This window comes from Mobula birostris, chromosome 17, assembly GCF_030028105.1.
Source record: "Mobula birostris isolate sMobBir1 chromosome 17, sMobBir1.hap1, whole genome shotgun sequence".
Taxonomy (NCBI): Eukaryota; Metazoa; Chordata; class Chondrichthyes; order Myliobatiformes; family Myliobatidae; genus Mobula; species Mobula birostris.
Window position 1 is genome coordinate 5,460,190 of NC_092386.1, and position 144,179 is coordinate 5,604,368.

A 144,179-nucleotide genomic window follows, 5' to 3' on the forward strand; every position below is an offset into this window, starting at 1 on the left:
GTCAGGATGAGAATAGGAAGTAGAATTGAAATGGGAGGCCACCGAAGAAATCCCGCCTTTTGTGGCAGATGGAGTGAAGATGTTCCCCCAATCTACGTCGGGTCTCACCTGTGTGGAGGAGGCCGCACTGGGAACACTGAACGCAGTGGATGACCCAGGCAGGTGAAGTGTCACCTCAACTGGAAAGTTTGTTTGGGGCCTTGAATGGTAGTGAAGGAGGATGTGTGGCACTCATCCCCTTTGTTCTGTTTATCTCCCTCTGTCTTTGGCATAGTGCACTGTTTGCTCTGCATCAAATGGATTATACTCATACAATGTAAGAACACCAAAGGAAAGGAAGAGAGTGCCACAGAATTGTAGCGGTTAGCATGACCCTATCACTGCTCAGGAAGTTGGAGCTCAAAGTTCAATTCTGATTTCATCTGTAAGGAGACTGTATGTTTTCCCTGTGGGATCCATGGGGATGCTCCGGTTTCCTCCCACAGCCCAAAGAGATACCAGTTAATAGGTTAATTAGTCATTGTAAATTGTACCATGATTTTTTTTTAAATGCGACATCCTTCTGTCTCAAAAGATGGTGGGTAGCACTTGTGAAAAGTCAGCCCATGGTGGTACACGGCTTCGAGTGGCTGAGGAGTTCCACTCAGGAGTGACAGTCTCTCCACGTAGACTGCAGGTGAAGGAAGGCGTGCATCCAATTGGAGCAGCCATCTCCTTCCGTCGAGCTCTCCTGTATGATGTGGGTACTTTCTGCTCTTCACACGCCTTTTCGAACCGCCAGTCTCCAGGAGGCTTGGTCATCTGCTGTGTCTTCCCAGTTGTTCACGTCAATGCTGGCCAGCTTCAGACCCTTTTAGCAGATGTCCTTGACGCAAAGCAGTAGACGACCAACTGGGCATGCACCCTCCTACGATTAGGCGAAGGGTTAAGTTGGAAGTTGCTGGGTGGTGAGGGTCAGTGAGCTGGGAAATCCTATTCCACACTGTATAGTCTTAGAGTCATAGACAATTACAGCACAGAAGCAGGCCCTTCAGCCCATCTAGTCTATGCCAAACCATTCAAACTACCTACCCCCATCAACCTGCACTGGGACCATGGGCCTCCGTACCCCTACTATCCAGGATATTATATCAAATGTATATCAAATTACATAATATCAAAACTTATCTTAAATGCTGAAATCAAGCTCGCATTCACCACTTGCACTGGCAGCTCATTTCACACTCTCATGACCCTCTGAGTGAAGAAGTTTCTCTTCATGTTCCCCTTAAACATTCTACCTTTCACTCTTAACACATGGACTCCGTTGCAGTCCCACTCAAAATTATTTTATAGCATTTTATAGCATCTATCGCATTTTACCTGTATGAAACAATTTAAGAAATTAGCCTTCACTTCCAAGTGTCAGATTAAAGCAAGATATTGCTGAGGCTTCCCAAACCTCTTTTCGATGAAAAGAACCTTACTGAGGAAGGCAATTTGTAATGTTAGAATTCATTTTGAGAGGATTAGAATATGAAAGCAAGGGTGTAATGCTAAGTCTTTATAAGGCACTGGTCAGATCGTACTTGGAATATTGTGAGTAGTTTTGAGAAAGGATGTGCTGGCATTGTAGAAAGTTCAGAGAAGGTTCGCAAGAATGTTTGGGAATGAAAGGTTTATCGTATGAGGACCAATTGATGGCTCTAGGTCTGTATTCAGTGGAATTCAGAAGAATGAGGGGGTGACCTCTTTGAAACCTATCAAATGGTGAAAGTCCTTGGTAGAGTGAATGTCAAGAGAATGGGTGTCTGGGACCAGTAGACAGCTTCAGCAGTGGGGGTGTCCTTTTAGAACGGAGATGAGGAGGAATTTCATTAGCCAGATGGTGTGAATCTGTGGAATTCATTGCCACAAGTGGCTGTGGAGGTCAAATCAATGGGTATATTTAAGATTGAGGCTGATAGGATTATTGCTTAGTCTGGTCATTAAGGGTTACAGGAAGAAGGCAGGAGATTGGGCCTGAGGGAGATTATGGATCAGCCATCATGAAATAGTGGAGCAGACTCAAGTGCCAGATGGCCTAATTCTGCTTCTCTATCTTATGGTTTTATGGTCTAATTTTACAGTTCACCCACTGTAAAAAATCAAAGGGTGAATATGAATTGAATTTCTGCACCAAACATTGTAGACTACAGTTCTCTTAGTCAATCAGGGTGATGTTCCAAATTCAAAGTAAATTTATTATCAAAGTACATCTATGTCACCATACACAACCCTGAAATTTGTTTTCTTGTGGGCACTCACAGTAAATACAAAGGAACACAATAAGATCAATGAAAAGCCGTACACAACAAAAATGGACAAACACCAATGTGCAAATCAAAACCAAATAAATAATTAAATAAATGTAGAAAACTTAAGTAGTTGAGTTTGATTATTGCCAAAGTTTCATCATTAATAAAGAGAAGTTACCATCCAGTTGTAAAACCGATCTACGAGCAGATTCATTGGCATCCTAACTGCTACAGTTTCTTTGCCACATTGTCCAAATGCTTGTCATTATTGGAATTGTGGCAAACTAAAAGAGCAGAAAGTAGATTATGGGCAAATTTACAGAAACCCACCCCCAACCCCCACACTCAGAGGTCTCCCTTCCCCCCTCCCTCGAATATTGGCCTTGACGTGTGCATTAGTAAAATACTCCGCAATTCTTTTGGAAACAGGCTCTTTATTCCAGGAGTACTGTCGATCGAAAACCCTTGCTAATGACACAATTGTGTCTGAAATGTTCTCTTTTCCCCATCAGATGGATTTGAAATGCACTTGAAGACAAAAAAGTGGAATTTACATTGCCCATTTCCATGAAATCAGAGTGTATTTGCAATTCACATGAAATGCCACAGTTCCAGCAATGCTTTTCCTCCACATGCACGCTGGCAAGCAAATATTTGCATTTATATTGCGCATTTTTCAATCCCTAGCATACAAAGTACAGCTACGTCTGTAATATGGCAAAACAAATCCCCTTGCATTCAGTTTTGCAAAGTATGAGTCCACAACATGACATGACAAATGAATATATTATCAATTAATTAGTAAACATGAGAAAGTTTAAAGATGCTAGAAATCCAAAGTAACACACACAAAATGCTGGAGGAACTCAGCAGGTCAGGCACAATCTATGGAAATGAATAAACAGGTGACGTTTTGGGCCGAGACCCTTCTTCAGGACCCATAAATTAATTAATGTTGTTTGAAATACACTCAATGTCCACTTTATCAGATACACTTGTACACCTGTTAATGTAAATATCTAATCGGCCAATTATGTGGCAGTGACTCAATACGTAAAAGCATGCAGACATAGTCAAGAGATGCAGACATAGTCAAGAGGTTCAATTGTTCAGACCAAACTTCAAAATGGGGAAGAAAAGTGATGTAAGTGACTTTGACCATGGAATGATTGCTGGTGCCATATGGGGTGGTTTGAGTATGAGAAGTGGCTGATCTTCCTGGATTTTCCCACACACCTTCTCAGAGAAAGGTGCAAGAAATAAAAATTCATAGGTAACCTATGAATTCTTTGTGAGCAATAGTTCGGTGGGCAAACATGCATTGTTAATGAGAGAGGGCAGAGGAGAATGGCCAGACTGGTTCAAGCTGACAGACAGGCCAGAGTAACTCAAATAATCATACATTACAACAGTGGTGAACAGAAGAGCATCTCTGAATGCACAACGTGTTGAATCTTGAAGCGGATGGCCAGGAGATGACCACAAAGGAGGTATCTAATAAAGTGGCCACTTGGTGTATAAATGTTAACCAGTCAATTTCCTTGCCCCTCTTCAATAGTTCCTTGGGATCTTTATGTCCACCTGAGAAGACTGATAAAGAAACCTATGATGATACAGCATTGAATACATGTACAGTATTAATTCAGATTATATATGAATGGATCTTGATTGGAGATTGAATCCTTGGCTTGGAGATAAGAGCAATGTGGCAAAGCCCAGTGTGGCACCTGAAAACATTCCAATGGTATACGGGTTAGGGTTCGTAAATTGACGGCATGCCATGCTGGTGCTTGCAGACAGCCCCAAAACGTACTTGAATTGTGTTGATTGCTGATAGAAATGACGCATTTCACTGTACATTTCGATGTACATGTGACAATTGAAGTCAATCTTTTAAAAAATCCTTAAGAACATAACACCTCATAGGCCTGATTTTATTCTCACAAGTCAATGAATATGTTGTAAAAAACAATCACTCCCTACTCTGTACATAGTTTTCTTCTTTCGATTGTTCTTTCTTTCATCTCCTTTCTATAAGTGTATACCTCAGATAAACATTATGTGGAGATTTGTGACAAATATGATTATATGATATATATGTACAGTATCTGAAATACATCTTATGGAAATGTTTGGTTGATGATGAAGTTCAATAAAAAATAAATTACCAAAAAAAATCCTTAAGAGGAAACAAGGTAGAGAAACTGCAACAAGTTTCATGCAGAACAGTTACCACAAACACCACAGATTTCCTGAGACAGAAATCAGTCCTAATTTGATGTTTAAATGTCAGACATTGAGTTTTAATGGACCATATAACTGGCATCACATCTATGTTTCTGAGTGAAACATCCAGGTACTCTGCCTAGGTGAGGTGCTTAGGAAACAGATCCACACCACCTGGGTAAAGATTAAACCTGGTGCTGCGATTCAATATCTCAATGTTCACATTTCAAAGTTAGTTTATTATCAAAGTTGGACAACTCACAAATATCTGCAGATGTACTGTGGAGACCATTCTAACTAACTTGTATCACCATCTGGTATTGAGATGCAACTGCACAGGCTCGGAAAAAGCTGCAGGAAGTTGTAAACTCAGCCAGCTCCATCGTGGACACTAGCTTCCCCACCATCAAGCTCAACTTCAAAAGGTGATGCCTCAAATAGGTGGCATCCATGATTAAGGAACCTCCATCACCCAGGACATGTCCTCTTCTCGTTGTTACCATCAGAGCGGAAGTACAGGAGCCTGAAGACTCACACTCAACATTTCAGAAACTGTTTCTTCCCCTCCACCTTCAGATTTCTGAATGGACAATAAACCCATGAACACATTATGCTGAACTGCTACCACAAAACCACAAATTTCATGACATACGCTAGTGATGTTACAGATCCTGAAGAAGGGTCTCAGCCTGAAATGTCACCTGTTTATTCCTTTCCACTGACGCTGCCTGACCTGCTGAGTTCCTCCAGCATTTTGCATGTGTTGCTTTGGATTTCCAATATCTGCAAAATATCCTGTGATTATATTAAACCTGATTCTGATTCTGAAGTACATATAGTATGTGTCACCATATACTACCCTGAGATTCATTTTCATACCCTGATATAATATCCTGACATTAATATTATCACTTCAATGTTAGAAGTAAATTTATTATGATTGCGATTTATTTTCTTGTGGGCGTACTCAGTAAATCCAAGAAACACAATAGAATCAATAGAAGATTATATCCGACAGGATGGACAAACAACCAATATGCAAAAGACAACACACTGCAAAAGAAAAAAGAAGCAACAATAACAAATAAGAAAGCAACAAACATCGAGAACATGAGATGAAAAGTCCTTGAAGGTGAGTCCATGGGGAGCGGAAATGTACCTGTCAGATCTGGAACTCTGTAAGACAACTTCATGTTCTCCAGTTGTAAGCATTAGTGTCCAACTGTACATTCTGTAACATTGGAACAGTGGCAGTAACCTAGTTTAACATTAGAGGCAGACTGAAATTAAAATTACTGCTCATTTTGCACCAAACTAAAATCAACAAAAGTCGCTACCATATCATCGAAAGCCAAACAGAAATCATATTAGTATTGGAAGATTAACTGATGTACTTATATGACAAAGAAGAGAAAATCTGCAGATGCTGGAAATCCAAGCAACACACACAAAATGTTGGAGGAACTCAGAAGGCCAGGCAGCATCTGGGACAAGCGTGCAGTCTACGTTTTGGGCTGAAACCCTTCAGCAGGGCTCTTTTTCTTGATGCTGCCCGGCCTGCTGAGTTCCTTCAACATTTTGTGTGTGTTACTTATATGACAAGCTAGACAAGAAATTGCTGATTAATAAATATTGTTTTCCATTGCATACGATTACAAACTAATTGAAGTATTGATGTAGTACACTGCAAATAGCACAAATCCTTTCCAGCACTAAGTTGTCAACCTCAGCAAAGCTGGGGAATGGAAATCAGAGGGAAAAGGTATTCCCGGACTGTCACTTTCTGTTTCCTAGCAACTAACTCAGTTTAGTATTGCAGGGTACCTGGGGAGCATACAGATATCTGGGGTAAAGTGCAAGGGAGCATGGGATGGTGCCAAACAGACCATAAGACCATATATTATGTATTGGAATGTACTGCTGCCACAAAACAATATATTTCATGACATTTACCAGGAATATTAAATCTGATTCTGATTCTGAATGATACAGTTGCATGGGAGTGACAGAACTACAGTATCTCCAAGAACTCCTCAAACTTTCACAGGCACAAATCACATCAACAGAATACTTTCCCTGTCATCTACACTCAGGTACACCCGCTCGTTAATACAAATATCTACAAACTAAGCCAATCATGTGGCTGCAACTCAGTGCATAAAAGCATGCAGACATGGTCAAGAGGTTCAGTTGTTGTTCAGACCAAACATCAGAATGGGGAAGAAATGTGTTCTAAGTGACTTTGACTATGGAATGATTGTTGGCGCCAGATGGGGTGGTTTAAGTATCTCAGAAACTGTTGATCTGCTGGGATTTTCACACATTATAGTCTCTAGATTTGCAGAAAATGGTGCAAAAAGCAACGAAAAAACCTTTTAATGAAGAAGCAACACACATCAAAGTTGCTGGTGAACGCAGCAGGCCAGGCAACATCTCTAGAAAGAGGTGCAGTCGACGTTTCAGGCCGAGACCCTTCGTCAGGACTTTAATGAAGAAGGTCAGAGGAGAAAGCTTTCAAGCTGACAGGAAGGCAACAGTAACTCAAATAACCACGTGTTTAGAAGAGCGTCTCAGAATGCATAACACATTGAACCTTGAAGCAAATGGGCTGCAGCAGCAGAAGACCATGAACATTCACTCATTGGCTACTTTATTAGGTACATGAAGTAGCAAAGTAACCATTGAGTGTACATAGTAAGAAGAGGAAGTTTATTAAATATGCATGTATCAGTTGTAGTTTTAAGTACTGACCTTTCTAATGAAAGAATGGTCCCTGTGGGCGTTAAAAGTAAAGCTTTTCAATCAAGTTTCAACCCAATAATTTCACACAATGATGAAAACCTGTACTGGGAGCTGTTGATCGCTTTAATTCTATGACAGTAACTCCCAAGTTGGTCATATGTGAAATTTTGAAAGAGCAATTGCAATAAATAACCTATTAAAAAACTATTCTAAATCAATAGCTAATTTCTCAGTATTGATTATTATTTAAGCATTTAAAATTTACCCTTAAGCAACAATATGACTTTATAACAATGAGTTCCCAACTGATGCTTTTAAGTATTAAAATTATTGACTACTACCATAAGATCAAAAATGTCAACTCATCTATTAATCTTAACAAAAAATAATTTACCTGAACTCATATTTTATTGCTGACATCTATATTGAATTTGTTTAACAAAACTTAACAGTCATTCTCTACACCTCTCTACTCATCATTACTGTAACGTTTATTTGTTGGAAACACATCAAAGTTGCGTCAGTGGTACTAATTATTCAAGAAACATTTATGACTTCTTCTATTCACTGTTTAGGGATAGCACCAGATACTGTTTATGTCAAAGTGTTTCAGTATGGCTCGTTCAGAGAGAGAGAGAGAGACTGAAGCAGCTTGACAGTTCACTGACTTTAATGAGAACTTTTGCAGAATTTAAAGGAAAAGGAAACCAGTGAATGAGACCATTAACTAAAACTCAGACTGAAAGCTAAATGCCAACACTGTGGCTGGAAGCAATAACTGCTCCTTTTCAGTGTCAATTGAAATGGTAGTCCTCTTTCCTGGGTAGGAATGAGGGTTAGAAGGGAGTGTAAGTGCTGCTGTGCTTTTGGTCAAGTCTCAACAAGACTAGAATGAAAAGAAGGGAGTTAAGTACCACCATAACGAAACAGTAATTAGCTAGAATGTGCAGACACGAGCACAATTGTCAAACCTGTTGCACAGCTCACCAAAGGGGGCATGTAGATCACGCAGCCTAGTCCATGGTACCGATAGTTTACTGACCAACTAACTCCACCACGACTTTATTATTTCTCTTCGGTCTTCTTACGTACAACCTGGAGTCCCTTTATAGATGTGCAATCAATCTATGTGTATTAGCTATCTGATGCATTTATAGTTATTCTGTTTTTTTTATTATTGTTATTGGGTTCTTTATCTTTTATGGGTTTTTAACAATTATTTCATTCCCCTTACACTTGTATACAGGAAATGACATTAAAGAATTTTGACTCTTCAAAAAAAAAGCAAGATGTTTTTACATAGGAGGTACTTCCACAGTCCAAGGGCATTCCAGTTAGTAGGTTAATTGGTCATTGTAAATTGTCCCATGATTAGGCTAGGGTTAAATCAGGAGTTGCTGGGCGTTGTGGCTCCAAGGACCGGAAGGGCCTGTGCTGTGCTGTATTTCAATAAATAAATAAAGTTAATAATAATAAATAACTTTTAAAATTCCCTCCTCTCAACTGAAAGTAATGCCCTATTGTTTCTGACACCCACTGCCATGGGGTGTCAGGGTGGAGATACGTCTCTACCAAAGGAGGTGTAAGACGCTCCTTCCCTCCACTAGCCTGCAGCTCACCTTTGGACAAGGTGTGGGACCTGCTTAGCCCCCTCCCCCTCCCCCCCCCGATCAGGGTCACATGAAGCCATGGGGGCAGGTGGGGGATGGTCGTATGAGCAGCTGATGCATATCACAAGTCCTGGTTATGCGAGTAATGATGCCAGGCCCACAATCTCTGAAGAGTATTGACAATGGCTGAGGTTACCCGTCTTGTAAAGACCCTGCTCAGAAGACAATGGCAAACCACTTCAGTACAATTTTCCAAGAACAATCATGGTCAGGGAACATGATCTCCCATGACATACGATACGGCACATAATGATGACGACGATTATGCCAGGACCTGAGGGCTGAGCTGTTGAGAAAGGTTGAATAAGTTCGGACTTTACTCTCCTTTGAGGTGTATGTATAGGGTAAGTGCAAACAGGCCTTTTCCACTGAACTGGGTGAAACTAGAAGTGGAGGCTGTGGGTTAAGGTTGAAAGGTGAATTATTTAAAGGGAACCTGAAGAGGAACTTCTTCACTCAGAGAGTTGTGAGAGTCTGGAACGAGCTGCCAGCAGAAGTGGTGGATTAAGGTTGGATTAGCACATGGATGGGAGATGCAGATGGATGGGACTAGAGAGAATAATTGTTCCGCACGGACTAGATGGACCAAAGGGCCTGTCCCTGTTCTGTAATGCTCTGTGTTTCTACCAGAGACAGGCTGCTTTAGCAGAGGGAACAGGACAGGTTCGGTTTGATTGCCTGATAACTGGGTGGAACCCTTAGAGCAATGGGATTGGAAGCATAGCAGGTGCGGAAAATGTAACTCAGGGAAATTGTAAGTCACAAGACAAACATTGAGTAAGATCTGCTGGCACAGGAGAGAGTAGCTGCTCATCAACATAATGACAAAGTTCAGTTTCAACATACTTTTATTAACAAAGTATGTATACATTAAACAACCTTGAGATGAGATTCGTCTCCTTACAGGCAGCTACAAAACAAAGAAACCCAAAAGAACCCATTAAAAAAATGACCAGCTAACATCCAATGCAGAGAGAGAGAAAAAACACAGATTGTGCACACAATAAAAGCAAGCGACTATATTCAAAATGAAAGTGAGTCTGTAGACATGAAGCCCGGAGCAGCCGAACCAGGCCACAGCCTCAGTGCAGCAAAGTGTGGAACAGCAAGCAGAACCGGCCCGAACCTCGCCTCCAGTCCTGACACCCCGCCCTTTCAATCCATTTGGCCTGGTCTTCAAATTGTCCAAACATCGGCTCATTCCTCGCACTAGGAGCCAGGCTCTGTCACATGGAACCCGCCGCCACGTTCCAGTACATACCCAACCTTTCTGAATTTTTTTTTTGTGTTTTTTTTGGGGGATTTTTTTCTGGGGTTTTTTTTCTCCTTTATCGATATATATGGAAAATTAGTATACAACTATATTACTTTGTTATTTTATAACTAACTTACATTGTTTGCATTGTTTTTATCGTAACAATGTATTGGTTGCTATATGTTTTACCTTTTGTGTACTAATTCAATAAAAAGATTTAAAAAGAAAAGTATATTACCCCAGTGCTTAGGTCAATCAGATCCCAATCACCGTTGGGTGGATGTGCTCCGAAACTCTTCCACTCTGGTGTTCTTCCAGTTCACATGGCCCAATTCCGTCTTGACCATGTCTCAACTTCACTCCGACCACTTCTCCTCGAACATACCTTGCCCTCACTTTGCATTGCACCCACGCGCCTCGACTCTTGAACATGCCTCGCCCTCACTCTGACTTTGCATTGCACCCATGCACTTCAACCTTCGTGTCAGCCTCGCCCTCACTCTGATTTTGCTCACACCCACATGCCTCGACCCTCGAGTCAGCCTCGCCTTTGTTTGCCTCTTCATCGCTTTCAGTGATGGTTTACCAGACGGTCTTGCAACCAGTGAGAATGTTCATCATGGTACCAAAACTCCTCAAACTCCTAATGAAATATAGCTGTTGTCGTGCCTTCTTTGCAATTGCATCACTATGTTAGGCCCAGGGTAAATCCTCAGAGATGTTGCCACCCAGAAATGAGAAACCGCTCACCCTTTCCACTTCTGACCCTCGATGAGGACTGATCTGTGATCCCTCGATTTCCCCTTTCTGAAGTTCACAATCAATTCCTTGGTCTTACTGAAGTCGAATGCAAGGTTGATGTGGCGATACCACTCAACAGTCTGTCTTATTGTTCAAGAGAACCACTCAATAGTGCTATAATGGTGGGGCAGAAGCTGTCCTCGAGCCTGGTAGCTTGTACGTTCTCCCCGTGAATGTGTCGGTTTCTTCCGGGTGCTCTGGGTTCCTCCCACAGTCCAAAGTTGTACCGGTTGGGGGGTTAGTGAGCTGTGGGCATGCTACATTAGTGCTGGAAGAGTGGCGACACTGGAGGGCTACCCAGCACAATTTTTGCTGATGTGATTTTACCTAAATCAGGCATTTCATTGTACGTTTCAGTGTACATATGACAAATAAAGCTCATATTAGAAAAAGACTAAGGAGCTGGTGGTAGACCTGAGGAGAGCTAAGGCACCGGTGACCCTGTTTCCATCCAGGGGGTCAGTGTGGACATGGTGGAGGATTACAAATACCTGGGGATACGAATTGACAATAGACTGGACTGGTCAAAGAACACCGAAGCTGTCTACAAGAAGGGTCAGAGCCGTCTCTATTTCCTGAGGAGACTGAGGTCCTTTAACATCTACCGGACGATGCTGAGGATGTTCTACGAGTCTGTGGTGGCCAGTGCTATCATGTTTGCTGTTGTGTGCTGCGGCAGCAGGCTGAGGGTAGCAGACACCAACAGAATCAACAAACTCATTCGTAAGGCCAGTGATGTTGTGGGGATGGAACTGGACTCTCTCATGGTGGTGTCTGAAAAGAGGATGCTGTCTAAGTTGCGTGCCACCTTGGACAATGTCTCCCATCCACTACATAATGTACTGGGTGGGCGCAGGAGTACATTCAGCCAGAGACTCATTCCACCGAGATGCAACACAGAGCGTCATAGGAAGTCATTCCTGCCTGTGGCCATCAAACTTTACAACTCCTCCCTTGGAGGGTCAGACACCCTGAGCCAATAGGCTGGTCCTGGACTTATTTCATAATTTACTGGCATAATTTACATATTACTATTTAACTATTTATAGTTTTATTACTATTTATTATTTATGGTGCAACTGTAACGAAAACCAGTTTCCCCCGGGATCAATAAAGTATGACTATGACTATGACTCTGATTATATTACAGCTGGTTGCAATAAGCAACAAACACAAAATGCTGGAGGAACTCAGCAGCTCAGGCAGCATCTATGAAGAGGAATAAACAGTCGACATTTTGGGCTGAGACCCTTTTTCAGAACTGGACTGGAAGGGGGAAGACAGTAGAATAAAGAGGTGAGAGGAGGGGAAGGAGGACAGGCTAGAAGGTGATAGGTGAAGTCAGATGGGTAGGGAAGGTAAAGGGCTGTAGAGGAAGGAATCTGTTGGTACAAAAGGAGGACGAGAAGGAGGAGGGACCCAGGGGTTAGTGATAAGCAGGTTAGAAGAGGGGAGAGGCCAGAGTGGGGAAAAGAAGAGGGGAGGGAGAGAGATTTTTTTACCGAAAGGAGGAATCGATATTCGTACCATTATGTTGGAGGCCACTCTGATGGAATATAAGGTGTTGTTCCTCCACCCTGAGGGTGGCCTCATTCTGGCATAAGAAATGATACGGCCATGAAATAATGTGGATTTAACAACAGCACATGTTAAAAAGCAAGATAATATGAACTTAAAAACTAATCAACAGAAATGTATAATTTCCCAAAACGTTAGCAAAATTCAAACTATTCTTCCATAAACTTGTGTTTTACTGCCTTCCAGTCCCCTTTCAATTCGCCATTGAATCCAAAATTGAGCTCAAAATGAAAAGCCACTAAAAACAAGCTTTTAGATTAATTCACAGAATTGATATAGTAAGATGATTGGAGTAGTTGTGGGACATAATTTTAACCCTTTATGTCCATAAGACCATAAGACAAAGGAGCAGAAGTCAGCCATTCGGCCCATCGAGTCTGCTCCGCCATTTTATCATGAGCTGATCCGTTCTCCAATTTAGTTCCACTCCCCTGCCTTCTCACCATAACCTTTGATGCCCTGGCTACTCAGATACATATCAATCTCTGCCTTAAATACACCCAATGACTTGGCCTCCACTGCTGCCCGTGGCAACAAATTCCACAGATTCACCACCCTCTGGCTAAAAAAATTTCTTCGCATCTCTGTTCTGAATGGGCGCCCTTCAATTCTTAAATCATGCCCTCTCGTACTAGACTCCCCCACCATGGGAAACAATTTTGACACATCCACTCTGTCCATGCCTTTCAACATTCGAAATGTTTCTATGAGGTCCCCTCTCATTCTTCTAAACTCCAAGGAATACAGTCCAAGAGCGGACAAATGTTTCTCATATGTTAACCCTCTCATTCACGGAATCATTCTAGTGAATCTTCTCTGTACCCTCTCCAACGTCAGCACATCCTTTCTTAAATAGAGCCCAAAACTGCCCACAGTACTCCAAGTGAGGTCTTACCAGTGCCTTATAGAGCCTCAACATCATATCCCTGCTCCTATACTCTATTCCTCTAGAAATGAATGCCAACATTGCATTCGCCTTCTTCACTACCGACTCAACCTGGAGGTTAACCTTAAGGGTATCCTGTACGAGGACTCCCAAGTCCCGTTGCATGTCAGAACTTTGAATTCTCTCCCCATTTAAATAATAGTCTGCCCATTTATTTCTTCTGCCAAAGTGCATAACCATACACTTTCCAACATTGTATTTCATTTGCCACTTCTTTGCCCATTCTCCCAATCTATCCATGTCTCTCTGCAGACTCCCTGTTTCCTCAGCACTACCGGCCCCTCCACCTAACTTTGTATCATCAGCAAACTTAGCCACAAAGCCATCTATTCCATAATCCAAATCGTTGATGTACAACATAAAAAGAAGCGGCCCCAACATGGACCCCTGTGGAACACCAGTGGTAACCGGCAGCCAACCAGAATAGGATCCCTTTATTCCCGCTCTCCATTTCCTGCGCTCGTTATCTTGCTAATGCTCTATCCACGTATGTAACTTTCCCGTAATTCCATGGGCTCTTATCTTGTTTAGCAGCCTCATGTGTGGCACCTTGTCAAAGGCCTTCTGAAAATCCAAATATACAACATCCACTGCATCTCCCTTGTCTAGCCTACTTGTAATTTCCTCAAAAAATTGTCAGGCAGGATTTTCCTTTAAGGAATCCATGCTGAGTTCTGCCCATCTTGTCATATGTCTCCAAGTACTCCGTAACCTTATCCTTGACAATCGACTCCAACAACTTCCCAATCACCGATGTCAAGCAAACAGGTCTATAATTTCCTTTTTGCTTCCTTGCCCCCTTCTTAAACAGCGGAGTGACATTTGCAATCTTCCAGTCCTCCGGAACCATGCCAGAATCTATCGACTTTTGAAAGATCATTGCTAATGCCTCCGCAATCTCCACAGCTACTTCCTTCAGAACACCAGGGTGCATTCCATCTAGTCTGGGAGATTTATCAACCCTTAGACTATTCAGCTTCCTGAGCACTTTCTCTGTCGTAATTGTGACTGCGCACACTTCTTTTCCCTGACACCCTTGAGTGTCCGGTATACTGCTGATGTCTTCCTCAGTGAAGACTGATGTAAAATACTCGTTCAGTTCCTCCTTATCCCCTTATCTCCCATTACAATTTTTCTAGCATAATTTTCTATCAGTCCTATATCTACTCTCACCTGTCTTTTACTCTTTATATACTTGAAAAAGCTTTTAGTATCCTCTTTGATATTATTTGCTAGCTTCCTTTCATAGTTCATCTTTTCCCTCTTAATGACCTTAGCTTCCTTTTGTAAGCTTTTAAAAACTCCCCAATCCTCTGTCTTCCCACTAATTTTTGCTTCCTTGTATGCCCTCTCCTTTGCTTTAACTTTGGCTTTGACTTCTCTTGTCAGCCACGGTGCATCCTTTTTCAATTCGAAAATTGCTTCTTTTTTGGAATATGCACCTTCCTCACTTCTCGAATAAACTTCAGCCACTGCTGCTCTGCCATCCTTCCCGCCAGTGTCCCTTTCCAGTCTTGTTAAAACAATACAGACTGCCCTGTTGTTTGATTTGTACCTGATGCCTTGAAAAATATTTCAGTTAGTGTCACAATTTTGGCCTTCCCAGGCTAGCCCAGCAACTGTAATGCTGACAGCTGGAGCCCTTGCACAGACCAAGCATGCAGCTAATGTGTATTCGGTTACAGACTCTTATCATGACTGTCCAACGAATACAGTAAGACCATAGGACATAGGAGCAGAACTGTGCCCATCCTGCCATGGTCCCTCTCAAACCCAATCTTCAGTCTTCTCTCCGTAACCTCTTACACCCTAACTAACCGAGAACCTATCAACCTCCACTTAAAATATGCTCAGTGTCTTGGCCCCCACAGCCGTTCTTGGCAATGAATTTCACAGATTCACCACCCTCAGGCTAAAGAAATTTCTCCTGATTTCTGTTCTAAATGGACATCCCTCCCTTCTGAATCTGTGCTCTCTGGTCTCAGACTCACCTACTATAGAAAACAATCTCTCCACATCCACTCTATCTAGGCCTTTCAATATTCAGTGGGTCTCAGTGAGATCCCTCCCACTTTCTTCTAAACCCCACGAGTACATACAGCCATCAAATGCTCATGTGTTAACCCTTTCATCCCTGAATCATTCTCATGAACCTCCTCTAGACCTTCTTTATGCCATGGACAAATACCATTAAGCAAGGAGTCCATGGGCCAAGTTGGGAATCCCTGCCTAGACCCCCTCCAATGCCAGAACATCTTTTCTTAGATAAGAGGGCCAAAACTGCTCACGATACTCCAAGTGCTCTATCACACATTTATTTTTTATTATTATATTGATCATTTTCAAAAGAAGCACAGTAGCGTAGCAGTTAGCAAAATACTTTACAGTACCAGTGACCCAGGTTCCATACTGCTACAGTCTGTAAGGAATTTGTATGTTCTCCGTGTGATCGTGTGGGTTTGCTCTGGATGCTCTCATTTCCTGCCACTTTGTAAAGGACCTACGGTCAGGGTTAGTAGGTTGTGACTGTTTCTGTTGGCGCCAGAAGCATGGCAACACTTGCAGGCTGCCCCCAGCACATCCTCAGACTCTGCTGGTCATGGACATAAAACGATGCACTTCAAGTCAAGTCAAGTCAAGTCAAGTTTATTGTCATTTCGACCATAAGCTGCTGGTACAGTACACAGTAAAAACGAAACAATGTTCCTCCAGGACCATGGTGCTACATGAAACAACACAAAAGTACACTAGACTATGTGAGACAGCACAAGGCTACACTAGGTTACGTACAACAAACATAAAAACCACACTGGACTACAGACCTACACAGGACTACATAAGGTGCACAAAACTATGCAGGGCAGTACAATAATTAATAAACAAGACAACAGGCACAATAGAGGACAAATTACAATATAATAATAAATGATGTAGATGTCAGTCTAGACTCTAAGCATTGAGGAGTCTGATGGCTTGGGGGAAGAAACTGTTACATAGTCTGGTCGTGAGAACCCGAACGCTTCAGTACCTTTTGCCAGATGGCAGGAGGGAGAAGAGTTTGTATGAGGGGTGCGTGGGGGTCCTTCATAACGCTGTTTGCTTTACGGATGCAGCGTGTAGTGTAAATGTCTGTAATAGCGGGAAGAGAGACCCCGATGATCTTCTCAGCTGGCCTCACTATCTGCTGCAGGGTCTTGTGATCCGAGATGGTGCAATTCCCGAACCAGGCAGTGATGCAGCTGCTCAGGATGCTTGCGATACATCATCTGTAGAACGTGGTGAGGATGGGGGGTGGGAGATGGACTTTCCTCAGCCTTCGCAGAAAGTAGAGACGCTGCTGGGCTTTCTTTGCTATGGAGCTGGTGTTGAGGGACCAGGTGAGATTCTCCGCCAGGTGAACACCAAGAAATTTGGTGTTCACCTGGCGGAGAATCTCACCTGGTCCCTCAACACCAGCTCCATAGCAAAGAAAGCCCAGCAGCGTCTCTACTTTCTGCGATCTCAACGGAGGAGCCGTCAATGTTCAGCGGAGAGTGGTCGCTCCGTGTCCTCCTGAAGTCAACAACCACCTCTTTTGTTTTGTTCACATTCAGAGACAGTTGTTGGCTCTGCACCAGTTGTTAGCCGCTGCACCTCCTCTCTGTACACTGACTCATCATTCTTGCTGATGAGACCCACCACGGTCGTGTCATCGGTGAACTTGATGATGTGATTCGAGCTGTGTGTTGCAGCACAGTCGTGGGTTGGCAGAGTGAACAGCAGTGGACTGAGCACACAGCCTTGGGGGGCCCCCGTGCTCAGAGTGATGGTGTTGGAGATGCTGCTTCCAATCCGGACTGACTGAGGGCTCCCAGTCAGGAACTCTAGGATCCAGTTGCAGAGGGAGGTGTTCAGGCCCAGTAGGCTCAGCTTTCCAGTCAGTTTCTGAGGAATGATTGTGTTGGATGCTGAACTGACGCCTATGAACAGCATTCGAATGTATGTATCTTTTTTGTCCAGGTGGGTGACAGCCAGGTGGAGGGTGCTGGCGATGGCGTCGTCTGTTGAGCAGTTGGGACGATAGGCGAACTGCAGGGGGTCCAGTGAGGGGGGCAGCAGGGTCTTGATGTGTCTCATGACGAGCTTCTCGAAACACTTCATGATGATGGATGTGAGAGCAACGGGACGGTAATCATTGAGGTAGGACACTGAAGACTTCTTTGGCACGGGGACAATGGTGGCGGCCCTGAAGCATGTAGGAACGATGGTGCTGCTCAGGGAGATGTTGAAGATGTCAGTGAGAATATCTGCCAGCTGGTCTGCACATCCTCTAAGTATTCTGCCAGGAATATTGTCTGGTCTAGCAGCCTTCTGTGGGTTGACCCTGCATAGGGTTCTCCTCACATTGGCCACGGTAAGACACAGCACCTAGTCATTGGGAGGAGGAGTGGTCTTCCTCGCCACCATGTCATTTTCTGCCACGAAGCGAGTGTAGATGTTGTTCCACGCGTCTGGTAGGGAGGCATCACCAGCACAGGTAGGTGGTGTCTTGTAGTTGGTGATGTCCTGAATGCCCTTCCACATGCGCCGTGTGTTGCCGCTGTCTTGGAAGTGGCTGTGGATTCGCTGGGCGTGTGCATGCTTTGCCTCTCTGATGGCCCGGGACAGTTTGGACCTCGCTGTTGTTAGGGCTGCCTTGTCGCCTGTTCCGAAGGTGGAGTCACGGGTTCTCAGCAGTGCATGCACCTCCGTGGTCATCCATGGCTTCTGGTCTGTTTGGTTTTTTTTACAAAATATACTTTCTTCAAAAATAAAATTATGTACAATAAACCACTCAATGACTGTCAATCCTTTACGGATATTTCCATTCCGATCTATACATTTCCACACTTTTAGCCCCCCATGTGGCACTCCATTGGTTCACAATCCCACACCATTGCTGAGGGGTATACTCCCCGCCACCCGACCCCTCCCACTCCCGCGGGAGAAGAACCCTAAACTGTGGTCCTTCCCTACCGGGCCCTTGCGGTGGCTGCACCGAGTTTCAGTGCATCCCTCAGCACGTACTCCTGCAGCGGAGAATGTGCCAGTTGGCAGCATTCTGCCACGGACATCTCCATGTGCTGGTAGATCATCAAGTTTCAGGTCGACCAAAGAGCATCTTTCACCGAGTTGATGATCTGCCAGCAGCACCAGATGTTGGTCTCCGTGTGCATCCCCAGGAACAGCCTGTAGATCAGAGAGTCCTCTGTTACGCAGCTGCTGGGAATGAAACATGACACTAGCCCGTCAATCCTTCTCTGCGAACTCACAGTGTGCAAAGAGGTCATTCACAGACTCCTCCTCACTGCAGTCCTCCTGTGGGCAGTGGGGTGTGACGACGACGTTCCGGGCGTACAGGAGGAATCGGACTGGGAGGGCCCCTCTCACTGCCAGCCAGGCGAGGTCCTGGTGTCCATGGCTTCTGGTTAGAGTATGTAGTGATGGTCTTGGACACAGTGACATTATCGATGCACTTGCGGATGTAGCTAGTCACTGATGCCGTGTACTCCTCCAAGTTGATAGAGTCGCCATCGGTTGCAGCCTCCCTGAAAATGTGCCAGTCAGTGTGCTCAAAGCAGTCTTGGAGAGCAGAGATGGCTCCTGCTGGCCAGGTTTTCACCTGCTTCTGAACTGGTCTGGAACGTCTGACGAGCGGCCTGTATGCTGGGATTAGCATAACAGAGATGTGGTCTGAGTAACCGAGGTGGGGGTGGGACTCTGCCCGGTACTGTATGTTTCGATGTACATGTGACAAATAAAGCTCATCTTAATCTTCTTTTTCTTTAGATACTAGTAAGAACCTCTCAATGTAAATTGTCTTCAACAAGAATATGGTTTAATAACATAATCCTGGGAATATATCCTGAAGATTTACGTGTATCAATAGGTCAATAGGTAGCTCTAATGTCAGAGAAATGTATATACAGGTTTACCCCGCCATCCAAAGGTAGAGCGTTCCTATGAAATGGTTTGTAAGCCGGAATGTCGTAAAGCAAAGAAGCAATTACCTTTTATTTATATGGGAAAATTTTGTGAGCATTTGCAGACCCAAAAGTAACCTACCAAATCATGCCAAATAACACATAAAACCTAAAATAACAGTAACATATAGTAAAAGCAGGAATGATATGATAACTACACAGCCTATATAAAGTAGAAATACTTTTCCACAATCATGGCCTGAACTGTTGCCCGTAGCGAAAATCTCACGCAAGCGCTGTCAGCAAAAACACTCTCTCCAGTAACCTTTAAGTTATGAAGCTGCCAGATCATACCAAATAACATGTAAAAATACACAGCCAATATAAAGTAGAAATAATGTATGTACAGTGTAGTATCACTTACGGGAATTGGGACAGCGCGGAGCACACTGGTGATGGTGTATTAGACTGAGTCATCGGAGATTGGGTGGTGCAGCGGCCCCCACCCTCCGGGCAGTGACCCGATACCGATTTGCGAAGCATGCAGCGGTGCAGCAGTAGCCAGGAGGCACACAGCACATCTTTAAGAAAAAAGCCGAAATAAACAAGCTAATTAATTAGGTGCCACCCACCATGTAATTATCGGCCCAGATCAGAGGTGATTGCCGATCGCATTGCCTCTAATCTGGCCGACAATTATGTGTCGGGCGGCACCTAATTAAATAGCATGTTTATTTCAGCTTTTTTCTTAAAGATGTGCTGTGTGCTTCCCGCCTACCGCTGCATTCTCCGCGAATCGGTATATGTCCGCAGCCTGGGGGTTGGGGTGGTGGGACACTGGGGTGTCATCTCGTCGTCGTCTATTTCCATTAGAGCAGGCAGCTCATCTTCTCCTATGACTGCCTGCCTCGATGTCGAAGGTCGAGGTTCGTCGTCTGCTGTGGCTGATGTGGAAGGCTTGCTTGACTGCTGAGCCTCGCGCATTTTTCTATCATACAGTTCTTCATAAGCACTCAAACCATCTTGCAAATATCCCCTAAACCTACGTACCCTTTCAAAATTAAAGTCATACTTTATCATTGCAGCGAAAATCTCATGCAGCTGCTTCACATTCAGTTCGCTACTGCATTCGGTTTCGATTGTTATCCTTTCCTCTTCCAATTGCATCAGCTCTTCATCTATCAGTTCTTGGTCATGGGATGCCAAAACTTCTTCAACATCATCTTCGTCAGCTTCCACAAGCCAAACTCACTTTGTCCTTGCTTCGTTCACCACGATTGAAACGCTTAATTATGTCTAGTTTTACGCTAAGTGTAACACCCTTACAAACTCTTTCAGGCTTTTCCGACACCTTAGAACCCTTCTTGCTAACGGCAGCTCACAGGCACGTGCTTAAGCAATGCCGGCGAAAATGCCGTTCCGAATCCGGGGGAGAGCGGCTGCTTGGGGCGCGCTGTCTTTTATCGCGGGCTGATTTTTTATCGCACGCTGATCTTTTTCGTAACAGTGAAAACATGTTCTGTTAGCGAAAACAGGGAACTAATGTAGGTCTTTCGTAACAGTGAGGTTTCGTAAAGCGAACTTTCGAAAAGCGAGGGACACCTGTAATATACATCCTGAAATTCTTTTTCTTTACAAACATCCATGAAAATAGAGGATGCTTGAATGAATGGCAGTTAAAACGTTAGAACCCCAAAGCTCTCCCCTCCCACACACAAGCATCAGCAAGGCGACGACACCTCCCCCACCAGCAAAAAGTGTCAGTGTCCTCCACTGAGCTCTCAGGCATGCAGCAAAGCATTAATAGGGACATAAACTTGCAGTACCCCAAAGACTACTCGTTCACTCGGTAATTCGACATACCACAGGCTCTCTCTCTCTCTCTCTCTCTCTCTCTCCCTAATAAGGGAAAAAGAGGTGTCTCCGTTTCACAGCGAGAGGGGAGACATAACAAACAACTCGCTGATTTATGATGTTAAAAGTATGTTGCTCGCTTTTTCCGAGCTCTGCGCCCAGAGAGTCGGCAACAGAAAGGTGCAGCTGTCCGGACACCCAACCCCCGGCAGCTAACCCGCTGCTCCTGATGTTCCATGTTCTCCTGCGACGCCTCAGTTGGGGGCACCGGCCTAGAATCAGCATGTCTCCAGAGCCACCAAAATCTGGAACCCTGAAGGTGGGCTTGCCTTCCAGGCCGCGTCCTTGGGATATCGAAAAGTGGCCGGTTGTGAGGCCCTGAGAGGGGGTCCCATTCCTGCAAAGAACCAAAGTCCGCATGTGACTTCACGTCAGGGTCTTCAAAAGAACCCTGAAAAGGGAAAAAAAAAAATATCAAAGATAGAGTATCCTGCTGCTATTATACTGTCTTCCATCTACAGATTTCACTTGGAGTATTGTGAGCAGTTTTGGGCCCGTTATCTAAGAAAAGATACTCTGGCATTGGGAAGAGTTCAGAGGAGTCTCACGAGAATTATTCTGGGAACGAAAGGGTTAACACTTGAGCAGCATTTGATAGTTCTGGGCCTGTGCTTGCTAGAGTTTAGAAGAATGAAGGGGGAGATCTCAGTGAAACCTATCAAATATTGAAAGACCTCGACAGAATGGATGTGGAAAGGATGTTTCCTATAGTGGGGGCGTTTGGGACCTGGGGACACAGACTCAAAATACAGGAACGTCTATTTAGAACAGAGCTGAGGAGGAATTTCCTCAACTCAAGGGTGGTGAACCTGTGCAATTCATTGCAATGGACGGCTGCGGAGGCCGAGTCTTTGGGTATATTTAAGGTGGATGTTGACAGGTTCTTTATTAGTCAGGGTATCAAAGGTTACAGGGAGAAGGCAGGAGAATGGGGTTGAGAGGGATAATAAATCAGCCATGATGGAATGGTGGAGCAGTCTTGATAGGCCAAATGGGCTAACTCTGTTCCTATATCTTATGGTCTCATACCAAATCTCCTCCATCTCCTAATTCACAACGTCTAGTGTGCCTTCTTCATGATTGCATCAATGTGTTAGGCCCAGGAAAGATCTTCTAAGACGTTGATGCCCAGGAAATCTCAGCCTTTCCACTACTGGACCCTCAATGAGGCCTAGTGCGCATTCTCCCTCAACTCAATAGGCAGCAAGAAAAATACGAGAGAACTGATGGCCATTTGAAAAAGAATAAGTTAGGGGGCAGATAAATGGGTGTTTTGGACATCGATAATAAAATAACTAAGATAGCTGGGCTAGAACACAGGCACTCATGACTCAAACATACTTTTATTTTTCTTGTGCTCAGGGAGAACGGCACCCACACTGTTCTGGTCTGAACAGAGAACTGCTCCTTTTATACAGAATTGGCTTATCAGTTACAGATATTGGTCATCTGGTAAAATGTATCCTGTGTGCTTGAACTCCTTACTTGCAAGACCAATTGCCATTCACAATTGAGGTGTTAAAAATCAATCGAAACTTCAAGCTGACAACCGATGATATTTTAAAGTGAGTAAAGCAATTGTCCCTTAGTTGTTGGGTGTGTTTCACATCCTTCTGTTATTCCTATCATGTCTGTCTCCGGTAAAGAGATGTTATGTTTTAGAAAGACCTTTCTGGAAAAATCTCATTTCGGAGGTGTCACTCTTCTGGCTTGAGGTAAACACTGTCACTGTCACTCCCGCCTATCTCATCTGTAGTAAGCATAGGTGTCTCTGGTGGTCTCAGTACAAAGTCTCACTTGACTACAACTGCCCCAGGATATCATTGCCTGAACATTATCTTTAACCCCTGACTTATCACAACTTTAAAGTTCAAAGTAAATTTATTATCTAAGTATATAGTACTATATATGACATTCAGATTTGTCTTCTTACAACAGCAAAGAAACACACTAGAGCCCACTTTAGAAAAACGCACATAACAAAGTCCATCAAACACCCAATGTGAAAAAAAGAAAGATATGAACAAATCATGCAATTAATAAGAAGCCCACAGCAGTACAATGGGCCAAACAGCCCTCCTCAAAGTCCGAGGAAGATATGAAATATGAAATAATTGGATATGGGCTCAGAATTTCAAATCAGATAGAATACTGTGATTGCAAGCCTCAGACAGTGCCCAGAGTAGGCGATAGATTCAGTAGCAAGAGAATTATGTATCTACTCAAGATCACACTCTGGCTGGGCTTCCCAATGCCTGTATGGAGGAAACTGAGACACAAAGCTGCATGATGCAGTGTAGATCAGAAGAAAGAGCCAAGAGGCAGGATACAATGTTGATAATTAATCTGTGGTGACTACTACAATTTTGGGCAAGATGACATGGACCTGGACGCTATGATGCGGACTGGATGACCTTATACCTACACTGACACATTCCCTGTCCTACTGTGTTTTCGTCTGCCCGGCTGCTCCATAGAAGAGTTCCTCTTTCCAAGAGTGACTTCGTCACTTTATCATTTCCTGTCCCAGTCACCTTGTGTTCAGACACTCCTGCACCTAGTGTCACTTCATGTACATACTACCAGTCTATAAGCTACTGTTATGTATATGCAGCCACATTCAACAGTTACTTGTACATTGTGTTGTATAAGATTGTATTTATATTTATATGTATTGTGTTTCTTATGTTGCATTGGATTTGAGATGACAATCGTTTCATTCTTAATCACATTCGTGTATCGAAGAATGACAATAAACAATCTTGAATTTTGAACGCAAAAGTATACAAAATTACGTGAGGTATAGAGAGGGTTATTTCAGGCAGGCTTTTTCCACTGAGGTTGGGAACTAGAACTAGAGGTCATGGGTTAAGGGTGAAAGGTGAAATATTTAAGGGGAACATGAGGGGGAATCCCTTCACTCAGAGGGTGGTGAACTGCTGGTACAAGTGATGGATGCGAGGTCGATTTCAACACTTAAAAGAAATTCGGATAGGTACATGGATGGGAGGGGTATGAAGGGCGATGATCCGGGTGTAGATCGATGGGACTATGCAGAGTAATAATTTGGCACGAACTGGATGGGCCAATGGGTCTGTTTCCATTCATTTAGCCCATCTGTTCTCCACATAATTTTGTATACTTCTATAAAATATGCCCTCATTATCCGACACCCAGGGATAAATTGAGTAAAGGAGAACTTTAAAAATATGTATTTTCCAACTCCATGGATGGAAAATCATGAATGGAAAAATGGCACAAATGTGGCTAACGAGAGAGGTTAAGGCAAAAATAAAAGCAAAAGAAACAGCATACAAGGAAGCAAAAATTAGTGGGAAAAATGAGGACTGGAAGACCTTTAAAAACTTACAGAGGGAAACTAAGAAAGTCATTAGGAAAGAAAAGATGAATTATGAAAGGAAGTTGGCGATTAACATAAAAAAGGATACTAAGAGTTTTTTTTTAAATATATGAAGAGTAAAAGAGTGACAAGGGTAGATATGGGACCGATTGAAAATGATGCTGGAGTAATTATAATGGATAACAAAGAGATGGCGGAGGAACTGAATGAGTATTTTGCATCAGTCTTCACAGTGGAAGACATGAGCAATATACCTGATAGCCAGAGGTATCAGGGAATAGAATTAGGTTCAGTCAAGATAACTAGAGAGAAAGTGCTTGGGAAGCTAAGTGGACTAAGAATAGATAAGTCTCCCGGCCCGGATGAGGTGCACCCAAGGGTTCTGAAGGAGGTGGCTTTGGAGATTGTGGAAGCATTGGAAATGATCTTCCAGGAATCAATAGACTCTGGCATGGTTCCGGAGGACTGGAAGGTCGCAAATGTAGTTCCACTATTTAAGAAAGGAAGGAGGCAGCAAAAAGAAAATTACAGACCTATTAGTCTGACATTGGTGGTTGGAAAGATATTGGAGTCAATCCTCAAGGACGAGGTTATGAAATACCTCGAGGTGCATGACAAGATAGGCCGAAGCCAGCATGGTTTCATGAAGGGAAGATCCTGCCTTACCAACTTACTGAAATTTTTTGAGGTAATCTCGAATAAGATTGACAAGGGAGAGGCTGTGGATGTTGTGTATTTGGATTTTCAAAAGGCCTTCGATAAGGTGCCGCATATGAGGCTGCTTAATAAGACGACAGCCCATGGAATTATAGGAAAGATATTGAAATGGGTGGAGCATTGGCTGATAGGCAGAAAGCAAAGGGTGGGAATAAAGGGATCCTATTCTGATTGGTTGCCGGTTACTACTGGTGTTCCGCAGGGCTCGGTGTTGGGGCCGCTTCTTTTTACGATGTGTATCGATGATTTGGATTATGGATTAAATAGTTTTGTGGCCAAGTTTGCGAATGACACCAAGATAGGTGGAGGAGCAGGAAATGTTGAAGAAACGGAAAGGTTGCAGAGAGACTTAGTCAGTTTAGGAGAGTGGGCAAAGAAATGGCAGATGAGATACAACGTTGACAAATGTACGGTTGTACATTTCCGAAGAAGAAATAATCGGGCAGATTATTATTTAGATGGGGAGAAAATTCAAAAATCGGAAGTGCAAAGGGATTTGGGGGTCCTCGTGCAGGATACCCTAAAGGTTAACCACCAAGTTGGATTGGCGGTAAGGAAAGCGAATGCTATGTTGGCATTCATTTCAAGAGGAATAGTGTGTAAGAGTAAAGAGGTGTTGATGAGGCTCTATGGGGCATTAGCGAGACCTCATTTGGAATACTGTGTGCAGTCTTGGGCCCCCTATCTTAGAAAGAATGTACTGATGTTGGAGAGAATTCAGAGAAGATTTATGAGGATGATTCCTGGAATGCAGGGGCTAACATATGAGGAGCGTCTGTCGGCTCTTGGATTGTATTCATCAGAGTATAGAAGAATGAGAGGGGATCTCAAAGAAACATTTCAAATGTTGAAAGGGTTGGACAGAGTAGATGTGGAAAGGTTGTTTCCCTTGGTGGGTGAGTCCAGGACAAGAGGCCATAGTCTTAGAATTAGAGGGTACCCAGTTAAAACAGAGATGAGGAGAAATTTTTTTAGCCAGAGGGTCGTGGATTTGTGGAATTCGTTGCCACATATGGCTGTGGAGGCCCGATCATTGAGGGTGTTTAAGGAGGAGATTGACAGGTATCTAATTAGTCAGGGCATCAAGGGATATGGGGAAAAAAGCCAGAAATTGGAACTAGATTGGTGAATAGTTTAGCTCATGAGGGAGCTGCGGAGCAGACTCGATGGGCCGAATAGCCTACTTCTGCTCCTTTGTCTTGTGATCTTGCGATGGATGTGCAGTCAGTTTTCAATTACCAAGAGTAGTACACCCATTTGGCCACACGAGGGAGCGCTAGACCATTATCGTCATCATCGTCATTATGTGCCATGTTGTATGACATGAGTGATTATCATCTATGACCATGATTAGTCTTGGGAAATGTTTCTACAGAAGTGATTTGCCATTGCCTTCTTCTGGGCAGTGTCTTTACATGACAAGTGACCCGAGCCATTATCAATACTCTTCAGAGACTGTCTGCCTGGTGTCAGTGTTTGTATAACCAGGGCTTGTGATATGCACCAGCTGCTCATACGACCATCCACCACCTGCTCCCATGGCTTCATATGACCCTGCCCGGCAGGGGCTAAGCAGGCGCTGCACCTTGCCCAATGGTGCCTGCAGGCTAGCGGAGGGAAGGAGCGCCTTACACCTCCTTTGGCAGAGACATGTCTCCACCCTGCCATCCAAAACGGTAGACCAGTGTCAAATAAAAATCCCATTCAAAATACAGAATATCAAGGGTTTTACAAACACTTTGCACATCCAAATAAGAGAAGGCGCACACAATCATGGAGTCTTGAAATCATTAAAGAAAGTTGTTTGCTCCTTTGACTCAGTGACAGTTCCCATAATCGTGGTCATGCCCCAGTAAGTTCTGTACTGAGCTCTTGGGAAAGCTCTTATCGACTATAAATCAGAATCAGCTTTAATATCACCGGCATTTGTCATGACAATTGTTGTTTTGCGACAGCAGTACATTGCAATGCATAATAATAAAAAAACTATAGATTACAAAGAGGTATATTATATATATATAAATTTTAAATTAAATAAGTCATGCAAAAAGGGAATTGAAAATAGTAAAGTACTGTTCTTGGGTTCATTGTCCATTCAGAAATTTGATGGCATAGGGGAAGAAGCTGTTCCTGAAACAGTGAGTGCGTGTCTTCAGGCTCCTGTACCTCTTCCTTGTGTCACGAACCCTGTGACGGGAATAAAGAACCAGCAGAGATAGAAAACACTTTGGAGTCCAGTATTGCTATTAACTAATAATATTTATTAGTAACTGTGCAATAGAGTAATATAAATGTAGATAAATCAAACAAGATAGCAATGATTTTATATATATAAGTAAGTATATCAGTAAGTGTGGAAATATATGTATGAAAAACTAAGCTTCTTTAAGCCTAGGGGTAAAAAGATACAGTTTTATGATGATGAGTAAAGTTCAGTTCAGTTCAGTTCATGGTATTGAGTTGAGTAGTGATGGAGAGAGAGGGAGGGAGAGATTTGAGTCTTCAAGTGAGCTGACGCCGTCCATCTCCTCGTCATCCTTCGAAATCCTTTAAGAGTCACCGACTGTGACTTTAACAAAGGGGACCGGTTTTCTGTGGTGGAGCTATCCCCCAGGCAAGGGTGGACACATGGACAACTCCCCACCAGTCAACCCCTTTCCTCTTTCCACTGCAAGAGCGATGGATCGATCCGCCTGATTGATCCTCCAAAACCCACTTTTCCTGCGGGCACAACAGTGCTCATTCAGTGTCCAGAACATGTGTCTGATGTCTATCATCTGCCCTTCTATTTTATCTTCCCGTGCTGAGCATCAACTGTCATTCAAATAACTCCTCCTTCTTCTCTCTGTGAAGAAATGCACAAGCAGGTGAACTGTCCTTGAGGAGTATCAACAACCTGTCTTCGGTCACCATAGCAACTTCTGCGCTGCTCGGTGCCATCTCTCCCTCCAACTCAGCAGAAATCCAAAAGTTAACCAGTACCTTAAAGGACAGTCCAACAGTTAGTTTTCATCTCTCTCTCTCTCTCTCGCTCTCTCTCTCTCTTTCAAAACAACATGTCGATGTTAAATAACTCTCTCTCTCTCTTTTCAAAAGCACAGTTAATAGGGGTCATTCAGGACCCAGTCACACTTGATGGTAGTAATGAGAGCAAGCAAGGCATGTCCTGTGTGATGGGGATCCATAATGATGATGCCACCTTGTTGAGGTATAGCTCCTTATAGATGTGCTGGATGAAGGGGAGGCTGGTACCCATGATGGAACTGACTAAATTTACAACTTTCTGCAGCTTTATTGAGTCCTGTGCAATGGCCCCTCCATACCAGACAGTGATGCAACCAGTCAGAATGCTCTCTATTGTACATCTGTAGAAATTAGCATTTGCCTTTGGTAACATACCAAGTCTCCTCAAACTCCTCATGAAATATAGCTGCTGTTGTGCCTTCTTTGTAACTGCAACAGTATCTCAGGCCCAGGATAGATCTTCAGAGACATTGTCACCCAGAAACTCAAAACTACTCACCCACCCTTTTTGCAGCTGATCTCCCAAGGAGAACTGATGTGTGTTTCCCAACTTCCCCTTCCTGAAGTCTACAGTCAATTCCTTGCTCTTACTGACGTTGAGTGCAAAGTTGCAGCTGTGATCTACTGTATCTCACTCCTGTACAATAGATACCTATGTGAGTAATCAAGTTCTTGTCGCTCAACCATACACATGTATACCATCAAACGAAACAAGTTCCTCCACACCAAGGTGTACAACACAGTACATATAACTCACGCATGTAACACATAAAGTAAAGTTGCCACAAATAAATTAACAAATAATAAGGTTCATATATGTAGGGCTCTCAGTATACTAGATGGACTGTTAACTGTTGATCGCTTATTACCAAAATGGCTTCTCCGAAGTGTTATATTAAAATGGCTTCTCATAATGTTAACTGCTGAGCAAGGGGTTCTCTGTAACTGCAATGTTTGGGTTATACAGTGTGATAATGGAAATTGTATTCATTTGTTAGTCAATGGAAGTCATGTTCTGTTATCTTGTATATGTGTGCTGAGTTGAGGAGCGGGGGCTTTTTTGGGAGGCCAGCAGAGAGGACGGACGTGTGAGGAATGGACAGCGGTTCCAGGGCGGTGGACACCGGACCTCGGAGGTTCGGAGGGTGGCAGGAGTCTCAGAAGGACGTTGTGGATGGAATCGGAGGCGTGAGCTCCAGCGTATTAAAATATTATGTGCACAAGACTGATAAGTTACTTATGTGGTGCCTTTTCTTGTAGTTGTTTCTACTAACCCATCACTACAAACTTGCTATAAGGTATAATTCTTTACTCGTACTTTGTATATTGTTTCATATTTGTGTCGTGGCTGATCATTGGGCGACTCACACCATATCCACACCAAAGCTATTGCACCGTTTGGCGGGGTCGACAGCTATGGCCCTAGGCAATGGCGGTCAGTGGGGCAAAGATCGTTACATTTGAGGGCTCGTCCAGGATTTGAATTCTGTCAGGATAAGCAGTAAGTCGCCCGTGTTGAATTAAAAGGGATGGACGCGGATAAGATTGAACTTTGGTGTGAGATCGAGGATGTCCCGGTTACTCATGCCTATGTATTAAGTGGGGTGGATATACGTACCCCGGATGATGTGTTAATTCGATGTCTGAGTACGGTCAGAGCTATCGGTAAGGTTGAGATTGTAAGCAGAAAGGTTGGTAAAACGGGGGACTCAGCCTTTGTGCTGGTACAGATGGGTGCTGACGTCAAGGAATTGAGACTGCCGCCGTGTATCGGTGACCTCGGTAAGGCGGGGCCATGGGACGTGCACGCTGTCACGGAGGAAGGGTTTGAAGAGACACCAGAGGAGTTGCCCGAAGCTAGGGGCGGGGATTTTAGAGAGTGGGTCCAATCGTTTTTGAGGGATGAAGGAAGGGTGTGCTCAGATTTGGAGAATGTAATTAGTTCTCATTCCCCACGGAAGGGGGAGGGCTCTGAGTTGGCCTCAGCCATTAACTCTTTGGTGAACCGGGCGGTGGGTCCGCGACAGAAGTTAAGAATTTTCTCAGGGAAAACCCCCATCCCCGATGGAGAAGAGGATTATGAGTCCTGGGTAGAACATACCTCTATTTGTACAAGTTAAAAACAGTATATTGCTACCAACGATTTGTACATGGTGAGGCCTGTGTGGTGGCAGGGAGTTCGGTTGTCATACAGTGAAGAAACTGTTTCCCATCATGTATAAAACACCAGTGGTGTTATACTGTTTACTTCAAAGGTTCCCAACGTTTTCTATGCCATGGACTCCGACCATTAGCTGAGGGGTCTGTGGATCTCAGGTTGGGAACCCCGGCTCACTTTTAAGTTATATCCTATACGAACCCAATTATTTGTTAATTTAATTGTGGTAATATTACTTTATGTATTATGTACCCTATGTGAGTTACATGTACTATGTCGTGCATCTTGGTCTGCAGGAATGTTGTTTTGTTTGGTGAAAAGACTAGACATAACATCCATTGAAACTTACTTGTACAATACCTCAGTCACCTTTTCAAACCATTAATTCGGCCTCTTACCTCTTCTTCTCAGCTGCCTGTCACCTGCCCCTGGGTCTGCTCCTCCTTCCCCTTCTCCCACGCTCCATACTCCTCCCCATCAGATTCCTTCTTCTCCAGCCGTCTCCCCTTTCCCACCCACCTGGCTTCACCTATCGCCTTCTAGCCACGTACCTTATGGGATCTTCTTCCTCTCCAGGTCAGGTTTAAATTGAACAGGTGGGGATGTCAAGTTGTTTATCAAATGTATGTTTTCCCTTGTTTAAGGTCACCTGTGACACCCACGCATAATCTTGATCAGCTGGAAAAATTAGTGAAAGAGAGAGGGAGATGAAGTAAGAAGCTGGGAGACGTAGGTGGGAAAGGCAAAGGGCTGGAGAAGAAGGCATCTGATAGGAGGGGAGTGGACCATAGGAGAAAGGTAGAGAGGCACCAGGGGGAGGTGCTGGCAGGTGAGGAGAAGAGGTAAGAGACTAGAGTGAGGATTAGAAGAAGAGGGAAGGGGGAGGGAGAAAAAAAGCGGGAGGAGAAACCAATGTTCATGCGGAGTCAAGGAATATGGGGAGAAGGCAGGAACATGGTACTGATTGTGGATGATCAGTCATGATTACAGTGAATGGCGGTGCTGGCTCGAAGGGCCGAATGGCCTACTCCTGCACCTATTGTCTATTGTCTATTGCCATCGGGTTGGCGGCTACCCATTCGGAATATGAGGTAGTGCTTCTCCAGCCTGAGGGTGGCCTCATCGTGGCAGAAGATGAGGCCATGGACTGGCAGGTCGGAATGCGAAAGGGGATTGGGTCACCGGGAAATTAACACTTTTTGCGGATGAAGGTAAATTGCTCGACTAAAATTACGTGGGGTCTCGCCAATGTAGAGAGATCTGCACCAGGAGAACGAGATACAGTAGACGTCAGCAAGAGATTCGCAGGTGAAGTTTTGCCTTGCTCGCAGGTGAGGGAGGAACTACAGCCCTTCCTCCGCCTGCAGAGGTCAGTGCCAGGAGGGAGATTAGTGGGAAGGGGCAAACGCACCCTGTTTTCTGCAATTTGCACACAGTTTAGAAATTGATAATCCTCTGTAAAACTCCGGTTCCTCGGACCGAACCGGATCGAAGTACAAACAATTATCCTGTCAGTTTACCAAGAATCCTTCAGCGGGGTGGAGCCCATTGCCGGCTCCCAGCCCAGAGTCAGACATCATCCCGAATCGGTGTTCGGCTGCTCGGAAGGTCCCAGCACGGTCCCCGCACCGCAGCCATGGGCAAAGTGAAGACCTTCGCGATCCTCTACGACCGCCCCACCTACTCCTGCGGGGAGCTGGTCTCCGGACGGATTGTGGTGGAGCTTACGGAGCAGATCGCGGTTAAACTTCTGAAAATCCACGCCAAGGGCCATGCCTTCGTTCGCTGGACCGAAGGACACGCTGGTTCGACCTCCAACCACACGCGGGTTTATACTCAGGAGCGCCGATTCTTCAAACACGACTACCTTCTCACTGGAACGGGTAAGAGTGTCGAGACAGTGCAGGCGATCTGACAGAACAGCTTCGATCAACCCAATGTGCAACTCAAACCAGTGCACTAATGACTTCCACTGGGGAGAGCACAAATCGTCCAAAACACAGCTTTTAAAACCCGCGCATAAATCAGCTCTTTGAACTTGCATTTAGTAGAGGGAGTCTGTGTACCCCAGTGAAATACAGAGCCAACCTGTCCCCACCGGTACTATACCCCAGTGTTACACAGTGACAGGCCCGTCCCCACCGGTACTGTACCCAGGTGTCACACAGTGACAGACCTGTCCCCACCGGTACTGTACCCCAGTGTTACACAGTGACAGACCTGTCCCCACCGGTACTGTACCCCAGTGTTATACAGTGACAGACCTGTCCCCACCGGTACTGTACCCCAGTGTTATACAGTGACAGACCTGTCCCCACTAGTACTGTACCACTGTGAAATACAGAGTCAACCTGTCCCCACCGGTACTGTACCCCAGTGTCACACAGTGACAGGCCCGTCCCCAGCGGTACTGTACCCCAGTGTTACACAGTGACAGACCCGTCCCCACCGGTACAGTACCCCAGTGAAATACAGAGTCAACCTGTCCCCACCGGTACTGTACCTCAGTGTCACACAGTGACAGACCCGTCCCCAGCGGTACTGTACCCCAGTGTTACACAGTGACAGACCCGTCCCCACCGGTACTGTACCCCAGTGAAATACAGAGTCAACCTGTCCCCACCGGTACTGTACCCCAGTGTTACACAGTGACAGACCAGTCCCCACCGGTACTGTACCCCGGTGTCACACAGTGACAGACCCGTCCCCACCGGTACTGTACCCCGGTGTTACATAGTGACAGACCCGTCCCCAGCGGTACTGTACCCCAGTGAAATACAGAGTCAACCTGTCCCCACCAGTACTGTACCCCAGTGTTACACAGTGACAGACCAGTCCCCACCGGTACTGTACCCCGGTGTCACACAGTGACAGACCCGTCCCCAGCGGTACTGTACCACTGTGACAGACCCGTCCCCACCGGTACTGTACCCCAGTGTTACACAGTGACAGACCCGTCCCCAGCGGTACTGTACCCCAGTGTTACACAGTGACAGACCTGTCCCCAGCGGTACTGTACCCCGGTGTTACACAGTGACAGATCCGTCCCCACCGGTACTGTACCCCAGTGAAATACAGAGTCAACCTGTCCCCACCGGTACTGTACCCCAGTGTTACACAGTGACAGACCAGTCCCCACCGGTACTGTACCCCGGTGTCACACAGTGACAGACCCGTCCCCACCGGTACTGTACCCTGGTGTTACACAGTGACAGATCCGTCCCCACCGGTACTGTACCCCAGTGAAATACAGAGTCAACCTGTCCCCACCGGTACTGTACCCCAGTGTTACACAGTGACAGACCCGTCCCCACCGGTACTGTACCCCGGTGTTACACAGTGACAGATCCGTCCCCACCGGTACTGTACCCCAGTGAAATACAGAGCCAACCTGTCCCCACCGGTACTGTACCCCGGTGTCACACAGTGACAGGCCCGTCCCCACCGGTACTGTACTCCGGTGGTACACAGTGACAGGCCCGTCCCCACCGGTACTGTACCCCGGTGTCACACAGTGACAGGCCCGTCCCCACCGGTACTGTACCCCGGTGGTACACAGTGACAGACCCGTCCCCACCGGTACTGTACCCCGGTGTTACACAGTGACAGACCCGTCCCCACCGGTACTGTACCCCAGTGAAATACAGAGTCATCCTGTCCCCATCGATACTGTACCCCAGTGTCACACAGTGACAGACCCGTCCCCACCGGTACTGTACCCCAGTGTTACACAGTGACAGACCCGTCCCCACCGGTACTGTACCCCGGTGTTACACAGTGACAGGCCCGTGCCCCTGGTACTGAACCTCAGTGTTACACAGTGACAGACCCGTCCCCACCGGTACCGTACCCGATGTTACACAGTGACAGACCCGTCCCCACCGGTACCATACCCGATGTTACACAGTGACAGACCCGTCCCCACCGGTACTGAATCCCGGTGTTACACAGTGACAGACCCGTCCCCACCGGTACTACACCCCAGTGTTACACAGTGACAGACCCGTCCTCACCGGTACTGTACCCCGGTGTTACACAGTGACAGACCCGTCCCCACCGGTACTGTACCCCAGTGTTACACAGTGACAGACCCGTCCCCCTGGTACTGAACCTCAGTGAAATACAGAGTCATCCTGTCCCCACCGGTACTGTACCCCTGTGTTACACAGTGACAGACCCGTCCCCACCGGTACTGTACCCCGGTGTTACACAGTGACAGACCCGTCCCCACCGGTACTGTACCCCAGTGAAATACAGAGTCATCCCGTCCCCACCAGTACTGTACCCCAGTGTTACACAGTGACAGACCCGTCCCCACCGGTACTGTACCCCAGTGTCACACAGTGACAGACCCGTCCCCACCGGTACTGTACCCCAGTGAAATACAGAGTCATCCTGTCCCCACCGGTACTGTACCTCAGTGTTACACAGTGACAGACCCGTCCCCAGCGGTACTGTACCCCAGTGTTACACAGTGACAGACCCGTCCCCCTGGTACTGAACCTCAGTGAAATACAGAGTCATCCTGTCCCCACCGGTACTGTACCCCTGTGTTACACAGTGACAGACCCGTCCCCACCGGTACTGTACCCCGGTGTTACACAGTGACAGACCCGACCCCACCGGTACTGTACCCCAGTGTTACACAGTGACAGACCCGTCCCCACTGGTACAGTACCCCGGTGTTACACAGTGACAGACCCGTCCCCACCGGTACTGTACCCCAGTGAAATACAGAGTCATCCCGTCCCCACCAGTACTGTACCCCAGTGTTACACAGTGACAGACCCGTCCCCACCGGTACTGTACCCCAGTGTTACACAGTGACAGACCTGTCCCCACTGGTACTGTATCCCGGTGTTACACAGTGACAGACCCGTCCCCACCGGTACCATACCCCAGTGTTACATGGTGACAGACCCATCCCCACCTGTACTGCACCCTTGTGTTATACAGTGCAGACCTGTCGCCAACAGTACCTACCCTAACCCTAACCCTAACCCAAACCCAACTCCCCAATTTACCCCAGCCTAATCTTAATCATAGGACAATTTACAATCAGCTGTTAACCTACTAACCAGTACATCTTTGGAACGTGGGAGGAAACCAGAGCACCCGGAGGAAACCCACACATACACGGGGAGGACGTACAAACTCCTGTCAAAGGATGCAGGGGTTAAACCCTGAACTGCATTGCACCAAACTGTGATACGATCATGCTAGTCACATGTAACGCAACCAATACTTTGCAGTGTTAATATTTAAAGGCAGATGTGTGCCCACCAGTACCGAATGGTTTCTGTTCCTGTATGCACTTGGACCCAGTTGACTACGGACACTGTAACCCAGTGAAACACACTGCAAGGTCTACTTGCCAGTCTGCTCCCTCAGAGATGCAGAGCCAGAATCAGCTTTAATATCTCGGGCATAATTCATGAAATTTATTTGTTTGCGGCAGCAGTACATTGCAATACACAATAATAATAAAAATGTTACAGTAAGAAATATACATTAAAACTTAAATTAGTGCAAAAGGAAAGCAAAAAAATAATGAGGTAGTTTTCATGGGTTCACTATCCATTGAGAAATCTGATGTCAGGGAGAAGAAGCTGTTCCTGACTTGCTGAGTGTGTGTCTTCAGGCTTCTGTACCTCCTCCCTGACGTAGCAATGAGAAGAGGGCATGTCCTGGGTGATGGGGGTCCTTAATGATGGATGCCACCGTTCTGAGGCATCATGTTTTGAAGATGTCCTTCATGTTGGTGAGTCAAATGTCAATGAAGGAGTGGTTTGCACCATTCTGCAGCTTTTTCCAATTCTGTGCAGTGGGCCCTCTGTACCAGATGTTGATACAGCCAGTTGGGGACTGCTGCTCTATGGTACATCTGTAGGAATTTGTGGGAGTCACTGGTGACATCCCAAATCTCAGTACCAAGTGCAGTGACAGAACAGAGCTCACTAGTAGTGTGTCCCAGAGTTATACAGTGACAGACCTGTGCCAACCAGCACAGGAGCCTCAGGTTACATGGTGTCAGAGAGCAGGTAAGATTCTGCATGTGTGTGTCGTTGAAGTTGTGTTTATTGTGTGGACGGATAGAATAGATCTCCACAGGGAGGCTCAACTTACTATGTGTGGTAAGATGGTTGTCTAGCATGTCCGAAGAAGATGGAACCTGTGTGGGAGAGTTTTAAGTGGAAAAGACATTTCACTGGGGTAGTTCCACTTCTCAGCCTCAGGGGTCTGAGTCCAGTGGTACAAGAAAATGTCACATCCGGGGTCTTCCATGGTTGCAGTGCGTCTTCTGTGCCTCGTCGTGCCCTTCACTCTTTTCAAGGCCACGGGACCTGAATTCACATGCTAGAACAGGCATGTCCCTATCTCACTGGGCTGTGAGGCCACTGGCTAGTCGCACCTGGTTTAACATACCTGTCAAAACAATGTACCGGAGTGTGGCTGCTGTCACATGCAAACAGCTACTTGGAGCCACAGGTGAGAGCTGAGTGTCTGGTTGGGACCAAACATGAGCAAGCTGCCCCAGAATGGATGCAACAAGCCCCTTCACCAAAGGCGCTACCCCTCCCTGGACATGCATACACCTTGTACACCTTACTGGGTGTGATGAAGCTATAAAAACTGTGGAATCCTTCCTAGTTGTAGAATGGTCTAGAATATTTAATTCCTCTTCCATGTCTATTTTGCATTTTTTTCTCTCACACCCTGTCCCATTTCCTTCTGAAAAAATCAACTATCTTCATTTCCACAATTTTCCTACGCAGAAAGTTTCAGCTCCTTGACAACTGCTGTATGACAGGGCCCTGCCGAAGCACGAAATTTCTCTCCAGTAGACTACAACACCAGAACATATAGGAGCAAAATTTAGCTATTCAGCCTGTCGAGTCTAGTGTGCTATTCAATCATGGCTGATTAATTTTCGCTCTCAACCCCATTCTCCTGTCTTCTCCCCGTAACCTTTGACACCATTACTACTCAAGAACCTATCAACCTCTGGTTTAAATATGCCAATGACACGGCCTCCATAGCTATCTGTGGCAATGAATTCCACTGATTCACCTCCCCATCCCAGCCCCCAACTAAAGAAACTTCTCCTCATCTCTGTTCCAAAAGGACGTCCTTCTATTCTGAGGCCGTGCCCTCTGATCCTAATCCTCTCCCCATCCATTCTATCCAGGGTTTTCAATATTCAGTAGATTTCAATGAATTGAATTGAATTGACTTTATGACTTACATCCTTCACATACATGAGTAACAATCCTTACGTTATGTCTTCATCTAAATGTGCAATCTGCAATTTATAGTAATTTGTAAAATAGTATGTACAACAGGACAGTTAATATAACATAGAAATACAGTTGTATCAGCGTAAATTAATTAGTCTGATGGCCTGATGGAAGAAGCTGTCCCAGAGGCTGTTGGTCCTGGCTTTTATGCTGCGGTACCGTTTCCCAGATGGTAGCAGCAGGAACTTGTGGTTGGGATGACTCGGGTCCCCAATGATCCCTCGGGCTTTTTTTACACACCTGTCTTTGTAAATGTCCTGAATAGTGGGAAATTCACATCTACAGATGTGTTGGGCTGTCCGCACCACTCTTCACAGAGTCCTGCGATTTAGGGAAGTACATTTCCCATAGCAGGCTACTCAGGCTACTCTTAATTATATCTCTGTAGAAAGTTCTTAGGATTTGGGGGCCCATACCAAAATTCTTCAACAGTCTGAGGGGAAAGAGTCGCTGTTGTGCTTTTCTCACCACGCAGCTGGTAAGTACAGACCAAGTGAGATCCTCGGTGATGTGTATGCTGAGGTCAGGTGTCAGATCTCAGTGGGAGAGCATTTTGGAGATAGTGATCACAATTCTATTTCCTTTACCATAGCATTAGAGGGGGATAGCAACAGACAAGTTAGGGAAGTGTTTAATTGGAGTAAGGGGAAATATGAGGCTATCTGGCAGAAACTTGTAAGCATAAATTGGGAACAGATGTTCTCAGGGAAATGTACGGCAGAAATGTGGCAAATGTTCAAGGGATAATTGTGTGGAGTTCTGCATAGGTATATTCCAATGAGACAAGGAACAAATGGTAGGATATAGGTGCCGTGGTGTACAAAGGCTGTTGTAAATCTAGTCAAAAAGAAAGGAAAAGTTTACAAAAGGCTCAAAAAACTAGGTAATGATAGAGATCTTGAAGATTATAAAACTCGCAGGAAGGAGCTTAAGAATAAAATTAGGAGAGCCAGGAGGGGCCATGAGAAGGTCTTGGTGAGCAGGGTTAAGGAAAACCCCAAGGCATTCTACAAGTATGTGAAGAGCAAGAGAATAAGATGTAAGAGAATAAGACCAATCAAGTGTCACAATGGAAAAGTGTGTATGGAACTGGAGGAGATTGCAGAAGTATTTAATGAATACTTTGCTTCAGTATTCACTATGGAAAAGATTCTTGGCGATTGTAGGGATAACTTACAGCGAATTGAAAAGCTTGAGCAAATAGACATTAAGAAAAAGGATGTGCTGGAGCTTTTGTAAAGCATCAAGTTGGATAAGCCACCAGGACCGGATGAGATGTACCCCAGGCTACTGTGGGAGGTGAGGGAGGAGATTGCTGAGCCTCTGGCAATGATCTTTGCATCATCAATGGGGATGGGAGAGGTTCTGGAGGATCGGAGGATTGCGAATGTTGTTCCCTTATTCAAGAAAGGGAGTAGAGATAGCACAGAAAATTATAGACCAGTGACTCTTACTTCACTGGTTGGCAAGTTGATGGAAAAGATCCTGAGAGGCAGGATTTATGAACATTTGGGGAAGCATAATATGATCAGGAATAGTCAGCATGACTTTGTCAAAGGCAGGTCATGCCTCACAAGCCCGATTGAATCTTTTGAGGATGTGACTAAACACATTGATGAGGGTAGAGCAGTAGATGTAGTATATATGGATTTCAGCAAGGCATTTGATAAGGTACCCCATGCAAGGCTTATTGAGAAAGTAAGGAGGCGTGGGATCCAAGGGGACATCGCTTAGGACACTCAAAGTTGCTACGCAGGTTGACGCTGTGGTTAAGAAGGCCTTCACAACTGTGGGATTGATTTTAAGAGCCAAGAGGTAAGTTGCAGTTATATAGGACCCTGGTCAGACCCCATTTGGAGTACTGTGCTGAATTCTGGTTGCCTCTCTACAGGAAGGACGTGGAAACCATAGAAAGGGTGCAGAGGAGATTTACAAGGATGTTGCCTGGATTGGGGAATATGCCTTATGAGAATAGGTTAAGTGAACTCGGCCTTTTCTCCTTGGAGCGACGGAGGATGAGAGGTGACCTGATAGAGGTGTACAAGATAATGAGAGGCATTGATCGTGTGGATAGTCAGAGGCTTTTTCCCAGGGCTGAAATGGCTAGCATGAGAGGGCGTAATTTTATGGTGCTTGGAAGTAGGTACAGAGGAGATGTCAGGAGTAAGTTTATTTTGCAGAGAGTGGTGAGCGCGTGGAATGGGCAGCCGGCACGGTGGTGGCAGATATGATAGCGTCTTTTAAGAGACTCCTGGACAGGTACATGGAGGTTAGAAAAATAGAGGGCTATGGGTAACCCTAGGTAATTTCTAAGGTAAGGACATGTTCGGTACAGCTTTGTTGGCCGAAGGGCCTGTGTTGTGCTGTAGGTTTTCTATGTTTCCATATGAATTTAAAGCTGTTCACCCTCTCAACCCCAGATCCATTGATGTCAATAGGGGTTAGCCTGTCACCATTCCTCCTGTAGTCCACAAGCAGCTCCTTTGTTTTTGTGACATTGAGGGAGAGGTTGTTTTCTTGACACCACTGTATCAGGGTGCCGACTTCCTCTCTGTAGGCTGCCTCGTTATTATTTGTGATTAGGCCAATCAATGTAGTATCATCAGCAAATTTAATTAGCAGATTGGAGCTGTGGGTGGCGACACAGTCATGGGTATACAGAGAGTAAAGGAGGGGGCTTATGACACAGCCCTGAGGGACACCTGTGTTGAGGGTCAGAGGGGTAGAGGTGAGGGAGCCCACTCTTACCACCTGTCAGCAATCTGACAGGAAGTCCAGGATCTAGCTACACAAGGCAGGGTGAAGGCCGAGGTCTCTGAGCTTCTTGTCAAGCCTAAAGACACACACTCAGTGGTTCAGGAACAGCTTCTTCCCCTCCACCATCAGAGTTCTGAATGGACAATGAGCACTACCTCACTAATTTTTGCTCTCTTTTTGCACTATTTACTTCATTTAATTATACATACATATTTTATATTGTAACGTAGTTTTTAAAATTATTATGCATTGCAATATACCGCTGCTGCAAAACAACAAATTTCACGACATATGCCAATGATATTAAACCTGATTCTAATTGTAATTCTCTTTCCTCATTCTCCTAAACTGCAATGAGTGCAGAATCCACTCAATCTGTACTCACTGGAGTGTTGGTCCAAGTACCAGTAACTATTAAGATGGTTATTCTTGTCAACCTTAGCTAATCATTAAAACTGTTGGTTGTTTGTGTCAGATCCCTCAGCAATCTCCTTTACCCCATTGAAAAGAGCAACATCTTTCTGACCTGAGGCGCTCTGTTGGTCTGTGTCCACCATGGGTGTTGCATCCTAGCTGTCTACACAATCCAGTACCCAAGCCAGGGCAGTACAATATGGACAGCAGGTTCCCCCACTGCACCCAGCTGATGAATCCAAAGGAATGGCAAAAACCGATACAGTTTGGCACCAGCGTTGCCAGTCTATGTTGAACTCAACAAACGACTACCTTAGGGACTCCAGCTTTGGATTTTTCCTCTAGGTCTACTCACAAAGCCTTCTCCATGAGTGAGTACTTGAAAGTACAGCAAGGCAGCAGAGATTTGAGATCAGAGTTTTTCTTCTCATAGATGACCTACCAACTATAGCTGATGAGCCCTGTCTGCCCAAAATGACTGGTTTTAATCCATCTTTGCCCCTTCACCTGTTAGTAGAAATGGTCCAGCCGGGCCTAGTAGCTAGGCCACTTGAAAGCCAGGAACTGGACTTGATTGTCCATAAGATATAGGAGCAGAATTAGGGCATTTGGGTCTTCTCTGCCTTTCATCATGGCTGATCCAATTTTCCTCTCAGCCCCAATCTCTTGCCTTTTCCCCATATCCCTTCATGTCCTGACCAATCAAAAATCTATCAACCAATAGTCCGAGATAGAGGTGCACACTATTGCGAGTATTTGGTAGGTAGTGGGATCTTATTCACACTCCCCGCACCCCCCCCCCGCAAATGACAAACTTAGGAACCTAACCTTATGCCAAAAAAAATGGAACCATACCTGTAAATCGCTCAAGGATCTTCATATCATTTCTAAAGTGACAGGATCAAAGTTCAAAGTAAATCGTATTATTAAAGGACATATATATCACCATATACAACCCTGAGATTCATTTTCCCATGGGCATACTCAGCAAACCTGTAGGATAGTAACTATAACAGGATCAATGAAAGATCAACCAGAGTGCAGAAGACAACAAACTGTGCAAATGCAAACATAAATAAATAGCAAGAAATAACGAGAACATGAGATGACAAGATAAAGAGAACTTAAAGTGACATCACTGGTTGTGGGAACATCTCAATGGATGGGCAAGTGAGTGTAGATATCTCCTTTGTTCAAGAGCCTGATGGTTTTGGGGTAGCCACTGTTTTTGAATCTGGTGGTGTGAGCCTTGATGCTCTTGTACCTTCTACCTCATAGCAGCAGCAAGTAAAGAGCATCAGTACTGGGCCACTTTAGTTTCTTTGTTAGCACCTGGTTAGAGCTCAGTGAGGATTCATGTTACTTGCTTGCTTTTGAACTCAAAAATCGTATTTCTGAAGCCCTAGGCTTAATTTGCTTCAGTCCAATGAACCTTTGCCCTGCCTTTGTTCTCTCTCATCTCTCTATCAGTGTACATGTTGTCAATCCAATGCCATGTTTCATTACCATGTTCTGGTAGACCTGATCCACAGTATATGTCTGTTCCATGACGTCGGTTTGCTTCCAACTGTTCCATACTCAATGATAACATTGATAAGATTAATCTATTTGGGTCACAAATACTGAGATATATTGAAGACTTTTGTTTGTGTTCCCTCCATACATAAATACATATTTTCATATTCGGTGTTTTAAACATAAGTATGTTTCAGCACCTTCTTTGGAGTCAGCTGTATTCTTGATTCAATAATCAAGACTGTTTAATTTCCTGTATGCAAAACTGTAAAGGAGAATGAAATAATTGTTACTCCAGATCTAATGCAGCACAAAAAAAAACAAAAGATAAATAACACAATAATAATCAAAAATACAATAAATATAAAAATATAAACATAAATATAAAATATATAAAGTGACACTAGGCTTTACATAAGGTGACTGACAGGAAATAATAAAGTAGCGGTGGAGTTAGTGGGTGGAGGGGTTGGTTAGCTTCTGCTTGGGGAACGTAACTGTTTTTGAGTCTGGTGGTTCTGGTGTGGATGCTACGTAGCCTCCTCCCTGATGGGAGTGGGACAAACAGTCTATGAGCAGGGTGGGTGGGATCCTTTATGATATTACTGGCCCTTTTTAGGCACCTTTCTGTATATATGTAAGTTAAAATGTGTTCTGTTTGCTTTAGCCTTTATTGTTATGTTAACAGTGTTTACAGCATTGCTCCATTACAGCAATGATCATAAAGTATGACTCATCAGAACACTTTTAAAAAGGCTCAGATAATTGAAACTTTATTAGCAATTGCTTAAGCTGCACACCACTCCACAAATGGCATTTCATGCTGGCTGGCTGTCCCCAGCACATCCTCCGAGGGGTTGCTCAAACAACGCATTCCACTGTAGGTTTCAACGTTATATGACAAATACTAAAGCTAATCTTTAAAGCTAAAATTTATTCCCTGGATGTGGTCCTTCTTGCAGTTTTAAAGCCATGTATTAAACATACTGTACACTGGAAATTTGTTTTTTAAATACGTAGTCATTCTTGAATTCTGTTACCACCACCCTCATACCTCCTTTGGAAGTAGGTCACCTTGGTAACGTAGTGATTAGCATAACGTTTTACAGTGCCAGCAACCAGGGTTCAATTCTCGCCACTGTCCGTAAGGAGTGTGTACATTCTCCCCGTGGCCGTGTGGGTTCCTCTTGGTGTTCTGGTTTCCTCCTGCATTCCTGAGATGTATGGGTTAGTAGATTAATTGGTCACATGGGTATAACTGGGTGACATGAACTCATTGGGCTGGAAGGATCTGTTACCGTACTGTATCTCTAAATTTTAAGAACTGTGTCATCATTGCAGTAGACCAGGATAGGCCAACACGAAAATTGCAATTAAACTGGTTCAACTGGTTTCTCAAAAATGATTGCCAACAAAAATAAAACTGAAGAGCTAATTTTGTTTATTGCTGGAATCCTGGTGTCATACAGCAATGAAGGGACTGTTGTGTTTATGTTCTGTGTACTAAAGTGTCTACCTGAGCTCGTGCCATTTGCCAGCAGTTGACCCATATCCTTCTAAACCAAGTGCTCCCAACCTGGGCTCCACAGCTCCCTTGGTTAATGTAGGGGTCCATGGTGTAAAAATGTTTGGGAACCTCTACTCTAAACGTTTCCTATCCATTCAATGTCATTTAAACAGGGGAATTCTTTCTGTTTTATTTTCACATCTGGTGTCTAGCTGCATGGAGACCAGAGTAGGAAATGCAAAAAGTTGCAACAAGCCTTACTTGATAAATACAAGAGATTCTGAAGATGTTAGAAATCCCATGTAACACACATAAAATGCTGGAGGAATTCAGCAGGTCAGGCAACATCTATGGAAATGAATACACAGTCAACATTTCAGGCCAAGATCCTTTGTCAGGGATGGAAAGGAGGAAAGATACAAGAATTAAAAGGTGGGGGGAGGAGAAGGAGGACAAGCTGGAAGGTGATAGGTGAAGGCAGGTGGGTGGAAAGGCAAAGGGCTGGAGAGGAAGAAATCTGATAGGAGAGGATTTTGGATCATGAGAGAATGGGAAAAAGGAGGGCCACCAAGGATAGGCGAAGAAAGAATCAGACAGGAGAAATCAATGTTCTTGCTATTAGGTTGGAGGCTACCTTGATGGAATATGAGGAGCTGCTTCTCCACCCTGAGAGTGGCCTCATTGCAGCAGAAGAGAAGGCCAAGACCAATGCAAAGGAGTTCAAATGAGAACCTCAACTGGAATCTGAATACATGATTTTTTTTAACAGATTAGATAAATAATTAATAATTACCTGCCCATCAAATGTGACTACGACCATTTATCAAAATCAGATTTATTATCCGTCATACATGTGAAATTTATTGCTTTGTGGCAGCAGGAGACTGCTAGGACATAAAATTACAATCAAGCACAAACAAGTAAACAGTGCAAGTAAAGGATTAATTGGTTTGTGCTCATGGACCATTTGGAAATCTATTTATTTATTAATTTGAGAACAGGCCCTTCTGCCCAATGAGCTGCACCCAGCAACCCACCTGTATCACCCAGGCCTAATCACAGCTCAATGTACAACGGCCAACTTACTTACTAATCCATACGTGTTTGGAATGTGGGAGGAAACCATAACACCCAGAGGTCACCACATGTTTACAAGGAAAATGTACAAATGGCATTGGAATTCAACTCCGAATTCCGACGCTCCGAGCTGTAATAGCATTGCACTCACTGCTATGCTACCATAGTGCCCATGAGATTGGTCTTCAAACATTGGGTGTAGGTCTTCAAGCTCCTACACCTAACCCTCGATGGTAGCAATGAGAAGATGGTATGTCCTGGGTGGTGAGTGTCAGTAGTAATTGGTGTCAGCTCCTTGAGGCTCCACCACTTGGTGATGTCCTCGCTGGTGCGGTGGGTTGTGGCCATGAAGGAGCTGGCTGAATCAGCATTTATGGCACAGTTGTGGGTCATTAACGTGTGCATACGTTTGATACATAAAAGCCCAATAGATTTCACTGATATAATTGTACTGCACAGCCAAATTCTCAAGTGTATTGTGTCTCTGATCCCTGATCATACAGTAATAACTTGTCTGATTACCACTGAATGCAGTCCTTGGCAACAGACACATCTTGCATCTATTCACAATTCATACGCCAATTGTTCACCATCTCTATGTTACCCACGGACCTGGCTTACAGCAATTTAGTCTGCCTTTCATCGCTTTGATCTGAATCTTCATTAATGAGTGCCCCCCATTTTATTACAAATGTCAGCTGTTCACTGTCGTGATTCCAATAGATATGTTACAGCTCTTCATTACAATGTATGGCAATCTCTGAAGATCTATCCTGGGCCCAACATATTGATGCAATTACAAAGATGGTAGGACAGCGCCTGCATTTCATTAGGAGTTTGATGAGAATCAGAATCAGCTTTAATATCAACATATATCGTGAAATTTGTTAACTTAGCAGCAGCAGTACAATGCAATACATGATAAATGTAGAGAAAAAAATAAATAAATGAATTACAGCAAGTATATAGACAGTGGCATATAAAAGTTTGGGCACCCCCGGTCAAAATTTCTGTTACTGTGAATAGCTAAGCGAGTAAAAGATGAACTGATTTCCAAAAGGCATAAAGTTAAAGATGACCCATTTCTTTAATATTTTAAGCAAGAAAACTTCTTTATTTCCATCTTTTACAGTTTCAAAATAACAAAAAAGGAAATGGGCCTGATGCAAAAGTTTGGGCACCCTGCATGGCAGTACTTAGTAACACCCCCATTGGCAAGTATCACAGCTTGTGAATGCTTTTTGTAGCCAGCTTGGGGATTTCAATTCTTGTTTGGGGGATTTTCGCCCATTCTTCCTTGCAAAAGGCTTCTAGTTCTGTGAGATTCTTGGGCCGTCTTGCATACACTGCTCTTTTGAGGTCTATCCACAGATTCTCGATGATGTTTAGGTCAGGGGACTGTGAGGACCATGGCAAAACCTTCAGCTTGCACCTCTTGAGGTAGTCCATTGTGGATTTTGAGGTGTGTTTAGGATCATTATCCTGTTGTAGAAGCCATCCTCTTTATCTTCGGCTTTTTTACAGACGGTGTGATGTTTGCTTCCAGATTTGCTGGTATTTAATTGAATTCATCCTTCCCTCTACCAGTAAATGTTCCCCGTGCCACTGGCTGCAACACAAGCCCAAAGCATGGCTGATCCACCCCGTGCTTAACAGTTGGAGAGGTGTTCTTTTCATGAAATTCTGCACCCTTTTTTCTCCAAACTTACCTTTGCTCATTGCGGCCAAAAAGTTGTACTTAACTTCATCAGTCCACAGGACTTGTTTCCAAAGTGCATCAGGCTTGTTTAAATGTTCCTTTGAACCTTTTGAATAGAACTTTTGGCCGCAATGAGCAAAGGTATGTTGAAAAACAAAGCTGTGAAGATCCCTGCTGCACCTGGTAACACAGAGACACAGAAAACCTACAGCACAATACAGGCCCTTCGGCCCACAAAGTTGTGCCGAACATGTCCCTACCTTAGAAATTACTAGGCTTACCTATAGCCCTCTATTTTTCTAAGCTCCCTGTACCTATCCAAAAGTCTCTTAAAAGACCCTATTGTATCCGCCTCCACTACCATTCCTGGCAGCCCATTCCACAAACTCACCACTCACTGCGTAAAAAGCTTACCCCTGACATCTCCTCTGTACCTACTCCCCAGCACCTTAAACCTGTGTCCACTTGTGGTAACCATTTCAGCCCTGGGAAAAAGCCTCTGACTATCCACATAATCAATGCCTCTCATTATCTTATACACCTCTATCCTGTCACCCCTCTTTCACCGTCGCTCCAAGGAGAAAAGGCCGAGTTCACTCAACCTATTCTCATAAGGCATGCTCCCCAATCCAGGCAACATCCTTGTAAATCTAAATCTCCTCTGCACCCTTTCTATGGCTTCCACATCCTTCCTGTAGTGAGGCGACCAGAACTGAGCACAGTACTCCAGGTGGGGTCTGACCAGGGTCCTATATAGCTGCAACATTACCTCTCAGCTCCTAAATTCAATTCCATGATTGATGAAGGCCAATACACCGTACGCCTTCTTAACCACAGAGTCAACCTGCGCAGCTGCTTTGAGCATCCTATGGACTTGGACCCCAAGATCCCTCTGATCCTCCACACTGCCAAGAGTCTTACCAGTAATGCTTTCTTCTGCCATCATATATGACCTACCAAAATGAACCACTTCACACTTATCTGGGTTGAACTCCATCTGCCACTTCTCAGTCCAGTTTTGCATCCTATCAATGTCCCACTGTAACCTCGGACAGCCCTCCACACTATCCACAACACCCCCAACCTTTGTGTCATCAGCAAACTTACTAACCCATCCCTCCATTTCCTCATCCAGGTCATTTATAAAAATCACAAAGAGTAAGGGTCCCAGAACAGATCCCTAAGGCACAACCCTGGTCACCGACCTCCATGCAGAATATGACCCATCTACAATCACTCTTTGCCTTCTGTGGGCAAGCCAGTTCTGGAAACACAAAGCAATGTGCCCTTGGATCCCATGCCTCCTTACTTTCACAATAAGCCTGGCATGGGGTACCTTATCAAATGCCTTGCTGAAATCCATATACACTACATCTACAGCTCTACCTTCATCAATGTGCTATTCAACACCCTCACTTCGGGAAGTCTGATCACCTGGCAGTACTTCTACTCCCTGAGTATGGGCAGAGACTGAAGACTGTGTCACCAGCAGTGAGGACCAAGAGGTATGGACAAGGGAAGCACAGGAGCGCCTACAGGACTGCTTTGAATCAGTGGTCTGGACTGCATTCAGGGATTCATCTTCAAATCTGGATGCGTATGCTGCAGTTGTTACTAACTTCATTAAAACCTATGTGGATGAGTGCATGCCTATGAAAACTTGCTGTATGTTCCCTAACGAAAAACCATGGATGAACCAAGATGAATGTCATCTGCTGAGGGCTAGATTTGTGGAGTTAAGTCTGGTGACCCAGGTCTGTACAGGAAAACCAGGTGTGACTTGCGGAGGGCTATTTCAAGAGCAAGGAGACAATTCCCAGCAAGGTTGGAGGCAACATCAGACGCACATTAACTGTGGCAGGGTTTGCAGGACATTACTTCCGACAAAGAAAAACCCAATAGCATGAATGGCAGCGATGCTTCACTACCAGATGAGGTCAATGTCTTCTATGCACACTTTGAAAAGGAGAATATAACTACAGCTGTGAAGATCCCTGCTGCACCTGGTAACCCTGTGGTCTTTGTGTCGGGTGCTGATGTCAGGCTGTCTTTCAGGAGGGTGAACCCTTGCAAGTCAGTAGGCCCCAATGGACTACCTGGTAAGGCTCTGAAAACTTGTGCCAACCAACTGGCAGGGGTATTCAAGGACATTTTTAACCTCTCACTGCTATAGTCGGCAGTTCCCACCTGCTTCCAAAAGGTCACAATTATACCAGTGGCCAAGAAGAGTAGTGTAAGCTGCCTATTGTCCAGTAGCACTCACATCTACAAAGATGAAATGCTTTGAGAGGTTGGTCATGGCCAGAAAGAACTCCTGCCTCAGCAAGGACCTGGACCCACTGTAATTTGCCTATCACCACAATAAGTCTACAGCGGATGTAATCCCAATGGCTCTACACACGGCCCTAGATCACCTGGACAATACAAACACCTATATCAGGATGCTGTTCATCGACTATCAGCATTTAACACCATCATTCCCACAGTCCTGATGAATAAGCTACAGAACCTGGGGCTCTGTACCTCCCTCTACAATGGTTCCTTGACTTCCTGACTGGGAGAGCACAATCTGTGCAGATTGGCGATAATATCTCCTCCTCATAACAATCAACACCTCAGGGGTGTGTGCTTAGCCCACTGCTCTACTCCCTCTATACCCACGATTGCATGGCTCGACATAGCTCAAACACCACCTAGAAACTTGCTGATGATACAACCATTGTTGGTAGAATCTCAGATAGAGATGAGAGGGTTTACAGGAGTGAGATATAACAGCTAGTTGAGTTGTGTCACAACACACCCTGCACTGAATGTCAGTAAGATGAAAAAGCTCACTGTGGATATCAGGAAGGGTAAGAGGAGGGAACGCGAACCAATCTCATAGAGAGATCAGAAGTGGAGAGAGTGAGCAGCTTTGAGTTCCTGGATGGCAATATCTCTGAGGATCTAACCTGGTCCCAACATATCAATGCAGCTATGTAGACGGCAAGACATTGGACATTGGCAAGATATTTCATTGGTAGTTTGAGGAGATTCGGTTTGTCAACTAAAACATTTGAAAACGTCTATAAATGTACCATTGAGAGCATTCTGACAGGCTGCATTACCATTAGGTTGGTGGGGATACTGCACAGGACCAAAAGAAACTACAGAAAGTTGAAAAATTAGTCATTTCCATCTTGGGTGCATGCCTTCGTCATATCCAAGACATCGCATCTTCAAGGTGCGGTGCCTCAGAAAGATGGCGTCCATCATTAAAGATCCCCATAACCCAGGGAATGCCTTCTGCTCACTGTTACCATCAGGAAGGAGGTACCAGAGCCTGAAGGCACACACTCAGCCATTCAAGAACAGCTTCTTCCCCTTTGCCATACAATTCCTAAATGGACATTGAACCCATGAACACTACCTCACTTTTTAAAATATATATTATTTCTGTTTTTGCACTGCTTTTAATCTATAGAATATACATTTATATATTTACTATAATTGATTTACTTATTTTTTCTTTCTATATTGTATTGCAATGTACCCCCGCTGCTAAGTTAACAAATTTCACGACACACGCCAGTGATAATAAACCTTATTCTGATTCTGATTCCCTCCCGCATTTCTCTCATCTATACGCCTATCTAAGAATCACATACTGTAAATGTCCCTAATGCATCTGTCTCTACCAGAATCTGAATCACAATCAGCTCTAATATCACCAGCATATGTCATGAAATTTGTTGTTTTGAGGCAGCAGTACATTACAATACATAATAAAAAACAACTTTGGGTGGCAGGGTGGAGATACTTCTCTACCAAGGGAGCTGTAAGGTGCTCCTTCTCTTCGCAGGCCTGCAGGTCACCCTTGGGAAAGGTGTAGCACCTGCTTAAACCCACAATCAGGGTCACGTGAAGCCATGGGAGCAGGTGGTGGATGGTCATATGAGCAGGAGGTGCATATCACAAGCCCTGGTGATGCGACCACTGACGTCAGGCAGACAATCTCTGAAGAGTATTGATAATGGCTGGGGTCACCCATCTTGTAAAGACCCTGCCCAGAGGAGGGCAATGGCAAACCATTTCTGTAGAAAATTTGCCAAGGGCAATCATGGTCACAGACCATGATCGCCTACATCATATGATATGGCACATAATGATGATTATAAATAATAAAAACTATAAATTACAATAAGAAGTATATACAGTCATGTGCTAAAGTGTTAGGCACATATATATATAGAGCTAGGGTGCCTAAAACTTTTGCACAGTACTGTATATTATGTCTTTCCAGTTACCACGTAATACTAAATACTACTGTGCTAACAAAAAGCTAAGTACTCTTACTTCTGTTTCCAAACCACCTTATTTAAACCAATATACAGTACAGTGCAAAAGTCTTAGGTACCCTAACTACAGTATATATATGTGTGTCTCAGACCTTTGAACAGCTCTGTATAAAAAAAATTAAATTCAGTAGGTAGTGCAAAAAGAGAGGGAAAATACTGAAGTCGTGTTCATGGAATCATTGTCCATTCAGACACCTGATGAGAAGTCTTCAGGCTTCTGTACCTCCTCCTTGATAGTAGCAATGAGAAGAGGGCATGTCCTGGGTGATAGGGTCCTTAATGATGAGTGCCACTTTTTGAAGCATCCCCTTTTGAAGGTGTCCTCAATGCTGGGGAGGCTAGTGCCCATGATGGAGCTGGCCAAGTTAGCTACTCTGCAGTTTTTACTGATCCTGTGAAGTGGCACTTTCAAACCATACAGTAATGCAACTAGTTAGAATGCTCTCCATGGTACAGCTGTAGAGCATTGCTAGTGTTATTGGTGAAATACCAACTCTCCTCGAACTCCTCAAGAAATATAGTCGCTGTTGTGCTTTCTTTGTAATTGCATTAATATGCTGGGCCAAGGATAGATCTTCAAAGATTGTTTTTGTGGCCGATGGCCTTTGCACATTCGTAAACCACAGAAGTTAGTCCAGGGACCTACGAGGGATGATTGATTAAGTTCATGGCCTAAGGTAGAAGGAGTCAATTTTAGAAAACCTAGCACATTTATTCTTTCTACATTTACACACTTAGTTCAGTGGTCATGGAGCATACAGATCCCTTCTTTGTAGAAGTCGGCGTCTTGGACCTCCAGGTCCTCATTGATGTCGGCGACGGACGAACACAATGAGGACTGATGTGTGTTCCCTCATTTTACCATTTCTGAAGTCCACAATCAATTCTTTGGTCTTACTGATGTTGACTGCAAGATTTTTGCTGCGGCACCACTCAACTACTGATATATCTCCCTCCTGTATGACTTCTCCTCACTATCTGAAATTCTGCCAACAATAGTTGTACCATCAGTAAATTATGTCAGCACTTACTCAATTAACTCTCAACTCATGTCCTCTTGTTTGAATCTCCCCCACTCTCAATGGAAAAAGTCTATCCATGTCAACTCTATCTATCCCCCTCATAATTTTAAATACCTCTATCAAGTCACCCCCAACCTTCTATGTTCCAAAGAATAAAGACGCAACTTGCTCAGTGTTTGGGAGCACTTCACATGTTATGAACTGGGCTTTCCCTTTGGAGAGTTTTCTACAACTCCACCATGGACCGTACCAAGCCCAGCTGAGAAAGAGGAAGGGTTGGGCATGGAGTGAGCAACCCCATCTCATAAAAACCTAGAGCTACAGAAACACTAACAGTAGCTCCAAAGGCCTCATTCCCGGGAGAGGAAGAATCTTCATCTAGAAGGTGTATGAAGTTCTTTGGTGAAAACAGAAGCCAAGGGGCTGATCAAACTTCTATTGGCCCAGGATAGAGGATTCTGGTGGGCTGCTGTTGGTGGCTTATGCCCCAATAGGGGTGATGAGCTTAAGAAGAAGAAGAGTTTTCTACACCCAAAGAGAATGGTTTAAAGTGAGAGAAAAGCGTATTAGATGAAACTTAAAAAATAATTTTTCACACAGACAATGGTTGGAATACAGGTCTCACTTCCTAAGAGGACAGGGAAGTGGGGCAGTGACACTCTCTGCATTTATGAAGCATTTAGATAAGAACATGCAATGCCAGGGAAGAGAAGGTGACAGGTTGAGTGCTGGGAAATGGGATCAGTATGGATCAGTGATTTGTAGCTGCAGTGACAAAATAGGGCAAAGGGCCTATTCCTGTTGCCAGTCATAGGTTTGGTCAGATGTGATGCCATTTCTTGCTAAAACAACTCAGCAGCAACAATGGTATTTCCCAGCAACACACAACAAATGCCGCAGGAACTCACAGGTCAGGGAGCATGTATGGAAAAAAGCAGTCGACGTTTCGGACCAAAACCCTTCAGCAGGACTGGAGAGAAAAAGCTGAGGAGTAGGTTTGAAAGGTAGGGAGAGGGGAGAGAGAAAACACCAGGTGACAGGTGAAACTTGGAGGGGGACGGATGAAGTAAAGAGCTAGGAAGTTGATTGGTGAAAGAGACAGAAGGCCATGGAAGATAGAAAAAGGGGGGGGGGGAGGGGGTTTGAAGAGTCTGGCCTGCTGAGATCCTCCAGCATTTTGTGCATGTTGCTCAAATTTCCAGCATCTGTAGATCTTCTCTTATTAATGATACTTCCCATTTCTTCACATTGTGTGGGTACGATAGGCAGCGTGTGGAATTGATACTAAACTACAAACATCTCCAATTGGACCACAGTTGACAGGTGACATTAAAGGGACCCCCTCACTCACAACACCCTCAAAAGAACACCTGTGGGTGATGAGAATGTGCAATGATGGCCCATGTGCAGAGGGAGAGACACTGAAGTGGATTGAACAGTTCATTAGTTTTTAATAAGAACTGTATGGAACAAAAGGGAAATAACAAATGCTCGGCCAACAAGGCCATTAACTAAAACTCTCATAAAATCTAGCACTGTCACTGCAGTTTGAAAGAAGTAACTTAATACTAAATCAATTCTGCTACTTTACAGCATCAATCTAAACTGCAGACTTCTTTCCTGGAATGGGGATTAAGGTGAGCAGGGAGCGTTGCCGTCACTATGCTTTGGTAAAGGCGCGACAAGACTGAAACGAGAGGAGGGAAGTTAAATACAACCACAAAGAAATACTAATTGGCTGGAATGTGCCTACTCACCAGCATGATTGTCAACGCCTTTCAGCTCTCTGCCTGCAAGGGTGCTCAAAATCTGTGGCAGAGTCCATGGGTGTAACAACGAAGATGAGATGATCGCCAACCTCTTTGTAAAGAAGGCAGGGAAATGGATGTAGATACGAGTCACAAGCGAGACTTCTTGAAAAGCTTCATTCCAAACAGTAATTCTGCTTGACTGGCTGTTTCCAGGGACAGATACAAATGCAATCAGCAGGTGTTGCTGGAAGATTTTCAAATCGGTGACAGATGCACCAAAACCTGTTGCGCTTCCAGAACAATAAGATGACAGTCTGGGAATTCTGCAGCCAAGCACATTCCAGGGTGCGCTGGAGCTCAGTGCAATGCGGAGGTTTCATGGGAAAGAACTGCAGTTGGAAGTCCTGCTGCCGCTGGGCTTTGAGGTTCATCGATGGTGGCGCATTTGCATAGCAGTTAGCATAACACTTTACATTGCACCACCATCTGTAAGATTTGTACATTCTCTTCGTGACCGCATGGGTATCCTCCGGGTGCTCGGGTTTCCTCTCACATTCCAAAGATGCACAGGTTAGGGTTAGTAAGTAGTGAGCATATGGGAAGTGTGGTGACACTTGTGAGCACGTCTTTGGGCTGTGTTGGTTGTGGGCTCAAATGAGACATTTCACTTTATGTTTCAATATTTCAATGTACATGTAAGAAATAAAGCTAATCTTTACATCTTTATTTAAGCCTCTGAGAAGTCTAGTCTGTATCGTCCAGAGGCTCCAAGAGTATCATGGGTGCCTTGTACAGAGAACGTGTCAACAACACAAGTAACTCCACGAATGTATAGACTGAAAGGTACGATGAAGGCAAGCAGCGCGGGATTTTGTATTTCTAGTATACATCATTGTTAATAAAGTTTAATTTTGGAAAAATAACGAGTTTTCATCAGCTATTTAATTTATGCTGTTCCGTACACAAAACCGGAAGAAGACTGCAAGACGACCAAAAGGGAATATGGTGCCTCATCGCGGCACAGTTCAATGACGGTGTACTGTTATAAAATACTAGTTCCTCAGACTGCAGGCAGAAACTAAACAAAACAAGCCTCCGCTGGCAGTTTACCAACATTTCTCAAGCGGGGTGGAGCCCATCACCGGCTCCCAGCCCAGAGTCAGACATCATCCCGAATCGGTGTTCGGCTGCTCGGAAGGTCCCAGCACGGTCCCCGCACCGCAGCCATGGGCAAAGTGAAGACCTTCGCGATCCTCTACAACCGCCCCACCTACTCCTGCGGGGAGTGGGTCTCCGGACGGATTGTGGTGGAGCTTACGGAGCAGATCGAGGTTAAACTTCTGAAAATCCACGCCAAGGGCCACGCGTACGTTCACTGGACGGAGAGACAATCCGGCTCCAAGTCCAGACAGACTCGGCATTACACTCAGGAGCTGCTGTACTTCAAGCACAAGTACCTGTTGATTGGGACAGGTAGGTGATCGCTCACGTTGCACGGAGATCTCTACAAATCGGCTCTAAAGTGTCCACAAACCCAGCAACAGGCCTGTTCTCCGTCTGACAATAGTGTGACCGCCAGTGGAGGAGAGGCGGCAGCGGCTTATGTCCTCTGCGCCACTGGAGCTCCCTTTAGTCAGCTCGGGAAACGGTGAAAGATTCGGGCGATAAACGTGTAAACTTCTAACTTTACAACTGTGGGCGTACGGACGGCTTCATCGCCGTCTGGGCATGTGTACATTCTCTGTTCGCTTCCGGAATCAACAGCGAAAGGGGAGAATCCTCACGCCCTGTTGTGGGTGGGACCATATCAAACGCCGCTGTGTGACAGGAGACCTCCGGGGGGAGCAGTGGGGCATCGGGACAATCTCGTGTGTGTCCTGCATAGGTCGTGAAATTTGTTGTTTTGTGGCAGCGGTATATTGCAATACATAATAAAAATACAATAAGAAGTAAATAAGTAGGTCAAATGCGGGAAAATAGTGAGGTAACACGCTGGAGGAACTCAGCAGGTCGGGCAGCATCCGTGGAAACGATCAGTCGACGTTTCCGGCCAAGACCCTTCCTCAGGACCCCAGCATCTGCAGAGTATTTTGTGTTTAAAATAGTGAGGTAACGCTCATGGGTTCATTGTCCATTCAGAAATCTGATAATGAAGAGGAAGAAGCTGTTGCTGTAATATTGACTGTGAGTCATCAGGCTCCTGTACCACCTTCCTGATGGTAGCAGTGAGAAGAGCCCATGTCCTGGGTGAATGGGGTCGTTAATGATGGATGCGTCCTTTGTGAGGCATCGCCTTTTGAAGGTGTCCCCAGTGCTGGAAGGTTTATATACTGGGGTACAGTGAAAAACTTCTGTAGCATACTGTTCATACAGACCAAATCATTTCACAGTGCGTTGAAGTAGTACAAGGTAAAACAATAACAGAATGTAGATTAAAGTGTTACAGCGACAGAGAAAGTGCAGTGCAGGAAATCAATAAAATCCAATGCTCTGCATTGAGTCATGGGGCACTACAGCTCAGAAGCTGGCTGTTTGGCCCATCTAGCCAATGACTAGTCCCATCGATCCAGAGCTGGATCATATCCGTCCCATCCAAATACTTATCTGAAATTCTTTTAAATGTTGCATCCACCACTTCCTTAACAAAGGTCAGGAGTCCATCATATCGTACCGGGGGATCATTCATCGGTCTAAAAATGGTGGGATAGAATCTGTCTTTCATCTTGGTGGGATGTGCTATCAGGCTGTAGTATCTTCTCCACATTGAAAGACAGGGAGCAGAATCTGGCCATGCCATCATGAGTGTTATAATCATCATTATGTACCTTGTCATATGATGTCAACAGTCCTCACCTCATGACCAAGATTGCTCTTGAAAAGTTTTCTTCAGATTGGTTTGTCATTGCCTTCTTCTGGGCAGTGTCTTTACAAGATGGGTGACCCCAGCCATTATCAATACTCTTCAGAGATCATTTGCCTGGCATCAGCGGTCGCATATCCAGGACTTGTGATGTGCACCAGCTGCTACTACTGCCTGCTCCCATGGGCTCACGTGACCCTGATGGGCAGCTAAGCAGACGCTACACCTTGCCCAAGGGTGACTGCGGGCTAGCGGAAGGAGGGAGCACTTTACACCTCTTTTGGTAGAGATATATCTCCATCCTGACATCCAGTTCCAGATAGTAGGTAGTCTTATTGTAATTTATATATTTTAATGTTATTATTATGTATTTAAGAGTACTGTGGCTGCAAAGCAACAAATTTCAAGACATGTCAGTGATATTAAACCTGATTCTGATTCTAAAGACAGAAATGTGAACAAAGTCTGCCACATTCTGGAAGGCTGGAAGGCACACACTGGGCTGAAGGGCATTTGCCTGCTTCTAACTAATTTTGCAGGGTCTGGGAACCAGAGTCCCAGGTCAGTAAGGGAAGGATCAAACCAGAAGGTCGATGTCAGGGAAATAATTGAACAGCAAAATCAAAATAACAGGTATGGTGGGTCGGATAGTTTGAAGTGGGTATATTTTAATGCTTGGAGTATTATGGGTAAGGGTGATGAACTTAGATCATGGATCAGTACATGGAACTACAATGTTGTGGCCGTTACTGACACTTGGTTCAGAGAGAGGCAGAAACAGGTGATTAATATACCAGGTTTTCACAAAGTTTTAGAAAAGATAAGTGGAGGAGGTAAAAGAGGAGGTGAAGCTGCTCTACGAATCAGAGACAATATCACAGCTGCACTCAGGAGACAGAGTGGAGGGGCCAGACACTGAGCCCATTTGGGTAGAACTCAGGAATAGGAAGGGTGCAATCACACTGATGGGATTGAACGACAGAGTGACCCCCCCCCCCCCCCGCCACCTATAGCTACCGGGACACTGAGAAACAGGTATATAATCAGATTAAGGAAATGAGTAAAAATAACAGGGTTGTTGTCATGGGGGATTTCAGCTTCCCTAATATAAACTGGGATTTTCTTAGTGTAAGAGGTTTAGATGGGGCTGAATTTGTAAAGCGTATCCAGGAAAGTTTCTTAAATCAATATGTGGATAGTTCAATGAGAGGAGAGGCCGCACTGGACCTGGTGTTGAGTTATGAGCCTGGCCAGGTGACAAACCTTTCAATGAGTGAATAGTTAGGAAACAGTGACCATAACACCTTAATTTTCAGGATAGCTATAGATAAGAATAGGTATGGTCCCTGCAGGAGACTTTAGAATTAGAGTAGTGAAAATCACGAGGGCATTAGCAGGATCTAAGTGTTGATTGGGAATACATTTTCTCTGGCAAGTCCACATCAAATATGTGGAGGGTGTTTAAAGATGAATTGCACAGAGTACTGGAAAGGTATGTTCCTGTTAGAAGGAAGGACAGGGATGGAAAAATATGGAAACCTCGGATGTCCAGAGAGGTGATGAATTTAGTCAAGAAGAAAAGAGTAAAGCATGTAAAGCTTCAGAAGCTGGGATCAAATGAAGCACATGAGTAGTATAAAGAAGCCAGAAAAGAACTAAAGAAGGGAATTAGGAAAGCCAGGAGAAGCCATAAAAATTCCTTGGCAAGTAGGATGAAGATGAATCCCAAGACATTCAATACATACATAAAGAGTAAAAGGATAACTAGGGAGAAGGTGGGACCATTCAAGGATAAAGGGGGGAACATTTGCATGGATGCAGAGAATGTGAGTGAGATTCATAATGAGTAATTTGCTTCAATATTTACCAAGGAAAATGATATGGTGGACCAGGAGATCAGTGCTGAGTGTATTAATATGTTAGGGCATTTAGAGGTCAAGGAGCAGGAAGTGTTGGGCCTTCTAATGAGTATTAAGGTGGATAAGTCCCCACAGCCTGATGGAATTTACCCCAGGTAATTAAAGGGGGAAGCAACAAGATTGCTGGGCCTTAACCAGTATCTTTGTGTCCTATCTAGCCACAGGCAAAGTCCTGGAGGACTGGCAAGAGGCTAATGTTGTACCTTTATTTGAGAAGGGAACAAGGAAAATTCCTGGAAACTATAGACCAATAAGTCACATGGCAGTTGTCGGGAAATTACTCAAGAAAGTTCTTAAGGATAGGATACACTCACAACACACTGGAGGAACTCAGCAGGTCGGGCAGCATCCGTGGAAATGATCAGTCGACGTTTTGGGCCGGAACATCGACTGATCGTTTCCACGGATGCTGCCCGACCTGCTGAGTTCCTCCAGCGTGTTGTGAGTGTTGCTTTGACCCCAGCATCTGCAGATTATTTTGTGTGAAGAATAGGATATATGAGCATTTGGAAACCCGTGCCTAGGGAGAGCCAGCATGGCTTTATGTGTGGCAGATCATACCTTACCAACTTGATTGAGCTTTTTGACAAGGTGATGAGAGATGGATGAGGGTAGGGCAGTGGATGTTCTCCACATGGATTTTAGTAAGGCTTTTGACAAAGTCCCTCATGTGAGGCTAATCCAGAAGATTAAGATGCATGGCATCCACGGTGAATTGTCTGTTTGGCTTCAGAACTGACTTTTGCATAGAAGACACAGGGCAGTTGTTGAAGGGAGTTACTCAAGCTGAAGGTCTGTAATTAGTGGAGTTCCACGGCGATCTGTGATGGGACCTTGGCTGTTTCTAATGTATATAAATAACTTGGATGAAAATGTGGATGGGTGAGTTAATAAATTTGCAGATGATACCAAGATTGGTGGAGTTGTGGATAGTGTAGAAGACTGGCAAAAAATGCAGCACGATGTAGACCAGTTGCAGATATGGGCTGAGAAATGGCAGATCGAGCTTAACCCAGATAAAAGTGAGGTGTTGCACCTCGCTAAGGCAAATACAAGGAGACAGTGTACTATTAAGGGCAAGGTCCTTGACAATTTTCCTCAGAAGTTCATGACTCCATGAAAGTGGCTACACAGGTTGATGAGATGGTTAAGAAGGCTTATGGAATGAATGCTTTTATTAGTCGAGGCACTGAGTTCAAAAGCCAAGATGTTATGTTGCAACTTTATAAAACTGGCTTGGCCACATCTGGAGTTCTGGTCGCCTCTCTATAAGAAGGATGTTGAGGCTTTGAAGAGGGTACAGAAGAGATTTACCAGGATGCTGGCTGGTTAAGACCATAAGATACACTAGCAAAATTAGGCCATTTAGTCCATCAAGTCTGCTCTGCCATTCCATCATGGCTGATCTATTTATTTCTCAGCCCAATCTCCTGCTTTACCCCTCTGTATCCTTCCATGCAGTGACCAATCAAGAATCTATCAACCTCTGCCTTCAATATACATATAGACTTGGTCTTCACAGCTGCCTGTGGCAACAAATTCCACAGAATAAATACACTCTGGCTGAAGAAATTCCTCCTTCTATAAAAACCTATTCTGATGCTGTGTCCTCTGGTCTCATACATTCCCACCATAGGAAACACCCTTTCCAAATCAACTCTATCAAGGCGTTTCATCATTCAATAGGTTTCAATTAGGTCTCCCCTCTTTCTTCTGAATTCCAATGAATACGGGCCCAGAGCCTTGAATGCTCTTCATATGACAAGCCGTTTAATCCTGGAATTATTTTTGTGAACCTCCTTTGAATCATATCCAGCTTCAGCACATCCTTTCTGGCTAAGTGTCCAAAACCACTCACAGTACACCAAATGAGGCCTCCACACTGCATGATAAAGTCTCAATATTACCTTCTTGCTTTTATATTTGATTCCTCTTGAAATGAATGCTTATGTCGCATTTGCCTTCTTCATCACAGACTCAACCTTCAAACTACCCTTTAGGGAGTCCTGCACAAGGACTCTCAAAATCCTTTGCACCTCAGATTTTTGTATTTTTTATCCATTTAGAAAATAGTCAACCCTTTAACTTCTTCTACCAAAGTGCACTGTGTTCCTTCTGCTACTTCCTTGCTCATTCTCCTAATCTGTCTAAGTCCTTCTGCAGGCTCTCTATTTCCTCAAAACTACCTGTCCCTCCACCTATCATCGTATCATCTGTAACTTAACAACAAAGCAATCAATTCCATCATCCTAATGATTAACATATAACGTAAAAACAATCGGTCCCAACACAGACCCCTGTGGAATGCCACTAGTCACTGGCAGCCAACCAGAAAAGGCTCCCCTTATTCTTAGTTGCAGCCAACAAGCTGAGTATCAAATCATCAGGAATGCAGAGTCAGAAAGGACAGCAAATACGGTACTCAAGGTGTTGTATCTAAATGCACAGAGTATAAGAAATAAGGTGGATGATCTTGTTGCAATATTACAGATTGCCAGTTATGATGTTGTGGCCATCACTGAATCGTGGCTGAAGGATGGTTGTAGATGGGAGCTGAATGTTCATGGTTACACATTATATTTGAGGGATAGGAAGGTAGGCAGAGGGGGTGGTGTGGCTCTACCAGTAAAGAATTTCATCAAGTCAGTAGAAAGATGTGACATAGGATCAGAAGATATTGAATCTTTGTGGGTTGAGTTAAGAAACTGCAAGGATAAAAGGACGTTGATGGCAGTTATATACAGGCCTCCCAACAGTAGCTGGAAGCTGGACCACAGGTTACAGCAGGAAATAGAAAAGGCGAGTCAAGAGGGTGATATTATGGTAGTCATGGGAGATTTTAACATGCAGATCGATTGGGAAAATCAGGTTGGTAATGGATCTCAAGAGACCGAGTTTGTTGAATGCCTAAGAGATGCCTTTTTAGAGCAATTTGTTGTTGAGCCTACTAGGGGATCAGCTATACTGGATTGGGTGTTATATAATGAAACAGAGGTGATTAGGGAGCTTAAGGTACAAGAACCCTAGGAACCAGTGAACACAATGTGATAGGGAGAAAGTAAAGTCTGACATAGCAGTATTTCAGTGGAGTAAGGGAAATTACAGTGGTATGAGAGAGGAGTTGGCCAAAATAAACTGGAACGAGCTGCTTGCAGGAATGTCAGCAGAGCAGCAACGGCATGCATTTCTGGGGAAAATGAGGAAGGTGCAGGACAGGTGTTTTCCAAAAATGAAGAAATAATCAAATGGTAAAATAGTACAACCGTGGCTGACAAGGGAAGTCAAAGCTATTGTAAAAGGAAAAGAAAGGGCATACAACAAAGCAAAAATTAGTGGGAAGATAGAGGATTGGGAAGCTTTTATAAACCTACAGAGAACAACAAAAAAAAAACATTAGAAGGAAAAAGATAAAATATGAAAGCAAGCTAGCAAATAATATCAAAATGGGTCTAAAAGTTTTTTCAAGTATTTTAAAAATAAAAGAGAAATGAGAGTGGATATAGGGCCGCTAGAAAATGAGGCAGAAGAAATAATAATGGGTGACAAGGAGATAGCTGCTGAATTAAGTGAGTATTTTGCATCAGTCTTCACTGTGGAAGACACTAACAGTATGCCTGATGTTATAGTGTGTGAAGGAAGAGAACTGGGTGCAGTCTCTGTTACAAGAGAGAAAGTGCTGAAAAAGTTGAAAGTCCTGAGGGTACATAAGTCATCCGGACTAGTGGAACTGTACCTTAGGGTTCTGAAAGAGGTAGCATTAGAAATGATCTTTCAAAAATCATTGGACTCTGACAGAGGATTAAAAAATTACAAATGTAACTCCACTCTTTAGGAAAGGTGGATCGCAGTAGAAAGGAAATTATAAACCAGTTCGCCTGACCTCAGTGGTTGGGAAGATGTTGGAGTCAATTGTTAAGGATGAGGTGATGGAGTACTTGGTGACACAGGACAAGATAGTGCAAAGTCAGCATGGTTTCCTTCAGGGAAAATCCTGCCTGATGAACCCGTTGGAATTCTTTGAAGAGGTTACAAGTAGGATAGATAAAGGGGATTCAGTGGATGTTGTATATTGGGACTTTCAGAAAGCCTTTGACAAAGTGATATAGAAGAGGCTGCTTGCCAAGTTAAGAGCCCATGGTATTACAGGAAAGTTACTAACATGGTTAGAGAATTGGCTGATTGGTAGGAGGCAGCGAGTAGGAATAAAAGGATCCTTTTCTGGTTGGCTGCTAATGACTAGTGGTGTTCCACAGGGGTCAGTGTTGGGACCACTTCTTTTTATGCTGTATATCAATGACTTAGACGATGGAATAGATGGCTTTGTTGCCAAGTTTGCAGATGATACGAAGATTGGTGGAGGGGCAGGTAGTGTTGAGGAAACAGGTAGGATGCAGAAGGACTTTGACAAATTAGGAGAATGGGAAAGAAAGTGGCAAATGAAATACAATGTTGGAAAATGCGTTGTCATGCACTTTGGTAGTAGTGCATGACCACGCAGACTACTTTCTAAACGGGGAGAAAATCCAGGAATCTGAGATGCAGAGGGACTTGAGAGTCCTCATGCAGAACAATCTGAAGGTTAGCTTGCAGGTTGAGTCAGTGCTTAGGAAGGTGAATGCCATGTTAGCATTCATTTCAAGATGTCTAGAACACAAGAGCAAGGATGTGATGCTGAGGCTTTATGAGACACTGGTGAAGCCTCACCTTGAGTATTGTGAACAGTTTTAGGCCCCTCATCTTAGAAGAGATGTGCTGGCATTGGAGATGGTCCAGAGGAGGTTCACTAGGATGATTCCAGGAACAAAAGGGTTATCATACGGGGAACATTTGATGGCTCTGGGTCTGTACTCACTGGAATTCAGAAGGATGAGAGGGGATTTCATTGAAACCTTTTAAATGTTGAAAGTCCTAGAAAGAGTAGATGTGGAAAGGATGTTTCCCATGGTGGGAGAGTCCAGGACAAGAGGGCAAAGCCTCAGGACAGAGGGTTGCCCTTTTAAAACAGAGATGCAGAGAAATTTCTTTAGCCAAAGCATGGTGAATCTGTGGAATTTGTTGCCGCATGCAGCTGTGGAGGCCAGGTTGTTGGATGTATTTAAGGCAGAGATTGATAGGTTCTTGATTAGACACGGCATCAAAGGTTACAGGGAGAAGGTCGGGAACTTGGATTGGGGAGGAGAAAAAAAAAGGGATCATCCATCATTGGCAGAGCAGAATTGGTGGGCCAGATGGCCTAATTCTGCTCCTATGTCTTATAGTCTTATGGTCTTACTCTTTGCCTCCTGCCAATCAACTACTGCGTTGTCCATGCTAGAATCTTTCCAGTAATACCATGGGCTCTTGGCTTGTTAAGAAGCCTCATGCACGACACCTTGTCAAAGGCTTTCTGAAAATCCAAGTACACATCAACTGATTCTAATTTGTCTATCCTGCATGTATTTTCTTCAAAGCATTCCAACGGATTTGTCAGGGAAGATTTTCCCTTGAGGAAACCATGCTGACTATGGCCAATTTTATCATGTGCCTCCAAATGCCCTAAAACCACATCCTTAACAGTCAACATCTTAAGAAACATAGAAACATAGAAAATAGGTGCAGGAGTAGGCCATTCGGCCCTTCGAGCCTGCACCGCCATTTATTATGATCATGGCTGATCATCCAACTCAGAACCCCGCGCCAGCCTTCCCTCCATACCCCCTGACCCCCGTAGCCACAAGGGCCATATCTAACTCCCTCTTAAATATAGCCAATGAACTGGCCTCAACTGTTTCCTGTGGCAGAGAATTCCACAGATTCACCACTCTCTGTGTGAAGAAGTTTTTCCTAATCTCGGTCCTAAAAGGCTTCCCCTTTATCCTCAAACTGTGGCCCCTCGTTCTGGACTTCCCCAACATCGGGAACAATCTTCCTGCATCTAGCCTGTCCAATCCCTTTAGGATTTTATACGTTTCAATCAGATCCCCCCTCAATCTTCTAAATTCCAACGAGTACAAGCCCAGTTCATCCAGTCTTTCTTCATATGAAAGTCCTGCCATCCCAGGAATCAATCTGGTGAACCTTCTTTGTACTCCCTCTATTGCAAGGATGTCTTTCCTCAGATTAGGGGACCAAAACTGCACACAATACTCCAGGTGTAGTCTCACCAAGGCCTTGTACAACTGCAGTAGTACCTCCCTGCTCCTGTACTCTAATCCTCTCGCTATAAATGCCAGCATACCATTCGCCTTTTTCACCGCCTGCTGTACCTCCATGCCCACTTTCAATGACTGGTGTATAATGACACCCAGGTCTCATTGCACCTCCCCTTTTCCTAATCGGCCACCATTCAGATAATAATCTATTTTCCTATTTTTGCCACCAAAGTGGATAACTTCACATTTATCCACATTAAATTGCATCTGCCATGAATTTGCCCACTCACCCAACCTATCCAAGTCACCCTGCATCCTCTTAGCATCCTCCTCACAGCTAACACTGCCACCCAGCTTCGTGTCATCCGCAAACTTGGAGATGCTGCATTTAATTCCCTCATCCAAGTCATTAATATATATTGTAAACAACTGGGGTCCCAGCACTGAGCCTTGCGGTACCCCACTAGTCACCGCCTGTCATTCTGAAAAGGTCCCGTTTATTCCCACTCTTTGCTTCCTGTCTGCTAACCAATTCTCCATCCACATCAATACCTTACCCCCAATACCGTGTGCTTTAAGTTTGCACACTAATCTCCTGTGTGGGACCCTGTCAAAAGCCTTTTGAAAATCCAAATATACCAAATCCACTGGTTCTCCCCTATCCACTCTACTAGTTACATCCTCAAAAAATTCTATGAGATTCGTCAGACATGATTTTCCTTTCACAAATCCATGCTGACTTTGTCCGATAATTTCACTGCTTTCCAAATGTGCTGTTATCACATCTTTGATATCTGACTCCAGCAGTTTCCCCACCACCGACGTTAGGCTGACCGGTCTATAATTCCCCGGTTTCTCTCTCCCTCCTTTTTTAAAAAGTGGGGCAACATTAGCCACCCTCCAATCCTCAGGAACTTCCTGACAACCGTGGTCAGACTAACTGGCCTATAATTTCCTTCCTTTTGCCTCTCTCCTTTCTTGAAGAATGGAGTGGCACTTGCAATTTTCCAGTCTTTCAGAACCATACCAGAATCTAGTGATTCTTGAAAGATCATTACTAATGCCTCCACAATCTCTTCAGCAACCTCATTCAGAACACTGGGGAGTACACCATCTGGTTCAGGTGACCTATCTACCTTCAGACCTTTCAGTTTCCCAAGAACCTTTTCCTTGGTAGTGGTAACGTTGCAGACTTCATAACCCCTGACGCCTAGAACTTCCACCATACTGCTAGTGTCTTCCACAGTGAAGACTGATGCAAAATACTTATTCTGTTCGTCCGCCATTTCTTTGTCCCACATTACTACCTCCCTAGCATTATTTTCCAGTGGTCTAATATCCACTCTCACCTCTCTTTCACACTTGAAATGAAATGAAATATCTTTATTGTCATTGCATAGTACAATTTGTCATGCACCAATACAGCGAAAATGAGTTTGCAAATCTCGTACTCAATTCTATAAAACAACAAATAAAATAAATAAACAAGAAATAAAATCAAGTAACCAGCCAGTACAAGCATGTCCAGCGGTACAAAAGCGCAACTCAGATGCATGACAGCCATAAAACCAGTATTGAAGTAGCAATATAACAAAGTATCTAAAGAACATTTTGGTATCTACTTTAATATTATTGGCTAGCTTACTTTCATATTGGTGTACAAAGGCTATTATAAATCTAGTCAAGAAGAAAAGAAGAGCTTACGAAAGGTTCAACAAACTAGGTAATGATAGAGATCCAGAAGATTATAAGGCTAGCAGGAAGGAGCTTAAGAAGGAAATTAGGAGAGCCAGGAGGGGCCATGAGAAGGCTTTGGTGAGCAGAATTAAAGAAAACGCCAAGGCATTCTACAGGTATGTGAAGAGCATGAGGATAAGCCATGAGAGATTAGGACCAATCAAGTGTGACAGTGGAAAACTGTGTATGGAACCAGAGGAGACAGCAGAGGTACTTAATGAATACTTTGCTTCAGTATTCACTATGGAAATGGATCTTGACAATTGTAAGGATGACTTGCAGCGGACTAAAAAGCTTGAGCATGTAGATACAGTATTAAGGAAGAGGATGTGCTGGAACATTTGGAAAGCATCAAGTTGGGTAAGTCACCGGGACCGGATGAGATGTACCCCAGGCTACTGTTGGAGGTGAGGGAGGAGATTGCTGAGCCTCTGGCAATGATCTTTGTATCACCAATGAGGAAGGGAAAGGTTCTGGAGGATTAGAGGGTTGTGGATGTTGTTCCCTTATTCAAGAAAGGGAGTAGAGATAGCCCAGGAAATTATAGGCCCATGAGTGGTTCAGTGGTTGGTAAGTTGATGGAGAAGATCCTGAGAGGCAGGATTTATGAACATTTGGAGAGCCATAATATGATTAGAAATAGTCAGCATGGCTTCGCCAAAGGCAGGCCGTGCCTTACGAGCCTGATTGAATTTTTTGAGGATGTGACTAAACACATTGATGAAGGTAGAGCAGTAGATGTAGTGTATATGAATTTCAGCAAGGCATTTGATAAGGTACCCCATGCAAGGCTTATTGAGAAAGTAAGGAGGCATGGGATCCAAGGGGACATTGCTTTGTGGATCCAGAACTGGCTTGCCCACAGAAAGCAAAGAGTGGTTGTAGACGGGTCATATTCTGCATGGAGGTCAGTGACCAGTGGTGTGCCTCAGGGATCTGTTCTGGGATCCTTACTCTTCGTGATTTTTATAAATGACCTGGATGAAGAAGTGGAGTAATGAGTTACTAAATTTGCTGATGACACAAAGGTTGGGTGTGTTGTGGATAGTGTGGAGGGATGTCAGAGATTACAGCAGGACATTGACAGGGTGCAAAACTGGTCTGAGTAGTGGCAGATGGAGTTCAACCCAGGTAAGTGTGAAGTGGTTCAGTTTGGTAGGTCATATATGATGGCAGAATATAGCATTAGTGGTAAAGACTCTTGGTAGTGTGGAGGATCAGAGGGATCTTGGGGTCCAAGTCCATAGGACGCTCAAAGCTGCTGCGCAGGTTGACTCTGTGGTTAAGAAAGCATTGGCCTTTGTGCATTGGCCTTCATCAACCATGGGATTGAGTTTAAGAGCCGAGAGGTAATGTTGCAGCTGTATAGGACCCTGGTCAGACCCCACTTGGAGTACTGTGCTCAGTTCTGGTCACCTCACTACAGGAAGGATGTGAAAACCATAGAAAGGGTGCAGAGGAGATTTGCAAAGATGTTGCCTGGATTGGGGAGCATGCCTTGTGAGACTAGGTTGAGTGAACTCGGCCTTTTCTCCTTGGAGTGACGGAAGATGAGAGGTGACCTGATAGAGGTGTAGAAGACAATGAGAGGCACTGATCATGTGGATAGTCAGAGGCTTTTTCCCCTGATTGAAATGGCTAGCATGCGAGGGCACAGTTTTAAGGTGCTTGGAAGTAGGTACAGAGGAGATGCCAGGGATAAGTTTTTTACACAGAGAGTGGTGAGTGCATAGAATGGGCTGCCGGTGGTGGTGGTGAGGCGGAAACGATAGTGTCTTTTAAGAGACTCCTGGATAGGTACATGGAGCTTAAAAAAATAGAGGGCTATGGGTAAGCCTAGGTAGCTCTAAGGTAAGGACATGTTCGGCATAGCTATGTGGGCCGAAGGGCCTGTATTGTGCTGTAGGTTTTCTATCTTCCATGTTCTATGTTCTTTACCTTCTTAATGACTTTTTAGTTGCCTTCCGTTGCTTTTTAAAAGCTTCCTAGTCCTCTAACTTCCCACTAATTTTTGCTCTATTAGAGAACATGTACTATCACAAGAGGCTGGATAAGCTTGGGTTGTTTGCTCTAGAGCATCAGAGGCTGGGGAAAGATTTGATTATGAGACACGTGGGTAGAGTGGACAGAGAGTATCTGTTTCCCAGGATTGTAATGTTGCACACCAGAGCAGACATCCCACCTCTCCCGGAAGTTCCGGGAGTCTCCCGCATATTAATAGTGGCTCCCTGATGCCCACAAATTATATACAATGTCCTGGATATCAATTTTTTGAGAGTGAGCAAGAGAGAGAAAGCAAGAGAGTGCACAAGAGAGCGACCACGAGAGAGAGAGAGAGAGAGCGAGAGAGCGACCACGAGAGAGAGAGAGTGAGAGAGAGAGCACCAGAGCGACCATGAGAGAGCGAGCAAGAGAGCACGCCATGGCAGAGTGTTCCAAAAAAAGAAAATATAAACCGTACGTCACCCCAAACTACCCTAAAGTGTACCCCTGCCTAATAGGGGTCAAAAATAATGACAGTGTTGCTCGCTGCACTGTTTGCAACAGTGACTTTTCTATTGCCCATAAGACTGTAAAAGTCATGTTGAGGTGAGTTTAACAGGTGTCATTCGTTCCTTAGCATAGCTAACGTTATTTAAACTAGCTGGCTAGCTGCTAAGGAGCTACTCTATTGCAGACATCCCACCTCTCCCGGAAGTTCCGGGAGTCTCCCGCAAATTGATGGTGCTACCTCCCTGAAATGAGTTTTTGCAGGGTGGGATGTCTGCCAGAGGGCAAGTATTGAAGGTGAAAGGGTGTAGGTTCAAGGGGGTGTGAGGAGTAAATATTTTAATCTAGAGTTGTGGATGCCTGGAATGCTCTGCTTGATGTGGTGGTAGAGGCAAATACATTAGAGGCCTTTAAGAGACATTTAAACAGGCAGTTGGATGTAAGGAAGATGGAGGGATATGGACATGGTGTAGGTGGCAGGGATTAATGTTTGGGTGTTTTTGATTTGCTTTTTAGCTTGATTGGCACAACATTGTGGGCCAAATGGCATGTTCTGTGCTGTACTCTGTATCTGATGCCGTTTGCAGATTAGGCAAGGTGTGGTAGAGTTTGGTGTTGCTACTGCTGGTCGCTTGCACCACGTTGTTTGGGTAATACAGGAAGTGGCGGAACATGTCTTTCAATCTGAAACATCTAGTTTCACAACAATGGAGTACCCAGCCAGACTGATCACAGTACACGTATCCGTATATGGACAAGCCTCCCCTTTTCCGTGGGCATTTGTCACGAAACATTTCTCAAGCGGGGTGGAGCCCATCACCGGCTCCCAGCCCAGAGTCAGACATCATCCCGAATCGGTGTTCGGCTGCTCGGAAGGTCCCAGCACGGTCCCCGCACCGCAGCCATGGGCAAAGTGAAGACCTTCGCGATCCTCTACAACCGCCCCACCTACTCCTGCGGGGAGTGGGTCTCCGGACGGATTGTGGTGGAGCTTACGGAGCAGATCGAGGTTAAACTTCTGAAAATCCACGCCAAGGGCCAGGCGTACGTTCACTGGACGGAGAGACAATCCGGCTCCAAGTCCAGACAGACTCGGCATTACACTCAGGAGCTGCTGTACTTCAAGCACAAGTACCTGTTGATTGGGACAGGTAGGTGATCGCTCACGTTGCACGGAGATCTCTACAAATCGGCTCTAAAGTGTCCACAAACCCAGCAACAGGCCTGTTCTCCGTCTGACAATAGTGTGACCGCCAGTGGAGGAGAGGCGACAGCGGCTGATGTCCTCTGAGCCACTGGAGCTCCCTTTAGTCAGCTCGGGAAACGGTGAAAGATTCGGGCGATAAACGTTTAAACTTCTAACTTTACAACTCTGGGCGTACGGACGGCTTCATCGCCGTCTGGGCATGTGTACATTCTCTGTTCGCTCCCGGAATCAACAGTGAAAGGGGAGAATCCTCACGCCCTGTTGTGGGTGGGACCATATCAAACGCCGCTGTGTGACAGGAGACCTCCGGGGGGAGCAGTGGGGCATCGGGACAATCTCGTGTGTGTCCTGCATAGGTCGTGAAATTTGTTGTTTTGCATTGGCAGCATATTACCCCTTTTGACATCAATGCATCCGGGGTTGAGAGGGTAAATAGCTTTATGTTCCTAGGCATGCACATCACTGAGGACCTGATGTGGTCTGTACACACCAGCTGTCTAGTGAAAAAGCCACAACAGCGTCTCTCTCACCTCAGACAGTTGAAGAAGTTTGGTGTGGACCCTCAAATCCTAAGAACTTTCTACAGGGGAACAATTGAGAGCATCCTAACTGGCTGCATCACTGCCTGGTATGGGAACTATACCTCCCTTAATCACAGGACTCTGCAGAGAATGGTGGGGACAGCACAGCACATCTGTTGTTGTGAACTTCCCATGATTCAGGACACTTACAAAGACAGGTGTGAAAAAGGGCCTGTAGGATCACTGGGGACCCGAGTCACCCCAACCACAATCTATTCCAGCTGCTGCCATCCAGGAAACAGTACCGCAGCATAAAAGCCGGGACCAACAGGCTCCAGGACAGCTTCTTCCACCAGGCCACCAGACTGATTAACTCACGCTGTTTTGAGTGTATTTCTATGTTACATTGACTGTTCTATTTATTGTGAAGTATAAATTACTATGATTGCACATTTAGAGGGAGATGTAACGTAAAGATTTTTACTCCTCATGTATGTGAAGGATGTAAGAAATATAGTCAATTCAATTCAATACATAATAAAAAATACAATGAGAAATAAATAAGTAGTGCAAAAAGAAGGAAAATAGTGAGGTAGTGTTCATGGGTTCGTTGAAATCTGATGACGAAGGGGAAGAAGCTGTTCCTGGAACACTGACTGTGAGTCTTCAGGGTCTGTGATGGGAGCAATGAGAAGACGCCTTTTCCTGCATGATGGGGGGACCTCAGTGATGGATACTGCCTTTTTGAGGCATCACCTTTTAAAGGTGTCCTAGATGCTGGGGAGGTGAGTAAATAAATTGGTAGATTGGTTTATCAAAGTGGATAGTAAAGGCTTTTTCAAGTATATAAAAAATAAAAAGAAGATGAGAGTTGATATAGGACCAATAGCTAATGAGGCTGGATATGGAATAATGGGGGACCACTGTTCTAAAATGTCACCCCTCAGTTTTGAAGCTGTGCCCTCTAGTTCTGGATAGCCCCACCAGAGGAAACAACCTCTCCACATCCACCTTATCTAGTCCATTCAACATTTGGTAGGTTTCAATGAGATCCTCATGCATTCTTCTAAATTCCAGTGAGTACAGGCCCAAAGCTGCCAAACACTCCTCATATGTTAACCCCTTCATTCCTAGAATCATCCTCATGAACCTCCTCTGGACATTCTCTAATGACAACACATCCTTTCTGAGATATGGGACCCAAAACTGTTGACAATACTCCAAGTGCAGCCTGACTAGTGAGTTATAAAACTTCAGCATTATCTCCTTGTTTTTATATTCTATTCCCTTGAAATACATGTCAAGATTGCATTTGCCTTCTTTACCACAGACTCAACCTGTAAGTTAGCCTTCTGGGAGTCTTACACAAGAACTCCCGAGTCCCTCTGCACTTCTGATGTTTGAATTTTCTCCCCATTTAGATAATAGTCTGCACTATTGCTCCTTTTACCAAAATGCATTATCATACATTTCCCAACACTGTATTCCATCTGCAACATATCACAAGTCTTGGTTATGGGACCACTGATGCCAGGCAGACAACCTCTGAAGAGTATTGATAATGGCTGTGGTCACCTGTCTTGTAAAGAAAGACACCACCCAGAAGAAGGCAATGCCAAACCACTTCTGTAGAATAAATTACCAAGAACAATCATGATCATGGAAAGAGCTTAATCACCTACATCATACAACTTGGCACATAATGACAATGACGATGATGAATGTAAATACCTTTACTTTCTAGATGCTTTAGAGATTAGGGCTATAAGATAGTGTGTGCTGTAGACCTATTTCAGCGGTGGGCAAATTGCAGCGGATCAAGGGCTTAATGCGTGCTTTGTCCAGCCTCTCGATGCTGTGATGGTGGATCGATGCTGCCTGAACCACCAGGCAGTACTCATTGAGAAATATTACCTGCAAGAGAATATCTGTAGATGCTGGCAATTCTCAGCAATACACAGAAAATGCTGGAGCAACACAGCAGGCCAGGCAGCATCCATGGGAAAAAAGTACAGTCGATTTTTCAGGATGAGACCCTTTGGCAGGACTGGAGGAAAAAAAGATGAGTAGATTTAAAAGGTGGGGTAGTGGAGAGAGTAACACAAGGTGATAGGTGAAACCAGTTGGGGGAGGGATGAAGTAAAGAGCTGGGAAGTTGATTGGGGGCTGAAGAGATAGAGGGCTGAAGAAGGGGGAGTCTGATAGGGGAGAAAAGAAGGCTATGGAAGAAAGAAAAGGGGCAAGGAGCACTAGAGGGAGGCAATGGGATTGGGAATTGTGAGGGAGGGTAGGGCGCCATTACCAGAAGTTTGAGAAATTGATGTTCCTGCCATCAGGTCGGAGGCTACCCAGACAGAATATAAGGCGTTGTTCATCCAACCTGAGTGTGGCCTCATGACAACAGTAGAGGAGGCCATCGATTGACATATTGGAATTGGAATGGGAAGTGGAATTAAAATGGATGGCCACTGGGTCCGGTACTGTGTACGGTACTCCCGAAGTGGCCACCTGTATATTGGTGAGACCTAACGTAGATTAGGAGACCGTTTCTCCAAGCACCTACACTCCATCCGCCAGTCGAAACGGGATCTTCCAGTGGCCACCCATTTTAATTCCAGGAGGGCAAAGAGGCCATTGTAGACCTCACAAGAGGTGATCTTGATCAGATAAGGAAGAGGGCCAAGGAGTGGCGAATGGATCTGAATGCATTCAATTGAGAGGTGATGCATTTTGGAAAGTCAAATTAGTGTAGGGTTATGCAATGAATGGTAGGGCACAAGGGAATGTTCCTGGGTGTCGACATCTCTGACGATATATCCTGGGCCCAATATATTGATACAATTGCAGCGAAGTTTCAGCTGCCTCCGCCTGGCAAACGGTACCGCAGCATTAAAGCCAGGACCAACAGGCTACGGGACAGGTTCTTTCTACAAGCAATTAGACTTGTAGATTCACGACTCAATATTGTGACGGAGTCATAATGCAAAGATTCTTACTTCCTCACGTTGTGGGATGGATGTAAGACTTAAATAAATTCAATTGGTAGAAACGTCCTTCACCCCGCCACCCAGTTCGATATCCCAAATACATTTATTGTAATTTAGAGCGTTTTATTGTTATGTATTGCTGCTACAAAACGACAAATTTGACGAGGTATGCTGGTGATGTTAAACCTGATCCAGATTCTAAAGATAGAAATGTTAACTAAATTCGGCTGGTTCTGGAGGACAGGCAACCACACGGTGGGTTGAAGGGCGTTTCCTGCTTTTTACTATGTCGGCTGCCAGTTGCAGATTAGACAAGGTATCTTTACAATGAGTTTGGTGTTGCAGCTGGTCGTTTGTGTAACGCGGGCAGCGGACAGAGTCCGTCTTTCAACTTGAAACTTCCCGTTTCACAACGACGGAGCACACGGACTGATCACAGTTCACCATCCTTACCCGCGTTTTCCGTGATTGTTCAGTTTATAGACCCGACAAAAATGGGAACCGTATAAACCCCAAAAGGTGAGCTTTACATTGATGGGCATTTTGCACTGAAGGTGTGTGCGGTTTGGACATCCGTGTACTACTGAATAGTTCCCCCTCCCTCAGAACGGAAGCAGGACCATTGTGCGGTCTGACAAGCCTCTCCTTTTCCGTGGGCATTCGTCACGGAACCTTTTTTAGCGGAGTCGAGCCCATTGCCGGCTCCCAGCCCAGAGTCAGACATCACCCCGAATCGGTGTTCGGCTGCTCGGAAGGTCCCAGCACGGTCCCCGCACCGCAGCCATGCACAAAGTGAAGACCTTCGCGATCCTCTACGACCGCCCCACCTACTCCTGCGGGGAGCTGGTCTCCGGACGGATTGTGGTGGAGCTTACGGAGCAGATCCAGGTGAAGGCTCTTAAAATCCACGCCAAGGGCCAGGCGAATGTTGAATGGACAGAAACGGACACTTCTTCCGAGACCAACGAGACTCGGCATTACATTCAGCAGCTGCGATACTTCAAGCACAAGCACATGTTGATGGGGACAGGTAGGTGCGCGCTCACGTTACACGCGGATCTTAAACAATCCGGCTTTAAAGTGTCCACAAACCCAGCAGCTGGCGTGTGTCCCGTTCTCCGTCTGACAATAGTTAGTGTGGCCGCCAGTGGAGGAGAGGCGGCAGCGGCTGATGTGCTCTGCGCCACTGGAGCTTTTAGTCAGCTCGGAAAACGATTAAAGATATAGAAGATTAATGTAAAAATTCTAACTTTCAAATTGTGGGCGTTCGGATAGCTTGATCGCATGACTCGGTATGTACACTTTGTACTGTAGAACACTTTGCATCTGGTAATCATACTGTCATTAGTTTCCAAGTAAATATGGAAAACGATAGCGACACACAAAATGCTGGATGAACCCAGCGGGCCAGGCAGCATCTATGGAGAAGAGAGTACAGTGGACGTTGTGGGCGGCGTCCCCTCACCAGGACTGGAGGAAAAAATGACTAGAAAAGGTGGGGGGGGGGCAGGAAGAAATACTGGGTGATAGGTGAAACCGGTAGCGGGAGGGGGAAGTAAAGAGCTGGGAAGTTGATTGGTGAAAGAGATACAGGGCTGGAGAAGGAATCTGAGGGGAGAGGACGGAAGGCCATGAAAGAAAGAAAAAGGCAGAGGAGCACCAGAGGGAGGTGATGGGCAGGTAAGGAGATGAGGTGAGTGAGGGAAACGGGGGAGGGGGGGGGTCATTACCGGAAGTTCGAGAAGTCGAAGTTCATGCCATCAGGTTGGAGGCTACCCAGACAGAATATAAGGTGTTGCGCCTCCAACCTGAGTGTGGCCTCATCGTGCCACTTTTTCTGGCGGGTGGTGCTTGGTGAAGCCGTCTCCCAGTCTACATCAGGTCTCACCGATATACAGGAGGCCACACTGTGAGCACCAGACACAGTGAGTGACCTCAACAGATTCACAGTGTTGCTTCACCTGGAAGGACTGTTTGGGGCCCTGAATGGTAGTGAGGGAGGAGGTGGTGTGGGGGCAGGTGTAGTATTTGTTATGCTTGCAAGGGTAAGTGCCATGAGGGACATCAGTGAGGAGAGACGAATGGACGAGGGAGTCATGTGGGGAGCGATCCCTGAATAAAGCAGGAAGTGGTGGGAGGGAAAGATGTGCTTGGTGGTGGGATCCCGTTGGAGATGGCAGAAGTTACAGAGAATTGTGTGGTAGATGGGGAAACTGGTAGGGTGGTAAACGAAGACAAGAGGAGCTTTAACCCTGGTGGGGTTACAGGAGTATGGGGTGAAGGCAGACATGTGTGAGAAGATGCAGTTGAGAACAGTGTTGATGGTGGAGGAGGGGAAGCTCCTTTCTTTGAAGGAGGACATTTCCTTTGGTCTGAAATGAAAAGCCTCATTCTGAGAGCAAATGCGGTGGAGATGGAGGAATTGAGAAAAGGGGATCACATTTTTACATGGAACAGGGTGGGAAGAGGTATAGTCCAGGTAGCTGTGAGAGTCTATCGGTTTTTAATAGACATCAGTAGATAAGCTGCCTCTCTGTATCTCTGAAGATCAAGAATTGGGAGGGAGGTGTCAGAAATGGACCAGGTGAATTTGAGGGCAGGGTGGAAGTTCAAGGCAAAGTTGGAAGTCGACATGCTCCATATGGGTGCAGGAAGCAGCATGATAATAGGTTTTGTCCATGGGTTGAAATTCTAAATTGGAGAAAGAACAACTTTGATCATATCAGAAAGAATCTGGCAAGTATGGATTAGGACAGGCTGGTTTCTGGCAAGGGTGTATTTGATAAGTGGGAGGCCTTCAAAAACATAATTTTGCCATGTATTTGTCAGAATAAAAGGTAAAAATAAGAGGTGTAGGGAACTTTTAGCTTTCAAGATTATTGAGGCCATGCTTAAGGAAAGAGCAGGTAAGAACAAATGAGGTACTTGTGGAGTATAAGAGTTGCAAGAGAACACTTAAGAAAGATATCCGAAGGGCTAAAAGAAAGCATGAGGTTGCCCTAGCAGGTAGGGTGAAGCAGAATCCTTAGGGATTCTACAGATATGTTAAGAGCAAAAGGATTGCAAGGGACTTGGCTTTGGTTGTAGCAAGGATTAAGACTCAAGCCAAGGGCTTGCCTGCTGCTGCAGTCCAGGTAAGAAGACGCTGCAGGCGCTGTAGTGTGGAGTTTGTGCTCGGTTGGGAGCTGGTCTCTCCTGCTGGTGCTGCCCTCCAGTGTTCAATTGGTGGAATGACAGGTTGGATTGCTGGGAGCTGTACATCAATTTGCATGTCATTCAGGGTCATAAGAGTATACATGTTTTCTTGAGTAACTGTGTTTTTCCTCACTATTTTAAATGTATGTCATTTACCTCTGCCCCAAAGGAACGTTGCCTTGTTTGGCTGTATCCATGTATGGTTTGAATGATAATTAAACTTGATTTGATTGATAAATCCCCAGGGCCTGACAAGGTGTTCCATCGGATCCTGTAGGAGGCAAGTGCAGAAACTGCAGGAGCCCTAGTAGAGATACTTAAGTCATCCTCGGTGCCAGGTGAGGTACCAAGAATTGGAGGATAGTCCATGTTGGTCCACTGTTTAAGAAAGGCTTTAAAAATAAACCAGGAAATTGTAGGTCAGTGAACTTGACATCAGAAGTGGGAAAGTTTTTGGAAGGAATGCTAAGGGACCAATTATGAGTCTTTGGATGGACATGTCTAATCCTATACCTTTTCAAGGAAGTTACCAAGAAAGTTGCTGAACGCAAGGTAGTGGATGTTGTCTACATGGACTTTAGCAAGGCATTTGACAAGGGAGGTTGGTCAAAAAGGTTCAGTTGCTTGGCATTCAAGATGAGGTAGTAAATTGGATTCGACATTGTCTTTGTGGGAGAAGTCAGAGTGGGGTAGTAGATGATTGCCTCTCTGACTCTACCCCATGTCCGATGGTGTGCCGCTGGGATCAGTGCTGGGTCCACTGTTGTTTGTCATCTATATCAACGATCTGGATGATAATTGTAGTTAACTGGATCAGCAAACTTGTGGATGACGCTAAGATTGGGGGGTGTAGCGGACAGCGAGGAAGGCTATTATGGCTTGCAGTGGGATCTGAACCAGCTGGAAAAATGGGCTGAAAAATGGCAGATAAAATTAATGCAGACACGTGTGAGGTGTTGCACTTTGGTAGGACCAACCAGGTAGGTCTTGCACAGTGAATGGTAGAGCACTGAGTGTGGTAGGATAAAGGCATCTTGGAATACAGGTCAATAATTCATTGAAAGTGGTGGCACAGGTAGATAAAGCTTTTGGCACATTGGCCTTCATAAATCAATGTATTGAGTACAGAACTTGAGATGTTATGAAGATGTGGCAGTGGATCAAAAGTTGTCTACATTCTGTTAACTAAAATGCCACACCCTAAGATCCATCTCACCCCCCCCCCCATGAAATAATTTTTTGCTTCTCTGCTGCGCGAAGTTGCTGTAGATTTCACTGTGCTTCAGCCGGCAGCTGATGGGTGTGAGAACGTTTTAGTAGTCAGTCGTTTTTACAAAATTCACCCAAGCATTCCCAACTCAGGATCAAAAGACGGACACCACAGCAAAGGTGCTCTTGGTTTATTAAGTACGGTGTTCCTGAGTGGTTGCATTCTGACCAGGGCCGTAACTTCAAAAGTGAGGTTATAACTGAGCTTTGCAAACTGTACGGGGTAAAGAAACATTCAGTGTGAGTGTTTCAACAAAACGATGCGAGATTTGTTGTGTGTGTTGTCCCAGAAAAGAAACGCGGGTCGCCAGAGCATCTACCCAAGTTAATGTATGCGTATAATGTGACACCTCACGCAAACACCAGATATTCCCCTTATTACCTACTGTCCAGTATTGATTCCCACTTACCCATGGATGCTCTGCTGGGGCAAGAACAGTCTGCAGACAGGAAGTATGACAGGTTAGCCATACACCAGAAACGACTGAGTGATGCTCATGCCAGAGCAAAAGAATACTCTGAACAGAAGGCTGTAGAATATACTGCCTTACAGAAGGATTAAATTTACTGTCCTAAGGTTGACATAAATGCACCAGTTTACCTCCAGAACAGAACATTAGGCCGTAGTAAGGTCCAGGATGTTTGGAAGTCAACTGTCTACAGGATGGTAGAGATGCTAAATAACACATACACATTGGAACCTTTGGAGGGAAGGCCTATTAAGAGGGTAAACCGGGTAGACATCAGCCCCTGTGAGAACATTCCCACCCCAGCTCCTCGAAGGAGACTGCAAACTCCTGTAATTCAGGCTAGCCCTTCCCTGAGACATGAATCAGATTCCGGGGATTCAGAGAATGGAGTGATATTGGTAGAAGATATGTCAGAGTAGGGTATATGGAATCTCGACCCTAGCCTTGACAATGTATCTTCTGCAACTGAGATTATAGGGGCTGTGAGGTCTGATACGGGTTCAGATGCTGGTAGTCTTCCTGTTGCAGCATCCCGCAGGAATAAAAGAGTAAATGCTGGACAGACTCTAATCCACTTCACGAACCAAGGTCAGTCCTAGATGTGGCCTCCATAAGTCCTGCAGCAGTGTCACAGATACTGGTTAGTCTAAGTTCAGTTCTACTCAGAGAAGCAGTTAAAAAGGTTAAAGTACCTTTGCAGTGAGTGAGAAATCGAGGATGCTTACCTGTATGCAAAGGAGAATGTAACCAGGTGACCACTGAATATAAAAACGCAAACATGAGGAAATCTGCAGATGCTGGAAATTCAAGCAACACACACAAAAAATGCTGGTGAACGCAGCAGGCCAGGCAGCATCTATAGGAAGAGGTACAGTCGACGTTTCGGGCCGAGACCCTTCGTCAGGACCACTGAATATCATTATTGTTGAAGTGCACTTGTGTATTCATCCTGGTAACACTAAAATAGCCACCTCTGCCTTCAAGAGAAAACAGTGACATCATTTTGCACATACAGAGTAGAAACGAGAGTTATAATGTTCTAGAAAGAACATCAAGTACTTGGAGCTGCTTTCTTCCCAAAGAAGTGTTGGGCATGTGGTGACTAAAGATTTTCATGAGTAAGGTATCGGTGCTGGGTAGCGTGGTTGTGTGAAGATCCTTATCTCCTTATGAGCAAGGACAATTCGTTTTGGGGTCTAGCCTATACATGTTTGGAAGTTAAGCACAGGTATGCCAAAAATTACCACTACCCTATTGGTTTTGTGTATTTTGATTTATTTTCATACTGTGTACTTAACTAGTTGATACACAAGTGTGGGCCGAAATTAAGCTGAGACTGTAACAGCAGGAACTGTGGTTTTTAAAATTCATTTTGTTGTTTTATTTTGATGCCCTTTTTCTGCATTCAAACGTCTAAAGCAGATGAAGGAATTAAAGACCCAAAGAAGTATTTGTCCTGTGTATGTATTTTTCCCTGACTACAAAGTATATTAACCTTTTCTAGTTGGCTAGCAAGACAGTCCAATCTGCGTGTGTTTGGCCCACAGCCCTCTAAACCTCTGTAATATTAAAAATAAAAACATTTAGATAAGTATATAAGTAGCAAAGTCAGAAAATGCATAATCACCACTTAATGTGGGAACAGTATTGTAATGACTAGTATCAAAAATGCCTAACTCTGATTTTAAAAAGTACAAACTAACAGGAGAGAGTGAAAGGGGAAAATGGAGACATGAGAGGTTCTACAGATGCTGGGAACCCAGAGTAACACACACAAAACACGGATGAACTCTGCAGGTTATCTGTGGAGGAGAATTGATGGCCAATAAGCCTTCATCAAGGCAAGGATCATGACCCGAAACCTTGGCTCTTTATTTCTCCATACCTGCTGCCTGACTTGAGTTCCTCCAGCAATTTGTGTGAAAGAAAAAATTAGTTCTGCCGTTTAGTAGGAATGAGTTTATTTATTTGAGATGTACTACAGAGTTGGCCCTTCGAGCTATGCCACCCAGCAACTCACCGATTAACCCTAGCCTAATCACGGAACAATGTGCAATGACCAATTAATCTACTAATGTCTTTGGACTGTGGGAGGAAACCCACACGTTCTAAGGTGAAAATCTACAGACGATGTCAGGACTGAACTCTGCACTCCTCCATCCCAAGCCTTTACAGCATTGTGCTAACCACCGTGCTTCTCTGCACCCTTAGTTCTGCTATTGGTAGGAATGAGTATATCTGCTTCTGTTGAACATGTAAATGTAATCATATAGGAATTCAACAGTATATGTGGATGTCCAGAAGACATGTAGGAGATTGGTGCATGGAATTAGTGATTTATGTACTAGTGTGGATTGAGAGCTGATAGGAGTCAGTTTAGCAGGCTTCTGTTCATTGTAAATGGCAGGGAGTAGTACTTTTCTGTTTCAGCCAACCACTTATATCAACAGGTTCCCCAGGGGACCCAATGCAATATCTATCAGTTTGCTAAATGGCAGGACAGTTACTGGAATATTATTAGTCATGATGATACAAAATTCTTTCAAGAAAATATGAGCAAACTGAGTGACCGTGCTACCACAAGAAAGAAAGTGGGGGGAAAATGAGAGGTTCAATTTCAAGTTCAGCTTTATCATCATTCAAACGTACACATGTATACCATCAAACGCGACAACGTTCCTCCGGACCAAGGTGCACAACACGGTACGTATAACTCACACAACACATAAAATAATATTGCTACAAATTGACAAGTAACAAGGTGCATATAGAGCACAAGTTTAAAAAAAAAATGGTATGACGCTACTGGTGCTTCATACGTGATGAGAACTGGGTGGTGGCAGGGAGTTCAGTAGTCTTGCAGCATAGGGGGAAAAGCTGTTTCTCAACCTAATATGTGGGTTTCCTCCAGGTGCTCTGGTTTTCTCCCACAGTACTGATTAGTAGGTTAATTAGTCATTGTAGACTGTCCCATGATTAGGCTAGGGTTAAATTGAGGTTGCTGAGTGGTGTGGCTTGAAAGGCTGAAAGGGCCTGTCTCACACTGTATCTCAATTAATTGAATAGAAAACGCGTAAGTGGTTATCCACTTAAGTAGAAAAACAAAAAGCATTTTGCAGTATCGTGAACAATGAGGAAGTCAACCAAAGTGATCCGGAAAATGGGCTGAAAAATAGCAGATAGAATTGAAAGCAGTCAAGTGTGATTGTCATAGAAGTACAAACTAGGAACACCAGAGAGACTTCCAGTGTCGTTTTAAGAGTTTACTATCATGATATTATGGAGAGTCTGCAGCAGTCTCCACAGCCACCAGACCTGATTTTTACGTTACACAGAGCTCATTTATACAGCAAGACAAACAACTTCACATAACTTTGTTTAGCATCCCACAGTCAGTACATAATCAACCATTTAAAAGACATGTCAATTATCTCTCAGCGCGAGTCTAACAATCCTCTTAATTCCCTGTTATCAGGACTCATAATTTACCCCCAGATACATTCTCCCCCCTGGTCCCAGGAGCCTAGGATCTTGTTTGTATGAATTCCTGGCACTAAACTTGTCATCCACGGTTATTCTCGACTCTCATCAATAGTCTTAAGTCCAGCTGCTCCAGAATGGTCAAGCATCCCATCATACACCCTTTTTAACCATTTCTAACACAATGATATGTTGCTCTTTGGAAGGACAAACCAGGTTAGGACTTGCACAGTAAACGCTGGGCACTGAGAGGTGCAGTTAGGTGGATCTGGGAATACAGGTCCATAATTTCATGCAAGTGGCATCACGGGTAAATAGTGTTGTAAAGAGAGCTTTTGGCACATTAATTTTCATTAACCTGTGGCTTCTGCATTGGGAATTTGAGGGGCTTGAGGACATGAAGTACATGGAGAGGTTGAATAGGCTATGAATTTATTCCCTGGAGTGCAGGAGAATGAGGGAAGATCTTATAGAGGCACAGTACTATGCAAAACTCTCAGGCTCACCTGTATACAGCTAGGGTGGCTAAGACTTTTGCACAGTACTGTATATAAAATTATGAGAGGTATAGATGGTGAATACGTGCAGGCTTTTTCCCCTCAGGTTTGGTGGGACCTGAACTAGAGGTCAAGGGTTAAGTGTGAAAGGTGAAATCTTTAAGGGGAATCTGAGAGGGAACCACATTACTCAGAGGGTAGTGTGAGTGTGGCATAAACTCCCAGTGGAAATGGTGGATGTGGGTTCAATTGTAACGGTTAAGAGCGGTTTGGAAAGGTACAAGGATGAGAGAGGTTTGGAAGGCTATGGTGCAGGTAGATGGGACGAAGCAGAAGACCAAGTTAGCACAAACTAGATGGGCCAAAGGGCCTGTTTCTGTGCTGTGGTGATCTATGACTGTCTCTACTTCCTACTTTGGGGAAAAAAAATTGGAAGATGTTGATTTTTCAATAGGACTTGGGTGAGTTTAAACTTAAGTAATTGAAAGCTATTATTTGGGCAGATAGGAAGGCAAATAGTACATTAGCCTTTATGCCAGAGGACCTGAATACAATCCGTTACTTCATAGGGAGTGCCTTGCTGAGACCACACCTGGAGTATTAGGTACAGTCTTCACCACACAAAGGATAAATTTGCTATGGAGAGATAGCAGTGAAGACTGACCAGAGCAGATTCTGGTTAGGCAGGACCATTGTATAAAGAGATCAAGTAATCTAATGCTTCCCTCTTGAATAGTCAGTCCTCCATTTCTCTATCATCCAAGTGCCGAAGAGTCTCTTAAACGTCCCTAATGTATCTGCCTCTACCACCACCCCTGCTAGCAGGTTCTATACACCCACCACTGTCTTTGGGAGGGGGCGGTGAAAGAACTACCTCTGACATCACACCACCTATACGTTTCCTCTGACATCACACCACGTATACATTTCTCCAATTGCCTTAGAATTATGTCGTCTTGTATTAGCTATTTCCGTGCTGGGTAAAAGATGCTGGCTTACTCCACCAATGCCTCTGGTATCTCGATCAAGTCTCCTGTCATCCTCCTTTGCTCTAAAGGGAATAGCCCAAGCTCACTCAATCTACCCTCATAAGAAATGCTCTCTAATCCAGGCAGCATCCTGGTAAGTCTCCTGTACACCTTCCCTAAAGCTTCCACATGCTTCCAATAATGAGGTGACCAGAACTATACACAATATTCAAAGTGTGTTCTAACCAGAGTTTTACAAAGCTGTAACATTTCTGAATGGACAGCGAATCTATGTGCATGACCTCTTTTTTTTTGCTCTTTTTGCAATACTTAATTTGGTGCGTGTGTCTGTGTTATCATCATTTATAGTTTTTTAGATTATGAGGGCACTCAGTCCTTGTTTATTGTTATTTAGAAATGCATGCATTAAAAAAATGATACAATGTTCCTCCAGAGTGATATCACAGAAACACAGGACAAACCAAGACTAAAACTGACAAAACCACATAATTGTAACATATAGTTACAACAGTGCAAAGCAATACCATAATTTGATAAAGAGCAGACCATGGGCACGGTTTAAAAAAAGTCTCAAGTCCTGATAGCCCCATCATCTCACGTAGACGGTAGAAAGGAGAAACTCTCCCTGCCATGAACTCCAAGTGCCGCAGACTTGCCGATGCATTGGAAGCACCCGACCGCAGCCGACTCTGAGTACGACCAAAAACTTCGAGCCTCTGACCAGCCCTCTGACACCAGGCACTGAGCACCATCTCTGCTGAGCGCTTCGACCCCACCCTGGCCGCCAAGCAACAAGCAAAGCCAAGGACTCGGGGCCTTCCCCTCCGGAGATTCTGGATCACACAGTAACAGCAGCAGAGAAGCAGCACTTCAGAAGTTTCACAGATGTTCCTCCATGCTCTCACGTCTGTCTCCATCAAATCAGGGCTGTGCACAGCACCCTACTTGACAGATAACAGACATCATTCACCTGAGTAGCTGCTGCAAGCTGCGTCGCGCTGCCATCTTCTCCTCCCACTGCAAAACAACAAATTTCAGGACGTGTGCCAATGATGTTACAAACAAGAAAAAATCTGCAGTTGCTAGAAATCAATGCAAGACACACAAAATGCTGGAGGAACTCAGGAGGCCAGGCAGCTGAAGGGTCTTGGCCTGAATCATCAATTATACTTTTTTTTTGTTAAGATGCTGCTGAGTTCCTCCATCATTGTGTGAGTGTGGCCAATGATATTAAGTCTGATTATGAACTTGGCCTTGTGGTTCTGAACTCAATCCCTCGACTAATGAAGGCCAACAGACCATATGCCTTCTTACACTGAGCAACTATCATAGCTTACAATGGGATCTGCACCGGCTGGGAAAAAGGGGCTGATAAATGGCAGAAGTTGGAATGACTTGCACAATGAGTGGTAGGGCACTGATGCCCGAGTAGAACAGAGAATTTGGGAACAGTGATCCAAAATTCCAAATAAAAGGCATCATGGGTAGATAGGGTCATAAAGGACATTCATAAATCAAAATACTGAGTACGTGAGATGGGATGTTACATTCAAGTTCTATAAGACGTTGTTGAGGCCTATAAGACAGGAGTAGTATTGGGCCATTCAGCCCATCAAGTCTGCTCCACCATTCCATCATGGCTGATCCGTGATTCCACTCAACCCCATATACCTGCCACCTTCCTATAGCCTCTAATGCCCTGACTGATCAGGAAACAATCAACTTCCGCCTTAAATATACCCACAGACTTGGCCTCCACCACAGTCTGTGGCAAAGCATTCCACAGATAAACTAATCTCTGGCTAAAAAAATTCCTCTTTACTTCTGTCCTAAAAGGACACCCCATGGAGTATCATGCAGGTCCGTTCACATGCCTACAGGAAAGATTTCAAATTGATTGGAAGAGGGAGAGAAATTTTTCGAGGATGTTGCCAGGACTTGAGGGTCTGAGTTATAGGTTGAATAGTTTTGGTCTTTATTCCCTGGAATGTAAAGATGGATAGAGGTATACAAAATTGAGGGGTATAGATGGGGTAAATGTAAACAGGTTTTTTCCACTGAGATTGAGTGGAACTAGAACTATAGGTCATGGTTAAGGGTCAAAGATGAACTATTTAAGGCAGGGGTCCCCACCTCTTTTGCACCGCAGACCGATTTAATATTGACAATATTCTTGCAGACTGGCTGATTTGGGGGGGGGGGGCGGGTGGTGTTCAAGTAGGGTTAAACTCACCTCAACATGTCTCTTACAGTTAGGTTTGCCAACTTTCTCACTCCCAAATAAGGGACAAAAGTAGCAGTCAAATCCCAGGACACTTTACCCTAGGAAAGACTACCATGACCATGAAGCCTTGCGCGGGCAAAGACATGCGCATATATGATGTGCGAATGCGTGTACGTGCTGATTTTTTTCCCCCCACCAATCAGTTTTGCCTTCATCTTCCCGACTATGCGTACATTATTTCTACTTTATATTGGCTGTGTATTTGTCATTATCATTTCTGCTTTTACTATATGTTAGTGTTACTTATTTTCAGTTTTATGTGTTATTTGGTATGATTTGTTAGGTTATTTTTTGGGTCTGGGAACGCTCAAAAATTTTTCCCATATAAGTTAATTCTAATTGCTGCTTAGCTTCACGCCATTTCGGCATGAAAGGTTTCATAGGAACGCTTGACCTTAGCGGGGAAAATACTGGACAAACCAATTTAGCCCAATTTACGGGACGTCGCGGCAAATACGGGACAGTTGGCAACCCTGTGTTCAAGTTCAACAATGCGTGACAGGGAACGAGGAAAGGTGCAGCTGACTCGTATCGTTTCCTCACGGCCCGGTAGCACCTGCTTTGTGGCCCAGTAGTTGGGGACCGCTGATTTAAGGGAAATATGAGAGGGAACTTCTTCACTCAGGGTAGTGAGAGTGTGGAATGAGCTGCCAGCGCAAACAGTGGATGAGGACTCGATATCAACATTTAAGTGAAATTTGGATAGGTACATGAATGGGAGGGGTATAGAGGACCATGGTCTAGGTGCAGGTCAATGGGACTAGGCAGATTAATGGGTCAGCATGGGCTGAAGGGCTTGCTTCTGTGCCTGAATGTTCTATGACTATTTCCATTATTTTTTGCCTTTACTTTTGCTGGGCGCTGTGGTTAGCACGACACATTCACAGCTCAGGGCATCAGAGTTCTGTGTTCAATTCCAACATCACCTGTGAGGAGTGTGTATGTTTTCTTTGGCTGCTCCAGCTTCCTCTCCGTCCAAAGATGTGTGGGTTCGGAGCTTAATTGGTCATTGTAAATTGTCCTGAGATTAGGCTCAGGTTAAATAGTGGGTTGCTAGGTAGTGTGGCTTGAAGGGCCTATTCCGTGCTGTGCAGTACTGTGCTAAAGTCTTTGGCACTTGTATAGCTTGAGTGCCTAAGACTTGTGCACAGTACCATATCTGTCAACATGGAGTGGAGAGCAAGTTTACAAATCTGGCAGGAGCAAAGGATATTGGGAATGGTGCAGCTGATGTGCCATGGGAGGGATGTGGGACAGAAGGAGTGCCAGGGACGGGATTGGGGGAAGGGGGTGATCATGTTACGGGTGCAGAAACACCCAGCACCAAGAGACCAGGCAAGGTCATTTGATTCCAAATAATTGGTTTATTGATCATTACAGAATGTCTTGCTGGTGCTTCCCACTTCCTCCCCTCTACTCAACCATGATTACCCTCTCCTTGCCCCCTTCCCACTCTCAGTCCACAATAGAGACCCACATCAGAATTGGGTTTATCATCACTCACATATGTCATGAAATTTGTTTTTTATTGTGGCAGCAGTACAGTGCAATTTGTAAAATTACCACAGTACTGTGCGTATATATATATTCATTCTTTGGATTACGCAGTATTACATCTATAAGTATTTCTGAAGATAACTCAAAAGCAAAATACTACAGATGCTAACTGAATTTGTTTCTACAGAGTCTTCTGATGAAGTTACTATGTTGACATCCGGCAGGCATGAATATCCGTTCAGTCTTGTGCTTCCACACGCGTGAGTTATTACAGAGAAAATCATTAATATGATTCGTTATTAATAAAGATGATGCTTCATATTGGTTTATGTTCTCCAACAGGCCACCACTACCTTCTTCCTTTAAGGGTACGTATGGCCATGTGAGCTATTGGATGACAGCCAAACTGCACAGACCTTGGAAACTGAGAACAAAAGTAAAAGAACCATTCACGGTATTTAACCAGATTGACATTAGTGCTCCCGGACCACTACTGGTAGGTTCCACAGAGTTTTGGGTGAATGTTTAATAAACCAGTTTACAATGTTTTGTTCTACTCATTTACAAAATACTGACAGCTTTTACTGGGAAAGGGTGGGGGAAAAAGGTCATGCATTGAATTACTTAAGTCCAATTCAATCACAGCATGGTGGTGTAGTGGTCAGCACAATGCTTTACAGTACCACCAATCCGGTTCAATTCCAGCTGCTGTCTGGAAGCAGTTTGTACATTCTCCCTGTACCACGTGAATTTGCTCTGGATGCTCCAGGCTCCTCCCAAATTCCATATACCTGCAGGCTGGGGTTAGTAAGGTGTCATCACCATTACATGCCGGGTTATACGACATGTGTGATCATGGTCTGTGACCATGTTTGTTCTTGGCAAATTTTCCAACAGAAGTGGTTTGCCATTGCCACCTTCTGGGCTGCGTCTTTACAATACAGGTGACCACAATCAGTATCAATACTCTTCAGAGACAGTCTGCCTGGCGTCATAACCAGGACTCGTGACATGCACCATCAGCTGATGTACCCATCCACCTGCTGCTCCCATGTCTGGGGGGCGGGAGTGTGTGAGGAGTAAGTAGGTGCTATACCTTGCTGATGGGTACTTGCAGGCTAACAGACGGAAACAGCGCCTTACACCCCCTGTGGTAGAGGTGTACCTCCACCCCGCAACGCGTAGTGGTAAGTTACAGGCATGCTAAATTGGCGCCAGAAGCATGGCGACACCTTGCGGGCTATCCACAGCACAATCCTCAGACTACGTTAGTCATTGATGCAAACTGCACTTTTCACTGTACATTCCAATGTACTTGTGACAAATAAAGATAATTATCAATATTTATCTAAGTCTTTGTACTCAGAAGCAGGTAAGTAAACAAATATGACTAAAACTACTTCATAGGAACATAGAACTTAGAAATGTAGAAAACTCACAGCATAATACAGGCCCTTTGGCCGACAATGCTGTGCCGAACATGTACTTTAGAAATTACCTAGGGTTACCCATACCCCTCTAATTCTAAGCGCCACGTACCTATCCAGGAGTCTCTTAAAAGACCCTATCGTATCCACCTCCACCACCGTCACTTCAGCCTATTCCACGCACTCACCACCTTTGCGTTTTTTTTTAAAAAAACAAACAAACTTGCCCCTGACATCTCCTCTGTAGCTACTTCCAAGCACCTTAAAGCTATGCCCTCTTGTGTTAGCTATTTCAGCCCTGGGAAAAAGCCTCTGACTATCCACACAATCAGCGCCTCTCATCATCTGATAGACCTCTATCAGGTCACCTCTCATTCTTCACCGCTCCAAGGAGAAAAGACCAAGTTCACTCAACCTATTCTCATAAGGCATGCTCCCTAATCCAGGCAACATCCTTGTAAATCTCCTCTGCACCTTTTCTATAGATTTCACATTCCTCTTGTAGTGAGGTGACCAGAACTGAGCACAGTGCTCCAAGTGGAGTCTGACCAGGGTCCTACATAGCTGTAACATTACCTCTCAGCTCCTAAACTTAATCCCACAGTTGATGAAGGCCAATGCACTGTATGCTGCCTTAACCACAGAGTCAACCTGCGCAGCAACTATGAGTGTCCTATGGAGTCGGACCCCAAGATCCCTCTGATCCTCCACACTGCCAAGAGTCTTACCATTAATACTATATTCTGCCATCATACTTGACCTATCAAAATGAATGACCTCACACTTATCTGGGTTGAATATCTGCCACTTCTCAGCCCAGCTTTGCACCCTATCAGTGTCCCGCTGTAACCTGACAGCCCTCCAAACTATCCACAACACACCCAACATTTGTGTCATCAGAAAATTTACTAACCCATCCATCCACTTCCTCATCCAGGTCATTTATAAAAATCACAAAGAGTAGGGGTCCCAGAACAGATCCCTGAGGCACATCACTGGCCACCAACCTCCATGCAGAATATGACCCATCTACAACCACTCTTTGCCTTCTGTGGGCAAGCCAGTTCTGGATACACAAAGCAAGGTCCCCATGGATCCTAATCATATTATATGTCTCCAAATGTTCATAAATCCTGCCTCTCAAGATCTCTTCCATTAACTTACCAACCATTGAAGTAAGAGTTACTGGTCAGTATTTTCCTGGGCTATCTCTACTCCTTTCTTGAACAAGGGAACAACATCTGCAACCCTGCAGTCCTCCGGAACACTCCTGTCCCCATTGATTATGCAAAGATCACTGCCAGAGACTCAGCAATCTCCTCCCTCGCCTCCCACAGTAGCCTGGGGTACACCTCATCCAGTCCCAGAGACTTATCCAACTTGATGCTTCCCAAAAGTTCCAGCACATTCTCTTTCTTAATGTCTGTATGCTCAAGCTTTTCAATCCACTGTAAGTCATCCCTAGAATTGCCAAGATCCTTTTCCGTAGTGAATACTGAAGCAAAGTATTCATTAAGTACCTCTGCTATCTCCTCTGGTTTCATACACAGTTTTGCACTGTCACACTTGATTAGTCCTATTCTCTCATGGCTTATCCTCATGCTCTTCACATACTTGTAGAATGCCTTGGGGTTTTCTTTAATCCTGCTCACCAAAGCCTTCCCATGGCCCCTCCTGGCTCTCCTAATTTCCTCCTTAAGCTCCTTCCTGCTAGCCTTATAATCTTCTAAGATCTCTGTCATTACCTAGTTTTTTTAACTTTTCATAAGCTTTTCTTCTTGACTAGATTTTCAACAGCCTTTGCACACCACGGATACTGTTCCCTACCATCCTTTCTCTGTCTCATTGGAATGTACCTTTGTAGAACCCTACGCAAGTACCCCCTAAACAATTGCCACATTTCTGCCGTACATTTCCCCAAGAACATCTGTTCCCAGTTTATGCTTCCAAGGTCCTGCCTGATAGCTTCATATTTCCCCTAGCTCCAATTAAACACTTTCCTAACTTGTCTGTTCCTATCCCTCTCCAATGCTATGGTAAAGGAGATAAAATTGTGATCGCTATCTCCAAAATGCTCTCCCACTGAGAGACCTGACACCTGACCAGGTTCATTTCACAATACCAGAACAAGTACAGCCTTGTAAGCTTGTTAACTTATTGTGTCAAGAAGCCTTCCTGAACACACCTAACAAATTCTACCCCATCTAAATCCCTTGCTCTAGGGAGATCCCAGTCAATATTGGGGGAAATTTAAATCTTCCACCACTACAACCCTGTTATTATAGCATCTTTCCAGAATCCGTCTCCTTATCTGTTCGTCGATGTCCCTGTTATTATTTGATGGTCTATATATAAAAAAAACAGTAGAGTTATTGACCCCTTCCTGTTCCTAACTTCCACCCACAGAGACTTAGTAGACAATCCCTCCATGACTTCCTCCTTTTCTCCAGCCGTGACACCACCTCTGATCAGCAGTTCCACAGCCTCATCTCTTTTGTCTCCTTCCCTGTCCTTTCTGAAACATCTAAATCCTGGCACTCTAAGTAACCATTCCTGCCCTTGAGCTATCCAAGTCTCTGTAATGGCCACAACATCATAGCCTCAAGTACCGATCAACACTCTAAGCTCATCTGCTTTGTTCACGATGCTTGCATTAAAATAGACACATCTCAAACCTTCAGTCTGAGCGTATCCCTTCTCTGTCATCTGCCTGTCCTCCCTTGTGCACTGTCTCCAAGATTTCTCTATTTGTGAGCCAACCGCCCCTTCCTCTGCCTCTTCAGTTCAGTTCCCACCCCCCAGCAATTCTAGTTTAAACTCTCCCCAATAGCCTTGGGAAACCTCCCTGTCAGGATATTGCTCCCCCTCGGGTTCAATTGCAACCCATCCTTTTTGTACAGGTCGTGCCTACCCCAAAAGATGTCCTAATGATCCAGAAATCTGAATCCCTGCCCGCTGCTCCAATCCCTCAGCCATGCATTTATCCTCCACTTCACTCTATTCCTATACTTACTGTCATATTGAGTGTATTTCTAAATTATCATTAAAGCCTATTTCCTCTTGGCCTGAAACACAGTTGTTCATTCCTCCCCCATAGATGCCCCATGACCTGCTGAGTTCCCCAGGCATTTTGTGTGTGTTGCACAGGAAAAGCATCCCGAAAGGTTTCAACATTTAAGAGACTGAAATGTTTCTTTGCCGTGAAACCTTCCCCTTGTCATTGATAGGTAGTGTTGAGGAAGGGCTTGGTCAGATTCAGAGAATAGGCAGACAGAGTACTATGTGGGGAAGTGTATGTTTGTGCACTTTGTGGAAGGAATAAAGGTATTGACTATTTTATAGATGGGGAACAAATTCAGAAATCGGGTGTAAAAGGACTTTGGTATCCTTGAGCAGGATTCCCTAAAGGCTAACTTGCAGGCTGGGTCTTTGGTAAGGAATGTGAATGCAATGTTAGCATTCATTTAGTGAGGACTAGAATATAAAAGTAAGGATGTAATAATGAGACTTTAAGGATTGGTCAGACCATATTTGGAGAATTGTCAGTAGTTTTGGACCCCATGTGCTCACACTGGAGGAGGAGGAGGAGCGTTTCAAAAGTGATCCCAGAAATGAAAGGGTTAATGTATCAGGAGTGTTTGACTCTGGGCCTGTACTCACTGCAGTTTAGAAAGATGAGGGTGTGGGTGGGGGAATCTCAACGAAACCTATTGAATATTGAAAGTGGATGTGGTGAGGACGGTTCCTTTGTGGCTGAGTCTAGGACTAGAGGGCACAGCTCAGTGTAGAAGGATGTCCCCTTAGAACAGACAAAAGGAGGAATTTCGTTAGCCAGAGGGTGATAAATCTGTGGAATCTATTGCCACAGATGGATGTGGAGCCCAAGTCATTGGGTATATCTAAAGCAGAGGTTGATAGGTTCTTGATTAGTAATGGTGTTAAAGGTAATGGGGAGGAGGCGGGAGAATGGAGTTAACATGGAAAATGGGTCAGCCATAACTGAACGGAGGAGCAGACTTGATGAGCTGAATAGCCAATTCTGCTGCTATGTCTTATGGTCGAAAAATATGGCTAAATTGACACTCTACACAAGTTCCTCTGCTTGTTTGCCGTTCTTACACTGGATACTAATATCTGCTGTTGGTTATATTTCTATCTCCACCTCCTTGCTTAGCTGAGTTCTGTATCTACATTCATTCACTTCACTGCCTTCACAACCTAATTTTTTAGAAAAACAGGGCTATGCAAGTGCACTAAAACTCTGAAAATATATTAATGTATTAATTTGAATGTGTCCACATCAAGGTGAAGCTGTACCAGAGCTGTGTTCTTCACACACTCTTGTACGGGTCAGAATGCTAGCACATAATAGAGAACGTCCGTGCCAAGCTGTCATCATTCCACACCATGAGCCTCTGGAAGATCCTCTTTATTTTCTGGTCAAGAAAGATCCCCAACAATCATCATGAGGAAACACTGGAGATGGATTGGGCATGCGATGAGAAGAGAGGCCTGCTCTGTCATCGAGCCATCACGTCATTGGACCTGTGAAGGGTGGAGGAAACACGAGAGATCAAAGACAACTTGGTGCCATATCGTAGAGGCAGAAATGAGGACCCCGAAACACACCTGGGCACAATAGAGAAGATGGCCAAGGGCAGACAGAAATGGAGGGGGGCTCCATTACTACCCTAAATGCCAGTTGCATAACAGGCAGTATCTAACTAACTTGATAATTGCAGAAGAAAGGAGATTGGCCAAAAATCATAAATAAGATTTGTTCCACCTTTTTTTAAAAAACACACAAATCATTCGGCTAGAGACTTCCAGGTATTTTGCCGTCGAGTTCAAGTTCAGTTTATTGTCATTCAACCATACACATGTGTACCACCAAATGAAACAATGTTCCTCCAGACCAAGGTGCACAACACAGTACATATAACTCACACACTTAACATGTAAAGTAATATTACGACAAATATATTAACAAATAATGTGCATACAGTATATGGTGCAACATAAAAGCAAATGGTATAACATTACTGGCATATCATACATGATCAGACCTGCATGGTGGCAAGGTGTTCAGTTGTCTTGTAGGTTTTTGTAAGTAAAACAGCAGAGGCATTGAAAGTTTAAGAAAGACTGTAACAACTCCCTTCCTGTCCTCAAACACTGAACAGAAAGTGTGGTTTAAAAAAAACTGCACATGGTAATGTCATCATGACAGACCAGTCTCTGAAAGAAAACCAATCACAGTGTCAGTGGTCGTGAATTATGCATATGTTTCCACCTCTTACATTTCTCTGGGGTCTTGTGGCCTGGGAGAAGAACAACTGACCTCAATTCTGATTTTTATTTTTATATTGAAATCTTTGACCCATTCTGGAATATGCCAGAACATAGATTCTGCTGTTAAATTGTCCTGATAAAGGGTCTTGTCCTGAAACTTTGGCTGTTCATTCCTCTCCCTAGCTGCTGCCTGATTTTCTGAGGTCAGCAAACAGAACTACTAACTTTTCTATTAATTACACAGTTTTTGGACTACGAACACTGCAATCCACAGCCTGTAATTTCCCTTTGGGAGTTGTGCTTTAGAACTGACTGTACGACCTGGCGTTTTTGCGGAATCCTGAAGGATTTGGTGAACTGGATTCTCGATAATGTAGGTATGGCCACGGCAACCATTGTTGGAGTGGACTTCTGGCTAGATTGAAGCAGCAGGGCCTGGGACCTGGACCGAAAAATGAACCAATGTTTAGCTGATTTAATTGCCGAGCCAGATTAAAATGATCAAGGTGTCAAGGGCAAAGGATGAGCTGGTGTTCAGCTCACTACTCCGGGAGGCATAATGCACTGCAGCTCTGACCTCGCTCTGCAGCTACATGGTCTGCAGCCGTCGAGCTCCTGGACCAGCTTCACTTGCCTCAGCTCTGAACTGGCTCTGTGACTGTCGAGTCGCTTTCGGGGACTCTGCGAATCATGTTCCGTGTGTTATTTGTTTACTTTTTTATTATTTGCACGATTTGTTTTTTTTCCCTACACTTTGGGTATTCGACAGTTGTGTGACATTTTTTTCGTGGACTCTATTCTGTTTCTTTGTTTTGTGGCTGCCTGCAAGAAGACAAATCACAAGGTTGTATATGGTATACATACTAAATGTATTTCGAACATTTTGAAATTTGCTGGAGTTTTTTTGGAAGACTGTTGTGGCACTTTGTATGTGGTCACTAAACACTCTGTAAAATGTGATTTTGGTTTTAATTTTGTTTTCAGTGCACATTTGCTTCCTGTGAAGGCAATGCAGAAGATCTTGTTGGCCAATGTATGATTAGTGTTTGATTCGCATGGTTGTTTTGAGGATATTGTGTATATTTTTGGATATGATCCTAAACCACTGAGCACATCTGCTGTCATGGGAAAGTAGCATCCATTATCAAAGATCTCCACCACCCAGGTCATGCTGTCTTCTCGCTGCTGATGTCAGATAGAAGGTACAAGAGCCTCAGGACTCACACCACCAGGTTCAAGAATAGTTACTACCCCTCAACCATCAGGCTCTTAAATAAAAGTGGATAACTTCATTTACTTGCCCCATCATTGAAATGGTCCCACAACTGATGATCTCACATTATGGACTTACTATCTCATTATCTCGTGTTCGCATTATTTATTGCTTTTGTGGAATCTCAAAATTGCATATGGTATATATACTTGAACTTTGATGGAAGTCGGTGTTTAATGTTGATTTTACAGGAACCGCTATCAGTAATGGATGAGAAAACTATTTGTTGCTGCTGTTGTGCCTCAGGACCAGTCATGCTAAATGCCAAAATTGATCGGAGAGGATACGTTCCAGGTAAAAATCTGGAGCACTGGAAACTGTTGAATTTCCTACCCTGTGTGTATCATATTCACAGTAACGTAATATTCAACCAGCACACGCTTTCTATTTAGTAACTTCTAAATGGTTTCTCTAAACTATTTCTGTCATACTGAATAAGGTGGTGGGAGGATTTTCACTGCATGATAAGGCCAACATCTCATATTCTGCCTGGTTAGGCTCCAACCTGATGGCATGAACATTGATTTCTCCACCTTCAGTAACTTTTTCCCTTTGTTTTTTCCTCTCCCCCACTTCCCTCTTCTATTCTCCACCCCCTGACCTCTTACTACTTCTCCTCACCTGCCTAGCACTTCCCCCTGTTGCCCCTCCTCCTTCCCTTTCTCCCATAGTCAGCTGACCTCTCCTATAGAATTCCTGCTTCAGCCCTTTACTTGTTCCACCTGTGACCTTCCAGCTTCTTACTTTATCCCCTCTCCCCCACTCATCTGGTCTCATCTATCACATGTCAGCTTCCAGGTAAGTCTCCTCTACACCTCTAAAGCTTCCACATTCTTCAATATAATGAGCCAACCAGAACTGAACACAATACTCCATGTGTGCTCTGACCAATGTTTTATAACATTACCTCATAGCTCTTGGAACTCGCACCCTGAATTTGTTACATTTCAACAGGAAATGCATTGACTCCAGCATGCAGGATGGCGGTTGGTGTGATGCTGTTACTGCTCAGGGTGTCGGAGGTTGGACATGACCTTTAGGGAATATGGAATAAAGAATGGGGAAGGGATGCTGCAGTTCAAACCCAATGTCATTCGTAAGGAGCCTGTGTCGGTCCTCCTGTGGAATGCATGGCTCTTCACTGGGGGCTCCGATTTCCTTCCACAGTCAAAGATGTACCGGTTGGTAGGTTAATTGGTTATAGTAAATTGCCTTCTGATTAGGCTAGGGTTAAAGGAGGGTTGCTGAGTGGCGCGGTTCAAGTTCAGAAGAGCCTGTTGCGTTCTGTACCTCGAAATAAATAAATCTAGTAAATTATTTTCTATCTCCCTCCTTTTATGAAAAGAGGTTTATCATCTGAAGTTTTTAATCTGTCTAGAGCTTTCCAGAACAAAGATTTTGAAGATTAAAGCCAATACATATACTATCTCAATACACACGTTTTAAAAACTCTAACCGCCCTGTAGAGTAGTGGTTAGCGTATTCGCTTTAGAGCGCCAGCGATTGCTGATTGAGGTTCAACTCCTGCTGCTGTCTTTCAGGAGTTTCTGTTCTTCCTGTGACCATGTGGGTTTGCTTGGGTTCTTGCTCCATTCCAAGAACATACAGTTAGGGTTAGTAAATTGTGGCCATGTTACGTAGGTGTCAGAATCATGGCAACCTTTGCAGACTATCCCCTATACATCCTCCCAGGATAGATTTGACGCAAGCCATGCATTTCACTCTGTTTTGATGCACATGTCACAAAAAAAGCTAATCATAGGCAGACCACGGCAGTTCATTGTTGTGAAAACTTTTCCCAACTATTTATTGTATTTGGAGATGCAGTACAGAACAGGTTCTTCTAGCCTTTCTAGCCACACCGCCCGGCAACCTCTGATTTAACCCTAATCTAATCATGGGACAACTTGGAGTGACCAATTAATTTACCAATTGGTACAGGGAGGATGTACAGAATCCTTGCAGATGATGCTGAAATTGAACTCCGAACTCTGCCTGAGCTATTATAACATTCAGCTAAAAGCCATGCTACCATGGCAGTCTTCCCATCATTATGATTATTGTAATTTATTCATTGTTTTATTCATCTACTGTAGATTGAGAGGGAATACATAAGATTATGTAAACTGGACTTTGCTCTTTTTCCAGGTGAAACAATTCAAGTATTTGCTGAAATTGAGAATCACTCATCCCGCAAAGTCAATCCAACTGCAGCCATTTTTAAAACAATCACCTACCATGCAAAATCCAAAACAAAAACATCCTCCGAGCTTGTTACCAAAATCCAGGGAGAGGCAGTACTAGCCAGACAGAAAGACAGCCGGATTACAATGCTGTTGAAAATTCCAGAAGTTCCTCCGACACTGATGCACTGCACTATTATCCAGATGGAGTATTCCATTAAGGTAGACAGCATTTTGAATTATACTTTTCAGTGTAGTCAATGGACAATATGACCATGCCACAAAGTGTGTGGTAACGTTCAAGATGGAACTTGCTGTTACAGATATTGCCTTGTTGGTCTTAATATTTCTTCACCCATTTTATTGACTACTGTCACCCTTCATCAGGACCCCAATCAGTACATTTTAGTTCAAAATCTCTTCTAAATTGGAAAGAAACAACACCATATTATAATAGAGTAGAGCACAGAATAAACACATTGGCCCACAATATCTCTGCCCACCATGCTCACCATTCAGAGAAGGAAGTCTGAGAATCGGAGCGGGAGTGCAGCGGAAGCCATTTTGAATTTTTCGTTTTTTCTTCGGAGTTAAGAGAGGCGGGACTGCGCAGGCGTGTGACGTCAGGAAGTGAAGCACGGAAGATTTAAAAGGAACACAGCCTTATACAGCGGGCAGCGTTGCTTTGCAGGCTGCGGAGTAAGCCAGGAGCAGAGTGAAGGCCTAAGGGCTTTGGCTCGACGGGCTTAGGCAGAAATGGGTGAGGCGAAGTAGGTTTGGTTTTCAATTTTTCCTGTTATTTGAGGAAAGGGCAGGAAGTATGAGTGTGAGGGAAGCTTGTTGTTCTCGGTGTCGGATGTGGAGGTCCTGGAGTCTCCCAGCCTCCCGGATGTCCACATCTGTGCCAGGTGCACTGAGCTGCAGCTCCTAAAGGACCACGTTAGGGAACTGGAGCTGCAGCTTGATGACCTCCGTCTGGTCAGGGAGAGTGAGGAGTTGATAGAGAGGAGTTACAAGCAGGTGATGACACCGAGGCCATGGGAGGAAGACAAGTGGGTCACGGTTAGGAAGTGTTCCTGTTAGGTTGAAAGGAAAGGTTAAAAGTTTGAGGGAGCCATGGTTTTCAAGGGATATTGGAAACTTGGTTTGGAAAAAGAGAGGGATCTTCATTAAATACAGGCAGCTTGAAGTAAACGAGCAATCTAAAGAATGTAAAAAGAATCTTAAAGAAATTAGAAAAGCTAAAAGAAGATATGAGCTGCTTTGGCAAGTAAGGTGAAAGTATATCCAAAGGGTGTCTACAGTTATATTACTAGCAAAAGGATAGTGAGGGATAAAATTGATCCCTTAGAGAATCAGAGTGGACGGTTATGTGCGGAGCCAAAAGAGATGGGGGAGATTTTGAACAATTTCTTTTCTTCGGTATTCACTAAGGAGAAGGATATTGAATTGTGTAAGGTAAGGGAAACAAGTAGGGTAGTTATGGAAAGTATGATGATTAAAGAAGAGGAAGTACTGGCTCTTTTAAAGAATATAAAAGTGGTTAAGTCTCTGGGTCCAGACAGGATATTCCCTCGGACCTTGAGGGAAGTTAGTGTGGAAATAGCAGGGGCTCTGACAGAAATATTTCAAATGTCATTAGAAATGGGGATGGTGCCGGAGGATTGGCATATTGCTCATGTTGTTCCATTGTTTAAAAAGGGTTCTCAGAGTAAACCTAGCAATTATCGGCCTGTGAGTTTGACGTCAGTGGTGGGTAAATTGATGGAAAGTATTCTTAAAGATGTCATATATAATTATCTGGATAGACGGGGTCTGATTAGGAACAGTCAACATGGATTTGTGCGTGGAAGGTCATGTTTGACAAATCTTATTGAATTTTTTGAGGTTACTGGGAAAGTTGACGAGGGTAAAGCGGTGGATGTTGTCTATATGGACTTCAGTAAGGCCTTTGACAAGGTTCCACATGGAAGGTTAGTTAGGAACGTTCAATCATTGGGTATTAATATTGAAGTAGTGAAATGGATTCAGCAGTGGCTGGATGGGAGACGCCAGAGAGTAGTGGTGGATAACTGTGTGTCAGATTGGAGGATGGTGTCTAGTGGTGTGACTCAGGGATCTGTACTGGGTCCAGTGTTGTTTGTCATATATATTAATGATCTGAATGATGGGGTGGTAAATTGGATGAGTAAGTATGCAGATGATACTAAGATAGGTGGAGTTGTGGATAATGAAGTAGGTTTTCCAAGCTTGCAGAGAGATTTAGACCACTTAGAAGAGTGGGCTGAAAGATGGCAAATGGAGTATAATGCTGATAAATGTGAGGTGCTACATTTTGGTAGGACTAATCAAAATAGGACATACATGGTAAATGGTAGGCATTGAAGAATGCAGTAGAACAGAGGGATCTAGGAATAATGGTGCATAGTTCCCTGAAGGTGGAATCTCATGTGGATAGGGTGGTGAAGAAAGCTTTTGGTATGCTGGCCTTTATTAATCCAGAGTATTGAGGATAGAAGTTGAGATGTAATGTTGAAATTGTATAAGGCATTGGTAAGGCCAAATTTGGAGTATTGTGTGCAGTTCTGGTCACCGAATTATAGGAAAGATGTCAATAAAATTGAGAGAGTACAGAGGAGATTTACTAGAATGCTGCCTGGGTTTCAAATAAGTTACAGAGAAAGGATGAACAGGTTGGGTCTTTATTATTTGGAGCTTAGAAGGTTGAGGGGGGACTTGATAGAGGTATTTAAAATTATGAGGGCGGGGTAGATAGAGTTGACGTGGATAGGCACTTTCCATTGAGAGTGGGGGAGATTCAAACAAGAGGACATGAGTTGAGAGTTAAAGGGCAAAAGTTTAGGGGTAGCATGAGGGGAACTTCTTTACTCAGAGAGTGGTAGCTGTGTGGAACAAGCTTCCAGCAGAAGTGGTTGAGGCAGGTCTGATGTTGTCATTTAAAGTTAAATTGGATAGATATATGGACAGGAAAGGAATGGAGGGTTATGGACTGAGTGCAGGTCGGTGGGACTAGGTGAGAGTAAGAGTTCGGCAGGGACTAGAAGGGCCGAGATGGCCTATTTCCATGCTGTAATTGTTATATGGTTATATGACACCAATTTAAGCTCATCACGTCTGCCTGCACATGGTCCATATCCCTTCAGTCTCTGCCTGCTCGTGTGTCTGTCCAAAAGCCTCTTAAACACTGCTCTCACACCTGTTCCCACCACTCCGGTAACTTCTTGTACTGTACTACTGAAATAAGCCCGTATGCTGTAGATCAGCCCAGATTCCTTAACAATGTTATAACCAGTGGGAGGTGGTGTGGATAAGCTCCCACTACCAATTAAATGCTCCCAATGGTGTGCACCTCAAATAGCATCTGACAACCAAGTCCAGCTCCTGATCTTTACATGTGACTTAGCTGCTAAGGCTGGTGAATCTGTTTCTATTGACAGGAGAAGGGCAAAGGCGGGTTACTGGCTACTTTAAATCAGTCGCTTCAGGCAGATGGGGCTCGTCAGCCGTGGTTGGCAGCTCGGCTAAGAGAAGGAGAACTGATCTCTAACCTTCACTGTTCTGTGGCTTTATCCATTCATGGGGAAGGCTTCAGGAGTAAACCCTGAGGAAAAAATTCGGAGCTGGAGTCCCTGAGGCAGTCTTGTGTTGAATTTAATGCTGACTGGCAATTCCTGCGATGCTGCTGGTACCGATCTGTATCAGCCTCCGCCGTTCCTTTCGGCTCATCGGGTGCATAGAGAGGAGGAACCTGCTGCATGGGTGACAGCTTGCTCTCCATACCATACTGCCTTGGCTTGCATACCACATCGGGCAGCTGGGATGCATTATCCTTGGTCGACCTCAGTCAATGGATGGCCTCAATTAGTCCACGTGTTGTTGGGACTGTAAGAACTTTAAAATGACAAGCTGACGGGGAGAATGTGTAAACTCCACACAGATGCACAGTTAGGACATCTGGCTCAGTTACAAGAGAGTGTTGGTGAGGCCTGCTAGACGTTTGGCGTCCTGACTGGAGAAAGACTATGCTTACCTTAGAACACCAGCAGCAAAGGTTCACCGGACTGATCTCTGACAAGGCAAGTCTATGGTCGGAAGTGTGCTGGCCAGACACATGTGTTTAGACGAATGAAGAGGGATCTTGTTGAGTTTCTGCCGGGCCACACAGAATGGATCTGGGCAGGATGGGGGTTTTCCTCTCATATGCAGAATATAGACAGTGGGTCACAATCTCAAGACATGGGGTGCGATATCTACAGCTGAGATGAGAGTGGTGAATCTGTGGAGTTCTCTGCCAAGGAGAGGTGACGGAAGCCATGTCATTAAATTTTTTTTATTTAGAAATACAGTGCGGAATGGGTCCTTCCAGTTCTTCGAGCTGTACCACCCAGCAATCCCCAATTTAACCCTAATCTAATTACTGGACAACTTACAATGACCAATTAGCCTACTACCCAGTACCTATTTGGACTGTGGGTGGAAACTGGAGGACCCAGAGAAAACCCAAGCATTCCACGGGGAGGACATAGAGACCACTTACAGAGGATGTTAGAATTGAACTTTGAACTCTGACATCCTGAGCTGCAATGGTGTGACACTAACCATGGCCTTGTATACTTAAGAAGATAGATTTCCAGACATAGATGTCATAAAGGCACGTAGGGAGAGAGCAGGGATATGGTATTGAGACAGGAGGTCAGTCCTGATTGTACTGAATGGCATAGCACAGTGGTCCTCAACCACCGGGCCGCAAAGCATGTGCTACCGGGCCGTGAGGAAATGATATGATTTGGCCATAGGAGTCAGCTGCACCTTTCCTCATTCCCTGTCACGCCCACTGTTGAGCTTGAACGCACGCGAGGTCATTACCCGCGCGTCATCCATGTCAGCGTGGGAAGAAGATCAACTCCTCGAGCTTGCAAATGGCGGCGGGCTGAAAAGTATGTTTGACATAACATCCCTGCCGGCATTCCAGATCAAAGTCAAGGCTGAATATCCTGAGATAGTCATGAAAGCACTGAAAACGTTGCTTCCATTTCCAACATTATCTCTGCAATGAATGCAACGAAAACTAAATTGCGGAATAGACTGGACATAAGGAACCCCCTTCGAGTATCGCTGTCTCCCATCACCCCTCGATAGGACCCTGTTGTTGCAGGGAAACAAGCCCAGGGCTCCCACCGATTCAGCGATATTGCTGTGTTGCAATGATTTTATATGTTCATACGGGGAAAATATGTGCTGTCCAAACATTACTTAAAATGTTATGATGCTATTGACTTGTGAGTGACTTATGTAACCATATAACAATTACAGCACGGGAACAGGCCATCTCTGCCCTTCTAGTCCGTGCCGAACGCTACTCTCACCTAGTCCCACCGACCTGCACTCAGCCCATAACTCTCCATTCCTTTCCTGTCCATATACCTATCCAATTTTCCTTTAAATGATAATATCGAACCTGCCTCTACTACTTCTGCTGGAAGTTCGTTCAACACTTACTTCAAGCTCCCCTGTCCTCCTCTGATAATTGACTTATCACTATATTCATGCAAGGAAAATATGTGCTGTGTTTAATATTAAATTCTTTAGATAAACCCTTTTAGAAACAAAATTGTGTGTATTAGCCACTTATCACCTATATTCCGGTCGTGATTAACATCCCCCACCCCCACCCCCGGAACAGAGTTGCCAAAAACGATTAGTAGGAAAAAATCGGCCCGTACACGCATGCTCAGGTCACGCATGCACACACAGGTGCCCACGCAAGGCTTCATGGTCATGGTAGTCTTTCTCGGGGTAAGCACAACGTATTTGACTGCTACTCTTGTCCGTTGGCAACCCTGGCAACCCTACCCCACCCTTCCCCCCCGGGGTCAGCCGGTCCACAAGAGTATTGTCAATATTAAACCGTTCCGCGGTGCATAAAAGGTTGGGGACCCCTGGCATAGTAGACCTAAACATCCAGATGGCCAACTTCTTCTGTTCCAGTTCCCCATGCTTCCTTCTGTAAATGGCAATTGCATGTCTTCGGTGATTGAATGTGCTTTGTCTTGGGATCCATCTTGCAGCGTGACCAGTACACATAATGTTGGAGGAACTCAGCAGGTCTGGCACCATGTATGGGGCCTTCATCGGGACTGGAAAAGAAGGGGAGAGGAAGCCAGAATAAGGAGGTGTGGGGAGAGGGAGGAGTACCTGCTGCCAGGTGATGGCTGAGACCAGATGAAGGGAAAGATGGTAGGTGGGGGACTGGAAATGAAATAAGAAACTGGTAAGACGTAGTTGGATGAGGTAAAGGGCTGAAGGAGACGAATCTAATAGAAGGGAGTGAGCTGTGGGGGAAGGGGAAGGGGAGCCAGTAGAAGGTGATGAGGAGAGATGAGGGGTAGCCATGTGAGGAATGGAAAAAAGAGGAGGTTGGAAAAATTACTGGAAGTTGGAGAATCAATGTTTATGCCATCAGGTTGAAGGCTACCCAGGCGCAATGAGGTGTCACATGTCCAAACTCAGTTTGGCCTCATCGTGGTAGTAAAGATAAGGCCATAGACTGGTCTGTCACCAGTTGTTTGTGCAAATCTGAGACTAAGTTCTGCTAACCTATTCCAAATTATTGCTGCAACATATCTCCTCAGTTAAAGCTGCCATAAATTAATGAGCAAGGATAGAGGCCTTTTCTAAAAATGGATTCTGTGATGGGTGGCAGAGTATTAATTTCTATTTTCCTCTGAGGGGTCCTTATTAAGGTTTGGCTGTAATCTGATATACTTGTTTTGCCTGTATACAGACATAAGGGAGAGCTGTACTTGGCTGCATTTCCAGAGCACATTTAAAGCTGTGATGTGCATGAGATATAATTAGGCACCTGTTTGAATATAATACAGTGAACAATACAATATCAATATCGTAACTGGATTTTAGATTGCAAAGCTGTTTACAGGCAATTCAAATTTATTCATACAGAGATGCAGTTTGGAATTGGCCCTTCCGGCCCTTTGAGCCACACTGCCAGCAACCCACTGATTTAACCCTAGCCTAATCACAGCACAAGTTAAAATGATTAATTACATTACTACCCAGTATAACTTTGGACTGTGGGAGAAAACCAGAAGAACTGGAGAAAACCAATCTTTCTATGGGGAGGACATACAAACCATTATGAAATGCTTTGAGTGACTGTCATGGAGCAAGTTAATGCCTTTCTCCCAGCTACACTGCACCCTTTCCAGTTTGCTTATCGCTTGAATTGATCCACTGATGCCATAGCCTCTGCCCTCCACTCTGTCCTGTCCCACCTGGCAAATGGGGGTCTCATATGCCAGAGTGCTGTTGAGACTTCAGTTCAGTATTCTGTACCACTGTACGCCAGAAACTGGTAGGGCAACTGTCCTCGCTGAGTCTCAGCACCTCCCTCTGCAATTGGATACTGGAATTAGTCAGTCTGTGTGGGCAGCAACATCCCTCATCCCATTACGCTGAGCACTGGCACTCCGCAAGGCTGTGAGCTCAGTCCGCTACTGTTCACACTGCTGATACACGACTGTGTCGCAGGATCCAGCTCAAACCGTGTCAAGTGTGTAGATAACACAACAGTGGTTGGCCTCAGCAAAAGCAATGATGAGAATGAGTATCGAGAGGAAGTGGAGCAGCTGGTGAGTTAGTGTGAGAAGAACAACAACCTAAGGCTGAACTTTGGAAATCATTGTGAACTTTAGAAAAGTGCAGGCAAACCATCCCCCTCTGTGAATACATGGCTCCTCCATAGAGAGAGTTAAGTGCACAAAGTTCCTGGGAATTCACATCACAAGTGACCTCACCTGGTCCCTTAATATCACCTCCCTGAACAAGAATACACAGCAACGCCTCCACTTCCTAACAAGATTGATGCAAGCAAGGCTCGCACCCTCCCACCCCCACCTTGTCTCAACAGGAGCACCATTGAGAGCATCCTGACAAGTTGCATCTCCATCTGGTGTGGGAGCAGTCAAGCATCAGACTAGAAGTCCCTCCAAAGGACTGTGAGAACAGATGAGAGGATCATAAGGATCTCCCTACCATCCATCGGGGACACTTATCAGGAGTGCTGCATACACAGGGCCCTTAGTATCATTAAAGATCCCACCCATCCATCCAGCATTTTTCTTAACTTTCTACCATCAGCAGGGACTATGATGCATAAAAACAAGACTGGTCAGGATGAGAAACAGTTTCTTCCCCCAGGCCATTAGGCTAATGAACTCCTTGCCAGATCGTATTCAAAGAGTCACTAGTTAATCTGTTCCATACCTTTACAATATTTAATATCAATGCACCTTGGGTTGCTATTTATACATAGAAAATACATAGATATACATAGAAAATGTGTAATTCATCTGGAGATTTTTTATCCTTATCGTGTGCTATGAGCTTTACACCTTGGTTTGAAGAAACATTGTCTCGTTTCTATATAGTGTACCTTATATTGGCTTGACTCCTTACAGGGGATGCTTGGATTGAGCTCCAAACTCCAAAGCCCCGAGCTGTAATGGTGTTGTACTATCTGCTATGTTATCATGGCACCCAGTAAACTGTATTTCTCAAAGTGATTATAAACAATGGAATAACTCAACAAAATTTGTTTCCTTGTTCTTCAGTAAAAGTTTGCAGACTGGATGTGAACCATCAAATGTTTGAATCCATGTGGCAACTACAGTGGCTGAGCAAGGACAATAGCACACATTTTGCAAAGAAATAGACAATATAGTTTTTAAATCATTAAGGAAATACTTGTTGTTTTTCAGGTGTCAGTGGAGATTCCAAGAGCAATGAATTTAACCGTCAATTTGCCAATAGTTATTGGTACAGTTCCAATGCATCCTTACGCTGAACCGGCGGGTGATTTTAATGTCAGTTATGGGATGGATTACAGTGGGGTAAACCAAGCACTGCCTGTTGGACCTGAAGGTAAGGGCAAGGTTGAGTTATTGGGTGATAGAGCAGAGAAACGGCCTGTTGAGTCCACCGACCATTCTTCTTGGGCCCATCACTCATACTGGGGCAGAGTCTGTCCACAGGAGGTCACCAGAGTCCTCAGTCATGGGTTAATGGGAGGGTGATTGGCCCTGTGGCTTCCACTTTCACAACACTACTTCATACATCTTCTCAATAAGCCTTCCTCTTCCTCTCAGGAATGAGGTCCTTAGAGCTTCTGTTGGAATTTCTGGAGACCTGGGTCTTTACGGGATGGGATGCTAACCCCATGCTCATTCCTCCTTTTACAGCCGGGCTTGGAACCGTCCATGTGGAGTTTTTATGGAGTCACAATTAAAATGAATTCTGTTTGCTTTAACCTTTTAGCTTAAAGTTAACAATTTTTACAGCATTATTCCATTACAGCAATGATAATAAAATATAATGCAGCAGAACAGAGGCTCAGATAATCAAAACATTTTTCATTAACCATCATTTGTCTGTTATGTGACGTGTCGTATGATGTGGGTGGTCATGGAAAGACCATGACCATGATTGTTCTTGAGGAAATTTTTCTTCAGAAATGGTTTGCCATTGCCACCTTCTGAGCAGTGTCTTTACAAGACGGGTGACCCAGCCATTATCAATTCTCTTCAGAGATTGTCTGCCTGGAGTCAGCGGTCATCTAACCAGGACTTGTGATATGCACCAGCTGTTCATGCGGCCATCCACCACCTGCTCCCATGGCTTCACGTGACCCTGATCGGGGAGAGTGGGTGGTAAGCAGGTGCTACATTTGGCCAAGTGTGACCTGCAGGATGGCAGAGGGAAGGAGTACCTTGCACCTCCTTGGGTAGAGATGCATCTCCACCCCACCACACATCATAGAGAACCCATTTCCACAAATTCTACACTAAACCATTCCTATTCACTTCTATCACTCTTGCAGTAAGAACAACTGCACCTCTTTCAGATGAGAGAAGAAACTGCAGCACTGGGAGATCCCACCTGGTCATAAGGAAAGGAGACCATACAAACTCTAGAGCAACACACATAAATTTCTGGAGGAACTCAGAAATTCAGGTAGTAGCTATGGGGGGTGGGGGGAAGAGTTGACATTTCAAGCCAAGACCCTTCATCAGTACTGGAAAGGAAGGGGGAAGACATCAGAATAGAAAGATGGGGGAAGAAAAAAAGGAAAAGCTAGAAGGTGATAGATGAAGCCAGATGGATGGGAAGGGTAAAGGGCTGGAGAAGAAATCTGATAGGAGAGGACAGTGGACCGTGAGAGATGGGGAGAGGAGGGGGTGATAGGCAGGTGAGGAGAAAAGATAAGAAGCCAGATTGGGGAATAAAGGGAGAGGGGAAAAGAAAAAAAATATCAGGAGATGTCACTGTTCATGCCATCAGTTTGGAGGTTACGTAGGTGGAATATGAGGTTTTGCTCCTCCACCCTGAAAGTGGGCTCATTATGGGAAAAGGGGAGGCCATGGACTGACATGTCAAACTGTGATTTGGGATAGGAATTTAACTGGTTGGCCTCTGCAAAATTCCATCTGTAGACGATGGAGTGAAGATGCTTGAACCAAAACATTGACTGTTTATTCCTCTAGATGCTACCTGACCTACTGTGTTCCTCCAGCATCTGCAGAACCTCTTGTATTTATGACAAACAAACTCTATACTGGCAGTACCAGAGAGCAGGATCCTGAGTTCACCCTTGACCTCCAGTGTTGCAGTTAAACCATTGACCTTCTTGTGAGCCACTGCCAAGTACAATCAAAGCTCAAAATGCATATATGTCACATAATCCAACCCTGAGATTCATTTTCTCCTGCGCATTCACAGTCAGTAAATACAAGAAACACAAGAATCAATGAAAAACCACATTGATTTTATTGTGTTTCTTTGTATCCTTGACCCGTGTTGGCCATTGATGCAAAATGACACATTTCACTGTATGTTTGACAAATAAAGCACCTGTGACCTCAGTGGGACAGAGCAAGGTGGGGACCTAGATAGGACTGGTTAGCCATGTATTAAGCTCCCTCACTGACCCCCGATCATTATTTTTCCTGGGAAGTGAGGAAAAACAGTACGGGGCGGGGGGGTACAGGGACAGCTGCAAAGTCCCAGGGGTTCAAAGCCCACCCCAGGCCTGTCTAGTCTAGACATACTGTTAATCTGCCAGGTCCTAATGACTCATACCTGGACCATCGTCCTCTACACCCGTGCCATCCATGTACCTACCAAAACTTCTCCTAACTGTTACAAATCAGATCCAGACTAATAATTACTTTGTTCTTCTTTACACTTGTGTACGGGAAATTATATTCAACTATCTTGAAATGAACCCACATCCAGCACTTCCACTGGCAGTTAGTTCCACATTCTCACCACCCTCTGAATGAAATTCCCCCTCAGATTCCCCTTAAATATTTCCCCTTTCTTCCTTAACCTATGACCCCTAGGTCTAATCTCACACAACCTGAAAGGGAGAAGCCGAATGCACACCATATCAGAAATTTGTATCCTCCTTTAAAATCTCCACTCGTTCTCCTACGTACAAGGGGAATAAAGTTCTAAACTATTCAATCTATCCCTATAACTTGGGGCATTTCTTTCTTCATTTCCATGTGCATTATTCAGTGTCCACCCCACAATAGTGTCTATGTTGGGACGTCAGTCTGATTAGAGTCTGCCCCGTTGAGGGCGTTGCTTTTAGGGGATCTGTTTGGGAAAGGATGGACTTGTGGTCATAAGATAGGAGCAGCATTAGCCCATTTCCCCCTGTTACTCCTCATCCCTGTTCCAAAGGGACCTCCTTCTGTTCTGAGTCTGTGCCCTCTGGTCCTAGACTTGGCAGGCTGGTGAATGGCAAGAGTATAAAGATCTTCACTGTCAGGAAATTCTTGAGATTTGTTTACACAATGTTAAAATGGATATTTCATAAACACTCACTTCCCATCATTACAATTTTTAGGTTGATATCTCTATAATTTAGCTTGGCAAGATAAAAGGCCCGATTGCACACACTAGTTCCCATCAGACTCACCCCACTTTTCTGAGTTCCCCACCCGTAATTGTAAACATCCCCTGACTGATATCACCAACCTCCATTTGATTCTTTTATCACCTGTCCACACTAAGGAAGAAGTTAGTGTTGGCTACTAACCTATCTGGGAAGTGAGAATGAACCAGAATGCTTGGCTGAAAGCACAAGATTGCTGGGAGAACTACCCACAGTCTTGTCTCCTTCCGCTAGTGCACACAGAGGAAGCACTTGGACGTGAGAAGGAGGGCCACATCATGGCAGAGTGCTATGTGTGTGTCTCTGTGTCTCTCTCATAAAGACTTGTACTGTTTATTCCTTTTGTATAGATTTTTATCACAAATAAAGTCGATTTTTGAAACGTAAAAGAACCAAGTGCCACACAGATGGCAGGTGAGGTCAGGATTAAATCTGGGTTCCGGAAAGCATCAGGCAGCAGTCTAAACTGATACACACCCACTTGGGGTTTTTCACTTGATCCGCCCAACCTTGACTTTTTCATCACCACCCCTAGCTGCTATTTCATCTTGATTACTTGTGTTGTCAGAGGAGACGTACCTTGGTTCTACAGCCAGAAGACCTTTCCTCTAAAATCCTGGGTGTCAGCATCTCTGAAGATCGATCTTGGGCCAAAGAATTGATACATTAGGAGCTTGAGGAGACTTGGTTTGTTACCAAAGGCACTGACAAATTTTGACAGATACACTGTGGAGAGCATTCTAACTGGCTACATCACGGTCTGGTGTGGAGGGGCCACTGCACTGAATTGGAAGAAACTGCCAGAAGTTGTAAGCTCAGCCAGCTCCATCGTGGGCACCAACCTCCCTCAGCACTGAGGACACCTTCAATAGATAATGCCTCAAAAAGGCGGCATCTGTTATTAAAGGCCCACATCACCCAGGACATATTTTTTTTCTCATTGCTACCATCATGGAGGAGGTGCAGGAGCATGAAGACACACACTCTATGTTTCAGGAACAGCTTCTTCCCTTCTACCATCAGATTTCTGAATGGACAATAAATCCATGAACACTACCTCACCATTTTTCCTCTTTTTGCACTGCTTATTTAATGTAATCTTGTATATACATATATAATTGTAATTTACTGTTTCTGTATTATCTATTGTATTGCTGCCACAAAACAACAAATTCCAAAACATATACCAGCGATATTAAATCTGATTCTGACTGTGTACTCAATGTGCCCCTTCGTGAAAGAACATGAGATGCTGAAAGTTAAAGAAGGAGAATCACATTTGCCCACCTTGATGTCCGAGGGTTATGCAGCTGTATTTACATTACAGAGGCCTTTACGCACGGGAATCATCTCACCATTTCACCATGGCCTGGCCTCAGATTGGAGATATTCACTGAAGTAATTCACTCAGCCTGTGCATGACTTAAAGTTCAAGTTCAGTCTATTGTCATTCATCTGTACACATGTATACCACCAGACAAAACAATGTTCCTCCAGACCAAGGTGCACCATACAGTACATATAACACACACATAACATATACAGTAATATTACTACCTAGAAATTAACATAATATGCATTAAGTATGCAAACGTTTGAGTGATTATTATTTTTGTTTAATTTTTATAATTTAGTTACTTACATTAATTTTAGTTTTCAATTCATGTTTTAAAGCCAATTGCAGCCTCAGACCTGTGTGTAGCTCTGCAGAACCTGCCTGAGGTAGGGCAGATGGATTTGGGTTGGATTGCTGGGTGGGTTGCTTGGAATGCAAGTCAAACTCAAGTGAGACAATTGATTGTACATTGGTAGATAGTTAATGGTTTAATTTTCTACTTTTTCAGTAGGTGCTGGGTTTATAGTGAACAACAAGAATACTGGCTTCTACTCATGAAGGGAATGAAAAGTCTTCAAGAGGTATCACAGAATGAAGATTAAATGAATCCTGCACGGTTGGATATATGATGTCTAGTTGGCTCCTCTGTCCTTTGGCATAGTACAATTCCTCAGGAAAGTGTTTTCTACTTAAAAACACAATAAGTTTGAAACCAAAAGAAATCATCAATTGTACTTTATTGCATTTGTATTTTGTTATCTTTATGAATGATATTAACAGACAATAAAATACTTGCACATTAGCCAGTACACTTCAACAATATTGTTCTTCAATATGTTGGTGTCATTTTCTATTAACCTTCAGAGAAAGTTATAAACGTTCTTAATTCTTAATGAGTTGATACATTACAAATGTGTATGTTTGTGTTGTCATAATATCATCAACTGATGTCTTACATTTATGTACATTCTGTACCCATGAATCTGCAATGTATATAGCAGTAATTAAACCGGAGCAGATTTTTTTAAGATAGGATGCATTATACAAGTTCTTTAATGCGACATGTCCAATTGAACCTCTAGACGCAGCTGAATCTGCCAGCATACTCCTCTGTTCTTCTTCTGTTTGTTCAACCTCTTCAATGTACAGTTATGTGCAAAATTCTTCGGCACATTCAATGGACCAAATGGCTTAATTCTGCTTCCATGTCTTATGGTCTTGTGTGTGTGTGTATACAGTAAGGCTGCCTAATACCTTTGGACAATACTGTACTAATTTCATGTATTGCACTGTACTGCCACAAAAAAAAATCATGGCACACATGGCTGATGATAAACCTGATGCTGATCTGGGTCTCTACTGTGGACTGAGAGTGGGATGGGGACAGGAAGAAGGGAATCATGGTTGGGAAAAGGGGAAGGAAGATGGGTGGAAGTGGGAAGCACCAGAGAGACATTCTGTAATGATTAATAAACTGTTTGGTATCAAATGACCTTGCCTGGTGTCTCAGAGCTGGGTGTATCTGCATCCATGCCAGCCCCTGCCCCCACATTCTTTTGCCACCTGTCTCATGCCACCCCTGTGGCACTCCACCCTCACTGTTCCCAACATCCTCTGCTCCTACCAAGTTTACAAACTCACTCTCCACTCCACTTCGACAAATACAGTACTTAGGCATCCTAGCTATAGGCTTGGGCACCCTAACTGCAGTATATATACATGCCTAAGGCTTTTACACAGTACATATTTGCCACAACCATCTCCATAGAGTAGTGAATTCCACATTCCCACCAATCCTTGGCCAAAGAAATTTCATTTAAGTTCCCTTTTTAGGTTTGTTATTGACTTTCTAAGTTCTCTAAAGAGGCTCTTTCCCGACAGGTGGAGGCATTTCATTACAGCTTTTTTATATTTTTAAAGTCCTCCACTGTTACATTCTGCTCATTTCAGCAATACTGGAACAACATAAAGAAGATCCTGCATATTCATGAACATTCCACATTCTTGGGGGTGCCAGCGATCCAGATTTGGGTCTTGTCACTTTCGGTAAGGAGGCTGTACGTTCTCCCTGCGACCTCGTATGTTCCCTCTGGGAGCTGCAGTTCCCTCTCTCAGTCCAAAGACATACCAGGTAGTTGGTTAATTGGTGTAATGGGTGTAATTGGGCAGTGCGGGCTTGTGGTACCAAGATCCTGTTAATCTGTTGTATCTCTAAATAAAATTAGATCGTTAAGAGAAAAAAGATCTGTACCAACACCCTTTTTAAATATGTAAACTCCCACATTTCTGATATCAACCTTGTAAATATTGCTTTAATTTTCCTTAATTTAATTTCTTAATTCCTTTTTACCTTCTAAGTTGACTTACTTCCTTCTTTCCATTTCCTTCCGTATTTTTTCACTGTGAAGCTGGTGTTGTCTACATTTTGAAGGTATGCCTTTGCTTATGACTAATTCATCCATGGAGTCTAGTGAATGTTTCACTTGTTCTTTTAAACAAATCTATTTTTTATGAACTCCAAACACTTCGTAAAATGTTCTCAGCATAATATTTGCATCGTTACTTATCAGTGTGTTTAACTTGTTATCTTCTATTTCCCAGCTTCATAAAATCAGCTTCACTCTAATCTATTGGCTTTGTTTTCTTTATTGTTAAGTCCTTGAATGTTCTACGCTCAGTATTGGGGTTAAAAGCTCCCCCTACTTTTTCTTCTTTTCTCTGATTTTGTTTGATTACGTATTTCCGGATTACATAAGACACAGGAGCAGAATTAGGCCATTTGGCCTATCGAGCTTGCTCCGCCATTCAGTCATAGCTGACTTATTATCCTTCTCAACCCTACTCTTAGGCCTTCTGCCCATAACATTTCACACTCTTATTAATCAAGAACCTATCAACTTTCGCCTTAAGTATACACAATGACTTGGATTCCACAGATTCACCACTGGCTAAAGAAATTATAGGAACTATAGGAAACATCCGCTCCACATACAGTCTACCTAGGCCTTTCAATATTTGAGAGATTTCAATAAGATCCCCCCTCATTCTCCTAAACTCTAGCGAGTACAGGCCCAGAGCCACCAAACGCTCATCAGTTAACCCTTCACACTAAGACCATAAGACATGGCGGCAGAATTAGGCCATTCAGCCCATTGAGTCTGTTCTGCCATTTCACCATGGCTGATCCTAGATCCCATTGTTACATAGGTTACAATAGTGACTATTTGGAAAAATGTATTTCATCTATTATGATGCAGGATAAGCATCATGAAATTGTTTACGGATTCAAGATACCTCTTCTCTTTCCTCAACTTCCCCTAGTGATGCTACTCCTTCTCTTTCTCCCATAGTCCACTCTCCAGTCCTCCTTGTTCAACCCTTTACCTCTTCTATCTATCAGGTCCCAGCTTCTTTCTTCATCCCACTCACCTGGCTTCACCTACCACCGGAGCCACAGGAGCAGTCAGCAGAGGGGCCTGTCCAGACAGGTAACCCAGTTACAACATATATATATAGTTTACCACATTCACCCCTTCTTCTTTAAAAAGAGTCCCGCGGGGTGAAGCGACTGACAGTATTTAAAACAAGTATATTTACAGGTCAAGTCTATCAGGCGGTCGAGTCCATCACTGTGATCTACATAGCACCGGAGGTAATTGCACCGGCGGTAATTGCATCGGCGATGGTGGTTGTGCTGGCTCCAGCCTGACTTGAGGTGTCAGCACGTTAGGTGTCGGTAATCCCTCGTGTGTGTGCGTCGCGCCCAGTATGGGAGTGTCATGTGGTGTCTGTGTAGGGCTTGGTGTCTCGTGGGTATATATATATCGGTGGATGCGAGATTAATAGTCACCATGGAGTGCTCAGGGTAGGGGCCCGGAGCTCCTGCGGGCGCCAGGTTGCGGATGGAGACCGTGTCCTCCCACCCATCAGGTAAAACCACATAGGCATACTGGGGGTTCGCATGAAGTAAGTGAACCCTCTTGACCATTGGGGAGTATTTATTGCTCCTCACATGTTTCCGGAGCAGCACTGGCCCCAGGGACGTCAGCCAAGTTGGTAGGGTGGTCCCACTGGTCGACTTTCTGGGAAAAGAAAAGAGTCACTCATGAGGGGTGGCATTGGTGGACGTGCATAACAGGGAGCGAATGGAGTAGAGTGCCTCGGGAAGGACCTCCTGCCAGCGGGAGACTGGCAGTCCCTTTGACCTAAGAGTGTGGCTTTCCACACCGTGGCATTCTCCTTCTCCACCAGTCCATTCCCCTGGGGATTATAGCTCATGGCCCTACTAGTTGCAATACCGCTAGCCAGCAGGTATTGGCGCAGCTTGTCACTCATAAACGAGGACCCTCTGACACTGTGCATATGGCATGGGTATCCGAACAGAGTGAAGAGCTTGCACAGAGCTTTTATAACTGACGTGGTAGTGGTACCGGGGCAGGAGATGGCAAAGGGGAACCGCGAGTGCGCGTCGATAATGTTAAGGAAGTACACATCGCGGTCGGTGGAGGGAAGGGGGCCCTTAAAGTTGACACTCAGTCGCTCAAAGGGGCGGGTGGCCTTGATTAGTTGTGCCTTTTCAGGTCGGTAGAAGTGCGGTTTGCAGACTTGGCAGTCCCTGGTCATCATCCTGATCTCCTCAAGGGAGTAAGGCAGGTTCCGGGCTTTCATGAAGTGGAAAAGCCGGGTGACCCCCGGGTGGCAAAGATCTACATGTAGCGCGTATAGCTGGTCGATCTGTGCACTGGCGCACGTTCCCCGGGATAGGACATCGGAGGGCTCACTGAGCTTCCCAGGCCTGTACATGATGTCATAGTTGTAGGTGGAGAGTTCGATTCTCCACCTCAGAATTTTATCATTTTTGATTTTGCCCCACTGTTGGTTATGAATGCGACTGAGCGCTAGTCAGTCAGCAGGGTGAACTTTTTGCCGGCGAGATAGTGCCTCCAGTGCCTAATAGCTTCCACTATGGCCTGGGCCTCTTTCTCCACCACAGAGTGCCTAAGTTCAGGGCCTTGAAGGGTACGGGAGAAGAACACCACCAGTCTTCCCGCCTGGTTGAGGGTAGCAGCCAGTGCAAAGTCGGAGGCGTCACTCTCTACTTGGAAGGGAATGGCCTCATCCACCGCATGCATTGCTGCTTTGGCAATGTCCCCATTAATGCGGCTGAAGGCCACGCAGGCCTCAGCTGAGAGGGGAAATGTGGTGGACTTGACCAGGGGGTGGGCCTTGTCTGCATAGTTAGGGACCCATTGGGCGTAATATGAAAAGAAGCCCAGGCACCTTTTGAGGGCTCTGAGGGTGTTGGGAAGAGGGAATTCCAACAGGGGGCACATACGGTCGGGGTCAGGGCCAATGACTCCGTTCTTCACAACACACCCAAGGATAGCAAGTCAGGTGGTTCCGAACACACACCTCTCCCTGTTATAGGTGAGATTGAAAGCTTTGGCCGATTGGAAAAATTTTTGGAGGTTGTTGTCATGATCCTGCCGGTCGTGACCGCAAATGGTGATGTTATCCAGATATGGGAAGGTGGCCTTCAGTTGGCACTGGTTCACCATCCGGTCCATTTCCCTCTGGAAGACAGATACACCATTCGTGGCACCGAAGGGGACGCGCAGGAAGTGATAAAGCCTGCCATCCGCCTTGAAGGCGGTGTAAGGGCTGTCCTCCTGGCGGATGGGGAGCTGATGGTAAGCGGATTTTAGGTCTATGGTCGAGTACACCTTGTACTGTGCTGTCTGATTGACCATATCTACAATGCGGGGTAGTGGGTACGCGACGAGCTGCGTGAACCTATTGATGGTCTGGCTATAGTCCACAACCATCCTATTTTTCTCCCCATCCTGAACAACGACCACCTGCGCCTTCCAAGGACCTGTGCTTGCCTCAATGACCCCCTCCCTGAGCAGACGCTACACCTCTGACTTAATGAAAGCTCTGTCCCCCGCGCTGTACTTCCTGCTCTTAGTTGCCACAGGTTTACAGTCAGGGGTCAGGTTGGTGAACAGCGGTGGGAGAGGGATCTTGAGGGTGGAGAGGCCACAAGTGGTGTCGGTAGTGCGGCTGTTGGCATGGTGTTGGGTGGGATGTGCGGGTCGGTGTGTGTGGGTGGTCAGTAGCGGGGTATGTGACGTATCCCTACAAAACTGAGGATTTCTGACAGTGATTGGTGGGAGGGGCCCGGATGTCTGTTGTATGCGACCCGGAAGCCATGGCGACCCTCTAACTTACCAGCCGTATCGCGAGTCCGCAATACTGCACCGTGTCCGGGTGGATAAAACTCTCCATGCTGCCCATGTCAAACAGGCAGCTTGTCCTGCGCCTCTCCACCAGGATGTCATCATTGACCTTGCGAGCTGGTGGGGAGCGCTTTGGTCGAGGGTCACGGAGACCAGAGTTGAGTCACTGTCTTGGTCCGGCGTGGTGGGGTGCCTGGTGAGCACCCCTGGGTCGTAAGATGGCCGCCCCCATGTCTCGCACGTGATGGCGGCAGACAGGATGGCGACCCCTATGCCTCACACGCCTCAAGGACTTACAGGCCTTGGCGAAGTGGCCCTTCTTTCCACAGCCGGGGCAGGTAGCTCCTCAGGCCGGGCAGCGTTTCCGGGGGTGCTTCTCGAGTCTGCAGAAGTAGCACTTCGCGGACTCGTGACTGGCGGCAGCCGAGGTCGATTGGCTGGCGGGTTGCGGCGTCCACGAGGCTGTCGGGAGATCGCGTGCCTGGAGAGTGTCAGAGTTGTGCAGAGCGGCCTCCAGCGTGTCAGCCAGCTCAATCACCGAACGTAAGGTAAGATCGACATGTTCCAGCAGCTGCTGGCGCACATACACTGACCTGGTCCCCGTGACAAATGCGTCTCTTACTAGGAGCTCCACGTGGTGTTGAGCCGTCAGTTCTCGGCAATCGCAGGTCCACATGAGTGTCTGTCAGGCCCGGACGAACTCAGCGCTCAACTCTCCAGGCCGCTGCTGCCGTGTCGCTAAGCAATGACGCGCATAGATGGTGTTTACCGGCTGCAGGTATTGTCTTTTGAGGGTGCTCATCGCGCCATCGTAGCTCGGCTGGTCTCTGATCACCGAGTAGACCCGTGGACTGACCTTGGTGAGGAGAACTCTGTGCTTCACGGTGGGCTCGGTCACTTCAATCTCCTCCAGGTATGATTCGAAGCAGGCCAGCCAGAGTTCAAGAGCGTTTCCGGCTTCAGGTGTTTGCGGGTCGAGGTCTAACTTGTTGGATCTCAGGACGTGTTCCATGCTTTAGAATTACTGCTAATAAAATTGATGCTCTATCAATTACTCCAAAAGACTGGAAGTAGAGTAAATACTGAAAGGCTTTTATTAACAGTAAATGGACCAACGACCATGCTGAGTATCTGTCCTGGACTGAGGGAGGAGCAGTGGCACAATCGGCTTTATTCAGGGGTCTGTGGGAGGAGCCACAGGAGCAGTCAGCAGAGGGGTGTGTCCAGACAGGTAACCCAGTTACAACATATATATACGGTTTACCACGGGGGTGTTTCGGGCAAGCTGAGTGCAACTTGTTAAAGACTGTGGACAAGATCGATCACTGACTCAGACATGAGGTAAACTCCTTTGAATGACCGCTGGCTTGAATTCCATTTGAGTTCAGGTTAAGGTTAAGAGAAAAAACTATGATCGCTGGAGTACAATGGTAGTTGGTTGTAATACTTTCTGTTAGTTATGAAGCTTTATATTGTGTTGGTTATAGTTACTTAAATTTCCAAAAGGAGTTTTGCATTGGGTTGAGGCAACACACACAAAATGCTGGAGGAGCTCAGCAGACCAGGTGGCATCTGTGGAAAAGAGTAAAACAGTCAACGTTTTGGGCCAAGACCCTTCATCAGGACTTGAAAAAAGAGCTGAGGTCCCGACCTGAAACATTGATTGTTTATTCATTTCCATAGATACCACCTGGCCTGCTCAGTTCCTTCTGCATCTTGTGTGTGTTGCTCTGGTTTTCAGTGTCTGTAGATTTTCTGTTGCTTGGATTGTTTTGAGCAAGGATTAACTTCCTCAGTAAGTGTTGACAAGTTTTATGCCGTTCCGGTAACTTCAGGCTGAACTTTGACAGTGTATGAGGAAGCAAGGAAGAATAACACAGATTCTACAATGTGATAACCAGCTCATAGAAAGAAGAAAATCAGATACTAATTAAAATTCATTATCAAAGTACATATATGTCAACGTATGTGGGCATATGCAGCAAAATAAAGAAATACCATAGACTTTATGAAAAACTATGTGTGCACAAAAACTCACAAACAAGCAAGCTGCAAAAGAAGACAAATTGAGTATTGAAAATATTGAGTACATGAGTTGTAAAGAGTCCTTTAAACAGTCTGTAAGTTATGTAATTAGTTCAGGGTTGTATCCTTCAGTGTCCTCACCTCCCCCTCCACCCTCTGGTTCACCATTGCTTCACCTTCTGGTGTGGAGGGGCCACTGCACAGGATAGGAAAAATCTGCCAAACGTTGCAAACTCAGCCAGCTCCCTCATGGGCACAGGCCTCCCTACCATTGAGGACAGCATCCAAACATGATCCCTCAAAAAGGCAGCATCCATCATTAAGGATCCTCATCAGCCAGGAGATGCTCTCTTCTCAATGCTACCAATCCGTGAGGAGGTACAGGAGCCTGAAGACACACACTCAACATTTTAGGATCTGCTTTTTCCCTTCTGCCATCAGATTTCTGAATGGACAATGTACACATACCTGGATATTTTGTTATCTAAGAAGATGCAGGAAGACAGAATTCTTTTCCTTTTACATCTTTCACCCCCTGGTCCAATAAGTGTTTTACAGATGATGAAATATCCTTGTGGTGCAGTCATTATTTTGTGCAGGAAATTTAAACCCAGGAAGGCCCCACCAGGAGCAGAAGGAGAAACTGAACAGTGTTTTTGTGATGTTGGAATGTTGTGCAACGGTGGTTAAAGTGTCCTCTCCAAGGGAAACCACCTTGCCAGGGCAGGGAGGTTTGAGAGTTCCTGAGGTCCTGAGATTGGTGTCATTTGGCACTTAGCTCCCGCTAGGGTCACCCATAGTGGTAAGGTCACGGGCGTGGTCCCGGACAAAGAGCGATCCAGCCAAGATCTCAATGGTGGAGCTGACAGAAGATGATGACACATCACAATGACGGTGAAGATGGAGGGGGCTGCAGCAGTAACAAGTCCCCAGTCACTTTGCACTCCATGTCACTGGACCCTGACCCTGATCTGTCAACAACTGTGTGGTGGTTGCCCATACATCAGCCTCCCCACATTAAATAAAGTCATGTACAGACGTTCTCCACTAAGTGAATAATCCCTAAGGAGAATGGCATACTCTATTCGAGTAATCACAGTACCATTAGTGTCTGTGTGTATATAATCATACTCAGGTATTGGCCGGTGCACAGAAATGAAATGGAAACAAATCACAGCAATCTCCAGGGGAAATACACAGCAAGAGAAAAAGGCAGAAGAGGTTTTTCATCCACTTGAGGCCTCAGAATTTCATCTCATTCAGGACACACTTCTCAGTAACGTATTGGACTAACAAACTTGGAAATTTCTACAGACGTACCATGGAGAGATTTCTACCTAGCTGCATCAACATCCAGTATGGGTGGGGGGGGGGGGATAGTCCACAGGAACAAAACCAAAATAACCTGTAGGGAGTTGTAAAATAAGTCAGCTCCACCATGGGCACGAGCCTCCATAATATCCAGGACATCTTCAAGGAGCAATGCCTCAGAAAACTGCAGCCATCATCTTCCTCTCTGCTATTAGATTTCTGAATGCACATTAAACCCATGAATACTACTTCACTACTTTTTAACATTTTTATTTTTGCCCCACTTATTTAACTATTTTTTTTATAGGCATCCGTTAGTCTCGTGAGATCATGGATTTGCGCCTTGGAAGGTTTCCAGGGCGCAGGCCTGGGCAAGGTTGTATGGAAGACCGGCAGTTGCCTGTGCTTCAAGTCTCCCCTCTCCACGCCACCGATGCTGTCCAAGGGAAGGGCACTAGGGCCAATTCAGCTTGGCACCGGTGTCGTTGCAGAGCAATGTGTGGTTAAGTGCCTTGCTTAAGGACACAACATGCTGCCTCAGCTGAGGCTTGAACTAGCTACCTTCAGATCGCTAGTCCAATGCCTTAACAAGTTGGCCACATGCCAACACATAACTATTTTATCTATATATATACTGTTTGTAATTCATATTTTTTCTATTATTACATATTGCCAAATACAGCTGCTGCATAACGATAAATTTCACAACATATGCCAGTGATATTATACCTGATTTTGAAACAGTTTCTTATTTTCAAGATTCTGGAGATTTTAAATACCATCCTATTTGATTATGTGTATGGAGAACTAGAACATACAACAGGTTAATAGGGTCATAAAGAGTGATTTTGGCACATCGGTCTTCATAATTTGAGCACTGAGTACAGGAGCTGGGATGTTATGCTGAAGCTGTACAGGATGTTGGTAGGGCTGAATTAACAGTATTATGTGCATTTCTGGTCACCTGCCTACAGAAAATATATCAGTAAGTATGAAAATGTACAGAGAACTTTTACAAGACTTAAGCACCTGAGTTATAGGGAAAGGTTTAATAGGTTTGCACTCTATTCTTTGAAATAGAGGTGAATAAGGGAAGATCTTGCAGAGGTAGCCAGAATTATGAGGGATATAGATAAATTGAATCAAGCAGGGTTTTTTTTTCTCAGGTTGGGTGAGATTAGAACTAGAGTTCATAGATTAAGGATGAAAGGTGAAACGCTTAAGGGGAATATGGGGGCGAACTTCTTCACTCAGAGGGTAGTGTGTGTATGGAACGAACTGCCAGTGGAGGTAATAGATAAGGAATCAGTTGTAACATTTAAATTTGGATAGGTACATGGGTGGAATATGGTGGAAGTGCAAGTATAGGAACAAGGCAGAATATCAGGTAGGCATGGACTAGATGGATCGAAGGGCCTATATCTGTGTTGTAGTGCTCTGCAATTATAGAACAGTACAGCATAGGAACAGGCCTGTTGGCCCACAATGTTGTGCTGAACCCATTAAATTATAATCAAATGCCCAAGTAAACCAGTTCCTTTTTCTACACATCCTTTCATTCCCTGTACATTCATGTGTCTACCTAAGAGCCTCTTGATCACCCCGCTTCATCGCCATCATAGGTAGCTCATTCAATGCTCCCACACCTCTCTCTCTACAAACAACTTGGCCCCACGCATTTTCATTACACTTACCACCCTCACCTTAAATTCATTTCCACATTTCAACCCCTAGAAAAAATATACTGTCTGTCTACTCCACCAATGACTCTTATAATCTATAGTGAAAACCTTTCTAAGTTTTCCCCTCAGTCTCTGTCGCTCCAAAATAAACAACCGAAGTTTGTCCAGTCTCTCCTTGTAATGACGTTCTCTCTAATCCAAGCAGCAACCCAATGAACCTCTTCTGTAATGTCTTTAAACCATCTATATGGGGCAACCAAATAATCCTCCCTTGACTATCTCACCCTTCCTGCAGACAACATTAATCCTCTCTGGTATAGCATTCCAAGATCAAGCCGTTCATTCAGAAATCATACTTGCTTAATATAACGCGCTGTAAGGATTCACTGCTAATGTAATGGCTTCTCTGTAATGTTTCAGTGCTAAGACCAATGAAATGGTTTCTCTGTAACATTAACTGCTGAGGTAACGGTTTCTCTGTATCAGCAATGTTTGGGTTATGGCTGGAGATAACAGGACTGTGGTTATGCATGTTAGCCAGTCAGGATTTTGTTGCTCTGTCTTGTGAATCTGGAAGGAGATTTTTCACGGGTCTTTTGCTGGGTGGAGATGAGGAGAGAAGACGCAAATGTAGAGACTTTGTAGACCGCCGGATGGGGTGGACTTGGAGCGAGGGTCCAAAGGGCAGCGACGATCAGAGGAGGTTGATGGTGGATGATCGACTTATCAGTGAGTTTCAACTTTGCGCAACAGACTATTTAACAAGGTTGGGCCCTTTTTTTTCGTCTCTTTACTAACCATACAGTCAAAGTAAGAATTATAAAACTTAATCGTTTAATTACATATTGCGTACTGTTTGTTATCTTCGGGTACTGATTTATAACAGGGGATACATTGCGCAGCATCCACCCAAACAAGATTTCTTAAGTTTGGCCGGGCTGAGCGTTATCACCCCCTATAATAAGCCACTAGCCGAAGCGAAAGTTACATTAAGAAACTTTGGAACAAATTTGAACTAAATTTGTGAACATTGTGGTTCATTTTATATATGTTGGAAGTTTGTGTATTCTTCACAAGGTCTTATAATGATGCAGCAGGATCCTGGGGAGAGCAGTCATGAATGACAATTTTAAGGCCAGCATTGGATTTTCACCAGGCCTTGGAACTGAAAACAACTCCACGTTCTCTGGGAGAAAAACAAAACTTTTAAATGAGATTATGTTGCATTACCAGCCAGATCAATCATAGCTGAATGATTGAGATTAAAGATTAGCTTTATTTGTCACGTGTTCATTGAAACATTCAGCCAAGTATGTGGTTTGTGTCGAATCAAATCGGTGAGGGTTGTGCTGAGTAACCTACAAGTGTCACCACACTTCCAGTGCCAACATAACATGTCCACAGCTCTCTAACACTCACCTGCATGTCTTTGGAATGAGGGAGGAAACCAGAACACCCAAGGAAATCCAAATAGTCACTTTATGTAAGGAGGGGAAATTGAACCCCAATCTAACACTGGTGATGTGATAGTGTTGAACTAATTGCTACTCCACAGTGTCGACTAAGATCTGGGATTCAGCTTCTTGCCTCCTCTGTCGCCAAATTTAAGAACTCTTTTGGTATTTACAAACAAGTGGTTTATTGCCTTTTTCAAAAGCCGCTTTTTCTGAAGAAAACACTGAACTCCCTGTTGAATATCCATCCAGTCTCGAGCTTCCACAAATGTAAATTAATAACAAGTAACTATATTAATGCCCATTATAGGATAAATCTATCTTATCCATTATTCATTTTCAAGCTTCTACAAATGTAAATTAATAACAAAGTAATTATATTAATAACCATTATGTAGGATAAATCTATCTTATCCATTGTTCATGTTATAAAAGATATGTCCAAATAAGTTGCCCTGCCTGAAATTTTTTAGAATTCAGCTGCAATATGGTGGTTGTCCATCATGTCTGTCAATGCCGGGAAACCTGGGTGGAACATTGTTTAAAGTGGAAAAGCTGTTGCACTGGGGCAGTTACACTCTCTTGACTTCAGAAGTCTGGGTCCAGTGGTACGAGTAGACATCAGGAACTGAGGTCTTCCTTGCTTGCAATGGATAACCATGACGCCTTCTGTGCCTCTTCATGCCTTTTACTCTCGATGGAGTGTTGGAGTGGGGCAGTGCTGCCTTTGTGGCAGTTGGATCCCACTGTAGATCTCATCCACATAGTCTGCCAGGGCTGACTTTGCAGGCATGTCCTTATCTCACCGGGGTCTGAGGCCGCTAGTTACAAATGCAACAGATGCATAGTTATTGCTGCTCCTGTGTTGCTCCTTGACCTAAGTGGCTTGCAAGGGCAATTTAGTGTAAACAACTTTGTTCTAATCCTGGAGTCATGTTGCAGCTATGTGGAGTTGATTTTATTCAATAAATGGCTTGGGAATAGATTGGAAATCGACAGCAAAGAGAATGAAACTTTTGAGATCTGTGCAACCTGTCCACACAAATCCCAAGTGCCTGCACATGTTTGTCACATGTACGTACAATGAGAAATCGAAACATTCAGTGGAAAATGTCATTTCAGGGATTGTGCTGGGGGCAGCCCGAAGAATCACCAAAACTCCTTCCTTCCTAACTTATGTCTTCTTGCTTTTGTACTCTGACCATCTGCTCTATCCATACGTCAATCAGGTCATCTCTCGGGCTGCTTCACTTCACGGAAAACAAGCCCAACGCAGCTGTTGTGTTGTCGTGTGGCCAAACAGTGTAAAGCGCTGGAGTAAGTCTTCGTTCCCTAGAGTTGTGGGTTTGAAACATACCACTACCAATCCGTGGGTATTTATTCCTTCTTGAGGCATTGATAGAATGGTCAGCCAGCGCCTTTTTCTCAGAGTGGAAATGGCTAATAAACAGAGCATAATTTTAAGCTGTTTGGGGGATAATATATGGGAGATGTCAGGGGTAGGTTTGTTTTACACAGAGTGTGGTCGGTGTATGGAATGTGCTGGCAAGGGCAGTGGTAGAGGCAGATATACAGTATTAGGGGCATTTAAGAAATTCTGTGATAGGCTCATGGATGAAAGAAAAATGGAGGGCTAATGTGGGAGGAAAGGGTTAGGTTGATCTTGGAGTAGGTTAAAAGATCGGTACAACATTGTGGGCTGAGTGGCCTGTACATTACTGTACTGTCCTCTGATAGAACTTAGAACAATACAGCACAAGAACAGGCTCTTTGGCTCACAATGTTGTGCTCACCCAAATAAATTAGTAATCAACCCAGTTAACCCCATCTGCCTATACTTATAAACATCTGTCAGATCTCCCTCAGCCTCCGTCACTCCAGAGACAACAACCGAAGTGTGTCCAACCTCTCATTATAGAACATGCCCTCTAATCCCAGTAAACCTTTTCTGCACCCTCTCCAAAACCTCAAAATCTTTCCCAGGGCGCCTAACTATATGAGTCCAGAAAATTTAGCAAAATGACAATACAGATTTGATAATACATTTTCACATTGTGGTTAACCACTTCGAACAATATTCCATTGCAATTCATGCCGATTGATGGCAGAAAGGGCAATAATCAGGTAACTGGGATACCATGTGTACAGTAAATGAGCAGTAGAGATGGATCAGGAAGATGCTACAAAAATGTATCCACCATATTCAATATAGCAAGTTCTCCAGCCAACATAATAGATCTGGCAGCCTGAGATGATGTGGCCAAGATCATGGGGTGGCTAAGGTTATGCAGAAAATGATTCTTTTTCAGGAAAGGAAATAAGATAGAGATATAGATCTCACAATCCACTCACAGGATGTGGTTAACCAGCTAGTGTAACGCACTCTAACTATTTATGGTGTGACTGATGCAGTCAGATATCAAACCCAGCTTTTGTTCAAAGTTCAAAGTTCAAAGTACGTTTATTATCGAAGTATGTATACCATATACAACCTTGAGATTCATCTTCTTACGTCATCCATGTTCCAAGCTTACACCAGCAGCACTCCCCAACTCTTCCTCTGCTACATCGATGACTGCATTGGTGCTGTTTCCTGCACCCATGCTGAGCTCGTCAATTTCCTCAGTTGTGCCTCCAACGCCCCCCGCCCTCAAATTTACTTGCTCCCTTTCCAAAACCTCTCTCCCCTTTCTCAGTCTCTCTGTCTCCATCTCTGCAGACAATTATCTGCTGACATCCTTTATAAACCCACTGACTCTCACAATATCTGGACTATACCACTTCCCACCCTGTCACTTGTAAAATTGCCATCCCTTTCTCTCAGTTCCTCTGTCTCCATCACATTTGCTCTCTGTTTGAGGCTTTTCATTCCAGAACAGCTGAGATATCCTTCTTCAAGGAAAGGGTCTTCCCTTCTAATATCATCAACACTGCCCTCACCCACATCTCTTCCATTTCACACATATCTGCACCCAACCCATCCTCCCCTGCCACATCAAGTTCACGGTTCCTCTTCTACTCAACTACTACTCTATTATCCTCCGTGTCCAGCACATAATTCTTCATAACTTCTGCTACCTCTAATAGGATCCCACCACCAAGCACATCTTTCCCCACCCAACAATCCAACTGATTATAGGATCTTGCAGCAGTTTAACTCAATCTGATTACTTACACAGGCTCAATCAAACATCATTCACCAATATCTTGCTTTAAAATACAAACACATAAAAGATACCACATCTTCCTATAAATACAAGCATGATCGAGTTTTAGAGTCAGAGCCCTGCACTTTATATTACCACCGATCCACTATTACAGATAGGACAATCCATAATAACCTTCCACATATAATATTACAGGATAAACAAGCAAGAACAACTAACTTAATAGATATAGCCATTCCAAACACACATAACATACAGAAATTAATAAGTGATAAACACCAGAAATATGCTGAATTAAAAGAGGAAATTGAAATACTATGGAACATGAACAATACCCTTACCTCAGGTTTTAGCAGCTTGGCTGAGAATAAAATAATAATAATAATAATAATAATGATAATAAATAAGTAAATAAGTAAATAAGAGAAAATTAGCAGATGCTGGAAATCCAGAATAACACACACAAAATGCTGGAGAAACTCAACTGGCCAGAACAACATCTATGGAAAAGATTAAACAGTTGACGTTTCGGGACAAGACCCTTCATCAGGACTGACCAAGGGTCTCAGCCAGAAAAGTAAATAAATAATACTGAGAACATGAGTTGTAGAGTCTTTGAAAGTGAGTCAGTTCAGAGTTGAGGCGAGTGAAGTTGTCCACGCTGGTTCAGGAGCCTGATGGTTGTCGGGCAATAACTGTTCCTGAACCTGGTGGTTTGGCACCTAAAGCTCCTATACATCCTTCCAGATGGCAGCAGTGAGAAGAGATGGATGGTGGTGGGAATCTTTGATGATGGATGCTGCTTTATTGTGACAGCATTTTCATATCAGAGGAAGAGGATCTGTCCTGGGATTACTGTTTTATCACAGTAAAACCATTCCTGGCGTGCTTCAGGATGCAGTGAAATGTCTACGCAAACATGCTCGTAGAAAGACATCAAACACTATTTGAATAGATCTGCAGCCTGCCGGCGTGGTAGCGTAACGGCTAGCGTAACACTTTACATCACCAGCAGACAGGGTTCCACTCCCAATGCTCTCAGTAAGAAGCTTGTGTGTTCTCCTTGTGACTGCGTGGGCTTCCTATGGGTGCCTCGGTTTCCATAAAAGCAGTGACATACAGGTTAGGGACAGTACGTTGTGGGTATGCTGTGTGACAAATAAATCTAATCTCTTATATGTACCACCTCCTCTCAGAAAGAAGTTTAGGATGTCTTCATCAACTATTCCTGATTTCTATCGAACGACAGAATCTGAAATTTCCAGCTGCTCAGCATCAAACAATTATCTCAGGGGGGTGGTTCTTTTTGATTAAAATAACAATGAAGCAGTGCTATTGAGGAGCAATCAGACAGCAGGCCTCAGCTGTCACAGAGAGAAGCAAACACTGAAGTTGAGAGGATGCTCTTCAACTTGCCCTGCTCCTTTAAAAGCCTTCCTGTAACATCATCTCACTCAAGGAATATTTTCAGCAGTTTTGGGGTCCTTATCTAGAAAAGGATGTGCTGACTTTGCAGAGGATCTAGATGAGGTACCTAAGAATGATCCCAGGAATGAATGGGTTAATGTAAGAGAGGTGTTTGTTGGTTCTGACTCTGTACTTACTGGAGTTTAGGAGAATGGTGCGGGGGGAGGGTTCTTATTAAAACCTAATGAATATTGAAAGAAATAGAATGGATGTGGAGAAGATATTTCCTATAGTGGGGGAGTCTAGGAACAGAGGGCTCAACCTCAGAATAGAAGGACGACCCTTCAGAACAGATGAGGAGGAACTTCTTTAGCCAGAAGATAAGGAATCTGTGAAATTTGTTGTCACGGACCGCAGCGGAGGCCAAGTCAATGGGTATATTCTTCCCATAGTCATTGACGTCCTTACTAATCAAGAACCTATCGACCTCTACCTTCAACATACCAAATGACTTGGCTTCCACAGATGTCTGTGGCAATGAATTCCACAGATTCACCACTCTCTACCTATAGTAATTCCTTGGAGACGCAAGAGATTCTTCAGATACTGGAAATCTGGAACAACACACACCAAACGCTGGAGGAACTCAGCAGGTCAGGCAGGGAAATGAACTGTTGACTATTTACCATCGTGGCCTGCTGAGGCCTGCTGAGTTCCTCCATGTTTTGTGTGTGCTACTCCAGTTAGACTCCTGGGCACGGAGGACATTCCATGCATCTTCTGGTTGCAATCATAAGTCAACCATAAATCTTGGTGTGAGGGTCCAGCATCATAGGTATAACCGCTACATTACCTCTGCTATTTTCTCTTTACCAATCTCAGTGGTGCCAAAGGGGCAGAATTTCATCACAACTCTTATCTACTTTTGCAGGACTGGTCATTGGGAAAGCCACCAGAAGTCAATCCTCCACCTACATATTCTCATCCCTTATCCCCTAACCCAATTCTCTCAGAACTACTCGGCTACCTCAAAGATCACACTTCAGAGAGAAAATATTGACAACATTTTCAGTCCTGCAAATTTATCAGAACAAAACCATACATCCAAACCTGCCAGCACAGGGCACTGGTTAGCTGAGAATGACAGGACTTTTGCAGAACTGAATCAGCTTTATTAGCACTGACAATTGTCATGAAATTTGTTGATTTGTGGCAGCATTATTTAAAATACAATAGATAGATAGAAATATAGATACAAGGAGTAAAAGAGGAATAACAAGGTCGTGTTCATGGACAGCTCAGAAATCTGATGGTAGAGGGGAATAAGCGCTTCATAAAATGTGGAGTGTGCATCTTCAGCCTCCTGTTCCTCATCCCCAATTATGACAATGAGAAGAGGACATGTCCTAGATGGTGAGGGTCCTTCAGCACAGATGTCACTTTCCTGAGGCACTGCATTTCAAAGATGTCCTCAATGGTATGGAGGGTTGTATCCATGATGCAGTTGGCTAAGTCTACAACCCTCTGAAGCCTCTTGTGATCCCATGCATTGATGCTCCATACCAGATGGTAATACTACCAGTCACAATGCTCTCCATGGTAAATCTATCGTCTTTGCTGATACATACCAAATCTCCTCAAACTCCTAATGAAATATAGTGGCTAGTGTGTTTTCCTCATGACTGCAAAAGTGTGGTGGGTGTAGGGTAGATCTTCTGTGATGTTGATATCCAGGAACATGAAGCTGCTGAAGGAAAGCATGTCTACTTTCCTTGAAATGATAAGGTTGCATGCAATATTCTAGCCTGTTATCAACATAGAGCATATAACATAGAAACCTACAGCACATTACAGGCCCTCAGGCCCACAAAGTTGTGCCGACCATGTAACCTACTCCAGTAGAATACCCTACTGCACAGCCCTCCATTTTTCTAAGCTCCATGTACCTAAGAGTCTCTTAAAAGTCCCTATTGTATCCGCCTCCACCACTGTCACCAGCAATGTATTCCACGCACCCACCACTCTCTGTGTGAAAAACTTACCCCTGACATCCCCCTTGTACCTATTTCTAAGTACCTTAAAACTATGCCCCCTTGTGTTAGCCATTTTAGCCCTGGGAAAAAGCCTCTGGCTATCCACACAATCAATGCCTTTTGTCATCTAATACATCTCCATCAGGTCACCTCCCTTCCTCTGTCACTCCAAGGAGAAAAGACCAAGTTCACTCAACCTATTCTCATAAGGCACATTTTCCAATCCAGGCAACATCCTTTTAAATCTCCTCTGCACTCCTTCTATAGTGTACACATCCTACCATTAATACTATATTCTGTCTTCAAATTTGACCTACCAAAATGAACCACTTCACACTTATCTGGGTTGAACTCATCTGCCACTGTTCCGCTCAGTTCTGCATCCTATCGACGAACTACCGTAACCTCTGACAACTCTCCAGACTATCCACAACACCCTGAACTTCTGTGTCATCAGCAAACTTACTAACCCACCCTTCTACTACCTCATCCAGGTCATTTATAAAAATCACAAACAGGAGGGGTCCCAGAGCAGAACCATACGGAACACCACTGGTCACCGTCCTCCATGCAGAATACGAACCATCTACAACCAGCCTTTGCCTTCTGTGGGCAAGCCAATTCTGGATCCACAAAGCAAGGTCTCCTTGGATCCCATGCCTCCTTACTTTCTGAAAGAACCTTGCACGGGGAACCTTATCAAGAAAATATCTGGAGATTGAAGGAATAATATCTATTTTGTGGCATTGTTCCATAATGATTGACAATTAATGTAATACATAGATAAACTTTTATACAAAAACACAACAACTAGTAATGGAGATGGTATGGTAGCGTAACAGTTAGCATAATACTATTACATTACCTGCTGTCAGATCCAGGGACAGTTTTTCACTGCTGTCTCTACATTTTCCCTGTTTCTGCCAGATGCTCAAGTTTCCTCCCACATTCCAAAGACATATACCATTCACTCTTTCGTGTTAAGCCAAAACGAAAACGTCAGTTGCCCTGTGCAACTCCAGTCCTAAACACAAGAGATTCTGCAGATCAAAGTTCAAAATAAATTTATTATCAAACTAGGTATATATCACCACATACAACCCTGAGAGTCACTTTCTTGTGGGCATTCACAGTAAATACAAGAAACATAACAGAACCAATGAAAGACCGTACCTAACAGGACGGATAAACATCCAATGTGCAAAAGACAAAAAAGAAAGAAAAAATGATTATTATAAATATATAGCAATACATTTCAAGAACATGAGATGAAGAGTCCTTGAAAGTGAGTCCATTGGTTGTGGGACAGTTCAGAGATGGGGCAAGTGGAGTTATCCCCTCTGATTCAGAGTAACACACACAAAATGCTGGAGGACGTCAGCGGGTGAGGCAGCATCTGATTCCCAGTGGAGGGCCTTGGCCTGAAATGGTGACTGCTTATTCCTCTCCATAGGTGCTGCCTGACCTGCTGAGTTCCTCCAGTATTTTGGGTGCTGTTCTGCAGGACGTCTCCTCCGGTCCTATATGACCACTCTCGCACTCCACTCTGACGTTGCTGCGCCAGGTAAGGGCGCCACGGGAGCGTAGCTGTTAATGCAGGGATCAGAAGTGGAGAGAATGTGCAGCTTCAAGATCCTCAGTGTCAAGATCTCTGAGAATCTAACCAGGTCCCAACATATCGATGTAGTTGCAAAGAAGGCAAGACAGCGGCTATACTTTATTAGGAGTTTGAAGAAACTTGGCATGTCAACAAATACACACAAAAACTTCTATAGTTGTACCATGGAGAGCATTCTGACAGGCTGAATCACTGTCTGGTATGGAGGGGCTACTGCACAGGACCAAAAGAAGCTGCAGAGGGTTGTAAATCTAGACAGCTCCATCTTGGGTACTAGCCTACAAAGTACCCAGGACATCTTCAGGGAGCAGTGTCTCAGAAAGGCAGCATCCATTATTAAAGACCTTCAGCACCCAGGGCATGCCCTTTTCTCACTGTTACCATCAGGTAGGAGGTACAGAAGCCTGAAGGCACACACTCAGTGATTCAGGAACAGCTTCTTCCCCTCTGCCATCTGATTCCTAAATGGACATTGAACCCTTGAACACTACCTCACTTTTTAAATATACAGTAGTTTTGTTTTTGCACATTTTTAATAATCTATTTATTATACATAATTGATTTACTTGTTTATTTATTATTATGTTTTATTTTATTTATTATTTTTCTCTCACTGCTAGATTATGTATTGCATTGAACTGCTGCTGCTAAGTTAACAAATTTCACATCACATGCCGGTGATAGTAAACCTGATTCTGATTCTGATTAATGGTCTGGTGAATGTCAGTTTAAAATCCCAACATAGCAATTTGAAAATTTGAATTCAGACAGCTCAGCTTCACAGCAGTTAGTGTAACACTTTACAGCGCCAGCAATCGGCGATTGGAGTTTGATTCCCGCCACTGTCTGTCAGGAGTCTTGTACGTCCTCCCCATGACCACAAGGGTTTCCTCTGGGTTTCTTTAATTTTCTACCACATTCTAAAGACATACAGACTAGGATTAGCGAGTTGTGGCCATGCTGCATTGACACTGGAAGCGTGACAACTGCCCCCATCACAATCCTCGCGGATTTGATTTGCCGCAAACGACATTTTTCACTACTGATTTTGATGTACATGTGACAAATTAAGCTAATCTAATAGTTAACTAAAAGGTATTGAAAAGTATTACAAACATGAGAAAATCTGCAGATGCTGGAATTCCAAAGCAACACACATAAAACGCTGAAGGAACTCAGCAGGTCAGGCAGCATCAATAGATAAAAGTAAACGCCTAGAACATCGACTGTTTATTTTTCCATAGATGCTACCTGACCTGTCAAGCTCCTCCAGCATTTTGTGTGTGTTGCTTTAAAAAGTATGAATGGTTTTGATAGTGTGAGTAGAGCAGACATATTTTCTTCAATTGGAGCATTAGAAATAGAATCATTAAAGAGAGACTAAATTTAATGATAGGTTAATTCAGAAGTTTTTTTATTCATTTAGTTAGCATACGGTGCAGTGTAGGCCCTCTTGTCCCTTCGAGCCAGCCACCCCACAACCCTGATTAACCCTAACCTAATCATGGGATGCCCACCACCCAGGCCATGCTCTCTTCTCGCTGCTGCCATCAGGAAGGAGATACAGAAGCCTTAGGACTCACACCACCAGTTTCAGGAACGGTCATTGCCCCTTAACCATCAGGCTCTTGAACCAAAGGGGATGACTTCACTCAATTTCACTTGCCCCATCATTAAAATATTCTCACAACCAATGGACTCAGCATCATAAGATCATAAGACCATAAGACGTAGGAGCAGAATTAGGTCATTTGGTCCATCAAGTCTGCTCCACCATTTCCTCACAGCTGATCCATTTCTCTTCTCTGCCTGATCTCCTGCCTTCTCCCTGTATCCCTTCATGTCCTGACCAATCAAGAATCTATCAACCTCTGCCTTAAATACACATACAGACTTGCCCTCCACAGCTACCTGCAGCAACGAATTTCACAGATTCACCGCTCTCCAGCTAACCAAGTTCCTCCTCGTCTCCATTCTATAAGGACATCACTGTATTCCGAGGCTGTGTCCTCTGGTCTTAGACTCTCCCACCATCCTCTCTATCAAGGCCTCCGCATCTCATGTTCTCAATATTCATTGTTTATTCATTTATCTATCATTATTGTTTCCTTTTTTTGTATTTGTACAATTTGTTGTCTTCTGCACTCCCTTTGGACAATTGGACAATTTACAATGACCAGTTAACGTAGCCGGTACACCTTTGGATTGAAGGAGAAAACTAGAACACCAGAACTGCGCTCCGGACTCCGACACCATGACTGTTATAGCATTACACTAACCGTTACACTGCCATGGCTCCCAGCACAAGAACATTGTATAAACAACCTGTCAATCTGATTTTACAGAATGCAGTGGATCACGCAGCATCTGTGGGAGAAAAGGAATTGTCAACATTTCGGGGTGAAACCCTACATCAAATTGTTCCAGATTTCAAAATCAGCAATCTCTTGTGTCTCCAATGCCAATCTGATCTTGCCCATTTTACATTATTGTCTAAAGTTAGAAAATGGAGTCACCTCTTTCTGCCTTATTAGGAGAGAGAGAGCCTGCAGCGTGTCGAATTATCGGATGAACAATGTGGTCTTGGGGGTAACTGCAAGTCCGTGTCTTTGCTATCCCTTTGCTCACACTTGAGTGCTGGTAGCGGGTGCGATTTATTTTTGCTGGTGGGGGGAGGGGAATTGTTTGCCACTTACGCAAGGGAGGGGAGCTGGGGGGTACTTTGGGGTTCTAACATTTAACTGTTGTTCATTCTTGGGGCACTTCTCCATTTTTGTGGATGGTTGTGAAGAAAAAGCATTTCAGGATGTATATCGTATACATTTCTCTGACATTGAATTGGACCTTTGAAACCTTTGAAGTTACAATTTCCCCACAGGAGTTAAGTTTAATTCAATAGGGATTCAGAGCGAACAGCCAAGAGGAGATAAAAAGTTTCATTTGAAGGAAGTACAGCTTTGATAAGTAGTGCTGTTTCAGAGAGGATGGTCTGGACATGGTGTTCAAGGCATTGGGAATCAGAAACTGTTTCTAATTTACATCGGAAACATGGTTTCTGGAGCTCATTTCAAATCAGCCAAAATTTCAGCCAATATGCAACAAGATGGGTTATTGAATATGAGGCAACTTTAAGATTTCAATAAGAATTGGAAATTGTTTATAAAAAGACAGAACACAATCAGTACATGCAAATGTAAGTTATATAATAACTTTACACAGAGAAACATTCCAGTGGATTACAAATATGTAATCATATTCCAAGAAAATAACCACAGGAGTACACATTAGAATTATCTTCTTAAGCCCAGCACCCCTTCTGGGGCATAGGCCACCAACACTAGAATAGGCCACCAACACTGGTCCTTTGTCCTGGGCCAGTCTTTCACGTTGTCCCCATCTTCTTGAAGTATCCTTCCTCTCCCAGAGATGAGGCCTCAGGAGCTTCTGTTGGTGTTTCTGTAGCTCTGGGTTTTCACAGGATGGGATTACTAGACCCATGACCAACCCTCCTCCTGTCACTTGAGGCCGTTCATGGAAGAGTCCTATTTACATGTACCAGACAGATCATTTAATTTCAATTATATGATTTAACAGATCGAGTTTTTTCTATGTGATCGCCAGTAAGCTCCGCCATCTGTAGACCAAAATGAGAATTGGCTAGGATTGGAAAATTCGAACAATGGAAGGTGATCTCACTGAATTAGACAAAATCCTGAGACACTGGTAGGCTTGAGGCTAGAAAGCCCAAAACCTTAAGACTATAACACCATAAGACAGGGGAGCAGAATTAGGCAACCTGGCCCATAGAGTCTGCGCTGCCATTCCATTATGGATGACTTATTATCTCTCTCAACCCCACTCTTCCATCTACTCCCCATAATTTTAGATTCACTGACAAAGATCCATTAACCTCCACTTTAAATATACCCAATGACTTGGCCTCCACAGCCACCTATGACAATGAATTCCACAGATTCACCACTCTCTAGCTAAAGAAATTCCTCCTCATCCCTGAAGGGACGTCCTTCTATTCTGAGGCTGTGCCATCCGATCCGAGACTCACCCGCTATAGGAAGCATCCTCTCCACATCCACTCTATCCAGGCCTTTCAATATTTGGTAGGTTTCAATGCAATCTCTTTCTCATTCTTCTAACTTCCAGCGAGTATAGGCACAGAACCAGGAGACACACCTCATGCATTAACCCTTTCATTCCTGAAATCATTCTTGGGAACTTCCTCTGGACTATCTCCAATGCCAGCACAGCCTTTCTTAAATAAGGGACCAAAGACTGCTTGCAGTACTCCAAATATGGGCTGGCCAATACCTTATAAAGCCGCAGGTTTGGGAATTACAATACAGTTGTGCATTTTAAGAGAAAAGATTGCAGATGAAGTAGACTGTTGCAAGGAGAAAGGGGTAAAGGTTGGTATATTTAAAAGGATCAAGGTCGATATTTTGAAAAGGGTCATAGCGGATATTCTGAAGAGGGTCAAGGTGGGTATTCTGAAAAGGGTCAAAGTGGGTATTCTGAAAAGGGTCAAAGTGGGTATTCTGAAAAAGGTGAAGGTGGGTATTCTGAAAAGGGTTAAGGTGGGTACAGTATTCTGAAGAGGGTCAAGGTGGGTATTCTAAAAAGGGTCAAAGTGGGTATTCTGAAAAGGGTCAAGATGGGTATTCTGAAAAGGGTGAAGGTAGGCATTCTGAAAAGGGTCAAGGTGGATATTCTGAAAAGGGTCAAGGTGGATATTCTGAAAAGGGTCAAGGTGAGTATTCTGAAAAGGGTGAAGGTGGGTATTCTGAAAAGGGTCAAGGTGGGTATTCTGAAAAGGGTCAAGGTGGGTATTCTGAAAAGGGTGAAGGTAGGCATTCTGAAAAGGGTCAAGGTGGATATTCTGAAAAGGGTCAAGGTGGATATTCTGAAAAGGGTCAAGGTGAGTATTCTGAAAAGGGTGAAGGTGGGTATTCTGAAAAGGGTCAAGGTGGGTATTCTGAAAAGGGTCAAGGTGGGTATTCTGAAAAGAGTCAAGGTGGGTATTCTGAAAAGGGTCAAGGTGGGTACAGTATTCTGAAGAGGGTCAAGGTGGGTATTCTGAAGAGGGTCAAGGTGGGTATTCTGAAAAGGGTGAAGGTGGGCATTCTGAAAAGGGTGAAGGTAGGCATTCTGAAAAGGGTCAAGGTGGATATTCTGAAAAGGGTCAAGGTGAGTATTCTGAAAAGGGTGAAGGTGGGTATTCTGAAAAGGGTGAAGGTGGGTATTCTGAAGAGGGTCAAGGTGGATATTCTGAAAAGGGTCAAGGTGAATATTCTGAAAAGGTTAAGGTAGGTATTCTGAAAAGGGTCAAGGTGGGTATTTTGTAAAGGGACATGATGGGTATTTTGAAAAGTTTGCAGGATGTTAAGAGTACCTGGGGCAATGTAGTCACTTATAATTTGTCTAAAATGGGCAAAATAGATTTCATCATTGAATGGGAACAAAGGTATGGAAAGCAATAGGTGGGATCTATGGCGGAGAAATATAAATAATTTTTGTGACTGTAAGGGGAGGTCGCAGAGGAAGCAGGGAGAAAAAACGGTCAGGTCTAGATGAAGGAAGCTGAGAGACGGTTGAGGAAGGAGAATCAAAATTGGAATTGGAATCAGAATCAGAATTGGCATTGGAATCAGAATCAGAACTGGAATCAGTATTGGAATCGGAATCAGAATCAGAATTGGAATCAGAATTGGACTCAGAGACAAAATTGGAATCAGAATCAAGTTTTTTATCACTTTCATATATCATGAAATTTGTTGTATTGCAATAGCGCAGCAATACTCAAAACACAATAAACAGCAATTAGAAATATATATAAAAATTTAAACAAGTAGTGCAAAAAGAAGACAAAAATAATGAGGTAGTGTTCATGGGTTCATTGTCCATTCAGAAATCAGATGGTGGAGGGGAAGAAGCTGTTCCTGAAATGGTAAGTGTGTGTTCAGGCTCCAGTACCTCCTCTTTAATGGCAGCAATGAGAAGAATTTGAATTTGAATGTATTTAAATCTTACATCCATTCCACAATGTGAGGGAGTAAAAATTGTTGCGTTATGACTCCATCGCAATGTACAGACGTGAATTTATAAGTCAAGTGGCTTGTAAAAAGAAGCTGTCCCGTAGCCTGTTGGTCCTGGCTTTAGTGCTGCAGTAGCATTTGCCAAACAGAAGCAGCTGAAACAGGCTATGGTTTGGGTGACTGGTATCCCTGATGATCTCCCAGGCCTTTCTTTACGTACTTGTTGCTATAAACATCCTCAGTGGAGGGAAGTTCACATCCACAGATGCGCTGGGCTGTCCGTACCACTCCCTGCAGTGCCCAGCGATCAAGGTTGGGGCAGTTCCCATACCGGGTGGTGATACAGCCAGTCAGGATGCTCTCAATGATGCCCCTGTAGAAGGTCTTGAAGATTTGGAGGCCCACGCTGAATTTCTTCAGTCGCCTGAGGTGGAAGAGATGCTATTGTGCTTTTTTTGCCATACAGCCAGTGTGTTCAGTCCAGGTGAGATCTCTGGTAACGTATACCAAGGAACTTGAACTTGAGGGGAATGTCCTGGGCATGAGGGTCCTTAATGATGGATGCTACCTTCTTGAGGCATCGTCTTTTGAGGATGTCCTTGCTGGTGGGGAGGGTTGTTCCACAATGAAGCTGGCTAAGTTTACAACCTTCTGCAGCCTCTGCGCAGTGGCCCCTCCATACCAGAAGGTGATGTAACCAGTCAGAATGCTCTGTAATTGGGGAGTGGCAGAGAAGTTCAGAGTGGCACACACAAAATGCTGGAGGAACTCACAGATTAGGCAGCATCTATGGAGATTATTAAACAGTTGATGTTTCGGGCTGACACCCTTTATCAGCACTGGAAAGGTAGGGGGAAGGCACCAGGATAAAAAAGTGGTGGAAGAGGAAGGAGGACAACCTGGAAAATGATAGGTGAAGCCAGGTGGGTAGAAAGGTAAAGGGTTGGAGAGGAAGAAATCTGAGTCGGATGAACACACGATCGAAGAGTCGGGGGGGCAGTGGAGATCACTGAGGGGAGCAGAGACGAAGTGTCTCACTGAACTCCAGTCAAAGAGAAGATTTAAACTTCTTCAGGATAGGCATCCCTCAAAGAGAATTTGCAGTGGAGCAGCAAATCATAAGCACAAGAGATCCGCAGAATAGGGGTTCCCAACCTGAGGTCAACTGACCCCTTGCTTAATGGTATTGGTCCATGGCATAAAAATGACTTGGAACCCCTGGAGCAGATGAAGCTCAAACTGATACTCCTGGACTGGACGAGAGACTCCTGGGCTGGGTGAGGGAACTCCAGCACAGGATGAGGGAACTCCAGCACCAGGCTGGGCAAGGTATTCCTGGGCTGGGCAAGGTACTCCTGGGCTGGGCAAGGTACTACTGGGCTGGGCGAGGGAACTCCAGCACCGGGCTGGGTGAGGTACTCCTGGGCTGAGCGAGGTACTCCTGGACTGGACGAGGAAGCTCCAGCACAGGACGAGGAACTCCAGCACAGGATGAGGAACTCCAGCACGGGACAAGGAACTCCAGCACAGGATGAAGAACTCCAGCACAGGATGAGGAATTCCAGCACGGGACAAGGAACTCCAGCACAGGATGAGGAACTCCAGCACGGACGAGGCTCTTGGACTAGGCTTGGCTCGGTTCTTGGACTCGGCTTCATTAGGCTCTTGGGTACGGAGCCAGGACCCTCTTAGGACGTAGGGCCGAGATGCTTTCTAGGATGCAGGGCCGGGACCCTTTCTTGGACGCAGGGCTAAGAACTTTTCTTGGTCACAGGGCCAGGGTGCTTTCTAGGAAGCAGGGCCGGGATGAGTGCCAAGGTAACTGTCAGGGATTCAGATGGGGAGGGGAAGGGAACAGTCCAGCAGGGAGTCCTTGATTTGAAGAGGATCAGGTGCCTCAATTAAGGCACCCAATGGAACAAGGGAAAACAGGAAAACCTGGAATAAGGATCAATGAACCGGACCGTGAACCGGAATGCGGATTTCACGGACCGGACCATGACACGTTTACTTTTAAGTTAAATCCTACATGAACCTAATTATTTGTTAATTTAATTGTGGTAATATTACTTTATGTGTTATGTACCCTATGTGAGTTACATGTACTGTGTATTGCATCTTGGTCTGCAGGAATGTTGTTTTGTTTGGTGAAAAGACTAGACATAACATCCATTGAAACTTACTTGTACAACACCTCAGTCACCTTTTCAAACCATTAATTCGGCATCTTACCTCTTCTTCTCAGCTGCCTGTCACCTGCCCCTGGGTCTGCTCCTCCTTCCCCTTCTCCCACGCTCCATACTCCTCCCCATCAGATTCCTTCTTCTCCAGCCGTCTCCCCTTTCCCACCCACCTGGCTTCATCTATCGCCTTCTAGCCACGTACCTTATGGGATCTTCTTCCTCTCCAGGTCAGGTTTAAATTGAATAGGTAGGGATGTCAAATGTATGTTTTCCCTTGTTTAAGGTCACCTGTGACACCCACCCATAATCTTGATCAGCTGGAAAAATTAGTGAAAGGGACAGGGGGATGAAGTAAGAAGCTGGGAGACGTAGGTGGGAAAGGCAAAGGGCTGGAGAAGAAGGCATCTGATAGGAGAGGGGAGTGGACCATAGGAGAAAGGTGGAGAGGCACCAGGGGGAGGTGCTGGCAGGTGAGGAGAAGAGGTAAGAGACCAGAGTGAGGATTAGAAGAAGAGGGAAGGGGGAGGGAGAAAAAAAGCGGGAGGAGAAACCAATGTTCATGCGGAGTCAAGGAATATGGGGAGAAGGCAGGAACATGGTACTGATTGTGGATGATCAGTCATGATTACAGTGAATGGCGGTGCTGGCTCGAAGGGCCGAATGGCCTACTCCTGCACCTATTGTCTATTGTCTATTGCCATCGGGTTGGCGGCTACCCATTCGGAATATGAGGTAGTGCTTCTCCAGCCTGAGGGTGGCCTCATCGTGGCAGAAGATGAGGCCATGGACTGGCAGGTCGGAATGCGAAAGGGGATTGGGTCACCGAGAAATTAACACTTTTTGCGGATGAAGGTAAATTGCTCGACTAAAATTACGTGGGGTCTCGCCAATGTAGAGAGATCTGCACCAGGAGAACGAGATACAGTAGACGTCAGCAAGAGATTCGCAGGTGAAGTTTTGCCTTGCTCGCAGGTGAGGGAGGAACTACAGCCCTTCCTCCGCCTGCAGAGGTAAGTGCCAGGAGGGAGATTAGTGAGAAGGGGCAAACGCACCCTGTTTTCTGCAATTTGCACACAGTTTAGAAATTGATAATCCTCTGTAAAATTTCGGTTCCTCGGGACCGAACCGGATCGAAGTACAAACAATTATCCTGTCAGTTTACCAAGAATCCTTCAGCGGGGTGGAGCCCATTGCCGGCTCCCAGCCCAGAGTCAGACATCATCCTGAATCGGTGTTCGGCTGCTCGGAAGGTCCCAGCACGGTCCCCGCACCGCAGCCATGGGCAGTGAAGACCTTCGCGATCCTCTACAACCGCCCCACCTACTCTTGCGGGGAGTGGGTCTCCGGACGGATTGTGGTGGAGCTTACGGAGCAGATCGAGGTTAAACTTCTGAAAATCCACGCCAAGGGCCATGCCTTCGTTCGCTGGACCGAAGGACACGCTGGTTCGACCTCCAACCACATGCGGGTTTATACTCAGGAGCGCCGATTCTTCAAACACGACTACCTTCTCACTGGAACAGGTAAGAGTGTCGAGACAGTGCAGGCGATCTGACAGAACAGCTTCGATCAACCCAATGTGCAACTCAAACCAGTGCACTAATGACTTCCACTGGGGAGAGCACAGATCGTCCAAAACACAGCTTTTAAAACCCGCGCATAAATCAGCTCTTTGAACTTGCATTTAGTAGAGGGAGTCTGTGTACCCCAGTGAAATACAGAGCCAACCTGTCCCCACCGGTACTATACCCCAGTGTTACACAGTGACAGGCCCGTCCCCACCGGTACTGTACCCAGGTGTCACACAGTGACAGACCTGTCCCCACCGGTACTGTACCCCAGTGTTACACAGTGACAGACCTGTCCCCACCGGTACTGTACCCCAGTGTTATACAGTGACAGACCTGTCCCCACCGGTACTGTACCCCAGTGTTATACAGTGACAGACCTGTCCCCACTAGTACTGTACCACTGTGACAGACCCGTCCCCACCGGTACTGTACCCCAGTGAAATACAGAGTCAACCTGTCCCCACCGGTACTGTACCCCGGTGTCACACAGTGACAGGCCCGTCCCCACCGGTACTGTACCCCGGTGTCACACAGTGACAGACCCGTCCCCACCAGTACTGTACCCCAGTGTTACATAGTGACAGACCCGTCCCCACCGGTACTGTACTCCAGTGAAATACAGAATCAACCTGTCCCACCGGTACTATACCCCAGTGTTACACAGTGACAGACCTGCCCCCACCGGTACTGTACCCCAGTGTTATACAGTGACAGACCTATCCCCACTGGTACTGCACCACTGTGTTACACGGTGACAGACCCGTCCCCAACGGTACTGTACCCCAGTGTTACACAGTGACAGGCCCTTCCCCAGCGGTACTCTACCCAGGGCCGGAGTTTAGGCAGGGCTAGACTGGGCTGCAGCCCAGGGACCCGAGCTGCAGAGGGGTCTCAAAATAGGTAGCTATCATCATGGCGGACAAAAAAATACGAGAGTGGAGCACAGAAAAGATAAAAGAAACAAGAAAAAGAGGACCGTGAGAAAGAAGCATTAAAAATATATTGAAATTGACAGAATTTTTAAAACCTGTTCTCGATGATGCAGCAGTACCTTCGCTCTTGTCACAGTCTGAGACCGGCGGACAAACGGAGACTCGTTCAACAGCTGGCGCTAGCACCAGCGTTAGCACAGGACCGCAGTCCTTGCCACCGTCAGCAGCTAACGGTAAGAGGCAGAGAGCATGACTTTGGGATTCCCGACCACAGAGGCCTCCGAACAACGAGGTCGGGTCGCCATTAATGTTAACGTTACCGCTACTGAGGACCTTACAGCACTATCCTGCTCGCTGGGGAAAGGAAACGTTGGATGATTCAGTCCGAGCATACTGGGCTAAGAAAGGGCCGGAGTCCTGCCGGAATAACGATGTGGATATCAAAGCTTCGGAGCGAGTATACAAACAGCGGAGACTTTTTTTTCTCCAAATTTCACTTCAAACGCAAGCTCGTAAACGGCGAGTACATCTCAAGGCAATGGATCTTATATTCCCCTTTCACCGGCTGTGTGTTATGTTTTGCACGCCACATCTTCAGTGACGGTAACTGTTCAGTCCATCTTCGAAACTGGCTTTAGCGACTGGAAGCGTGCCGCTGAGCGCACAGGAGAGTATGAAAATAGCGAACACCACAGGAAAACGATTCTGACCTACGTTACACGAGCATCTAACAGCAGAAGAATAGATACAGAACTGCAAAAACAGTTCGAGTCAGAGTGTGTCTACTGGACCGACGTATTGAGAAGAGTGGTGGCGGTTGTGAAGTTTTTGGTCGAGAGGGGACTGGCTGTCCGAAGATTCGGCAGGCCTGATAACGGCAACCACATGATGGGCATTCTATAGGCAATAAGTGAGTTTGACCCGTTTTTGAAGGCGCACATACAGAAATTTGGTAATGCAGGATCAGGCACCCCTTCATATCTTTCACCTAAAACATGTGAGGAGTTCATTGAGCTCATGAGCGATCGAGTTCTGTCAGAGATCGTAGAGTGAAGTCAAAATGGCCAAATACTTTTCTATTAGCATCGATTCAAGCACAGATGTTGCACACGTAGATCAGCTCACACTCATTTTATGTTATGTGTCAACTGATGGAAATTTTCAGGAGCGATTCTTACCATTTCTACCTATTGAGAGCCACACAGGGGAGGCTTTATGTGAGTCTCTGCTCTAAGTTTTAGGAGAGATGAATATTGACATAAGCAACTGCAGGGGGCAGTGCTGTGACAATGCTGCAAATATGTCCGGTGCATACAAAGACTTACAATCCCGTATCAAGGAAATCAATTCTCTTGCTGAGTGGGTTCCATCTGCGGCACACATATTGAATCTTGTTGGAATCAACAGTGCCAACTGTTGTGTTGAAACAGCTGATTTTTTCAGCATCGTGCTGAATATGTTCAACTTCTGCTCCAAGT

General features: G+C 44.6%; 1 protein-coding gene and 1 long non-coding RNA gene across 4 annotated transcripts; one reads left to right on the top strand and one right to left on the bottom strand.

Moving 5' to 3' along the window:
• Positions 1 to 27,706: 27,706 nt before the first annotated feature.
• On the bottom strand, positions 27,707 to 55,741 carry LOC140211483 (uncharacterized). Of its 2 annotated transcripts, none has more exons than XR_011889480.1 (4): positions 53,994 to 55,741; positions 42,795 to 42,859; positions 31,162 to 31,288; positions 27,707 to 28,410 (listed from the first exon to the last, which is right to left on the bottom strand). It is a non-coding gene; the product is annotated as an uncharacterized lncRNA (long non-coding RNA). The 2 variants fall into 2 exon arrangements; XR_011889479.1 differs by having other exon boundaries at positions 42,586 to 42,859.
• A 14,179-nt stretch (positions 55,742 to 69,920) lies between these two features.
• LOC140211485 (arrestin domain-containing protein 3-like) lies at positions 69,921 to 111,831 on the top strand. 2 transcript variants are annotated; one of them, XM_072281227.1, is made up of 7 exons: positions 69,921 to 70,275; positions 87,708 to 87,780; positions 87,863 to 88,016; positions 95,704 to 95,806; positions 97,661 to 97,917; positions 106,494 to 106,656; positions 111,538 to 111,831. In XM_072281227.1, the coding sequence occupies exons 1-7, from the start codon at positions 70,029 to 70,031 to the stop codon at positions 111,585 to 111,587; spliced, it is 1,047 nt and encodes a 348-aa protein (XP_072137328.1). In that variant the 5' UTR covers positions 69,921 to 70,028; the 3' UTR covers positions 111,588 to 111,831. The 2 variants fall into 2 exon arrangements, with proteins under 2 accessions (XP_072137328.1, XP_072137327.1); XM_072281226.1 differs by lacking the exon at positions 69,921 to 70,275 and adding an exon at positions 74,382 to 74,869.
• The last annotated feature ends 32,348 nt before the right edge of the window (positions 111,832 to 144,179 follow it).

What these genes read in the sequence shown, in the direction of transcription:
- LOC140211485 (XM_072281227.1), top strand. Translation starts at nt 70,029, where the DNA reads ATGGGCAAAGTGAAGACCTTCGCGATCCTCTACAACCGCCCCACCTAC. An exon ending in GTGCTCCCGGACCACTACTG is followed by an intron (nt 88,017 to 95,703) that starts GTAGGTTCCACA and finishes TTGATTTTACAG; the next exon opens with GAACCGCTATCAGTAATGGA. An exon ending in ACTGCCTGTTGGACCTGAAG is followed by an intron (nt 106,657 to 111,537) that starts GTAAGGGCAAGG and finishes CTACTTTTTCAG; the next exon opens with TAGGTGCTGGGTTTATAGTG.